The sequence below is a fragment of the Equus caballus genome, chromosome 7 (assembly GCF_041296265.1).
Source record: "Equus caballus isolate H_3958 breed thoroughbred chromosome 7, TB-T2T, whole genome shotgun sequence".
Taxonomy (NCBI): domain Eukaryota; kingdom Metazoa; phylum Chordata; class Mammalia; order Perissodactyla; family Equidae; genus Equus; species Equus caballus.
The window spans coordinates 30,784,874-30,929,052 of NC_091690.1; the positions used below are offsets into that span (position 1 = coordinate 30,784,874).

General features: G+C 43.8%; 2 protein-coding genes, 1 long non-coding RNA gene and 2 other non-coding genes across 9 annotated transcripts; 1 reads left to right on the forward strand and 4 right to left on the reverse strand.

Annotated features, from left to right (window-relative positions):
- Nucleotides 1-18,961: 18,961 nt before the first annotated feature.
- On the reverse strand, nt 18,962-23,560 carry HSPA8 (heat shock protein family A (Hsp70) member 8). The gene is given in 9 exon segments (NM_001081778.2): nt 18,962-19,381; nt 19,673-19,905; nt 20,136-20,334; nt 20,571-20,773; nt 20,989-21,544; nt 21,634-21,786; nt 22,057-22,262; nt 22,570-22,779; nt 23,492-23,560. Coding segments are annotated over 8 exon segments (1,941 nt in total). The 5' UTR covers nt 22,775-22,779; nt 23,492-23,560; the 3' UTR covers nt 18,962-19,195.
- Nucleotides 20,421-20,506, reverse strand: LOC111774483 (small nucleolar RNA SNORD14). Its single transcript, XR_002809486.1, has one exon. It is a non-coding gene; the product is annotated as a small nucleolar RNA SNORD14 (small nucleolar RNA).
- On the reverse strand, nt 20,843-20,929 carry LOC111774524 (small nucleolar RNA SNORD14). Its single transcript, XR_002809520.1, has one exon. It is a non-coding gene; the product is annotated as a small nucleolar RNA SNORD14 (small nucleolar RNA).
- A 231-nt stretch (nt 23,561-23,791) lies between the features above and the next one.
- LOC102147876 (uncharacterized) lies at nt 23,792-96,802 on the forward strand. Of its 2 annotated transcripts, none has more exons than XR_011440855.1 (8): nt 23,792-24,102; nt 90,867-90,973; nt 91,168-91,332; nt 91,547-91,772; nt 92,118-93,214; nt 93,523-93,968; nt 95,240-95,589; nt 96,604-96,802. It is a non-coding gene; the product is annotated as an uncharacterized lncRNA (long non-coding RNA). The 2 variants fall into 2 exon arrangements; XR_011440856.1 differs by lacking the exon at nt 23,792-24,102 and adding an exon at nt 87,579-87,901.
- On the reverse strand, nt 26,730-116,738 carry CLMP (CXADR like membrane protein). Of its 4 annotated transcripts, XM_070273823.1 has the most exons (9): nt 54,486-54,635; nt 51,670-51,762; nt 50,619-50,661; nt 49,116-49,273; nt 33,625-33,826; nt 31,907-32,074; nt 31,343-31,486; nt 30,384-30,525; nt 26,730-29,779 (listed from the first exon to the last, which is right to left on the reverse strand). In XM_070273823.1, exons 3-9 carry the CDS (start codon nt 50,623-50,625, stop codon nt 29,479-29,481), a joined length of 1,122 nt encoding a protein of 373 aa, XP_070129924.1. In that variant the 5' UTR covers nt 50,626-50,661; nt 51,670-51,762; nt 54,486-54,635; the 3' UTR covers nt 26,730-29,478. The 4 variants fall into 4 exon arrangements, with proteins under 4 accessions (XP_070129924.1, XP_005611712.3, XP_070129923.1 ...); XM_005611655.4 differs by lacking the exons at nt 50,619-50,661; nt 51,670-51,762; nt 54,486-54,635 and adding an exon at nt 116,351-116,738 and having other exon boundaries at nt 31,343-31,465; XM_070273822.1 differs by lacking the exons at nt 50,619-50,661; nt 51,670-51,762; nt 54,486-54,635 and adding an exon at nt 116,351-116,692.
- Nucleotides 116,739-144,179: the final 27,441 nt, after the last annotated feature.

Below are 144,179 nucleotides of genomic sequence, written 5' to 3' on the forward strand. Positions count from 1 at the left end.
TTTTAATTTTGGGAAGTGACTCTCCACCCGGGGAAGGTGTAAACCAAGGAGTCCAGAATACACTGAGTTTCTTTCCTATGCTTGGGGTTTTCTTATATTGAGTACTCGTTACAGGCAACAGCCATGCACTCTGGCTGCCTTGGGGAAAAATGACTTATTGGGAGGGTGGCCACAAGATCAAAGGAAGGCTGACCAATCACACTTTGGGGAGAGCTTTTGAGTGGGACAGTCTGGAGGCTGTTTTATTTATGGCAGCATAACAAGTCACCACAAAACTTAGTAGCTTAAAACAACAACAACAACATATTATTTCTCACAATTTTGTGGGTTGGCTAGAAATTCTTCTGTTGGTTTCTCCTGGACTCACTCACAATACAACACTCAGCTGGTGGATAGACAGGGGGGCCAGGAGCAGCTGGGAATGCTGTGAAAACCAGGCCTCTCTCTCCACGTGGTCTTTTATCCTCAAGGAGGATAAACCCAGCTTCTTCAAACAGTGATGGGAAATGTTCCAAGAGGGCAAGAGTGGAGTTCCAAGGCCTATTTTGCAGCCAGACATCACTTATGCTACATTCTGTTGGTCAGAGAACATCACCAGGATATCCCAGATTCCAGGGTTGAGGAACAGACTCCACCTCTTAATGGGAAAGGCCACGCATAATTTATGTCTACTTTTAATCTGCCAAAGTCCATCCTCTGGCCACAATTATTTGCAGCTATGTCTCCCATCAAGAATTGGAGTCTCTGTCTCCACCCCTTGACTCTGGACTGGGTTTGCACCATGCTTTGAATGGTAAAATGCCAGGGAAGACCTGGGTTATAGCGTCCTAGCAAAGTCTTGCCTTTCCCTCTTGGAACGCTCTTTCTGCCATGTGAAGAAGTCTGGCCTAGACTCTATGAGGATTCAAGACCACATGACAAGAAGGCCATCCTGGGCTCCCAGTTGAGCTCAGTTCCCAGTCAATCTGCCACCTGAATGCAGCTGTGTGAGTGGGCCCAACCAACTCACAGAATCATGAGAAATAATAAATTGTTGTTTTAAGCCACTACATTTTGGGGATAGTTTGTTACACAGCAATGGATAACTACAGGGGGTCTCCACAGCAGGAGCTGTGCAAAGTCTCTCTGAGTTGTCATTAACACGGCTGCTCCAAAGTCTGGCATCCAGGTCTCTTGGCTCCAAGTTGGAGTCAGGAGTCTACTTCTGTATCAACCAGCTATGGCAGGGAGATGAGGGGCCGTGTCTCCCAGCACAGACAGGGGTCGTAGGAGTCACCCACATTGATATCTCCTGTCACCTCCACGCTGTGTCCAAAGAAGGTTGCTCTTTCTGCTTTTAACCTTCAAACCCCAGCCCAGGTAGGATGATTCTGCTTCCTTGCTGCTCTTTAACACAGCTGAAAAATGCTGAAACTTAAAAACAAATCGCCAAGACCTCGAGAGGAACAAGAGACTGAAATAAAGGAAAACAAGAGTATAAAATAATCTAAATAACAAGGTTTCTGGTGTGTGCTAGCTAGCCAGTGATGACAGACGCGATGAATTCTATCAGTACTTACCTCTTATATGCTGAGAGTCATTTTGTCTCTGTTGCAGATCTGACAGCATATCAATATCTTGACCATACAATACACGTCTATAGAACATGGGTCTGTTCTGGGAACTTTCCATTTACAAATTCCACTGGGGGAGGTTTTATTTGGGGAGAGAGAGTACTGCACAGTGTTTAATGTTATAAATTAAATGGTTAGACAGACTAGTATGCTTATTTGTAAAATGGGAATTAAATGTAGGACCTAAGGGCCGGCCTGGTGGCACAGTGATTAAGTTCTTGTGCTCTGCTTCAGCAGCCCAGGGTTCGCAGGTTCAGATCCCGGGCATGGACCTACATACCGCTCATCAAACCATGCTGTGGCAGTGTCCCACAGTCAAATAGAGGAGGACCGGCACAGATGTCAGCTCAGCGACAATCTTCCTCAAGCAAAAAGAGAAAGATTGTCAACAGATGTTAGCTCTGAGCCAATCTTCCTCACCAAAAAAAAAAAAAAAAAAAGGAAAAAAGTAGGACCTAACTCCTAAGAGTTTGGTGAGGATTAAATGAACAAAGCATGAATGGTATTTAGCATAGTTGGCAAATAACGAGTGCTCAATAAACATTTATTGTTGGTAACAAACTGAGAACAGCTTTGAGCACACAGGCATGGCTCATTCACCTTTGTACCCTCAGAATCTGTCACGCTGCCCAGCACATATTAGGGATTCAATAAATGCTCACTGAGTGAGGCACTATTTCTGGGAGTCAGGGCGCATGAGGACACCCAGCAACAAAGTCATTTGCCCAAGGTCACTATTTCACACTACCTCTTCAGAGCAGAGCTTATGAATCTCCACAGTGTGGGTTTCCCTTTAAGTCTCTTGCTTCCTAAGTGTTTAGATCGTACCTGACCGAGCATAAGTCTTGGGGAAAAAGATTCAATCAAAGTTCCAAGCCTGATTCTATTCCAGCCAGAGCTGAGTGTCTGTCTCTCCTTTTCCCTAGGCCTGTGACAATCACAACAAATAGGCTTTTAAATTAAGTAGTGATTTGGAATGTAAGTGAGTGCATTTAAGATGATAAGAGACAGAGAGATCCTAATGGCTGAAATATTTGTCATATCACAAGTAAACGGAGTGTTTCGGGGAGTCACTAATATAACTAATTTTTTCCAAATCCTCCTCTGCTCTGTGTGAGAAGATGAGGTCAGTGCAGGTTGAGCCAGCCCGCAGCGAGCAGCTGTCGGGGGACTGCAGAGAATACTGATGGATGGCTGAGGCGCCCGGACTGTTTTCCTGGGGAAACCAGAGCCCAATTGCTCAAATTAAGCTGAGGCTGCCCAACAACCAGCGGCAGGCTGCTGCAAATGAAAAGGTGGGGAAATGAATGTGCAGCCCAGCCTGCCTCTCCCCAGAGAGGAGAGATGTGCTGATGGGGCGGGCTTGGCCCTGTGCTGGGGTGTCTGAAGGGAAGTTGGAAATAATCTAACGCAACTCCCTCCTCCCATCCTTCCTCCTTCCACCCCCCATTCTTGAATCTCCTATGCAGCAAATGCAGATCACATCAGTCAGACCTCTTTTTGACAGCGCCCGGAGCCTGGCATCTCACTACTTCCAAGGCAGCCCATTTCGATCAGCAAGCTCAGTAGAACAGGGTGCCTCTTCTACGGCAGCCATATTAACATCGTTTGTATGAGCAGTGAACTGAAGCACGGCTGGCCTTGGTCTGTTGGGCTTGGTGCTTGCAGTGTTTAGGCTGACCGTCAAAAATCTGAGTTCAAGTCTTGACCCCACCACCAAATCTGCTATCATATCCTCAGCTGGGAACGACACTTGCCGAGACTCTTCTGGTTTGTGAAAAAGGGGGTGACGCCTGCCTCATGGCCTTTCACAATGGGAAGAAGGGTTGGCGGAGAGGGAGAAATGGTTATTTCCCCTGAACCTCCCAATAATGAAGGGCATCAAATTTAGATTTTGATATTATCTCAAAATAAATATGCGTTCAGCCACAGAGAAATACTAACAAGACTGAAAAGAGATGTGTATCATCCAAGTTGAAACTTATGTCGTTTTAGGGCCATACCTTCTGCAGTACACTCTAAGGAATTTTTAAAATAAATTTCTCCTGGGACGAGTATATGGTGTTGCACTTTTTAAAGCATTCAATCATTCAATGTAACATTTTAAATATATTACAATTTCTGTAATCTCAGTTTGGCATTTCTTAATATCTTAAGAGTCTAAAAAACCGGAAATGGTCCAGGCCTCTCTCTAAGAGGCTCTGTCTTGCCTGTTTATGAGATTATTGTAATCAAATAAGACTAAGAATGTAAAATTAGTTTGTTATAAAAAGTTTTTATATATTACGTGAGGTATCTAGAGTAGTCAAACTCTTACAAAGAAAAAGTAGAATGAGGGGCCGGCCCGGTGGCGCAGTGGTTAAGTTCACAGGTTCCGCTTCTCAGCGGCCTGGGGTTCACTGCTTTGGATCTTGGGTGCGGACATGGCACCGCTTGGCAAAAGCCATACTGTGGTGGCGTCCCACGTATAAAGTAGAGGAAGATGGGCACGCATGTTAGCTCAGGGCCAGTCTTCCTCAGCAAAAAGAGGAGGATTGGCAGTAGTTAGCTCAGGGCTAATCTTCCTCAAAAAAAACAAAAGGTAGAATGATAGTTACCAGCCGCTAGGGGGAGGGGGAATGGGGAGCTGTTGTCTCTTGGATACAGAATTTCAATTTTGCAAGCTGGAAAAGTCCCGGAGATTGGTTGTGCAATCATGTGAATGTACTTAAAGCTACCGAACTGTACATTTAAAAGTAGTTAAGATGGCAAAGTTTATGTTACACATATTTTACCACAGCTAAAAATATTTTCAGTCTTAAAAACCTTTTTTTTAGTGTTTAATATAACCATTTGGTGTGGCTGCTACTAATAACACTAACAGTAATTATCTACTCAGTCTTTCTTTAAACACGTAGTGAACATCTATTCTGCACAGTGCCGGACATTGGGCAAGGCCTGAGAGAACTTTTAACTGGAGGTGGTGAAGAAATACATGTTACTTAACCTCTCTGCATTACAGTCCCCCTACAAAAGGGGGAATAATAACAGGACCTACCTGAGAGTGTTGTTAAGTTTTAAATGAGCTGTTTATCATAGTGCTCAGAATAGCGTCTTGCATATAGGAAATGCTATATATGTATGTTAAAAGAAATAGCATGCTTTTCGGTAAGCCAGTTAATTTTCTGGGCTTTGGTAAAATAATGGGCTACAATAAAAGATTTCTAAGGATGCTTTCAGGTCTACAAATTCTGTGATCCCATACTTTTAGAGGTGAAGCCTTTGCAACCTCCCAAATCATGCATTTAGTTTTTAACCGGTCTAATTGGTTTGTACTAAGACCTTTCTTGATAGTAATTATGTCAAGGTCCAGTTAAGAAACCAGAAGCCACACTAGGGGTGTCAGTGCAGAGAATTTCCTGTGAGAAACTTCTTAAATAGGTAGAAACTGACAAAGCTCAAAGTGGACACTGAGATGCTAATTTCAGGAACAGTCAGTCACCCTCTCTACGGCTGGGGCACGAAGGGAAGAGGAGGGGGCTACCGGAGCCTAGAAGCTTGCAGGAGGGGTCCACAAGGCTGGGACCCAGACCTCTAAGGAGGGGCACTGCTTGGTTGTTGCTGGTGCCTCAGGAGCTTGGAGGAGAGCCTTGTGGAGCACGATTCAGACCTCTGAGGAGGCAGTTTCACCCAGTACTGACAACCTACAAAGGGGGACAATATTTGTTCTGGGTGTGCTGGACAAAAGCTGGAAACTAAAACCTCTTGCCACCGTCATGGTGGAGGGCCATTGCTGGGTGATGCTATCAGTGACAGCAAACAAGAAGATGGAAGGCCCTCATCCTTCCTCGTGCCTTCCGGTCTGCCTCTGATGCCCTCTAACAAGGGAACTAAACAGGGATCCAACTGGCAAGGAGAAATGTGGTTTTCAGAGTCCCAGGCCCAGCGTGAAAAAGCAGAGTCTAAAAGAATGGGTTTGGAGCTAGAGACAATAGCTTAACAACTGGCATAATAGCCCCCAAACAGCTTCCTGTTACTTTAACTCAGCCATGGATAACGGTTCTGACCTCCGGAGAAATACGGATACGTTCACACTTTTAACTATTCAGAAATACTTCTCCCAACCTCCTCGTGCTTTCCTTTTCCAGCCTGATAGAACCTTTCGTAGATTTCTCCACTGTGGGCTCCTTAGGACGGGGAGTCTGTGAGACTCATTTCACGCCCCTCTGGACTCTGCATAACACCGTGAACACACAGGTGCTTTCACAGCACTGATGTGAACTGTCAGATTGTGCTAAAAATTAGAAAATTAGCCCTTTTTTTTTTTTTTGGCAAGGAAAGATTCACCCTGCGCTAACATCGGTTGCCAATCTTCCTCTTTTTTTTCCTTCCCCGAAGCCCCAGTGCATGGTTGCATATCCTAGTTGTCAAGTCGTTCTAGTTCTTGGTTGTGAACCACCACCGTAGCATGGCTCCTGACAGATGAGTGGTGTGGTTCCACGACTGAGAAGCGAACCGGGCCACCAAAGTGGTGAGCACTGAACTTTAACCACTAGGCCATCAGGGCTGGCTCAGAAAATTAGTCTTTGTATTGAGCCCAAAACAAGTTGCCTATCCAACTTAGCAAACCATCTCACCCACTCCAGGCCTCAGTGTCCCTGGTATGATTAAAGTTACGGCATCCCCTAGATGAGAACTCTCAATCCCACACTCAAGGGAGTGAGTTGAGAGTGAAATGCAGACGGGATTGGTGGGATGGTCTGTGTGCCCTTTGCCCCTTTCTCTCTCACTTGGCTTAACCGCCCTTTCCTCCTCAGATAGCATCAGCATTCGAGAGAGTCAGCCAGTGGAGACCCTGTATAAGTGATGAGCTTTCAGGAAGGACTAAATCTTGGCAAGTTACAGAGATAGAGTCTTGCCTCTTACTGCTCATAGTCGAGTCAGTACAGTGTGGAGGTAACCAAATAGGCTTGGGAGTCAGACTGCCCGTGTTCAGATTTCTGCCATGTCACTTCCTGTGTGACCTTGGGCAAGTCACTTGGCCTCATTTACTCAACTGAAAATCAGAGTTAATAATGCCACTGAACTCAGAGGTTGTTACTCTTCATGACAAATAGTAAATGCTCAATATATGTCAGCTATTTCTGAGTGCCAGGTACTTGACACTGTACTAAGTGTCATTTGCTATCCTGTCATTTAAGCCTTTACATACCTTGTGACTGGGTATATCAACCCCCTTCGTTTTTTTAATTATGACAGTCAAACTTTTCTTTTTTTTATTTTGAGGAGAGATTGGCTCAGAGCTAACATCTTTTGCCAGTCTTCCTCGTTGTTTTTCTCCCCAAAGTGGGGCTTTGTACCTAGTTGTATATTCTAATTGTAAGTCATTCTAGTTCTTCTATGTGGGTTGCCACCACAGCATGGCTTGATAAGCAATGTGTAGGTCTGCGCCCAGGATCCAAACCTGCAAACCCCAGGCTGCAAAGCAGAGAGTGCAAACTTAACCACTTGGCCATGGGGCTGGCCCCTCAACCCCTTTTTATAGGTCAAGAAACTGAGAGTCAAGTGGTCACATAGAAAAAGGGGGCAGTGCCAGGGTTTTTGAACCCAGGGCTAACTCCAGAATCAGGGCTCAGAGGTGGTACTGCCCCATAAAGGGCCCTTAGGAAATTTGTGGAAACATTTTTGGTTGTTGCAGTGATTGGAGGCACCACTGGTCTTTAGTGGTTAGGAGAGAGGGATGCTTGATGTCTTGCAATTTGCAGGTCATTTCTGCACATCAAAGAAATTTCCACATCTCAAGCGATTCCTGAATATCTTCCAGATATTCAGCTGGTGAACAAAATTTCTATAATTTAGTATGTTAGATGAATGTCCTTCATTTCATTTGGGACAATACAAAGATTTATTCCCCATTTCAGAAGTGCATGTTTTTACAGCAGTGCCACTGATTTCTGAGCTACCAAGGCATTGGCCTGAATCAGTCTGCGTTTATAACTCGCTTTCACAAAGATTCTGCAGAAGGAGTGAGCATCTCACTAATTCTTTATGTTTCCCAGTTTAACTGAATTTGAACATTCATCTATTGAAACACACATTATTTTATTGTAAGTTGTTGTATTCAATTTTCCTTCAGATTTCTAATTACTACATTATATGGAATATTTTAGTTATCTGTGAATTTTATTCCAGGATAGTAAAGAGGATGTCACAAAATTTTTGTGACGCAAAAAAGAGGTTTGAGCTCTAATAGCGTTGGGAACCCCATTGCATTACAGTATACATTTTCTAAAGCCTGGTGGGATTTCACTAACCAAGTTTCCACTCAAATTCACTTCCTGATACCAGTGATCGTACAAGACTGTCCCTTTGTTCATCTCTATGCCACACCTTTCTTCCAATACAAAACTGTGTCCCTTTATTCAACAATATGCACCAGGTCCTACCCCCAAAAAAGAGCAGGTAGCAACTATCTCTAAGATCAGTATTATTATTCCTTTTTTATTGATGAGAAAATCGAGTTCCTGAGTAGTAAGTAACAACCTTGGTACAATTCCTAGAAGGGAATTATAAAGAAAAGCATTCTAAGGGGGAAAACTTGTTGAGGTTTGCACAGCTGGGGGAATATGGTACACAAACCCCAGAGGTCTGACTGTGCTCCATGACTCCCAGAGGCAGGGTCTAGACGAGGGGGATATATGAAAATGAAGCAGCCACCATCCCTGCCTCAGAGGATCTCACTGTCTGGGGCAAGGGGTACAGCCAGATACACAGACATCTCCAAAATGTGTGAAAAGTGCTATACTAAAGGTGCAAAGGTCGTAGGGAGCACTGATTGCAGGAGTCACCAACTTTTCCTAGGAGCGTTCCAGAGAGGCAGGATTTCAGCTGGCTTTTAAAAAGTGAATAGCTCACCAGGTGCAGAAGAAGAAAGGAGTCATTCTAAGCCCACAAGTACCATCCTGGAGATTTTATTCTCTCTTGGCCCTACCTACCTCCATTCTTCCCAGGCTATCTCCAATAGCCACATCTTGCAACACTTCTTGATGCTTCAGTTTCAATCCTTTAAGTGGTGAGTGCCTATGTTTACTTGCATTAGTCCTCTATCTCCATCCTGTTCTCTGCTGGCAGTCTTGTCAAGGATAGATTGCAATGCTCTACAAATTTACCCTTAATATAAGCATGATACCATGATACCCTTTGTTAAAGGGTATCTACGAAAAACCCAAAGTTAATATCATACTTAATGGTGAAATATTAAATGCTTTTCTCGTAAGAGCAGAAACAAGGAAAGGATGTCCACTCTCAGCATTCTATTCAACATCTTACTGGAGATTCTAGACAAAGCAATAAGGAAAGAAAAACAAGTAAAAGGCATACAGACTGGAAAGGTAGAAATAAACCATCTTTACTCACAGACAACATGATTGCTTATGGAAAAAAATCTTAAGAAACTCACAAAACTATTACCAGAATTAATAACTGAATTTAGCAAGATTTCACAACACATGATCAATATTGAAGTTCAATTGCATTTCTACAAACTAAGAGCAAATAATTGAAAAATGAAATTTAAAAACAGTTCTAGTTGCAATAGCATTAAAAATGTAATTAGGAACCAATTTAACAAAAGATGAATGATTTCTTCATTCTAAACTACATTTAATTGCTGACAGAAATTAAAGACCTAAATAAATGGAGAGATATACCATGTTCATGGATTGGTGTTCACTATTGTTAAAACATCAACTTTACCCGATTTAATCTATAGAGTCATTAAAATCCAATTATAATTCAAGCAGGCTATTTTTTTCTTGTAGAAATTGATTTGGTTTTCAAAATTTACATAAGAAAGCAAAAGATCTAGAAAAGTCAAAACAAACTTGAAAAAGAAGAACAAAGTTGGGAGGATACATACTATTTGATTTTAAGACTTACTATAAAGCTATAGTAATCAAACTTAATCAAACAAAAACTTAACCAAATTTAACTGTTCCAATTATCTGTCATTGTGTAACAAATCACCCTAAAATGATAACAATAATTTATTTTGCTCCTGAACCTGGGGGTTCACTGGGCTCAGCTGACCAATTTTCACTCAGGGTCTCTCTCTGAATGAAGATGTCAGTCAATTGATGGCTGGGGCTGGAGTCATCTCCAAGGCTGCTTCACTCTCATGTCTGGTGCCCAGATTAGGACCACTCGAACAGCTGGGGCTCCTCAAGCATAGCTCTCTTTCTATGTGGTCTTTCCACATAGGAGCCTCAGGGGGCAAGCTTCCTACAGGACAGCTGAAGACTCCTACAGTGACTGTTCAGAGAACCACGTGGAAGCAGCATGGACTTAATAATCTAGACTTGGAAGTTACCCAGAGTTACTTTCTCCACATTCTATTGATTAGAAGTCAGTCCCTGAGGCTAGCCCATGTTCAAGGGGACAGGAATTAGACTCCACACCTTGATGACAAGACTGTAAAAAAAATTACAGATATGTTTTTAAATCACATGAACCAAAGAAGTGAAAGGCCTGAAAGGAAAGTCCCTCTTGGCCTAAAAGAAAGCATGGTAGAAACAAGAAAGCACCTGATAAAATGATGGGAAATATCACCTGGGATTCTGAGCTTTCCTAAGGGTCCTGATGAGATAGATCAGCAAGGGCAGGTGGGTAGAAGACAAGAAACCGGGGTGGGGGAGGGACTTTTCCCCACCTCATACAATATGTTGGCCTTACTCAACTAGATGAGGTCCCCAAAATTTCACGTGCCTTCTCTCTTCCACTTCTAGGCCTCTTAAACAGACTGTTCACCCTGATTAGTATGTCCTTTCTCTTTCCTATGATTATCTCCTACTCATTCCTCAGGTTTACTTTAGACATTTGCCCCTCCAGGAAGCCCTCCCTGACCCCCAAACCTGGGTAAAGCCCCCTTCTATGGGGTGCCATAACTCCCTGTCCTTTGCCCCTTCTGAACACTCAGTAGTATCTTGTTGCTACCTCTTCGCCCGTTACTTACTAGAGTTGAAGCTTCCTGAGGGCACAGGCAGTGTTTTGCACTCCTCTGCATCCACAGCATCCCAGGAAGGTTGATGAATGACTTAAGTGAGAGTGTGGAATATTCCTGAGCTACAACAGGCCTCAAAGCCACACAACGAAGTGACTGCAAGATCTCTCACTTTGTCCCAAGGTATTGTGCATCACTTCCCTGCACAGGCAAACCAGAATTGGGCAGAGCAGATCTGACGGAGTGATTAGCTAGTCCCTTAGTGTGAATAGCCACCACTGCAACCTGCTCAACCGTGGCCTCCCCTCCGGCCTCCCCAAATCAGCCAACTCCCCTTCCCAGCACCTCTCTGAGAGCAGATCGACCTGCTTCCCACGAAAACCATAGACGCGATAATAGGAGGGGGAAAAAAAAGAGTGGAGGGTAGGACAATTGGTGGCAATGAGATGAACACAGATTAATGATGCAGACCTCGCCCTGGCCACCCCAGCCTGGGCTGGGGAAGGTTCATAGTTGATACCCATTAAAGGGCTTAATGAAATAATTATAATTCACACCCCAGAGCATCAAGGAATCAATACTGGGGAACTTTGGGCCACTCTGGGGGTGGCATCCCATTGGCTTCACAGTTCAGCACAGCAGGCTGAGCTGGTGGAAGTAAATGCAGTTGACACAGAAGTTGCATTAAAAGAGGGCAATAATAGATTAAAAGCTGCCGGGATCCTGGTGCCTGGCCGTCGATATCCTTTATTCCCTACCCCGCCCCAATTCTGCCTCCTCCATGCACTATTAGCCCAAATCAATGGACTGTCAATTGACATCACCAGCTCCAGCATTAATGCGAGCTCACAAAAGAAGCCAGGCCCTATATTATCACTTCTCTCGCTTCCAAATTACCACATAATGCGGGCCACGGGCAGCTTGTGACATGTTAACACTATACGCGATTTGTTGGGATTGGACTAAACATTTCATGACTAAAGATTTCATCAGAGACTTGATGACAGAAATAAACTGCTGCCCATGGGGAAATCACTGGAAATAATAGAATTAGGCATTGTTTGGGAATGAATCCGGAGGGACGATGGGCTGGTAAAGGGATAGAGGGGAACACTGCCCACAGCTGGTGGCCTGTGGTGGGACCTGCTTCAGGGAAAGAGACTGTAATTAAAAGGCCTTTCTGTTGGTCCCAAGGAAGAAAAAGTATTTGGATTTTGTCTAGGGCTTACTTTCTATTTTTGTGCAAAAGATGGGGAGGGGATTCCTCTTCTGTGATAACAAAGAATGTGATTGTTATGGGTTGAATTGTGTCCCCTGCCCCCCGAAAAATTATAGTGCAGTCCTGATCCCTACTACCTCAGAATGTGACTTTACTTGGAAAGAGAGTCTTTACAGAGGTCATGAAGTTAAAACAAGGTTGTTACGGTGGGCCCTAATCCAATAAGATTGATGTCCTTATAGAAAGGGGAAATTTGGACACAGAAACAGATGTGCACAGAGGGGAGACAATGCGAAAACATACAGGGAGAAGACAGCCATGAGATTGGAGTGATGCACCTATAAGCCAAAGAACACACGAGGCTACCAGAAGCTAGGAGAGAGGCATGGGACTGTTCCTTCTCTAGCACATCAGAGAGAGCATGGCCCTGCCGACACCTCGATTTCAGAGTGACTGCCTCCAGAACTGCGAGAAAATACATCTCCGTTTTTTAAGCCACACACGGTTTTCGGTACTTTGTTATGGCAGTCTTAGGAAATGTTAACAATAATTATTGTTTAAGGGCCAGCCTGGTGGTGCATGGTTAAGTGCCCAGGGTTCGCCGGTTTGGATCCCGGGTACAGACATGGCACCGCTTGGCATGGCATGCTGTGGCAGGCGTCCCACATGTAAAGTAGAGGAAGATGGGCACAGATGTTAGCTCAGGGCCAGGCTTCCTCAGCAAAAAGAGGAGGACTAGCAGTAGTTAGCTCAGGGCTAATCTTCCTCAAAAAAAAAAAAAAAATTATTGTTTAATTAGTAGTTAGTAATAACAGCCCTTACTGAGCACTTATTCTAAGAGTCAGGCACAAAGCTAAATGCTCCACATATACTGGCTCATTTAAGTCTCATAACAAACCTAAAGGTTATTATAATCCCCATTTCATAGGTAAAGATACTCAGCTTCAGAAAGAATCAATTGCTTAAGGGCACACACCTAGTAATCTGCAGAGCCGGTCTCAGACAGAAACATGAGAAACACTAAATCAATAAATAACCAAATAAAAAGGTTTCTGGTGAATATTTCCAACGTCTTTTGAAGTGGTTAGTTGCTGCCAGCCTGCTTTTTTTCAGTCCAATCTAATTTTTTCAACCCCTGCGTGTGGAACCTGTATCTACTTGGTTTGAGAGTCCACAATGTCTCAAATGGAAGTGTAGACACGAGAAAACAACAGCACAGGTAGAAGGGAGAAGGGAGAGATATTGGTCAAAGGGTACAAACTTCCAGTTACAAGATGAATAGGTTCTCGGGACCTAATGTACACCATGGTGATTATAGTTAACAATACTGTACGATATTCTTGAAAGTTGCTAAGAGAGTAGATCTTAAATATTCTCACCACAAAAAGGAAATGGCAATTAAGTGATGTGATGGAGGTGTTAACTAACCCTACTGTGGTAATCATTTCACAGTACGTAAGTGTATTAAATCAACGTATTGTACACCTTAAACTACATGTCAATAAAGCTATGGGATAAAAAGGAAAACAGCACAGCCATGAGTACTTAGTTTCTTGAGACTAAGAACTTTATCATATGTTTCTATTGTTTCTTCTCCTCCATCCTCCTAATTACCAGGGTAGGACACAGACACACACATTTGCAGGTCTCTCTCTCTCCCCCCTCCCTTTGGGGAAGACAGCCCTGCAGCCTTTTTGTGCTTTTAAATTTAAAAAAACCATAAAACTGCTTTACTGAGATATCCATATTCCACACAATTCATCCATTTAAAGTATACAATTCAATATTTTTGTATATTTATTCACAGAATTGTGCAACCATTACCACAATTTAGAATGATTTCATCATCCTCAAACCAAATCCCACACTTGTTTGCAATAACTCTGCATTTCTCCCAAGCCGCAAGGCAACCCCCAATCTATTTTCTGTCTCAAAATATTTGTCTATTCTGGATGTTTCACATAAATATAAACAATATGTGGTCTTTTGTGACTGCCCATTTTTGAGGATCATCTATATTGTGGCATGTATCAGTACTTAATTTGCTTTTATGGCTAAATAATATTCCATTGTATGGATATACCACATTTTATCTATTCATCAGTTGAGACATTTGGGTTATTGACACTTTTTAGCTATTATGAATAATACTGCTATGAATATTTGTGTACAACTTTTTGTGTGAATGTATGTTTTCATTTCTCTTGAGTACATAACTAGGAGCACAATGCCTACGTCACATTATAATTCTATGTTTAACTTTTTGAGGAAATGCCAGACTGTTTTCCAAAGTGGCTGAGCCATCTTACATTCACACCAGCAGTGTGTGATCTTCTGCATCCTTCCCAACTTATTGTCTTTTTGATTATAGACATCCTAGAGGTGTTAACGTCTATCTCAGCGTGGTTTTGAGTTGTATTTCACTGATGGCTAAGATGTTGACCATCTTTTCATGTGCCTATTTGCTATTTGTATATCTTCTTTGGAGAAACATCTATTCAGATCTTGTGTCCATCGTAAAAATTGGTTTGTCTTGTTATTGAGTTGAAAGAGTTTTTGTTAATATATTCTGGATACCAGTTCTGTATTAGATATATGATTTGCAAATACTTTCTCCAGTTCTGTGGGTTGTCTTTCGTCACTTTCTTAATGGTGTCTTTCAAGCACAAAAGTTCATTTTTATCAAATCCAATACGTCTATTTTTTCTTTTGTCCCTTGTGCTTTTGGCATCATATCTAAGAAACCCTTGCCTAATCCAAGGTCAAGAAGACTTGCAGCCATTTTCTCAGGGCTCTGGGGCTGGCTGTATTCTCTGAATGTTCTGAACTGTGGTCCAGCTTCTGAGGACAGGCCCCATTCCTCCACCCAGGCCTGGTTCACTGTCCTCTCCTATTTCAGACTAGCTGTGCTGCCTCTGCTCACCCCACTCACTCCACTCACTCCACATACTGCCCAGATCTCAGGGGCAACCTAAAGACATCAGGTGGTCCTTCAGGCCAAACATTTTGGTAGTTCTGTCATTGCCAACTTTCATTTGGCTAGGGCTACCCTAGGCTTGATCATTTCATCATCTCACGCAACTCTGATGTTGGCTACTCAACTCTGCAAGGTGCAACCATAGCAAAGATCTGTAGGGAGCCTGAGCTCAGCCAGCCAGCCAGCCAGCCAGCCTCACCACTCCAAGACCCATGACGATGACCATACCATTACAAAGCCCAAAGGGAACACGTTCTACCACTAACCTCTTGGGTTCCTGCTCCATCCCTTTTTATTTATTTGATAAATATTATACGCTTATAATGTGCCAGACACTGGGAATAAAGGAGTGTGTGGATATTCTTGCATTCTTGGGTTTGAGTTTCGTGGAGAATTCAAGCATTTCATACAAGTGTGATGAGTCTCAGGAGCGGAAGGTCAGGGATGATTAGGGAATTAACAAGGGGGCTTAAACCAGAAAGAGTGGATCAGACAGGAAAGACTATTTTCTCTTCCCACTGAGATTTATCTTTTTCCCCTCCATATTTCAAAGCTCTGTGTGGATATCAAAGCTCTGTCTGTATCCACACCCTGCCAACACACATACAAATGCCCTGAGATCTCTACTCAAAGCCATACCCACAAGCAGGGCACTTGCTCAACTTACTCAGCTGGGAATGCTTTGCCTGGAACATCAACATGAATATTTGGGGCTGACTTACTTCCTCAGTATTTGCTATGTTTCCAGCTAAGCAATTTGTGAGACAGACAAAAAACACAAGCTTTAATGAAAATGTTCCAGAAGCTTCTCCTAGGTACTCTTGTAATCATTTTCTAAATAGCTACTGCCATCTAGCGGACAAACTTGTCTTTACATCCATATGTAGATGACAGAAATGAAAATTCTCAACCTTTCCTACTTACATCCTATCAGTTGCCCCATTCCACCTTAACAGAATCCAAAAGGTTACTTTTCCTTTGAAAGCACAGGACCTGGAAAATTATAAGCACTCAATAGATATTGTTTGAGCAAACAGTTGTTTGCAGGCATTATCATTTTCTTTTCTTATATTACGTTTTAACTACATAAATATTGTAATAATATTGTTCAGAGTAAACATTTCTGCGGCTTTAAAGACAAAATTATTCCTTTAGTAGTTTAAAAGTGCGACAATTACTCGAGTAAAACTTGAACTATGGTAATAAACACACATTTTAAAACACAATTATGTTATTGCTATCTAAGTTCAGTTGAAACCAGCATGTAACTCTTAAAGTTGGACATGGAGATTGAGGGACTGAACTTTTTATGCTCCCTCTTCCCAATCCAGTGATGCCCTGTGCAAAACTTAAGAACCAGCCATCTTGGGCCATGACATTCCTTCTTCTAACCACAACATCCTTATAGTAATTCATGCAAAAGATAAACGGCTTTTGCTACCCTATATAAAATTTATGCATGCACAGCTAGACCATGTAGCCATCCTTACCTTATGTAAATTTGTTAGGAGAATCAAATAAGACAAGTGGAAGCCATTTGTTAACTCTAAACTGAATGGAAAGTGGTAAACATTGCTCTTCCTATGACAAGCTTATCTGAATCTTCCTCTAACCTTTCTATAATAAACTAACTTACAGTACTTCTTGCCAAGGTTTCCCCACAGTAAGTATGCCACTTTGTACTGTCACTTTGTAATTGTCCTCAATTCATCTTGGGACGTCACTATCTCCTGCTACCCTAGAGATATATATAAGGCTGGAACACATCTTTACCAGCAACCGTTTAGCTCACAGCACAAATCTGATTAAAAACTAAGTAAAGGACAAAAGTTGACTTGAGTCTCTAAGCTCCTCACATCCCCAGATGGCTTAGACTTCTACTTCCAAAGGGCAAAACTGCAAATCTAAATACCTCAAGACCTGAAAACACCAGTGTGACGGTGAACTCAAACAGAGAATTAATGACTACTGGGACCAAGTTGTCATGTAAATAACTGCATGTTTTGAGTAGCAAGATTACAAAACTACTGCAACTTCCAAAAAATTCCTTCCACTAAGCATAGAATCCTGGATGCTGTGTTGAGCTGAGCTAACGCTTTTTAAGTCACTACACTGTGATGTTGAGGCAAAAATACAGGTTTTTAGAGTAGTCTACCAGAATTTCAATGCCTGGATCTCCTCCCCCACACTAATTTGAGGTTACTAAGCCTCTCTGAAATTCACTGTCCTCATCTGCATTCTTGTTCAGATTGAGAAAGCTATATACTTACTGCCCTCCCTCCTCCCAAGCCCGTTATTTTCTATTACACAGGCCCAGCAACATATTGCTTCTCCTGCCTAAGTAAAACATTTCCCTCTCCCATTTCAGTTATCACTCATGAAATTTAGATAGGACATCAACCTCAAGTTCAACAATTTGCAATAGCTACCACTGATAACTTGCTATGGGGCTAGGTCTGATGGTTTTCACTCATTATTACATTTGACCTCCCTGCCCCAATTTTCCTACAATGATCTCGTTACTCCAGAGTTAAAAAAGGAAAGTGCACTACATTCCTCTTCAGCTGTAACTGGTCTCAAACACATCAAATCGTTGCTCCAGTTCATAAATAATGCAGTTAAAAATAACAAAAACCCAAGTCTGATTCTTCATTAATAAAGGAAAAAATACAAATTACACATTCAGAGCTGGGCCTTCCCCAAGGATGTGCTAAGGATGTGCTGCTTTCAAACTTCATTTGTGACCCTCAGAAAACATGGGAAGACAAAAATCAACTATGGTGCTATAAAGCCCTGGAGAGACTCCAAACATTACAACAGATACATACCTAAGGCACTGAATTCAGTCAACATATTCTTTCAAAAGAAAATTAAGTGCAGCCTCTGCTATGCTCAATAAACTGAACTAGGGTAATGCAGTAAGAACTCTGCAGTTACTGGAGCAAGTTCTTATACTAAGAAACCCAAATTGCGTCACCCAAGAATGAACCTTTTATGAACAGAAAAAGGAGGGCTCAAAGAGGTTAAAGTTGGGCCACTTTGCTGTCAGTATAAATTTTGACATGCACACGTCATCATTGAGGATTCAGATTCTTCTAAACTGACCAGCAGGTGGCAGGCCACCAAGCCTTGTGAATAAACTCAGCAATCACCTTTAACCCAGTTTCCCTGCTTCAGCCTCGAGGAAACAAGAGGGCTATCAGGGTTATGTGACTCGCACAAGTGATTTTACATGATTCAGATTTTAAGCTGGCATACTTTTGGCTTGTTGCCCAACAGCATTTCCTGTGTTTTAGACTTGATTCTGAACTCAAGTTCACTGCTAACACATTGCTAACCCAATGAACAAAGACCCACTCAAGCAAATACAGACCTTTGAAGGCAAGCTTACCTAAAGGCAGTCCTATGTAATTAGAACAAATTTGTTAAAAAGAACTATTCATAATCAGTTTCTGCCTTTCTAGCCTTTCACATGATTACATAGGCTGTGATTCAGTCAGATGAGATCAGAACTAGATGCCCAATGCCCTTCCTTTTCCAAGTTTTGCTTCTAAGGTGAGCAAAGGACCCTTTACCATGTCAACTTCACAGCCAGTTCTCCAAGTTACCTGTCAGCCCTTAGGACTCATGCCGAGAACAGTGAAAAACTGTGCTCACAGAAAACAGTTTCAGAAGAGACACCCCACAACAGTCACCTTTTTACTCCATTTCCCCCCCAGTTCTCACTGGCTACTCCCTGTTCAAATTGGCTTTGTCCTCTAACTTTGAGCCCTCAAAAGGTTAACTTCAGAATTGGTGAATCACACAAAATACTCTAATATTTGAGATTTCTCCCTTCTAATTTTTCCAACACTTCTTACCCATCAACAGCTTATCCCACACTGGAAAGCATGATTACTGGTATCTGCAGCACAAACTCCAAAAGGAGTTTGGACTACATGTTACTATAGTTAATTATGAGCCTAGCTACTGACACAACGCCAAAACTCCAAGTTCTCCCACTTACCCTAATTCAAAAATCTTCCCTACACATTTTCCTGAAGTTGAACAATCTGTATTTAACCACCTAGATACAGTGATTCATTAACACCTAGGCCAGAAAGAAATGGAATCCAACCCCTAAAACCAATGTTGCCTGTTGCCCTTGCAAATATGGAGCCAGACAACTGTAGGGTGCCAATTTTAAATACAGTTTTATTTAAGACATTGCATTTTCCACTTACAATACAGTGCCTATAAAGTGCAATGTTATTTTCCTTTCCCTGTGCATATATTCCATATTCAAGTATCAAGAATGCCCAGTTATTTATTATAGCAGCTCAACTTTAAAACTGCCATGGAATTTGCTACAAATTTGGGTCCTTCAATTGTTTTATGTGGAACAATGCTAAATCTATGCTCGGGTTGGCTTAATCCACCTCTTCAATGGTGGGTCCAGAGGAGGCACCACCAGATGGAGGAGCTCCACCACCAGGGAAACCCCCAGGCATTCCTCCTGGCATGCCTCCTGCACTCTGGTACAGCTTGGTAATGATGGGGTTGCAAACTTTCTCCAGCTCTTTCTGCTGATGTTCAAATTCTTCCTTCTCTGCAGTCTGAGGAGAGAAAAAAATAGTATTACTCCTTAAGCCTAACGCAATCTAATGTTAAAAGATACCACACACAGAAGCAGCCTACTGTCACATTAAAGACTTAGCTGTATATGAAATCTTGGGTCACTCAGACATCCAAGGAAGGAAGCTAGCTGCCAACATTTGTTATTCTGGTGGAAACCGCGAATGTTTGGACCATTCATCACTGTGACCTTTTAAGTTTTTAAACCCATCTAAGCTTGTGCCTAAGCCCTTACATCCACACCACCCTCAATTTACCAACAAACTACAAACCTGGTTCTTGTCAAGCCAGTTGATGATTTCATTGCACTTGTCAAGAATCTTCTGTTTGTCCTCGTCATTGATCTTGCCTTGAAGTTTTTCATCTTCAACAGTTGCTTTCATGTTGAATGCATAGGACTCAAGTGAATTCTTAGAAGACACCTTGTCCCGCTGCTTTTCATCTTCAGCCTTGTACTTCTCAGCCTCCTGGACCATGCGCTCTATGTCTTCCTTGCTCAAACGACCTGTGAGGTCAATCAACATGTTTTAGGCATAGCTTTAAGACTGAACGTTGAGTTATCCACGTCTGTGACCAATTACCACTCTGCAGCTCCTTTAGCAATTAAGAGTGATCAGGGAGCTCTAGATTAAATGCTTTTAGGCAGTAGAGACACTTGAAAAACAGTTATTACTACACCAAATCACAAATCTTTAAGAACCAGATGACAGTGCCACTCAAATGTGCCAAACTTACCCTTGTCGTTAGTGATGGTGATCTTGTTTTCTTTCCCTGTACTCTTGTCCACAGCAGAGACATTGAGAATGCCATTGGCATCAATATCAAAAGTGACTTCAATCTGAGGAACACCACGAGGGGCTGGAGGTATGCCTGTGAGTTCAAACTTGCCAAGCAGATTGTTATCCTTGGTCATGGCACGCTCACCTTCATAAACCTTAGAAGAGAACAGAAATTACTAAGCAATTACAAACGATCTCCAGGTTAGCTTACACAAATCTAGAACTAATAAGGGAAGACTGATCGCTCAGACATCCAAGGAAGGAATTGGCCAACACAAGACTTCTGGTGGAAACTACGAATGGTTTTGGAATCCATCATCACAGCGGGAGAAGTCTTCCCCAAGTTCTACAGGATCTCAGTAAGCCAGCCCAAGAAAATACAGAAACATACCTGAATGAGCACACCAGGCTGGTTGTCAGAGTAGGTAGTGAAGGTTTGTGTCTGCTTGGTAGGAATCGTAGTGTTGCGCTTTATGAGCACAGTCATGACTCCACCAGCAGTTTCAATGCCAAGGGAAAGAGGAGTGACATCCAACAGCAGCAAATCTTGAACATTTTCAGACTTGTCTCCAGATAGGATAGCTGCCTGGACAGCTAGATTAAAAAAACATTAGTGTAAAAAAAATGCAATACAACTCATGTCGTCTCATTAAGAAATCTCAATCGCTCAGACATCCAAGGAAGTTGGGCCATCATTAGCTAAGCTTTTGGTGGAAACTACGAATGTTTAAGAATCATTCATCACAGCGAGTGAGTTAGCTTGGGCCTCTTAGGCCACCTGTTTGAACCATTTATAGTAGGGTTATTACCTGCACCATAAGCAACAGCCTCATCAGGGTTGATGCTCTTATTCAGTTCTTTTCCATTGAAGAAGTCCTGTAGAAGTTTCTGAATCTTGGGGATGCGGGTAGAACCACCCACTAGGACAATATCATGAATCTGGGACTTGTCCAGCTTGGCATCCCGAAGGGCTTTCTCTACAGGGTCCAGGGTGCCACGGAACAGGTCAGCATTCAATTCTTCAAATCGGGCACGGGTAATAGAGGTATAGAAGTCGATTCCTTCATAGAGTGAATCAATCTCAATACTGGCCTGGGTGCTAGAAGAGAGAGTACGCTTAGCACGTTCACAAGCAGTGCGCAGGCGTCGGACGGCCCTCTTGTTCTCACTGATGTCCTTCTTATGCTTGCGCTTGAATTCTGCGATAAAATGGTTGACCATTCGGTTGTCAAAGTCTTCTCCACCTAAGTGGGTGTCTCCAGCTGTAGATTTGACCTCAAAGATTCCATCTTCAATAGTGAGGATTGACACATCAAAAGTGCCACCTCCTAAGTCAAAGATCAGTACGTTTCTCTCAGCTCCAACCTGCAGTTCAAGCAGAAATTACCTTATTACCTAAACCTGACAGCTCAAATCAATCTTCAAATAACTCACGTATTACAGATAGTACATACCTTTTTGTCTAAACCGTAAGCAATAGCAGCAGCAGTTGGCTCATTGATGATTCTAAGTACATTGAGACCAGCAATAGTTCCAGCATCTTTGGTAGCCTGACGCTGAGAGTCATTAAAGTAAGCAGGTACTGTGACAACAGCATTGGTAACAGTCTGGGAATAAAAATCGAAAAGATTAAAGCCAAAACATTGCAGCTGGTTCATAAAATAGTCCCACAATCACATTTGTCTACTTGGGCATGCACTCAAGTTACAGCACCAAATTACGGAAACGTTCTGAAAAACGTTATCACCTAGTTTGACAGCTAACTACTGTGTATTCTCTGCCAGCCAAAACCCCAACTTTATTCCTCAGGGAACCTGGTGCCTAACGTTGCAACCTCCAGCTATGTCCTCTGCCTGTTAATACTGTGCATTACTCACCTTCCCAAGGTAGGCTTCTGCGATTTCCTTCATCTTTGTCAAAACCATAGACGACACCTCCTCTGGATAGAAACTTTTTGTCTCTCCCTTGTATTCTACTTGGACCTTGGGCCTGCCTGCATCATTCACCACCATGAAGGGCCAATGCTTCATATCAGACTGGACAACAGCATCATCAAATCTACGTCCAATCAGACGTTTGGCATCTGTAAACAGTTATCAAATGCAAATAGCTTGTTACCTCGAATTACCTTACACTCCACAGCAGTAAACAGATTTAACTCCTATACAGCCAAAAGTTCATCCAAGTTTTTTCTCGCTGCTACTAAATATCTCAGCTTTCTATCCTGAACAGTTACAAGATGATAATCATTCAAGACTTAAAATTAGCTTTCCCTGTTCTCAGGGATTTCACGGCTGCCTCTTATTTGACAAATTTCTCCGAGTCTCTCAAATTACATGCTGCCTAAACCCCTGAAACGTATGCTGTGGTATTTAAAATCAGTGGCTCACCAAAAACCGTGTTGGTCGGGTTCATTGCAACTTGGTTCTTTGCGGCATCACCGATCAATCGTTCCGTGTCAGTAAAAGCGACATAGCTCGGGGTGGTTCGGTTTCCTTGATCATTGGCTATTATTTCCACTTTTCCATGCTGGAAAACACCCACACACGAGTAGGTGGTGCCAAGATCAATGCCAACTGCAGGTCCCTTAGACATGGTTGCTGGCGAGGAAAAAAAAAGCCCGTGGTTTGTAAAACCAATTAAGCGACAGAAATGTTTACCCAAGTCAGGCTATCACGTACGATCACCGTGGCAAATAAAACTACACCTGGCACCTCCCTCAGAAACACTGCCCGTGTCCAAGATAACCACGCGGGAAGGTTCGAGCAGCAATGCTGCAGCGAGGTTGCCGTGCCAACGCAGAAGAGCCCGCCCCTGGCTGGAGCCAGCACCTGCCCGGAGGGTCTGCGACATTCTGGAGCACGTGGTACCAAGCTCCGAGCTGAACCTCATCCCTCCTTTCCCCACACCGGGAGTCCAGGAGCACCAGGACGCCGCCGGCCTCGCAGTGCTCCGAAGCCCCCTCCCCCACCTTGGGCGCATGCCAAGGCTGGTTTCCTCCTTTAAGGATTAGCTACAAAGCGGCAGCCTGGAGCAGCCCGAAACGGACAGCTCTAAGGCGCAAGCTCCACTTCCCGCACCCCGAAAGCGGATGCGGCTCCCTCCACGTCCCCGCGGGCGCCGCCCTGCCAGCCCTTCACGTCCTCGTCCCGACAGCAGCCACAGCGGCCGCCTCACGTCTGGAATAAACCTTACAGACGGCTCCCCGCACGCCGCCTACGAGACACGCTCTGGAACCCCAGACCACCCGGCCGCCCCAGGCCGCACGCTCTTCTCACTACCCACTAGGTCTTTTGAGGTCAGAGGCCTTACCTTGAGCGTAGACCGGCTCAGGCTGCGAAAACGACGCGAACCTAGAAAGCTGCAGCCGCGTTCAATGAGACCGGATTCCGGCCGCCACCCTGTCTCTTATACCCTACCTCAGAACCTTCCAGAAGGGGCCCGCCCCTGCCGGCTGCCCGTCATGGCGCCCTCGACCAATGAGCGCGCGGCTACCTCTCCAAGCCCCAATGACTGACCGACTCTACCTCCGGCCTCGCCCCATCCCGCCCCGCCTCGCGATGACGCACTCACCCCAGCGTTCTGGAACTTTCATTCTCGCCCCCGCTCTCCGAACGGCCCGGGGGAAAGGGAGGGTGGGGCCGAGAGAGCCCGCGCGCGGGAGTCCTCAGTCACCCCCGGCGGGGGTCGGGAGCGTCCGCCTCTGCGCATGCGCTAGCCCGAGCGCACATGCGGGAGGGGACGGAAGGAGGAGAAGGCAGAGGGGCGGGCGAAGTTGGAACCAACCAATGACAGCAGCTCTAGCCGCGCTCTGTATCCGTGCGGAATCGGGGGAGGAAGAGCGCCGCGCCTGGAGGGCGGGACCGGAGCCGGCGGCCCGGGAGAGAAGACGGAAGTGGAGCGAGGACAAAATGGCCGCGAAGGTTGTTGCGCCCCTCCCCCCCGCCCCGAGTCTTCATCCTCTTCCTTCAGCTGTCCCCCAGCATTGTGAACAGGGTCTAGGCCCTCCCAGGGTCCGCATACCCACATTTCGTAGCTAGCATGGCTTTGGGCGAGGGCTGACCCCGAGCGGCTGGGGCGAAAGGCTGCGACCTCAGGGTGCAGCTAGGAGTATCTCGCCTGCGGATACCCGGATCTGGGGTCGGCGGGAGTCGCCCGGCCGTTGCAGGGCCCCGCCTCCGCTTCTGCGTGGGGTGGGACAGGTGAGCCGGGCAGGCCCCTAGAACCTTCGGTTCACTGTGGCGGCTGGAGGTCGGCAGCCCCGCCGCGGAGGTTTGCGGGTCCGACTTTTGACCCCCAACGCCCGATCCTGTGTCGGGACCCCCAGCGAAATAAACGGCCACACCAGCTTCTTCGCGCCGGGCCTCCACCGCCCGCCGAGAACCGATTCGGCTCCTTGGTTTCCCCCTCCTCCCCTCGTCAGGCCCCGCAGCTCTCAGTTATTTGTAGAAGACAAGGCAAGGGAGTCGAGCTTTTCCTATGTTGGTGAACCGGGCGTCAGGAACCTGGGTTCCAGTAGCCTGTGTCCTTGATTACGACTTTCTGAGCCTGCCTTCTTTTCAGTAACATGAGGTAATACTTTTCCTGCCTTGACTTTTTATTGAGAACTAAACGAGAGGCCGTGCGGAGACGCCTTGAAAGCGTTACTGAACGAGTGCGCAAAACGGTAGTATCCAGAATTTGAAATTGTGGTGCGCGGCGGCAGGTGTTTGGCGCCTTGGCGTGCTAAGAGCCTTTCTCAGGACCTTGAATGCTAGCCGATGCCTTCTTTCAAACAGGCGGGGCAGCTCATGTGCCTGCTTAATAGGTAAGGAGGCACAGATAGGTGAAAAGATTTTTTAAGACTACGTAACTTTTAGTGGCGTGGTTGGAATTAGAAACGTCCCCAGACTGCGGAAAAGGCTGTCAGAAGAGTGAGGACACATTTTCCTTGTGAAAGCCAGTAAAGCCTAGAAAGAGACTGAAACATAAAGAATTTTCTTTCTGTGTTTGCTTTTGGTGGGAACCGTTGGCTTGAGTCCATGGGCGTAGATACTTCCGCACTTCTCAAGAAGTTAATTTTATGTGATGTTTTTACAAAGTATTAAGTGCTTTCATTTAGCACATTTAACCATCAGAACAATTCTTTGAGATATATATTATTCACCCTATGTTAGGAGAAAAATGTGATTCAGAGATGTTATAAACAGCTGGCTGAGCTGCAATCGAACTCTTGATTCCAGAATGTTTGGTCTTTTTTATTAGTTACGCTACGGTGTAATTTCCTTTTTAAAAACACACGTGCTTCCAACTTCAGAAAGAGAAAGATGTGTACTGTGGGAGGCTCTTCTCAGTTTTCCTTGGTATCTACAGTTTTTTCCCCACTCAACTTATCAAATACAATCTGAACTACACCCCACATTTTGCAGCTTCTGTAACTAACCTCTGAACTACCTAGAATATTGTAACCACTGAACCAGTGGAAAACAGAACTCGGGTCCAGATCCACTGGTTTGGGGTATCCCACCTAATAGCAGTGATTAAAGAAAGTGGAACAGGCAACTTCTGTTTCTGGTCACTCTCAGAGTGTGTTCCAGGACTTGGACTATGTCCTTGTTAAATAGAATGATTCAGAGTTTACATATTTGCAGTTAAGAATATGATGAATATCCTGTCTCCACCTCTTTAAGTGGAAGGGGTTTCAAACACAATCAGGATCTGAAAGTCTGGATGTATGGATGATGGATGCAGTGCAGGAGTCTGAGGTCTAGAGTTTCTGGGGAATAGGGTCATGATTAACATTTTAGTACCTGTCACATGCCAAGCACTGTCGTAAGTGCTTTGCATAAATTACCCCATTTAATTCTGTGAAGTGTTTTTTTGGATTTATTTGAATCTCTTGGTGTTTACTTTTCTTTTCTTTTTAAAGATTTTGTTTTATCCTTTTTCTCCTCAAAGCCCCCCAGTACATAGTTGTATATTCTTCGTTGTGGGTCCTTCTAGTTGTGGCATGTGGGCCGCTGCCTCAGCGTGGTTTGATGAGCAGTGCCATGTCCGCGCCCAGGATTCGAACCAACGAAACACTGGGCCGCCTGCAGCGGAGCAGAGCGGGCGACCTTAACCACTCGGCGGCGGGCCTAGCCCCTGTGTTTACTTTTCTGTTGCTACTTCATCTTGGCATAAAATACTTGCTTAGTATATAGTGTTTGTTATTTTGATAAAGTTCTTAAGGGCAGGAACTCTCATGAACACTGTCATCATTTAGTATCTCCAGTACTACATAGAATCTTGCCATGTGAGAAAAAAGTACTTGGTATATTTGTGACTGAAATCAATAAATAATAGGTCGTACTCAGTCTGAGTTGTGTTCTTCACTTGGCAGCAAGCTAATAAACAAATTTCCAGTTCAGCTTATATGAGCTTCAGCCTCCTAAAGTATCGCCTTTACTTATTTTTTAATTGCTGATACAGATGCATCTGTAATAAATATTTGGTTTTTGCAATCAAACATAGGCCCAATTACAAGGCAACTTAGAAGTTAAAATTGAAATATAAAGTTTAACACCAGAAATGAAGCAAAATTAGGTCTTTTTGCAATAGCAATTCTGAAATTATTTTTACACAGTGTAACAACAAAGGCATCAACTTCATTATTTTACAATTTTAAGTTTGGTTTATATATTTTATTGAAATGGTTATTCTCTAAACATCCACATCATTCCATTTGTATTTTCTTCCTACAAACATTTTTTCTTTCACCATTTGTTTTATCCCTCTTGTTTGTTTGTTTCATATTAAAGAATCAGAGTTAGTTGATTTGCAAGTTAATGGAATATGGTTTGAACCAGTTTGAACCAGTCCTGACCCTGTCATATCTGAACCCAAAAGCCTGACTCAAAGAGAAGTGCACTATCATTGCTGAGGCTTCAGCACCTTATCTCTCAGAATCTCCAATTCCTAGAATTTCTCAGATTTTAGGTAGTAATCTGTTTTGTGACTTTTTGTAGATTTCCAGTGTGAATAGATTTCAGAATAATCTGGATATTCAACTGGTATTTTCGTTTTCTAATAACTAACATGTTAAAAAATCTAAACCTCCTTTTCATGCATAGCAAACTGTTTCCTGCTTTCAAGGGCATAGGCAGGAAACCTTAGGTTCAAAGGTAGTAAATAATGATAAGAGCACATTGCTAGTGATGGTACAGCTGCAGCCTCCACAGTGTACTTGTCTGATAATGTTGCCTGAATACCATACTACCAGAAAAATAAAAAAGTAGAGTAAGGCGTTTTATATCTTACAATGAGGCAGTTAGTATAAGAAGCATTCCAAATATGCCAGCCCTCTTAGATTGAACTAATAGCAGACATTCTTTACATTACTTCCTCAATGTGTCTTATTTGCCACCTTTGTTTTTAGAGGAAGACAAAACTCAGATGAAAACTTTCACCCAAGGATAAACCCCTATTTCTTAAAGGACTTTAGAAGGAAATGCATTTGCACTATTTGAGGGCACTATTGTGAGAATTAAATGTAGAAATAGATAACGAGAAATGGGGCAAAATCCCAGATCAGCCTTTTCCCTTTAAGCATCTGATTTCTATTTTAGAAACAATGCTTTCATCACCATATTCGGCATTATATTTTCTTTCCTATAGCCTGCTGCCCTTTTAATAATAATAAATATTTTGCTCTCCCAATGGCGATCTGTTGACATTTGCACTAGGGTCCATGAAGAGTTATTTCAGATTTAGTGTTCTTGCCATAGGATGCATTTGACTAGCAGAGTAGTCAAAACTATTAAGAAAACAAGTTATTGTATTGGAGGCTGCTGCTACCTTTTTATTTTTCAAACACCTTCCTTCCATGAATCAGCTCTTCTGAGAGCTGTCGTGGTGAATCATTTCTGCTAATTCTTCCCAAGAGGCTGACAATTAAAATGTTAACAAGTACTAACCTAGCCCTCTCCTGCCACCCACCAGTTATCCTCATCATCTCTTCCCTAAATGTTAATTCTCTTTCCTTCCAGCCCAGAGCTAGACTTCCTTAGAGGCTAAGCTGGGAAAATACTGAATTTCTTCCTGTCTAGCGTCTCAGGAGGGAATGATTATGACATGCGATGCCATTAGAAAACGTTGGTAGTCCCTGATCTTTTTGATAACTTAAGGCTGAGAATCATCAAAAGTCCCAGGTTCTCATCCTTCTCCTAAAATGAAAGAAGTGGAGGAATCTCCAAATTTGGTGCAATACTAAACTTCCTTATACCACTCCTTTACAAAGTAAGAAAAAACTGATCTAATTTCCCCTTTTAGTCTAGTCAATCTTGAAATTCTGATTTCATATGTTCTCAGAAAGAAGAGAATATAATGGTATGTCAGATGATCTGTCAGCATCTTTAAAAGATCTCTTTTTCTCTAGAATACTTCTAAGGACATTGTTAAATGACATATAGTGAATGTTTTCTTGCTCCAGAGATATCTAGCAGGGAAGTCCTTAGAGACTTCTGATTTGAGGGAAAATCCACAATTGTTCCAGTATATATTTCTGATATTTGTCAGTGACCCTCTGAACATCATTAAGATGGAAAGTTCTTCATAGTCCCTTGTCAAACATTTTGGACACCTTTTTTGGTTCCTTACAGTTCAATGTAAGTAGGAAGATTAGTAGTGGATAGAGTGGGAGAAGCTCATTCATTCTTTTCCATCTCCCACTATGTGAACTTCTCTTGAAGTTAGTATTCAAACCTTATGGTAAATGAAGTCAAGTCAGAATAGAAGAGATACGTCTCCTTTTTGGAGTTTCTCAGAAGCGGTAAGCCCAGTACATGGTGCAAATAGGTATAATATAAGGCTGTGAGTTCTGCTTGACTCTGAATACTCACAATAATCCAGTAGGTTTGCAGAAATGCATAGAAAATTTATGAACAATACATCATTTCTTCTTGACAATGGTGAATCGAAGTATTGATACAAAACATCTCAGGTGAGAAGTTTCAAGTGTGTTCACTTCCCTTTTCCCCAGCCTTTCTCACCACAGGTCCTGGTCAACAAATGCACAGATTTGGACTCCTGCTTTCCCCGACTGTAATCTACAGACACAAGTAGATTCCTTTTTGGAGATGATCGGCTTCCATCTTTTTTCTTGTTTCTTGTCATATAAGGAAAGTGCTCATTTGAATCTGTTCCATGCAATGCTCACTACTACTTAAATGACCTCTCATCTGGTTCAAAGGGGTTGTGTGCCTGGTGACTGAGCTTCAATGACTAGAATAGTCCTAAGATCCTGACTCCTAGGAAAGCACGGGAGTCAAGTCCACTCTAATTCAGACAGTTTGGAAGGCTCTGCTCTGGCTGGGGATCATGCTGGGTGTAGTTTCTGCTTTGGTCAGGGTAGCATGGTGGACCTTCTTTGGCTCCGAACCTCTCATCTCTGGCCTCACTAGGCTGTATGCGTGGGTGGCCAGCCCTGGCTGGGGTGGTGCTTCAGTTGACAGTGTCTGCTGACTGCGTGAGGCACTATTTGCTGTGGAGCGAGTGGAGGAAGAACCAGAGCGTGAGCTCCGAGAGCCTGAGGAAGAGGAACTAGGTTTCACAAGGCGAGCTTTTGGGGCTTCGGCATCTTCTCTGAAGAGGAAAAACAGCAAAGATAAATTTTAATACTGGCAGGACTCTGATAGCTTCCACTATGGTTGCTTCCCTCTGAGGTTCCCCAATAAATTCCCCAAGCTGTAAAACCTCAAATAATACCTGTGGAAGGCAGCCATTTAGGGAAATAGGGACTTTGCCATTTCCCGAGACTTAATGGTTGGCTTAGGCAAACGTATGTTTTCTTAGCCCAAGGGTCAATCCTGTTATTCTGGAAGAATGTGCACTCACCAGTGAGATGGTCTAGGCAGCACTCCCCTTGGTTTGGGGTTTCTCTACGGAAACCCTTTCATGGCCTGTAGGCTATGCCCATTCTTTATTGTATGCCCTTTATAAGCAGAAGTGAATCAGAAGTAACGTAAAGTTGATCCTTTTAAGCCTCTGTGGAGGATAGATAGTTTCACAATGAAGTTGAGGTAAACTAGACCTTCTGTCCCTAGGCTGGAACTCCTTACCTACCAGAATAATTCTTTTAACGGACTCATGGTTAAGAGGAAAGGAGACATTTATGTTGGCTGATCACTGTGGAGCTGGCCGTAGAAAGGAAGCCTAGTGGAAGAGGGGATTTTGGAGGGAGGTTTACCGAATTTCATTAGGTCTCTCTTCTTCCTCATATCTTTCTTTGTCTTTCCTTCGGATTAGCAGCCACACCAAGAGGAAAATCAGCAGGGCTCCAGCCACCATGCCTGTCACTGCTCCTGCAACCATGCCGATGCTTGGTACATCTATTTTCTCAGAAACAAAAGCAAAAGTAAAACCAAACATAAGCTAGGAAATATATGAACTTAAAAATCATAAGTCCTGGACAGGATGAGTATTTCCAGGTCTTTATATCTAGCTTCCTGAGTTCCCTGTTTACCCTTTCGTGGTATACAACTATCCCTCTTGATATTGAAGAGTAGCAGAATATGCCACCTCAAAATATGCGTCTTTGATAGTAGGATTATTTTAAGCTGATGATTATTATTTTTTTGAGGAAGATTAGCCCTGAGCTAACTGATGCCAGTCCTCCTCTTTTTGCTGAGGAAGACTGGTCCTGAGCTAACATACGTGCCCGTCTTCCTCTACTTTATGTGTGGGATGCCTGCCAGAGCATGACTTTGCCAAGTGGTGCTATGTCTGCACCCGGGATCCAAACCTGCGAACCCCAGGCCACCAAAGCAGAACATGCGCACTTAATCACTGCGCCACTGGGCTGGCCCCTTAAGCTGATTATTTTTGAAAAGCAGCAGACAGGAGAAGTTTTGAAAAGAGAAGTTACCCTTTTGTAAACAAAATTTACATTTATAAAGGAAATCTCCATTTGGTCCCCTCCTAGATGTAATAAATTTCTTTAGGGGACTGGTAAATTCACACATCTATGTAAATATAGAGTTAGCTACAACTGTTGAGTGGTCCTTGCAACTACTGCATTTATTTTAGTGCTACCCATGTTCTTCTGGAAATAAAGATTTTGACCTTGACTTTACTCTTACTTGTTATTAAAAATGTTTTACACTGAACCACAATGCAAAAACAAAAACAAACCTTTTGGATACTTACACTGTACAGTCACTCGCACCACACAGCTTTCCTTCCCAGCCTCATTGCCTGCTGTGCACTGGTAGAGTCCAGAGGAGGACATAGTGAGGTTCTGCAGCAGAACATGTCCGGGGTTGTTGTAGTCTACACAAGCAGAAAGAATGACTAATCCCCTTAGTGACAGGATCTATATTGTTTACTTTATTGCATCATTGACTTAAGATTCTCTAATAAAATTTGGTAAGGGTGAGATGATAGAATGTGGGAAGAAGGGTGAACATTCCTTTAAATTGTAGTGCATCCTCAAAAATTACAAAATATTGTGAACATTTAAGGGATAAACATAATGAGATATAATGGATTTATATAATACATTTCTTCTAAATCTCTTTTACCACTTTTAAGTACCATTTGAGGAGAGAAAACAGATTTTTGTGTCCCAGTTTACAGATGAAAAATGGAAGTTCAATGAAGTTCAGCAGTGTATTCAAGGTCACATGGTGAGTTGCTGACAAGACCGGATTTAGACTTCATAGGTAGAGTACTGTTCTGCTGTCTCAGTAGACTGACAGAAAGATGACTTACCAATCCTAGATTTGGGAGGCAGGTGTTCATCCTCTCCCTCCTTCTCTCGGATTCGCTGCCAGTAATACACAATGGGCTTTGTGCCAGAGGATGACTCACATTGCAAAGTCAGGTCACTTCCTTCTGTCAGCTCTCCTTCCAGTTCACACTTGGGCTTTGATGGTCTCACTGGCCAAAAACGAAGAAACATTCAAAGATCCCTAAACAATAGGTCACTGGAAGAACTATGTCCTGTTAAATTATTTCTCCAGCCATCCCTATGGTCAGCTTGTTGGGATTCAGTAGCCTTTTGCTACCTAGCCATGCTTTACATCACCTGCAGAAACGCAGCCAGCTCCATCCCCTGCACACATAAACACCCAATTCCAGCTGCTTCCAGTGGTGCTGTTGTAGTTTTCAGAGGCTTCTCAAAGAATAGATACTGTACTTCTCAAAGAACAGATACTTTTTTAATTGGAAATTTTAAGAAAGTTGAGTGTGATTTTACTAATAGTGAAACAGGGATAGAAATTCGTTAACTTGGAAGCAACTAAGTAGAGCTTAGTAGTTCCTGCTTTCAGAAAACAGAAGTGGATTTGAATCATACCTGAGACGTGTAAGTTAAGTGCAAGGAGACCATTTAAACATTAGAGGATATTTAAATTTTGTAATAGGCTACTATGGAAAATTGTAATTATTTTTTCTTCTTTTACTATGGCTAAAATACAGAGTATATATACTTCTTTCCAGGGAGCTGGACTAGGTGACCTCTGAATATATAATACAAAGTACTGAACAAGAAATTTTTTTTTTTTTTTTTTTTATTAATGTTATGATAGATTACAACCTTGTGAGATTTCAGTTGTACATTTTTGTTAGTCATGTTGTGGGTACACCACTTCCCCCTCCGTACCCTCCCCCCACCCCCCCTTTTCCCTGGTAACCACCAATCAGATCTCCTTCTCAATATACTAATTTCCACCTATGAGTGGAGTCATATAGAGTTCGTCTTTCTCTGACTGACTTATTTCGCTTAACATAATACCCTCGAGGTCCATCCACATTGTTGTGAATGGGCCAATTTCGTCTTTTTTTATGGCTGAGTAGTATTCCATTGTGTATATATACCACATCTTCTTTATCCAATCATTAGTTTCTGGGCATGTAGGCTGGTTCCACGTCTTGGCTATTGTAAATAATGCTGCAATGAACATAGGGGTGCAACGGACTCTTGAGATATCTGATATCAGGTTCTTAGGATAGATACCCAGTAATGGGATGGCTGGGTCATAGGGTATTTCTATTTTTAACTTTTTGAGAAATCTCCATACTGTTTTCCATAGTGGCTGTACCAGTTTGCATTCCCACCAACAGTGTATGAGGGTTCCTCTTTCTCCACAACCTCTCCAACATTTGTCGTTCTTGGTTTTGGATGTTTTTGCCAATCTAACGGGGGTAAGGTGATATCTTAGTGTAGTTTTGATTTGCATTTCCCTGATGATTAGCGATGATGAACATCTTTTCATGTGTCTATTGGCCATATTCATATCTTCTTTTGAGAAATGTCTGTTCATGTCCTCTGCCCATTTTTTGATCGGGTTGTTTGTTCTTTTGTTGTTAAGTAGTGTGAGTTCTTTGTATCTGAACAAGAAATTTTGTACCACCATGATGCATTTGGCTATCCCTTGCAGAGACCTTATTAATAAGATGTAGGCATTTACCATAGCGCTTTGTCTTACCTAAGACTTTTAAGATGACGTTGCTCCACGCATAGCGCCCTGAATTCTTCACTTTGCAGGTATAACGGCCCTCATCACTGGGCTTCAGAGGCTCAATCTGCAGGGAAGCATCTCCTGCCAGGAAATTGGAAGCAAAGGCCACTCGGCCCTTCTGTTCCTCAGTAAAGTTACTGTAGACCTGACGGCTGGAGTAAGTGATCACCTGTGGGACAGACCAAGACAGGGTCAAGCAGTATGGCTTTCAGTCTCCTGCTGATGTCAAGATCAGTTAAGGGAATACTCCTCGTGGAACAAAGCAGTCAAGCCTGGGGCTGATTCTAAGGGCCTAAGAGACCTCTGTTCTAAAGTTAAAAATACAGTATGTTCGTCTAGGCCTTGCTGCTTCTAGAAATTGTAGAATTTTAATTATAAAGTAGTAATTATTTCATTAAGTGCTCAGAACCATTCCATTTTATAGGTAAGGGATTTTAAATTTGACATACATCCTCAAGGTCACTCAGCTAAGTCAAGGAAAGAAGGAAACGCACATACTGGTATCATGAGTTGACTGAGAATGGAGAGAATAAAGGAGAAGGATTAGGAAGAGACTCACCTTTCCCCTGCATACCCTTTCTAACTTTTGCATTTTTCACCACTTGCATGTGATCTGTTCAAAGTGCTAGGAGCTACACTCCTTGTGCTAGGAGCTTGCTTTTACATCTCGTTTATTTCTCACACAATTTTTCCAAGTAGTCATTATCCCATTTCACAGACAGGTCACAGAACCGGCACTTGAACATATCCATCTAAACCCATCTAGTTCATTGTTCTGGTATACCACGGTTATGTCTCTCTTGCTTTCTTTTCTCACCTGCGTTCATTTCACTGCTAATTGACTGCTCTTCCAGAAAGTTTGGAAATGAAGGAGAAAACGTAAAACTAAAAACTCAATTTGTTTTGTTCTTAAAAAGTTTAGAGTCCAGCTGAAGGGATTGGAGGAGTTGAATAGTAGAAGTTAATGCTTAAAATTCAGGTCTGACATGGAGGCCTTCATTGTTTGGCTTTCCTTCTTTTTTGGCTTCACTACAGATTAGTAAGAGTAAACTATGTCCTTTCCTTTCATAAAATACACATGAGCTTCAGGTCTTTGTTTTCCAAGGTAGGGAGACCAAAGTTTAAATTTCCCCAACAGAAAAAAATAATCTTGATTTTTACTGAATTTTCATCTGCCTGCGTCACAACCTCTGTTTTTGAACCTTTCTCCAATTCTCTTAGTCCATTGTCTCACTCCTATTAGTCACGAAAACCATGCTGATCTGGTCCACCAAGACTTCAGTTTTGTCTTCCCTGCCCCTCAGTAATCATATTCTTAAACTCATTTGATTTAAATGTCAGCAAACCTTTACCGGAATGACTCCTTCCCATCACGTCAGGAGGAGGCTATTCAGATTAGTAAAACCCTTTACTTGTCTTCAAGTAATTTATAATCTAATAGGATTAACAGGGAGAGAAGTATAAACATAGAAACAGGAATGATTAACTTGAAATAGTATCAGAGAGAATGTCCCAGAAAAGTTAGTGGCATTTGAGTTGGGCTTTGAAAGATGAGTAGACTAAAGAAGAGATGATAGAGGCAGGGAGAAGAGGGCTGGAGGGAGCATTCCAGACACACAGAATGGCTCTAAAAAAAGGCATGCAAGCATATGGGAGTCTCCCGAACACATTTCTGGCAGCAGCTGTTTCAAATTGTTTCACTCTACTTAAGCCCTTAACCCCATCCTCGATCACATGATGCTCTGCAACTCATCAAATGCTTTCCTGAAAAGATTTGAAACCGTCCAATAAAATGTCCATCAATTCTCTCTCCATTATATCACACCTCTTCAGTATCATCCATTTTGCCCTTACCACCTCTCTGAGAAAAGTGTTTTCTCCTTTCTCTGAATATTCTTTTTCTTCAGCAAATATTTATTGAGCTCACATGCCAGGTACTGTGCAAGGCGCTGGAAAACAAGCAGCAATAACACACAGTTCCTACTTTGAGGACCTCACAGCCTTGTGGGGGAAAAAATGGGGGAGAAGGAAATAAGAAAATTAAGGTAAATACTGTGATAATATACTTAAAACATTTTCAGTATTTAGTTTTGCCCCCTCATTTCAACCAACACCACTATTGTGATAATTATTGTGATAATATCCTTATCTCTAACTCCAGCATATTTTTGAGCTCCAGTTTCATATTTCCAGCTGCCTGGCTGCTGTATATTTCTGTCCCCTCCAGTCTACCCTACATAGTAATGTAAGTTAATGCCAAGTTAATATTGATGTAAAACTCACATTAGCTCTTGTCCAGCTTGAAAACCTTTAATGTCTCCCCGTCACCTCTCAGTGATGACTAGGTTCAGTCTGGGGTTCTCAAAATGACCTCTGCATTACCTTCCCAGTCTCATTTCCTATTTTGTGCACCTCACATACCTGGGTTCAATCAGATTACATTATTTTCCTTTCTTTAATAGGTATGCTTTCTCTGTATTCGTATACCTTTGGGAAAACTGTGTTTTCCCACTTACAAATTCCCTTTTCTCCATTTCTCCACATAAAGAATCCCTATTCATTCTTTTAAATCCAAAATCACTGTTAACTCCTTATGAAATCTTCCTTTATATGACACTGAGACTAAGAATGGTCTCTTTTCTTTGCTCTCATCCACAGCATTTCTTTGCATCATTTTTATGTGAGGAGAAATTATGAAAGGCTTTGGGCAAATATGTTGCTAGGTCCCCTTTCTGTAATGCTAGGTGTTGTCCATGAGATCTTCAGGCATTCTGATTTTATATATGTCTATTGCCCTTGATTGTCTTTGGCTAGGCTATTTTACAATTCCTCAGTCCTTTATTTAATAAACATTTACTGAAAACATATTCTGAGCTTGGCACTGTGCTAGAGATGGTAACAGTACAAAGAAATGAGTTTTATAAGTGTTCTTGGAGACCAGGACATGCCACCCCAGAATGTGCCGCTTTGCATGTGCATAAGAATTAATTTCAGCTGAAGGCATTTGAGCTCCTGAAATTCCTTATCTGCCTAAAGGCAGAGCCTCCCAGAAGAATGAGTGTCATAAATTCCATTCCTTGAAACAACTCTAATATTCTCTTCCGGGAGACCAGAAATTGGCACCACACCCAGATAGACATTGTCACAAACTAGCATATCTCCCATCTGTTCTCCTAAAGGCTCATTTATCTTTCCAAAAAGTCATTTGCTTTTCCCTAAGTACCCCTTCTCCCCATCCGTTTCCCCTACTAAGTTAGGTATATAGAATCCAAATCCTAACTACCCTTTTGAGTTACTCATCTCTGGGTACTCCCAGGTGTTAGATACATAATGCATGCCTTAATAAACTTCTGTTTGTTTTTCTCTTGTTAATCTATATTTTGCCAATCTAATTTACAGTGCCCCGGCCTGAGAACCTAGGAGGGTAGAGGGAAAAATAGATTTTTTTTTCCTCCCCTACAGTTTTAAAGGTCAACTTTTTTTTTGAGGAAGATTAGCCCTGAGCTAACATCTGCTGCCAATCCTCCTTTTTTTGCTGAGGAAGACTGGCCCTGAGCTGACGTCCATGCCCATCTTCCTCTACTTTATATGTGGGATGCCTGCCACAGCGTGGCTTGATAAGCAGTGCGTAGGTCACACCCGGGATCCAAACCAGTGAACCCCAGGCCACAAGCGGAATCTGTGCACTTAACTGCTGTGCCACCGGGCTGGCCCCTAAAGGACAACTGTTTTCTAAAAAAAGTAAAATGATGACTTTCATAGATATAGAAAATAAACATGTGTCAAAGATTTTATTTAACTCATTCATTAACGATGGAACCAGAAAGATGTTACAACAGCTTCAAATAAGGGTTGGACTGCAAGGATTTATATTCTCCTTCAGACAAAATTCATTTGCATCTCTATGGATAGGAAACATAGGCATCGCCATTAGCATTCCACAAGTTAATTTCTATTTCTGCAGAAATTAATACAAGAGGAAAATTAGGCCTATCTCCAGAAAACTTGGACTCTAAGCATGATGTTCAGGAGGCACCTCCCTGGGGTATTTGTGCAGGGGAGGGGCACGTTTTCAGGCTGGGGTAAGAAGAGATCCTCCATTGGTATGATAATGAGGGGAATTAGATCTCTTCAAGGCTGTTCCCCCTGCCCCCTCTCCTCTACTGCCTCCTCCCTTCACATGTGGTCTCCTGGTTCAACTCCCTGAGTCTCTAGTTAGAGTCCTTGAAGGGCTCCTGGGAAGAGCACTGGGGAAGGGTGTTTCCTTCTGGCTGGGATAGGGGTGGAGGGGGCTGGGGGTAGCTTCACCAGGACAGCATCATCAGGCTGCTCCCGAAGGCTAAGGTGAACTCTTGAAAGACCTCTGTCAGCAAATTGGTAAGCATGACCAGTTAAAGAATATTTAGGAGCCAGAAGAGAGGGTAGGAGGAAGATAAGTTGTCATCCAGAGCTAAGGCTGGAAACGTGAGCCAAGGCTGGACTTGAATGTTAAGCTAAAGAGATCCAAGATGAGAGTCATTTAGTCAACGACTTCTGAGCCTCCACCATGTGCCAGCGCCTGTTGTAGGTGCTTGGGAGATACCAATGAACACACATGTAAAAATCCCAGCCCCTGAGGAGCATATATTCTAGTGATGGGGAAACAGACACAAAAGAACATTATAGGGTATATTTGACAGTGTGAAATACTCTGAAAATCATAGAACAGGGAAGGTGGGCCAGGGGGACAGATTGCAATTTAAATAAGATGGTCAAGGTAGACCTCTCCAGAAAGTGCTATTAGAGTAAACGCTTGAAGGAGATGTGGAGGCAGCCTTGAGCTATCTAGGGGAAGGAGAGTTCTAGGCCAAGGAAAGAGCCAATACAAAGGCCCTAAGGTAGAAGGTACCTGGCATGTTTGTGGAACAGCAAAGAGACCACATAGCTGGAGTGAGTTTTTAGGAGAATAGTAGATGAGGTCAGGCAATGGGGGCATATCATAGACCTCGTGGTCCATTGTAAAGATGATGGCATTTACTCTGAGGGAAATTGGGGTCTATTAGAGAGTTTTGAGAACAGTATCATGATTGATCTGTTTTGACAATAGGCGGCAGGAGGTCAAGAGTGGAAACAGGAAAACCAGTCAAAAGACTATTGTAGTAAAGATCTAGGCAAGAGAAGCACTGCCTCCAGAGTGGTAGCAGTGGAAGTGGCAAGAAGTGATCAGATTCTGAATGTATTTTGAAAATAGAACCAACAGGATTTCCCAATAGACTGACCGCCTTATTTAAATATGTATTTGTGGTATGAGAAAAAGAGAAAAGTCAAGGACTACTCCTGTGTTTTTGGCATGAGCCTATGAAACAAGAAAATTGCCATCAACCAAGAGGGGCAAGATTGGATAGGGCAGGTTTGGGGTCAGTGTGTAGGGTGGGAAGGGGAATCAGGAGTTTAGTTTTGTACTTATTACATATTAGATACCTGTTAGACACCCAAACTACTTTGAATAAGCAGTTACATATATATGAGTCTGATGTTCAGAGGTGAGGCCTGGACTGGAAATACGCATTAGGGAATTAAAAGTATGTGGCCAATATTTAAAGCCGTGAAACTGGGTAAGATCCATGAGGGCATGAATATAGAGACTAAGAAAAGAGAAAGGAAAATGAAGCTATCCAAATAGTGGATATCTAAACACAAAAATGAGAACTCAGAGTAAAATACCACCAACCTCAGAGTAAAATAAATGACTGTCATGGATCTCTTTAGCTTAACATTCAAGTCCAGCCTTAGCTCTGGATGACAACTTCTCTTCCTTCTGACAAATAAAAATGGCAAGCAATAGGATATATTGGAGTATATGAGGAAGCCATTTGGTATAAACCTAATTCGGCCTGACTTTGTTTTTTCCAAAAGGGCCTGACTGTGGCTATTGAGCATGCATTGTATATCTGCTTAGACATTTCCTATGGCCAGAACAAAGGCCCTTGAGATAAAGGTGCAACTTACCCCCACATTGGCATTTCCTTAGGGATAAGCATCTTTCCTTAGGCTAGGAACTGATTGCTACAGTCACCTTTGACCACCCAGCTTCACCTGTGACCAGTCAGCTGGAGACAACAGACTGCCACCCTGCTGTGTTCACTGAGACAGAAGACCTACCTGCTGTTTCCATCAATCTCCATGCCGACAGAGCAGTCTCGCGACTGTTGTACAAGGGACATTTCAATCCTATGTGAAACATCCCGTTTAGGGGTATATAACCACTCTGTGCACCGGGAAGAAAGGCCCCGGGCCATGGTCCTCAGATTTCAGCTCAGAATAAACTCACCCAAATTTTCATTTATAGATTTGTTATGGATTATTTTCGTCGACATCCTACCCTCTCTTCTGGCTCCTAAATATTCTTTAACTGGTCATGCTTACCAATTTGCTGACAGAGGTCTTTCAAGAGTTCACTTTAGCCTTCGGGAGCAGCCTGATGATGCTGTCCTGGTGAAGCTACCCCCAGCCCCCTCCACCCCTATCCCAGCCACAAGAAAACACTCTCCCCCAGTGCTCTTCCCAGGAGCCCTTCAAGGACTCTAACTAGAGACTCAGGGAGTTGAACCAGGAGACCACATGTGAAGGGAGGAGGCAGTAGAGGAGAGGGGGCAGGGGGAACAGCCTTGAAGAGATCTAATTCCCCTCATTATTATACCAGTGGAGGATCTCTCCCTACCATACCCTGAAAACTTGCCCCCTCCCCAAAACACCATAGGTAGGTGTCTCCTGAACATCATCTTCATGCCGAGAAATGTTCTGGAAAGTACAGGAATGCATGATTTCAGTCAAATGTCCAGTGTTTACTCTCAGACAGACGTTGTGTCTTGAATTTCTGCATTCTTTTCAATAGACGCTGCAAGTGATGGGGGGAGGGGCAGAGGGAAGGAAAGGGATTTAGGTCTAGGAATATTGGGTTCAGATCCCAGCTCCGAAATCCATCTTGGGCAAGGGCCGGCACCTTTTAAAGTCTAAAAGGTTTAGAGTCCAAGTTTTCTGGAGATGAATTAAGGTCTAATTTTCCTCATATATTAAAAGAAAATTAGTATAACAATTCTTATTGTTGGAGGCCAACTTCACAGGCTTATAGCAAGAATTTTAAGAGATGCCGGCTGTGAAAGGGCGTTGTTCCTTCACTCAGTGACTATTTAGCGACTGTTCTGTGCCAAGCACAGTGCTTGGCTCTGGGCTTAGGAATGTAAATTAGATGCAGAAATGAAAATCCATCAACACAATGCAATACACTCAGTCAGGGATTTTTGTTCTTATTTAGCAAACATTTATATGGTATGTATTTTGTGCTAGGCACTGTTCTAAATGCTTTACAAATATTAACTCTTTGCATTTGAGGAAAAAAAGGTAGCATGATACAATGAAAAGTTCAAGACAAGATTAGGGAGATTAAGGAAGTTAGTCTCTCCAGTAAAGTGCTTAGATTTAAGGCCATTCTTTTGTTTAAAAAATGTTTGTAGAGTGCCTTCTATGAGGTGGGTACATATATCTCAATCTGAGACTGAGGCAGTTAGACTGTAATCCTGCTAGAATGGGGTAGTTCTTTTGGGTCCTCTGGTATTCATTAATTAATAACTGCATTTCCCATTGAAGGGGGCATCCCAGAGAAGAGTTCCTAGGGCCAGGGAGAGATTCCTATCCTAGTCTTATCCTTTAAAATGCAACCAACCTCATTTGCCAGGCTGTGGCCAGCATCAATTCTGAGGAATTTCTTAGCCCCTCCTCACTGCTTTTTGTTTTTCTCCCAATCAGATAAAACCTATGAACTCAGACCCAGAAAAATGCACATAACATATTGTTTTGCAAATAATTCCAGAGGGTTCCTAGCATTCAACTAAAGCCCTGTGCTTTAGACTCAGACCAGGAAGAGCTAGGATCACAGCTCTTCTCCCCACATAGTACTTGTTTGTTTTAAATGTTTGCAGGGCGTTGTTGGCCCCACATCCTGCTGCACTTCATAGAAAGAATAAGTTCCTTGTGGGGTGGAAAAACCTGCCATAGAAATGCCAACCCGGTGGGACAATGGGGAGAGGAGGAAATACATTAGCAACAGGAAAACACTGGAAGCTTTAGAACTTATCTCCACTGTAAGACTGAAGGTAGGCGGCTGAGTTTGGAGATAGGACAAGTAAGCTTGAAAGACCTAACAGGCATTCAATTAGTGTTATTTTCTTTCTTTCTGACTTTTCCATATTTTCCCCGGGTGCATACTCATCTACAAAGAAGTCAGTTTGTGCTGCTTAGGAAGAATGAAGAGATTCTAAACCTAGAAATCACTAAAGACCTGGGTAGTTTTTAGGAACTTTGGGTTTTGTGGGCTTTCAGAGGTTGGTGCCTCTTTTTTGGTCTGGGGGATTTCTCTCTTGTTCATTTTAATATTTGAACTGACATCAAGAACTACTTTTGTCTTGGGCCTGTCTGGTGGCGCAGCAGTTAAGTTTGCACTTTCCGTTTCTCAGCGGCCCGGGGTTTGCCAGTTCGGATCCCGGGTGCAGACATGGCAACACTTGGCAAAAGCCATGCTGTGGTAGGCGTCCCACGTATAAAGTAGAGAAAGATGGGCACGGATGTTAGCTCAGGGCCAGTCTTCCTTAGCAAAAAGAGGAGGATTGGCAGCAGTTAGCTCAGGGCTAATCTTCCTCAAAAAAAAAAAGAAATACTTTTGTCTTGAAAGGTGCATTTGACTTTCGAGAGCCTTCATAGGTGTGGACTAGAGTAGAATCTGGCTGCTTTGGACAGCTGGAAGTACAGTACTGTAGGAGCTTTCAAATTCTTTTGAACAGACACATATTAAGAAATACATTTTTCTTCGCGACCTAGCATACACATATATAACTGAAACATAAGGTTCATGAAAGAGTGTTAAGTGCAGTACACTCTGATATTTTCTAGTCTGAGTTAAAATGAAACAAAACAAAAACAAAATGTCTAGTCATTTAGGATCCACTACTAAATCCTAATTTTGAAAAACGCTGCACCAGGGCCCAGTGATTGGGAGAGCTGGCTAGGAAGTCAAATGGTTTACTTTCAAGTGGGAGTGCCTCCACTTAGAGCTGTGTGCCTCGAGTCAGTTAATTAACCTTTCTAAACCTTAAAGTCTTCAATTGTAAACCTGGGATAAGCTACTTCATAGGATTTTTGTGGGAATGAGATAATAAGCACTTATGATCACTTTTATTAGGCTGATTCTGAGTTCAAGAAAGCCTCTCAGGTTTCCAAATTTGTTCAGCCCAGTACCCCAAGAATATTAATCATTCCGTGTATTTGTATAGCAGAGCTACCCTGGGTTGAAAGCCTCCATCTGTTTCCCATCACCTGTACTCACTGGACTAAAGCTTGGCCCTCTGAATGTGGGACCTAAGGCCAGTGAAGCCTGGACCATGCCTCACCTTTGGCCCCTGGCCCTTACATCTCTGAATAGCCTAGTCCCCAAACTCCATGTCCCTTGATTTTGAACAAGTGTCTTCTGATGTGTCTTTGTCTTGGATCATGCAGTCTTCTTCTGAAATGCCTCTCCCTCTTTTATTTTTGCCTAAACAACACCTACATTGGCCTCAAGATCAAGCTCAAGGGTCACCTTCTGTGTACATAGCCTTTCCTGGCTCCCTGGTTAGATTCACTGACTCCTTCCCGCGAGCCTCAGCACTTTGGGCACATCTATACCATAGCACTTTAGTACATTCAGGAAGCGCTGACTCCTGTCTGCCTGTCTCTCCTTTCCCCCAAATCCTCTCCCAATAGTTAATGAGGAAAAAAGGGATAGCTAAGGTAAGTATTTAACATCTTTGGAAAGCAAAGATTATACAACTCCAAAATAATCTTAATATAATTAAATAACTATTACGTAATATGAGAATTTCACACACACACTTCTGACACAGATTGGGGCTTATTTCCATCCTTCCAGTTTGGCTCAGTTTTTTTCAGACATACATTAAATCTCAGATGTTTGTGTGTCTCTTTGTTTTATTTTGTTTTTCATTCTAGGAAATGTAATGCTGAGACTAAGCCACTGATTGAGGTGTGATGGGAGAACAATGAACATAAATTTAATCTTTTTGCAAACAAACAAATTAAATATATGAATTACAGCTGCTGTAGGGCTGTTTGTCTTCCTGACATTCCTGATGGACCTGTTCCGGATGCAGTTTTCGAGAGAGGAGGCAGGACAGTTTGTTAGGCCTTGGTGTGGAACAGATGGATCAGCTCAGTTTTCTGGTAACTGCTCTGCTGTGCCATTGTGAAACTGCTTTGAATGAGATGGATGTAGGCCCCTCTCTCTATGTTTTAGATAAGGATTTTTCTTGCTCAAGGCCAAAGTGAAAGAGGGAAAAGGTGAAGGGGTGGCCGAGAGGCTTGGCATGGGAATTGGAACATCTCTGTCCTAATTTCTCCATCTGAAAAATAGAGGGGAAAGTTTTCTGTTGTGTGTTCCTGACTGATGTTGGGAGAAGTGGTCACTCTTTGGAAAGTCCAGGGTATTTCCATCCCTAGAACCAGAGGGAAACCTCCAGTGTTCTAGTGGCCATGCTATCTAGGCTGAAATTCACATCTTCCTGAGACTGCCTACCCACCTCCAAATGTTTCCTGCGTATCTGAGTATCCTAGACAAAGGGACGAAAACATTTTCTCTTCAGATTGAAATGCAAAGCTAAACTTGGGATCTAGGTCATTGGTTAGCCTACTTTTTAAGCACCACGTCCACTCCGACCCTTTCAGTCATCTTCACCCTCATTCCCAACACCCTGGCAATTAAAAAGCTTTGGCAACTTTATCCACTAAGTTTTTATCATCCCTTCTTGATATCCCACTGTCTGTGAGTGTAGTTGAAGCCCTTATTGTACAGCCTGAAATTATTCAACTGGTCCTGCTTCTACTCAAGTCCTCCTTCAATCAGTGTGCTACACAGTGCCAGCGTGATTGCTCTAAAATGCAGACACGTCCCTTTTACTCTTAAAATCCTTCAAGAACTCCACGACATTACGGGAAACGTTTGAAGCACCCCAGCATGGCATACAAGACTTTCCATGTTCTGGTCCTGCAACTTCACAGGCTCACATTTTGCACTCCAACTATACTAGCTGCTTATAATCTTCCAGAATTTTCCAGCCTTTGTGTCTGTGCTCTTGGGATTTCCTCAGGGCAATGGCTTCTATTAACACTCAGATCAGCTGTGCCTTCTTATAGGAAGCTGTCCTTGACCTCTCCCCTCCTCCAACTACTCTTGGCCAATAGCTCCTCTTTTGTATTCACCTAGAACACTCTGCTTATCACTATCACTTACTTCGTTTTTTTTCCTTTTTGAGGAAGATTAGCCCTGAGCTAATATCTGCCACTAATCCTCCTCTTTTTGCTGAGGAAGACTGGCCCTGAGCTAACATCCATGCCCATCTTCCTCTGCTTTATATGTGGGATGCCTGTGTAGGAGTCTGGAATTGGCACCCCAAGATACGTCTCTTTGGCATCAGCATTATTTGAGGCTGATTGCTTTTGATAAACTGGGACAGGGAAGGAGGCTCTGAGGAATGGAACTTGCCCTTTGTTAGGACACATTTACATTTGTAAGGTAAATCTCTATCTGTAAAAGGTGCCTCCTTCTCTGTATCAGGAAGAAGAAAGGAGATGACCTTCTCTCTAGAAACTCTTAATCAATGCCAAAGGCAAGGACTTAAATCTGCATTTTATTGTGCTTGTCTGGTAACCTCCTGTAACTGACTTCCCTCCCCCTCCCAACGGTGGCATTTCTTTAAGGATTAAGCATCTTTCCTTAGGCTAGGAACTGATTGCTGAGCTCACCTGTGACCACCCAGCTCAAGACAATAGACTTGCCTCCTGCTGTGTCCATCAAGCGCTGTGCCAACAGGGCAATCTTGTGACTGTTGTGGGAGGGACATTTCAATCATATGTGAAACACCCTGTTTGGGGGTACATAACCACTCTATGCACCCCACTTCTTCAGTGCCCTTTCTTCCTTCCGGAAGAGAGGCCCCGGGCCATGGTTCCTCATAAAGCTTTGTTTAATTTTCTCTTGCTATTCTGTCTCATGTGAATTTAATTCGTTCTCCGGCCAGACGAACCCCCATTTTGGATAGAGGAAAAGTCTTCCTCCCCGACACCTGCTACAGCATGGCCTGAGAAGCGGTGCAGATCCTTTGGAACCCAGGATCCAAACCGGCAAACCCTGAGCCACCAGAAGCAGAACGTGCGAACTTAACCTCTGCGTCACCGGGCCGGCCCCTGTCACTTAGTTCTGAAACTGTCTCTTTAAGAATTTTTCTCTTCACAATAGAGTGTGCGTATAGTGGGAATCCAAGAAATATTAATTAAATTTAACTAAATTGATTTTGATCTTTGAGAACTTCCAATAGTGTCAAGCTTTTTCCTGCATCAAGTTCTTTGCATAATTAATTCTGCCTGGAATAATTTTCTCCTCACACTCTCCTTATTTCCTACATAGCACATATTACAATTTCAAATTATTTATGAAGGTAATATAGCTAGTAGTTAATGATGCGGGGTCGGTGAGCTGAGGAGTCGAAAGAAAGAGTTCTTAGACTCTTACGATCTGGCAGTAGTGCTCTTTTATTTAGAGAATAGAATAGCATGGGGACAGGACCCATGGGCAGTCAGAGCTGCTGCTGCTGCCGCTTCTGCTGCCCCTGCTGGCATGAGGACAGGACCCATGGGCGGGCAGAGCCACTGCTGCTGCCCCGAGTTGAGGGTTAGGGCTAATTTTATAAGGCATGGGTATGTGAGTCATCTCTTTACAAGACAGAGGAAAGAACATGAAAAAAAGTTAAAATGGTATCAGTGCAGGTGGGGTCTGGTCATTGGGTGATCCCATGACTTTTAGACAAGAATCAAATCGGATTAAGTAAAGGTTAGAAAGGTTAGAAGCCACCACCCTAAATCAGTTACATGAGATTGCCAGACAGCAACCAACTTAAGTTCTTGCCTTCCCCATTAAGAGTTTCTAGGGACAAGGTCATCTCTCTTCTTCTTCCTGGTACAGAGAGGGAGGCACCTTTTACAGATAGTTACCTTACAAATGTAAATGTATCCCAACAAGGGCAAGTTCCATTCCCCAGAGCCTCCCTCCCTGTCCCAGTTTATCGAAAGCAATCAGCCCCAAACAATCCTGATGCCAAAGAGACATGTCCTGGGTTGGCCAATTTCAGGTCCCTACAAGGTCATCCCCTCTTCCTTCACAAATGCAAATATCTCTCAAAGAGCAAGCAAATTCCAGTCCTCTGAGCTTGCTTCTCATCTGCAGTTTTTTAAAATTAACCAGCCTAAAATCCCCATCAGTTAACAGCCCAGGTACTGATGTCAGAGTGCCTAATTTCAAAATGCAAAATGGGTGACCTTAAGCAATTTTCTCACTTTGTGTGTGTATGTGTACATGCCTCAGTTCCTTATCTATAAAATGGGGCTAATAATCCTGGTTATGAGGATTGAGTTAAATGAGATGATATGTGTTAAACAGACTTGTGCCTGGCATGTAGCTAACATTTATTGCATTCTAATTTTAAACAATTTTTTAAAATTTTTGAATGTCATTTTGCTGTAAACTCCAAGAAGGCAGGTGCTCTGATATCATCTTCATTATTGTATTCCAGTGCCTAGTATGGCATACAGAAAGTGTAAGATAAATTCATGTAATCTGAATGACTGAATAAATGACAACCCTTACTTTAGACTATTAACTGAAGATAAGTAGAGAACTGTGACTGCTTATCAGAGTGCTATCAGAAGCCATACTACTGGCCTTCCTTAAGCAACAATTAACTTCCTAAGCCCTTATACTCACTTACGTACATAACCAAGCAACTCTTTTTTTCTTGAAAAAAAAAATCTAGTTTAAATTTCATCTAGTTTCAATGAAAACACTTGGGTGAAAGTTAGATGAGTAGAGTCATTCTTGGATTTTCATTAACAGAACATGGGCTCTTATTTACTTCATTCAGAACTGAGAGTATCATGTCTAGGACTGACTAAGAAGTTATTGGAATAAACATGCTCAGGTTAAGGTGACCTTGCTCTACAAAGAACAGAGAGAGTCTTAGGATGACGTACTAGAACAAAATGGCAAACTGTATCAAAATAACAAGGCGATGTAGCCAGTTTTTTAAGCAGGGTAAACTCCAATAATGATCCTGAAATTTATTTTCAGTGAAAACCTTAGCTTTTCCCCACATAAACAATCTTATAAAATTAGTGATATAGACAGAGGAGAGGAAAGGGCAACTTTTCACTTTTTTAGTAGGGAAGGAAGTAAATCTCTGAAAAAGAAGGAAAATCTAAAGTCAGCTTCCCTAAGTTACAGAATTTTAAAAATCACACATTTTGAACAAATAGATGTAAAAAAAAAATAAGTCAGTGGGTAAAGGGAGTGAAAATAGTTATGCTAGAAAACATAGGTTGAGGAAAGCTACAGTGGCTGAATGCAGCCAAGGCAAAAAGGATAATACCAGTAGGTTACTCAGTTCTCATTTTCTAATAAAGGCCAGCCGAGTGGATCATCAGGAGCAGAGTACTACAGGTTCTGTTCACACTGCCAAAAGCTTATAAAAACCAGTGGACCATCATGGTGGCCCTACCCAATCTGAGCCCTGAAGACCCAGGGACAGCTCCTTTATTTTCCAAGTCTGGAACCAGTATCAATTCTTTTGCTGTCCAATTATATGTGTGTTAAACATGTTCATTCATGTCCCATACTTGTTCCTCTGTATCATATTATTTATCATATTGCACAGTCTTAGAGGTTGGAAGTCATGGCTTTGTGCAAATCTTAAGCCATACGGTAATGGTTTCAGAGGAGGAAGAGCGGCAGGCTTCCTAGTGTAGGTATAGTTCTGGCTGCTGGACTAGAAATTCAAGCTTCTGCATCTTAGTCCGCTTCTTAGGAAAGACATTAATCATGCAGGTTCCCTCCTTGGGCAAATCATAGATGCCTTTCCAGTAGTTCTTGCTTGCCCAAAGAACATAGAATCTCTTATCCTCACAACACAAATACCCTTTCTTCTCTATAGTTTTGTATCTAGAGTCTTTCAATTATCAGCCAGATGAGAAAGCAATTCTAGGGGCTGGCCCCGTGGCCGAGTGGTTAAGTTCGCACACTCTGCTTTGGCAACCCCGGGTTTCATAGGGTCGGATCCTGGGCACAGATATGGCACTGCTCATCAGTCCATGCTGAGGCGGCATCCCACATGCCACAACTAGAAGGACTCACAACTAAACATATATACGACTATGTACCGGGCGGCTTTGGACAGAAGGAAAAAAATAAAATCTTAAAAAAAAAAAAAAAGAAAGCAATTCTAGCCCTTTCTGACCCAATGAGAAAGACTGGAGGACTGAGGAAAGGCAAACACAGGAGGCCAAGGAGAGAGAAGGAGGGGGGCTCTAGTCAGGTGTGTACTCACCACTTTTTGGTTCCCTTCATTATCGGTGAGTAGCCATTCGATATCCAGGGTGTCTTTTTCTGGAAGCCCCAGTTGATGGTGACAGGGCAAAGTGACCTTTTCCTCTGCCACTCTCTTGATCTCAGTGTGAGTCCCCAAGGTTCCAGCATAGTAGGAAACTGGAAGAGGAAAACCTCTAATGAATAATGCAATGTGTGGGGAGCAAATATTACAACTAATAATTATTGGATGTTGCTGCAGGCAAGGGGTAAATCGAGGTGTTGGAAGAATCCTAGACAAGAAGTACTGGAAGTCCTGCGGTCTCACTCTGGCTCCTCCATTGAGTGAATTCATCACGTCTTCCTTAACCGCCTGAATTACACTCCTACTAATGCCCATCTTTCCTACCTTACTGGGTTTTTATGAACAGTGAAATCACTCAGGTCACCAACAACTGTCTTTTTTTTATTGCTGAGGAAGACTTGCCCTGAGCGAACATCTGCGGCCAGTCTTCCTCTTTTTCGTGTATGTGAGCTGCCACCACAGCATGGCCACTAACAGACAAGTGGTGTAAGTAGGTCTGCGCCCAGGAACTGAACCCAGGCCACTGAAGTGGAGCACACTGAATTTAACCACTAGGCCACTGGGGTTGGCCCACAACAAGTTTGTCTTTTGATCCTTCTCTCCCCTACTAGTAGAGGCTTCTAAAAGGATGGAAACCAAAGGAGAAGGCAGGGGTTGGCATCCTCCCCAGAACAGGCTCCTGATGCCAGTTCAATCCTTAGAGTCTTCTTAGAGACAAGTTTCCCTCTCAGACCTCTGAGTAAGTGCAGGAATGCCTCTAGGCACAAGTGGGCTCTTATAGGCAGTTCCTGCTTCCCTTAGTGACACACGTTCTCTCATGCCCCCGACTTCTCTCTCTCATTCTTTATAGTTTCATATCACATGGTTTCAAAATATGAGGCAGCTCTTTCTATGCAAAACAAAATTTTGAGTTACCACATTTGGATCCTGTCCCGCCATCCATCTATTATCTCTTTGGCCAATAGGAAGTCAATTCCACTTTTGGCTTTCTTTACCTCTAACTTTCATCTTTTTCCAGGAATGGTATTTTGTCAGCAACTTTGGACTCCGAGCTCACCTTCTCTCTTTCCTATTAATCTCTCTCTTAGTATCTGACTAAAGCTGTGACATTGTTGACTGTTAAATCTACAGTATTGATGACTGATGAGTTGATGAAACCTCATAGGATTCTAGGTATGATGTGTCTGGCATTCAAGGTTTGCTTCAGCTCCAGATCCTCCTTTACTTCCTTACACAGTGATAAAGAAGCTCAGCATGAAAAGTGATCTCTCTCAAATCTTTCACAGTGTAAAAGGGTCACACAGCCTCCAGGTTGGAACAGCCCCTAGTGCCAGGGCTTGTGTGAAGTCCTTTCTCCTGGAGAGAACTCACTCTGCCACTTCAGAAGGGTTTTAAGCACTAAAGACCAAGGATCATGACTAGCAGAAGCATGTAAACTACCTCTCATTTCCTCTTCATTTCCCAAAATTGAACAGCAGCAAATCTGTGGGAAGGAAAATGGCCTGTATTCTTGCCTGCAGGGAAACGAAATGAGGAAGGGGGGGGAGGGACGACTGTGGTTCTCTCTGCAGGGGGGCTGATTGGGCTGAAACTGCAGGGTTAGAACCTCAAAGGCATCCACCCTAAAAGAAGCAGCAGGTGGATTCCCAAGCTCCATGGCAGAGAAAGGAGACTATAGAAATCTGCTGGGCTTAAGGAGGCATCTTCAAAACCAACGGGATAAACTCCTTGTAGGGTCTTAAGTGACATTCTCAAGAAGGTTTCTGTTATTTCTGTTCAAAACTTGAAACTACGATGGGAGTGGCCACCATTTAGTGAGAACTTCCTGTCGCATGACTCTTCACTGAGCACTTAACCCTATGAAGAAAGGATTATTATTCAAGTTTACTGAGAAAATTTAAAGAGATTAGCAGCTTGCCTGAGATCACACAGCTAGGAAGTGACAGAGCAAGGGCTCGACCCAGATCTGTCTCACTGCAAAGCTCACGCTCTGGCAGCCATGCTATGCTGCTCATGCCCTGTGTTTTGCGTGGCATCCCAGATGTCTGGTTCTCCCATTAACCTGTAAGCTCCTTAAGTTTAGGTACCATTCACTGCTGCATTCCCAAAGCACTCAGCCCAGTGTCTCGCACACTGCAGATACCCAATAAATATTTGTTGAATTGTTTTGAATCTAACCCATACACTCATTTTACCAATGAGCAAACTGAGTCCAGGGATAAAAGAGCTGCCCCAAGGTCCTACAACTCATTTAGTGGCAGGAATAACCTATGTAAAACCCATCCTCCCTCAGTCCCCATAAAGCAACTATAGAGCAGCAGGGAAATTAGGAGTTGGCACTGAACTAAGCTAAGCTTATAAGAAGGAGCTTCGGCTCCTACCCCTTATCACTTTCCACTGGACCTACAATGCTCAAATGAAACCAGTGCCCCAGACCCCAGGTAAAACTGGTGAACCCAGCACCAATTTGGTGCATACAGTAGGCACTTACTACACATTGAGTAAATAAATGCAGAGAATCAGCTGTGAAAGTTGCCGATTTGAGCCACTAGAGGGAATCAGAGGCTCAGATTTGGTTGATATCCTGAAAGGAAAGGAACAGTGGTGGGTGGTGTGTTTTGCCAGAGCACCAAGTTCTATTTATACCACATTCAGAATTAAATACAGCAGTGCAGGGAGGGGGCCCCTCAGTGAATATAAATGACTTTACCCAGGCAGGGAGCCTCAAGATCAGAGTGCACGCATCTCTAGTTTTCCCTGAACCTCAGCTCCTCAGACTCCAGGAGGCCATGGGGCTCCCTGCTGATTTCTCAGGTCCTTCTGTGCTTTTTTGACCCACACTGGTATTCCACAGCCTAAGCAGACAGGGCCCTGGGCGCTGTGTATAACTCTGAAGCTTGGCAGTGCTCGTGGGGGCTGCTGAGCATGTGTCTGCCACCTGGTGGGTGAGTGAAAGGGGCAATCCAAACACCCCGTGGCTAGACCTGGGTTCCCCGGGCATTGAAGGGTTCATCTTCTTTAAGAAAGACCTTAGGGATCATCAAAATTTAACTTACAAGGAAACTGCAGCCTGGAGAATTGAAACGTCAAGTCACAAGCTAGTTAGTGGCAGAACTGCAAGTAAGGGAATAGTCTCCCCTGGGTGTCTGGGACTTTTGCAGCATTCAGTGATGCGGAGAGGTGCTGGAACGTGCCAGTCGTGAGGACAGCCTCTGTAGGCATGTGCAAAATGCAGTCATGGAAGCCTACGGCTCTCCATAAGTGGAGCCTTCTGCATACAACTCAGGCACTTAACAAAGGACCTTTGGGAGCTTGGGAGAACTACCCTCTCTGAGCCTTCGTGTTCTCCTCTGCAAAATGGCAATTAAATGAGACACTGAGGTGAAGCACCTAGTGATGGCACACAGGAGTCTCCCCCTAAAATGCTCTTCTCTCCTAGAAGCAGGGGCTTTTTCTCAGATGACTGCTGCCTACATTCAGTTAAGACTAGTTTGTGGTTTTCTTTTCTAAAGGGATTTACATTTATTAAAGATTCTCTTGAGCCTTCAAGATCTCCTACAAAGAGATGGGGTAGGGGTAACATTTTTTCCCCAACATGAATACCTTTATATCACTGAGGGAAAATAAGCTACGTATTTTGAAGATGAATCCATTGAGAAGATAATAGTAAATTTTTAAAAGGCAATTTCTATAACCAATTGACTATTCTATTCACATTAAAACACTCATAATTGAAGTCTTTTTTTGTTTGGTTTTTTTGAGGAAGCTCAGCCCCGAGCTAACATCTGCCAATCCTCCTCTTTTTGCTGAAGAAGACTGGCCCTGAGCTAACATCCGTACCCATCTTCCTCTACTTTATACTTGGGACGCCTACCACAGCATGGCTTGATGAGTGGTGCTATGTCCACCCCCGGGATCCAAACCGGTGAACCCCGGGCCGCCAAAGCAGAACGTGCGCACTTAACTGCTGTGCCACACTGGGCCAGCCCCCATAATTGAAGTCTTTAAAAAATTTTTATGTACAGTGGCCAGCCTGGTGGTGCAGTGGTTAAGTGTGCACGTTCCGCTTCAGCAGCTTGAGGTTCCCTCGTTTGGATCCCAGGTGCGGACATGGCACCATTCATCAAGCCATGCTGTGGTAGGTGTCCCACGTATAAAGTAGAGGAAGATGGTCACGGATGTTAGCTCAGGGCTGGTCTTCCTCAGCAAAAAGAGGAGGATTGGAGGCAGATGTTAGCTCAGGCCTGAGCTTCCTCAAAAAAAAAAAAAAAATTTGTGTACAAAGAGCTAGAATTGTTTCTGGGGTCAGGTAGATGTCCTGAATGACCCTTTGAAGAAATTCATTTAGTCCATCTTAATGAAGCCAACATCCTTCACGTACTGGCGGAAACATTGTTTCCATCCCATATTGAGGCCGTATTTCCAGATCAGACTGTGTTGGTTTGAGCAGAAGTGGTACAAATGAGAACCATGGCTGAATTTTCTCATGATGGCTCCCTGTAGAACCACAGACGCTTTCACAGATGCATCTTGCTTTCACAGATACAACAAGGCAAAAGGCCAGGGGTAACTTTTAATAGAAACTAGGATGTTGCATTTAAAATATCTATTTCTCTCTTATTTCCCTAACAGAGAATTCTACTTCTCAAATTCTTCCTGAAGGCCTACAGAGCACAAGTTGCCTGAGATCTCATGGTTGGGTCTACATCTTACTCTCCAAAGAGATCCAAAGAATGGATCCTCCAGTGCTACCATCATCAACACAGGCACACATGCTCCAAGGCCCCATTTAGAAGAGGCCACAGTGCTTGGTGCATAGGTTGAGCACAAGTCGGTTCTTGTTTTAGAATTGAGTTGTTGGTTCCAAGGCTGTGTAGACGTGCAGTTTACAAGTAACAAAGTTAGAGAGCCATACTAGTGATGGTCCCATATCAGGATCAGGAGCTGTGCCATTCACAGTGTTTAGTGTACGGCAGGGCACCCGCTAATGGGCAGTTGAGGCGTGCAGGCTCCTTCTTCCACTCAGTGATTGCACTTTTCTCAATGAACCTGTTTACTTACCTGAATGGGAAGAGAATTTTCTTGTGTTTTGTTTTACACAGAATATTTGAAAAAGTATCAGGAAAATCAAAATCATTGAATGTCAGAAAAATAAAAAGGATTTTGGAAATTTTAAATCAACTTCTCTCATTTTATGGATCAAGAAATTGAGGTGTAGAGAGAAGTGACTCACCCAAAGCCCTCCTGATTTCTAGGCTAATATCTATAAAATTCTGTGTGTGTGTGTGTTTGTGTGAAGGCATGTACCTTCCAGACTGTTTCCGGAACACTGTGTGCAATTCAAGATACAGCATGATGCAATAGAAGGAGCATGAGCTTTGGGGTCAGGCAGATGTGGATTTAAGTAGTGGCACAAGACCAGTTAATTCCTTGACAGCAGTGAGTCTTTTTTCTTCTCTGTAAAATGAGCATAAAAACATCGACTGTGAAAGATTGTTGTAAGGATTTTATATGATATATGTAAAACGTCTGGCACTGGCATGTCATATACAGTACATATGCAACAAATGGTAATTATTACTAATAATAATTGTACACACTGTAGTTTGAAAGACAAGGAAAACCGGAAAAACATGCTAAGGAGGCGAAGCAAAATTCAGAGGAGTCTAGAAGTCAGTGTGCTTGGTAACTGTTAATATTTGGCCACATTTGCTTTGTCTCTTTCCCCATATATATATTTTTTGCTGCACCAGTTGAAAGTAAGTTGCAGATAGTACAACACTTTACCTGTAAAAGTTTCAGCAAGCACTTCCTAAAAATAAGGATGTTCTTCTACACAACCACAACATCATCATCACACCTAAGAAAAGCAATACTATTGTTTGGAAGATCATTTCTGACAAGAGTGGCTAAGGAAGACTCTGATGAGTGAGCGGAACTGAGCTAGTTCTAGAAAGACGGCCAGGCTTTTCCTGCACAGACATGAGGGAAGGAACAAAGCTTTCCTAGTGAAGGGAGCAGCTTGAGCAAATGGCAGCACCTGTGCTCTGTCTGCTCCCCTCAAGCTCTCTCACTGTGAACCAGGGAAGTTTCTCTTCTACATATTTTGTCTTCTCAACCCCATACCCAGCCCAACCCCAGAATCTCTTCAGTCAGCTCCCTTTATGAGACCTTTGGAAAAGGAAAACCACATTCACTATGAGCTGCTAAGCAGCTGATATATTTTAATGTCTTCTCAAATGCAAACACATATTTGATATTTAGAGAAAGCCTAAAGCTAAAGGAATGAAGCTTGCAGGTGATTAGTGGAATTGCAGACATCTGGGAATCAGTGTGTTGCCTTGCTATTTTTTCCTTCCAGGAGGTGAGCATTTGTTCCTGGAGTCCCTAAAATTAGTGGTGTAGGTGCAAGGACCTAGGCGGCAGCCTGAGCCGTGGGCTTTGGGAAGGGGAGGCAGATTTTGAGCTTCCTCCCCCTTCCCACTAGGCTGTGGGTTGGTTTTCTTTACTTTTTATTTTCTAAATTTTTTTTAAACATTGGCACCTGAGCTAGCAACTGTTGCCAATCTTTTTTTTTTTTTCCTGCTTTATCTCCCCCCAATCCCCCCTGGTACATAGTTGTGTATCTTAGTTGCAGGTCCTTCTAGTTGTGGCATGTGGGATGCCACCTAAACGTGGCCTGACCAGCGGCACCATGTCCGTGCCCAAGATCCGAACCAGCGAAACCCTGGGCCACCGCAGCGGAGCGTGCGAACTTAACCACTCGGCCAGGGGCCGGCCCCTGTGGGTTGGTTTTAGAGGAGGAGAAGGAGCAGGGGAAGGGGAAGGGAGGAACAAGATGGAGTCGGGGAGGAGGCTGACCCAAAGAGGAGAGCAGAGCAGAGCTGGAGGTAGGAGGAGAGGAGAAGGAAGGGAAGAGGGAGAACCTTGTGCTGATAGAAGACAGTTGAAGAAGTTTTCAGACCAAACACAGGCTGATTAAAAATGATTAACTCAGGGGGCTGGGCTGGTGGCCGAATGGTTAAGCTTGCGCGCTCCGCTGCAGGCGGCCCAGTGTTTCGTTGGTTCGAATCCTGGGCGCGGACCTGGCCCCGCTCATCAAACCACGCTGAGGCAGCGGCCCACGTGCCACAACTAGAAGGACCCACAACGAAGAATATACAGCTATGTACTGGGGGCCTTTGGGGAGAAAAAGGAAAAAAATAAAATCTTAAAAAAAAAATGATTAACTCACCTCCTTTCCCCTTTGTAAAACACTGACTCAATATATACTCTATATGTATTCAACCACATTAAAAAATTGCACTGAGGGGCTGGCTCCTCGGCCGAGTGGTTAAGTTCACGCGCTCTGCTGTGGCGGGCCAGGGTTCAGATCCTGGGCGCGGACATGGCACCGCTTGTCAGGCCACGTTGAGGCAGCGTCCCACATCCCACAACTAGAAGGACATGCAACTCAGGTATACAACCGTGTACGGGGGGAGGTTGGGGGGGTTGGGGAGATAAAGCAGAAAAACAACAAAAACAGAAAGGTGCCAAGGGAAAAAAAAAAGATTGGCAACAGTTGTTAGCCCAGGTGCCAATCTTTAAAAAAAAAAAATTGCATTGAGTTCTTATCAGTTATAATGCTGGAAATATGAACATAATTTCTCCTCTACCCTCAAACCATTTGAAAGCTAATGATTAATAATACTTTACATTTATTTAGTAATTAACAATTAAGTCAGGGGCCAGCCCCATGGCCGAAAGGTTAAGTTCGCGTGCTCTGCTTCCGTGGCCCAGGGTTTCACTGGTTCGGATCCCTGGCGCAGACATGGTACCGCTCATCAGACCATGTTGAGGTGGCATCCCACATGCCACAGCTAGAAGGACCCACAACTAAAATATACAACTATGTACTGGGGGGACTCCGGAGAAAAAGCACACAAAAAAAGAAAAGAAAAAAAGACCGACAGCAGTTGTTAGCTCAGGTGCCAAACTTTAAAAAAAAAAAATTGTCAGCTTGTTCAAATGCATTATGGCATGTGAGCCCCATGACTACACTGTGAGCTAATGTTATCATCTCTGTTTTATTTATTTTTATTTTTTTCTGAGGAAGATTAGCCCTGAGCTAACATCTGTACTGATCTTCCTCCACTGTATATGTGGGTTGCCGCCTCAGCATGGCTGACAGGTGGTGCAGGTCCGTGCCAGGGATCCAAACCCACGAACCCTGGCCACTGAAGTGAAGCATGCCAAACTTAACCACTATACCATGGAGTCAGCCTGTCACTTCTGTTTTAGAGAAGAGAAAACTGAAGACCACACACCTGAGGCCACACAGCTGATGGGTGGCACTGTGGTTGACATGACCCCACCTCCGATTTTTATCCTATTCTCTTTGCCTTGAAATTGGCTGGCTGGAAACACAGAGATCATGATGATTAAATGCAGATGGCACAGAGGTAGGTAGCAGAGCTGATCTGATTGGACACACTTAAGATCTATAATTATCTTGCTAGCTGGGATCCTGAGTCAAAAGCAAGACGAGTCCAGGCTGTATTAATAGAGGTCTGATGTCCCAAACATGGGGAGCAACAGCTTCGTTGTACTCTATGTTAGGCAAACGAGCAGATCCAGAGCATCTGTGTTCAATTCTAGATGCTGCACACGAAAGGAACATTTGACAAAAAAGTTGGCATTCAGAGGGTTGTGACTAGGGGATGATGGGGTCTGAAAAACATATCATATGAGGAATAGTTGACACAATTATAGGTGAAAAGTTAGGAGGAAGAAAAACTAAGAGACAGTATAGTAGCTACCATCCAACATTTAAAAGGCTACAAAACAAGTAATAGGCTTATTGGATGTTGTTCCTGAGGGCAGAATTAGGTCCAGATGGCTTAAGAGATTCAACCATAAAATGACAGACTGAGAGATCTAAAGCATCCCTTTCCAGTTCTGAAATGATATGATTCTCTTGCAAAAGACTTATTCCATTTTGGCTTAATATGTTGATAGACTTTCTAACAGTCCTGTGTGATAGGAGAATGAGTTGTACCATTTAGTGAATTTTCCACTACTGGAGTCGTTCAAGTGGGAGTAAGTCAGGGGTTATGAAAAGGATCATTATATGTTGATGTGGAACTCAATATTTAATGTCTTTCCTAAATCTAATATTCTATGAAATATTTAGTGATAAATATAATAAATATTCAAGGCACTGTCCTAGTTGAATGGGATGCAAAGTATAAGATACAAATGTATACTATAATCTGTCAATGTATTGTGTCATCATCAATTTGCTCTTACACAGGTTATACACATGGTCTAGTTTTGTTCCATTGTCAGCATTACTTTTAAAGATTGTCAAAGTGCTCTTTGAAAGAACTAAAAGGAACTGGCCCACGTGACTATAATATTTCTTTCCTATCTGTGGATGTTTTAATCCACAAGGGGGCAGAATTTACTTAGACAGGATTAGCCATCCCTCACGTTTAATATAGTTCTTATATTAGTAGTAAAAAGAATTATAATTGACAAAGAATTATAGACTACCTAGGATTTAAGCTTGATAAGCACTTTGTTGCCGCTTGTAGTCATATGCTAAATTTCAAACCATCTGCATTTAATTTTCAAAAGCCACGGGAAAAAGGAAATCTTAGAAAATATGGTGAGGTATTTGAGAGGAAATTTATCAAGGAAATAGAAACATACACTATTTTAATAACTTAAGGTCACTGTTTTAACTTTTCCCAGCTGAAATGGATGCTTACTTTGAGACCAAAAAACTTGTTTTAACTGCAGAATGTATTATGAAACAAATCACTCAGGTACTGTGAAGTATTGTCCATACAGAGTCAATAGGGAAAGGCAAAGAGGGAAAGATCAAAAATCTGTCCCAGATAGCTTAGAGGGACTGAGGAATCAGGAAAAGAACTCACACGGTCCTTTCAATCTTGGAGTTTAGCTTTGCTTCTAGGCCAGTATCATACTGAATTTAAAAATCCTGAAATGCTCTGGTTGTATGTAATCTAGAATCTCAAGCTTGGGTAGGCCTGCCGAAGGTCACTGTCTTGCCTTCAGGGAAATTTCATATTTAAAACTAGTCTGCTAAAATGTATCAAAATGTTCATATTCTCTTATTATCATTGAGAATCTGAAATCACAGCAAGTCTATTCCAAGATCTTGACAGATCTGTTAGTATCAAATTTTTTATTATAGTATATTATAGGCTATTCCGGATACTGATTTCTACAGCATTTCCTTAAACAAACACCTTATCCTCAATGCTTCAGATTCTAGGTGCTACAAACAGGAACATTGACAAAATACTTGGCACCCAGAGGGGAGTAACCACGAGTGCACATTTGTTCAACGAATATGAGTAACACCCCTGTTACCGTACCAGATGCTGCTGGGGATACAAAGATGAATGACATTGTCTTTTGTCTATGAAGAGATCACAACAATAGAGGAAACTAGCACCCAACAAACCCAGTTCAAGGCAGTGTGTGATCAATATCAACGTGAGGGTCATAAAATGGTATACGAATTCAGAGGAGGAAGATCACCAAGGTGATCAGGGGTGCTTCATAGAAAAGGAAATATTTAACGTGGGCCTTGAAGAATAGATTGGAATTTTAGCCACTGTAAATGATAGGTGATGATTGGAAATGGCAGCCTGACTACTTAGGAAACCAGTCACTAAGCTGACCTCAGCATTTGACAGATTGGAACACTGCTGTGGACCCTTAGTCCTGACAAGTTCTTAAAGGCTGGTCAGCAATATCACCTAATTAGCATTAAGCTGTGCCATTGCCTTCAGACTGGACGTTGACCGTATGGGAGTAATGTTTTATCCTGATTTCTCTAGTAATAATTGTCAGGGGGAAAATGCCAACCTGGTCTACAGGGATCACTCTGCCACTCAGAAATACACAAGTTATCCTCAGAATTCTGTCCTCAGTAATATGCTAGTACAAGTATTCATGTTCACATATGCAGGAAAACATACACACACCTGTCCAGAGACCCCACAAGCATGCCTGTGTCAGTACACAGATCAGATAAGAATGTGTGCCTTTGATTCTGAGATCCCCTGCTAACCTATTTCATTGACCTATCTATTTATAGCCTCTATCTCATTCTAAACGCTAAGTCGCTTTCTAAATCTAAATCTTTTATTACCTTCAGCAGAGAGATTTGAAAAGAGGGGGAAAATTAAAAATAGACACAGACTTACGGCTAAGAGGGCAATAGTCCATTTTTAGGGATTCATGGCAGTGGAGAATTGAGACTGTGTTGATAATTAAAATCCATTGATAAATTAAAGCTTCAATTCAGCCTTTAACTTTATCCTTCCTCCTCCAGCTTCCTATTAACACCAAGGAGATGACTGGTCTGAACTTCCTCTCTTTCCCCTTAGTCACTCTCTCTCGGGACAGATAGAAGAGCCAGCAAACAAACAAAAAGATAGTAGAAATTTGTCATCAATATATTTTAAAATCCCCATATGGAAGCATTTATTAATAATAGATAAGTTTTGAACACATGTGCAAAGCATTGTACTACTCGATTTACATTCATTTCCATTTTTAGTCTTCTCAACAGTGCTGTGAGGTAAGCACTATTATTATCCTCATTCTGCAGACAAAGATACTGAGATGCAGAGAGACTAACTTGCGCAAGGTCAGACAGTTAGTAAGGAGTAGAGCTACGATTCTAATCCAGCCATTTTAGCTCTAATACCTATACCCTTAACAGCATATTATACTCTCTCCCTGTATATATATTTAACAAAAATTTTATTGATCTGGAGTTATGCTAGTATTTTTGTGAGTTCCTTCAAAGCTTTTCATCATCTTCTTTTCTACTCTTGGTCATATACAGAAATGCTGTTAGAAGTCTAGAGAGTGGTACTCTTGGAGGAAGGGGTAGTGAGTAGAAGGGAACATGGGGAGGCTTCTAAGGAGCTGGCTATGTTCTATTTCTAGATTTGGGTGCTTATCACTTGGGTATGTTCATTCTGTGAAATTCATCAATCTCTACTCTTATGATTGTGCATTTTTCTGTGTGTATGTTGTACTTTTTATTAATTATCTATTGCTGCATAACAAATTGTCCCAAAACTTTGTAACTCAAAACCACAAACATATTTTATCTCATATTTTCTGTGGCTTAGGAATTAGTACAGCTTAACTGGATAGCTCTGGCTTAAAATCTCTCATGAGGTGCAATAAAACTGTTGGCTTGGACTGTGGTCTGATCTGAAGGCTTGACTGAGGTGGGGAGAGTCCATTTCTAAGCTTACACATGTGGTTGTGGGTAGGTCTCGATCCCTTGCCACGTGGGCCTCTTCACAGGGCTGCCTCACCACATGCCAGCTGGCTTCCCCCAGGGTGGGTGATCCAAGAGAGAGCACAAGAAAGTGCCTAAGATGGAAAGTCAGAGGAGATATCTCATCACTGTTGCCATATTCGGTTTGTTATAAGCAATTAAATAATTCCAGCCCACACTCCAGGAGAGAGGAATATACTAGGAAGCAAAAATCATTGGGGACAATCTTAGGGGCTGCCTACCACATTCTTTAATAAAAGTTTCAAAATTATACATTAACTTCTTCTGCCTCCCTACTCACAATGATAATCATTGTCTTATAGAATTAAAAATGCTTTAACCAATTCACTAGTTTTTTGGCAACTGCAACATCCCTTAAGAGTAGATTATGACATGAATTATTATTTCTGTTTTACAGAAATGTAATAATAAGGTTGATATTATCACTTTTATGTTTGTATAGCACTTTTCAGATTTCACAATTCTTTCCCATACATATTTTGAGTTTTGTTGTTCAGAATAAATGGGAATTGTAGTTTAGTGTTAGTTTATCTGAAAGTACTCTGAAAATTATGAAAATGCTTTATAATGTTAATAATATCTGGCATTTATTGAGTGTTTACTATTTGTCAGTTACTGTATGCTAAGGGATATGTATGTACATATATATTTATACCTAAAAATTCATTTAATTATTTAACCCTATGAAGCGGGGCTTTGCCTCATTTTATAGAGCAAAACCTAAGACTCAGAGAGGCTAAGTAATTTGCTAAGGTCTCAGAGCTTATAATTGGTAGAGCCAAAATTTCAACTCAAACAGTCTGACTTCAGACCTCCTATGCTCTACAAATGGTGTAAACTATAACCTTCATATCACTCTGGCAGTAACTTTTCCTGGAATATGTCATGGGGCAATTTTTTAAAAAGCTGTGCCATCCTGATGTGAGGTGGGGAAAAAGGAATTATCTTCAAAGATTGTGGCAGGTAGAATGTGAAAGACAGTAATTCCCCATATGGCACTTATATCCAACATTAAAGAATGTGGTAGTCTTTCTTCAAGAGGCTGACGCTACTGACCTATGATCATTTGAATAAAGTGTTTGGAATATATTCTTACTAATATGTTCATGAAAAAATGACCATATTCATCAGACCATTCAATTAACACAGATTCTTTAAAAAGGGTTTAAAAATAACGAGCATATTAGATAAGCCCTTAAAGACTACAATAAGCTCTAATATGCTTCTCCATGAAGTGTGTGAACAGAACTATAATCAGGCCTAGCTCATGCTTCACAAGAAACATCTCAGCTTCTCTTCTCCCAGAGACAGATAATGGCAATTAAAAATCTGGACCTTGATCTGGATGCCACTTAATGATGGTGTGCAGATAAATCGGCTAGAGCAGACTTCAGCTTCTCACATTAAGGTGATAAGAATAAGCCCCGCGTTGCAATTGAGCTCCATATACCCGGTATGTATCTCTGTAGAGAACATCAGGTCCAGCAAGGGAGGATTTGTAATGCCGAGTAATTTCTCCTAACTTTACTTTCTTCCCGTCATTACCCACACCCAAATGACTCAAATGGCTTCTTCATGCTCATTTATTCATTCATTCACTCATGTATTTACTCAAGTGACCTAATTATGAGTCTTGGCTTTGGCTTGCCAGAGGATTGTCTTCCAGATGATCTAGGCATTTTCACTAGTGCAGCAAACAGGTTCTGGCTGACCTCCCTTTCTCCCTGCCCACAGACCCAGTGAACCTCATACTTACAGGAGAGGAGTAAAGAACAAGAAATGAGCCAAGTGCTTTATTATTTAAGATGGGTGGTTCCCAGATCTAGTTAATTATTAGCATCATTTAAAAAGCTTTAAACACCTTTTTTGAATAATGTAATATAAGCATATGGTAAACATTTAAACAGAACAGAGTAGCATACAGCGAAAAGTGGGTCTCTCCCCCACACCTGGCCTTGTTTCCCTCCTTCAGGTACCTGTTACTAGTTCATGTGCATTTGATGTCTCACACTTCATTTCTGGTTCAGCTGCGTATAGATTGTTGGGTTGGATGTAATTTTCACTCAAATTTCAGAAGGCATCACTCCATTGACTACTAGCTTCCAGAGTTACTGCTGAGAAGTCTGATGCCACTTTTAATTCCAGTCTTTTGTGAGTGACCTCTTCTTTCCCTCTGGACGTTTTTAGGGTCTTATCTTTATCTCTAGAGTTGTAAAATTTTATCCTGATAGGTTTTTGGTGTAGGTCTTTTTTCTCCATTTACTGTTAGGTCATTTACTCTGAAATGTCAGGAAATGTTATTACACTATTTAAAAATAATTCCTTCCATTTTCTCTTTTCCTCTTTGTACACATATGTGTCAGATATTGGACCTCTTGGCTTGATTCTCTATTTTTTCTTTTGTTTGGCACCTGAGCTAACAACTGTTGCCATTCTTCTTCTTTTTTTTTTTCTGCTTTTTCTCCCCAAATCCCCCCCCAGTACATCGTTGCATATTTTAGTTTTGAGTCCTTCTAGTTGTGGCATGTGGGATGCTGCCTCGGCATGGCCTGATGAGCGGTGCCATGTCCACGCCCAGGATTCGAACCGGTGAAATCCTGGGCCACTGAAGCAGAGCGTGCGAATGTAACCACTCGGCCACGGGGCCAGCCCCTCTAATTTTCTTATCATTGTCTCATGTTATTTGATTGAGTTGTCCCAAGAGTTTTTTCAAAGGATCTCTTAGGAGGCATTATAAGATAGTCATTAAAATCAGGGATTCAAATACATTTAGTATACACTCCTTTCTAGTTGTATAACCTTTGACAGGTTCCTTATCTTCTCTGAGCCTCAGTCTTCTCATCTATAAAATGGGGAAAATAATTGGACCCAATTCATGGGCATGAAATGAGAATTAAAGCATGTTATGAGGATTAAGTTAGTTTTAATACCTGTCTGGTACATACTAAATTTTTGAGAGTAATTATTAAGTTCCTTTTGAATAATATTCTACAATTTCTCCCCTTATGTCTCTGAGGATATTAATCACAGGGTTCTTTTCATAGTCTGTTTCTATTTGTTTTTCTCTTACTTTTCTTAAATCCTCATGTTGGAGACAGAGATACTAAAAAAGCTTTTTGGAAGTACTATAAGTGAACAGGGCTTTTTGCACAGTGGATTTCTCTGTAGGCTTTTTCATCGTGGAATTCCCAAATGCCAGTGTCTGTAGGCTTTTCTTGGAAGCTGTTCTTTTTCTCCAGAGAAGAATTCTTAAGTCACCCCTCTGTCAGTGGGAGGTGGGTAATGGCTGCCAGTGGTCTCTGAGCGGGGCGGGTAAAGGGTCAGAGGAGTCCTATTCAGGATGCAAATCAAACAGCCTCAAAGAAAAGACCTACAGACCCTGACTTTGGGAATCCCTGTGTTTACAGCTGGTCCTTTGCTCTTTGCTGTGCCTAATGTCTCTGAGTCTGGTTCTCCCAAACTCCCTTCTCCTGTGGGATGGGCGAGAAGTTGGACCTTCTCTGTGGAGGGTGCAGGAGAAATTTAGACCTTTTTAAGCAGATTTTCACCTGATCCCCCAGCTTTAAGCCCGTGCCTCAGCTCGACTTTAGCTGTGTAGCTTCCAGTCCTTGAGCCTTTTCATGAACTGGCTTGCCCTGCGTTAGCAGCTGGTTTTCAGCCACTGTGATTTGGTAAGGCAGTTGTCTCTCCTCCATCTGCTTCCCTTCATCCAAACATTTGTCAACATTTCTCTTTCACCTTTATGGCCTCCCCCATTCTCTTGTCCTTGTGGATTTACATCTGTTTATTCTTTCATTTTAATGAGATTTGGGGAGGACACAGGAAAAACACCTGTGTTCAATCTACTGCATTACCTAAAATACCAGTAAGCGATCTGGGGGGGTAGGTATTGTCTTCTATACTGTAGACATTTTCTCTGCTACTTTTTTGAGAACAACTAAACACTTGATAATATCTGTGACTTTTTATCCTCCCACTTCCCCTGTTCAACAGATGGTCATCTTTGCAGGGTCGTGTTCCTCATCTATGACACTGCTGTCTAATCCTGTGCCTGATAGGACAGTCTTTTGGGAACAGAACTGCTTGTCCTTGTCCTCAGGATGCTCATGTTGGAGACAGGGTGGTCACATTCCTGCTGGAAAGCATCTCTGCTGCAACATCTTTTGCTCAGCATGATCGCAAAGGAGAAAGGATGCTTCCATTTCTATGCAGATTCTCTCTTCTCCGTAAGAACTCGCCTGAGAGAAGGGTACCAGAAAAATGTGAAAGCAGTTCCTCATACGGAATGAGGAAATTGCCAGTCGTTTTGCTAATTTTTGACCTATGAAATGCATAGAGAAAAAGAGCGTAGGGACATTTTTTAGTGTCTTGTTTTCCCCCTTCCTTCCCTCCCTCCCTCCTTCCTTTCTTCCTTTTCATCAGGTATGTTGTATTTCAGCTATTTTGGTTCAGACTGGGGAAAAATGAAGCAAGGTTTCAGAACACATTAAAGGAGTACTGCAGAAATCTCAGGGATGAGGCCATCACTCTGGTGTAATGAAGCCCTCCCCGTTCCGCCCAGCAGAGCTCCTTCCTTCCCTCTCAGCACTTTTGCTGTGTTTGCAGCTTGGAAACCCAACCAGAGGCAGAGGCCTGCCTAGGAAAAATATTTGTTCAAATCTTTCATTTTCTCTGTGGTCTTTAAAAGCCACTGTGGTTCTAAGTCCTGGAATCAGCTTTTCTGGGCATATCACATTGGCCTCCAACTGTGACCTTTCTCAGGGCATGAACTCTAGAGAACTCTAGCAGAGATCTGAAGACTTTTGTCCATGAGAAATTGGTGGCAAGCCCTATGAGGAGCTGTGTGGGACACGCAGGCACATTTCCTAGACCACCAGCTTCTCTATCAACCAGTGAACCAACAACTTGACCATGTATTAGGTTCCAGCGTTGCACAGAGATTCTGTGAAAGATACAAGAGTAGAATTAACACCGAATTCCTGATTCCTCCCTACACGGAACATCCAAAAGAGTTGTAAATTGTATGAAAGAATTCTGTGCAAGAAAGCACAGAATTGGCACAAACTCTAAAGCCACAGGAGCTCAGAGAAGATGGAAACCAATGGATGATGAGAATCGGTGAAGGAAGTAAGACTTCCAGTCTGAGGGGTCATAGCATTTAAGTATGTAGAATGAGCGACAGGTTGAGGGGAACTTTGTTGAGACAGAGAGGCAGGACTAGTGCTGGATGTTTGAGTTGCAGTGAGTTGATCACTTAAGGTTGAATTGCAAGCGAAAGAGAAGGGGAGCTGAGGGAAGAGAGCAAGTCATTTGAGGAGAGACTTAGAAAGGGAAAGTTTCTAGAGAAATACCATTTGAACTGGCCCTTAGAGAACAGCTCTGTGGTTTTTTTGGTGGTTGTTTTTAGTTTAACAATAGTCTCTGTTTTTATTTTCGATTTTCCCAGCTGACTGGTTTATCATTCTTTGAGATTAATTCAAAGGTAGCTGGAGACTTATTTTTGCGCCCCCCGCCCCTCCACCCCTTTGTAAATCTCCAAGCTTTAGGTGGGCTGTAGTGTCACAGGTGAGTGAATTGACATAAAAAGGGATTCGGATATATTTCATTCAGCACAGGTCTGTCTGGCAGCAGAGGCCTGGAGTGCCAAATCCCCACTTCCCTGGGTTGTGCCTCTGAAATAATCTAACAGCCATCAGCCCATGTCGCTTTTTAGAATAACTGGTCATATCATATCATTGCATGTCTGTCATTCATTCATTTAATAAATACTTATTGAGTACCTGCTAAATGTCAGACACTTTGAGGTGCTGGGGATTCAGCAGTGAACAAAATGGATATTCTCTTTATTTTGTGACTCTCAAAAAGATATGCTCATCTCGCTGAAGGTCATAGGCAGTGTGACAGGGCCATACAGAGTTATAGAATAATCACATAATCAGTATTTTCTTGGAGTGTGATTTTACTAAATGGTAAGTAATTGAAAACAATGCCCTCTATTTAAAAAATATATATGGATGGAACACAAAATCCATGCGCATTTTTAAGCTAAAGCAAGACTTTAAAGAAACGCCCTTGTGGCGGGAGGTTTTGGATTATGTTCCCAAATCCTCAGAGGGGCACATGCATGCTTCTCTGCCTTTAGGAGCACTTTGGTGGGAAAGTTTGCAAAGCACTGCCTACTTAACAACCTCTAGTGGCTTCACCAAGGCCCGCAGGATCAAGTGGAAACTGCTTCGTGAGCATTCAGGGTCCTTCAGGACACGGTCCTAGGCCACTTTCCGTAGCACTCACTCTCCTTGCTTCCTATGGAAGGAGTGACCATTTCCTAAACACACCAATTACTGAACACATACGGAGCACCCACGAGGCTCTGTGCTGGGATGGGGGTTCATGTTTGACAAAGACACATTCCCGTCCCCAACCCACAAAGAGTTAGTCATGCTCTTTTCCGCCTCACCTTTGCTGCCTGGAAAATCCCTCTCCCCCTTTCAAGTTTGTTGCTTTGCCTGAATAGCATGAATTTCTTTTATCTGTTTTCCCATTCTACTCAATGGACACTACTATTCTAGTCCATTTTGTCATGCCTAAATATTTGCTCATCTTTTCTCCCACTAGACATTAAGCTTCCCAGGCAGGGACATTTTTGTATCCATCTTTGCAGTTATACAATGCTTGTCACCAAATAGGACTTCAATGAATGGAAGCTGAACTAATTAATTTTTCAGGGGGACAGGCAAATTCTCTGCGAAGCTCATCTGAAAGCTTTAATTAATTTATTCATCATCTATCCCTTCATTAATTAAATATTTACCAACTTTCTACTATTGAGCCAGGCTTCTGAAGGTAATAGTGAGGAAGACAGAATTAGTCTCTTCCCTCAGGAAGCTTATAATTATGTGACGAAGACTCTCAGGCATAGAAGAAAAATACCTAATTATAGGTATTTAATTATAATAAATGTGATAAATTAATATAATTAAATAATTAAATGAAATCTGTAAATGTGACAAATGTTATAAAGGAAAAGTACAGGAAGCTATGAACATATAATTCCATCCTTAAATATAATTTGATTTCTTAATATCCACACAGTTATATTGTTTGATTATAGTAGAATTCCTCTTCCTTTTCAAACTTTTCCTTAACTTATTTAAGCCCTTTTTGAACTATACTGTTAGACTGTTCCACCTGCTGAGATAATGACTTCTTTTCCATGTTGGTAAAGAAGACTTCTTGTGTAGGGAAGGGGGATTGAGGGGGACAGCCTCTTTCACATTTTAAAAACCAGAGCAAAACCTTCCTAGAGAGGAAAAATGATAGCAATTCTACACAAACTCTTTTATAAAATAGAGAAGGAGAAACACTTCTCAACACATTTTATCAGTATTACTCTGATCCCCAAAGCCAGATCAAGATATCGTGCACACACACACAAAATCAGACATGAACATAGATGCCATCATCACTTAACAAATCAAGTCAAGCAATTAATACAGAGAATAAGGCATCACCAAGTGGGTTTTATTCTCAGAATGTAAGGTTGGTTTAATATTAAAAAAATCAATCATTGTAATTACCCATATTGATAGAAAAGGAGAAAAGCAATATCATTTCAGTAGATGAAGAAAAAGAATTTAACAAATTCAACACCCATTCATGATTTTTAAAAAATTCTCAGCAAACCTTAAAGGGAACTTATTAAAAAACAAAAAAAAACAAAACCAAAATGGAACTAGTAGTTAAAAGGTGAAAAATAATTAAAAATTTAATCATCAATGACATTTTTTCAAATTGAGTCATCAAATGTATAAATGTGGGAAAAACCTTGTGGCACTTCTATGCTAATAGCTAATTTTATTTAGCACTTGCTAACAGCTCTATGAACATTATTTTACTTAATCCTTACAAACACCCTGTAAAATAGGTACCATTCTTATTCCCATTTTACAGATGATGAAACCAAGGCTTAGAGAAATCAAATAATTGCCTAAGGAAATACAACTGGTAAATGGCACAGCCAGTATTTGAACCGTAGGTCTGTCGTTTGGAGTTTGTGGTCTTAACCATTGTTCAGTACTACTTCTCAACTAACCACTTTATCTTATAAATTAGTACACTGAGCGTCAGGTGACATTGATTCAAGTTAATAGCAAAATTGGGACTAGAACCCAGGTCTTCTGACTCCTGGGGTACTGGTTTTTTCCAGAAACTGTGTTACTTTCACATCTAATCCACCCACCCCTTCCTTTTTCACCAAAACACACATTTTTCTTCCTTAAGAAGCTCCAGGCCTGAAATACTTGAGAAATAAATATAATTTAGAGAGCCAAGGATTGAATTTCATCTTCTGCTCTGTTTAGCATTCAAAACCACTAAGCCACATAGACGACACTGCCCACACTCAGAAAAGAGCATGTTAAAGCAGGATTGAGTGGAATCCTCCCTTCATAGGAATGCAGATGGTGACAAAGAGAAAGTAGTAAAGGAAAAAGAAGGTAAAGAAAGTTAGGAGTGGGGCTAGAGAATGCTGTATGATATTCATCTCTCAGAAATTTGAAATTCTGGAGCCTGAACAGGGGGTGTAAGTGCCCCAGGAGGCCTCAAACTGGCCCTTTTCTGACAAAGATCAGTTTCCATCTTCCTACTCACAGCCAGAAGGGCCTCTTAGAGCCACCAAGAGGTGCTGGGAAGTGGCCCCAGGGCCATTAAGGCTCAGAAGCTTTGCCCTGCCCTTTGGAAAGATGTGGCAAAGTTAAAAAGGAAGAAAAAATCCTTCACAATCCACGAACGTGAATTAAGAAGAAAAAGAGTATGGAGTGGATGGTCTCTAAGCAGGTCAGGAGGGAGAAAAACAGTGTCAGCAACCTTTTACACAGTTGAAGTCCCTTAAGCCACGCTCTCACCCAGATGGAAAGGAGGCCACCTTCCCTGGCAGGCACCCACCGTGAACCGCACCTTTCCTGTGTCCACACCATGGAGGGGAGTGCGGAACAAGCATTTTGAAAATGTTGGGGAAGAAAAAGTAGTTCAGGAGTCAGAAAGTAGTTCACAAATCTAAAACTTGGTTGAAAGTTGCTTCTAAGCAGCACCTGGTACACATGTACTTATGATATTCAGACACAGCAGAAAAAGTGTGCTACGACCTGCGTAGTCTGCTTTTCTTCCCAAGTAGATTTCAAAAATAATATACATCATTCCAAAATAGGATGTAGATGATCATTCTTCCTTCCCCCAAAATAGTTTGACCACTTAGTTTTAGTTCTTTGTTGTCCTCTCTCAGGTACAGAGACTATCGAAATTTACTTGCCCCGTCAGTTCCATTAAGAAATATTTCCTGGTAGCCACGGAAGTTAGAACATAAATATGGAAAAGAATATTTTGAGTCTTGGAGAGAATTCTTCACTCCTTTTAGTTTAATTTTATATTTTTAAGATTAGGAGCAAAACAAAACAAACGGGCAATAACAACAAAATTACCCCAAAACTTAGCTCCTCCAAACTGTTAAAATAGTAGGTTTAACAACAGTGAGGAGAGTGGCTACCTGAGCTGGCTTAGGTCAGATTGGAGTCCTGATTCTGCTCTTTACTGTGACCTTAAAAAAGATCCTTGACTTTACTAAACCTAGTTTTATTATCTGTAAAATGCATAATAATAGTCCCTATCTCACAGGGCTATTGTAAAGATTAAACGCAGTGTAACACTTGTTTTAAAGCCCATAGAAGGTAGTATGAAATAGATCTTTTCTATTATCATAAGGAGTATAAAAGGGGAAAGAAAGTAATAATCCTAGGGGGAGGGAGGACATATACGTAAGAAACCTCTAAGGAAGGAGCAGAACTGACCCCAAGTGGTAAGGCAGGGCCTCTGCAAGCACAAATAGCACCTTTTCTCAGCAAACTGCAGAAAGATATGACTTATATCTTCCTCCAGGCTGATCCAGTCCCACGCCAGGCCACACAGCTGGTGAGTGGGCAGCAGCCCTTATTAAGGGACTCAGCCAAGGAATGATGCCCTGGGGGAAAGGTCAAAGATAAATACTGTACGATTCCACTTATATATGGAATAGGGAAAGCTGTTTGGAGGGTAGCCTTGGAGAAGGCTATTTCCTAAACAACAGTTTCTCCAATGTTTCCTATTTCTCTATGCTCTGAGGGTATAATTGCCCACTAGGGAATTCCAGAGTTGTTGGGATGACCTGGAGATATGTTCAGGGAAACAGGAGAAATTTCCAGGGACTTCAGTTTGGAATTGACAGGACCTAATGACTGGACATAAGCTGGAAAAGTAGCATAGGGCTAGACCAGGAAAAGTTTGCCTGACATCGTAAGGAGATTAGAGTTTATCCTTGATGCGTAGGCAATGGGGAGCCAAAGGGGTTTTTAAGCAGGGGTGTTTCATGTTCAAATTTACACTCTAGCATGAGAGCTGTGTTAGCAGTGTGACAAATGGACTGCAAGGGGAGGGCTTGGTTTCATGGAGGCCAGCTGCAAGAAATCTGAGAGCAGCAATAAACAAATTAACTGTTTTTGATCCTGTGAAATTTTCCCTTTTTCTCATTCACCTCAAGAACAACAAAATACCCAAGAAAGTTGTCAAACATCTTTGCAATGTTTATGTTGACATTCTTAAAAGTAAAGTATTTCTGTGAAAACAGCCATCTTGATTTATAGAGTGTATAAACTGTATGTGTGTATGGTCAAAGCTAAGGACTTGACAGTTAATGTCCCAAGAGGGAAGAACAGTGAAAAAATATCCTGAATGAGATGTCTGTTGTAGATATTTTTCAGGAGTGTCGGCTGCATATTGAGTTGTTTGAAGTAAGATGATTGCCCATAGATTTTTATTTCCAGTGTGACATTTCATAGATAGAAACTAGATTATTACTTTTAAGCAATACTTCTGAAATGCAGGCCCAAAATATGTTAACTAATAACTTACCATAAGTGGAATCTTACTTATGGGCTGGCTAAGAGTCTTTGGTTTTAGGTGTGACTGCTGCCAACGTGGACTGACAGGGTTTGTGCTCATTCCACACTAGATAACCAAACCTGTGTCCAGTTCCCCGAGCCCCATAGAAGTTTCCATGCAACTCCTGCTTTTCTAGAAAACCAAATTAACCTTCCACGTTGGAATGTTGAACTTTCCTTGCAGACCCTTCTTTCAAAGTTCACAAAGTGGTATCAGCTGCAGAGGAAAGCTTTCAGAAGGAGGAAGCGGGAGCGCGAGTGTAAGAGGAGAAAAGGCTGGTGGAGCCTGCAGGGTCCCAGAGGGGAGATGGCCATCTCCTAAGAATAAACAGTTTCACCAGAGGCAGCGCCGGGACATCTGCTCGCTGTTTGCTTTGGACAGCGCTGGCCAAGAGGTCTCAGGGTTACGTTCTCCCCGGAGATCCAGAGCGGCCCCCAGCAGCCCGGGCTCCCCGAGCACGCTGCCTGCAGCCTGCAGCCATTCCCCTGGGGCTGCCTGCGATTTCCGGAACTTTATGGAAAGGGGAAGGCGGAGTGAAAACTGCCTCCCGAGGGCGGCCACCCCCGCTGGGCCCAGCTCCTCGAGAACAAAGAAGTCAGTTGGGCGCCCCGAGCGGCTGGGCTTCTGCGGCGGGCCCGCCGGAAGGCGCCAGGCTCGGTGATTGAAACCACATGTGCTGGAGGTTTCTGAGAGCCGCGACCCAGACACCAGGGAACAGGCTCCGGCCCCCAACGTTTCCCTTCTCCTTCTGGTCTCCAAAGTCAGATCCTCTGAGGGGCCCTAGACCGCCAGTATCGGGGCAGAAAGAGCAGTAGTTGTTTCTTCTTCTTCTTCTTCTTCTTTTTTTAAATTTAATGAAAAGGCATCCTCTTTCCATCCCCCAGAAAACAGAAAATGACTCGAAACCACCAAGGCCTGGGGCCGCTGCCTCAGAGGCCCCTCCTAGATTTCTCTACCTTTGGGAGATGCCCTAGTTACCTCAGTATGAGATAGCAAAAAGGGGTAGATTCTTTTTTCTTTTTTTGGTGGTGGTGGTAGGGGGAGGGGGTGGTGAGGCGAATTTATCAAACTAGTATAAGATATACATTAACCCTTTTCAATTTAAAATTTTTTTAAATTACAGGACTAATGCATAAGTATATTCTCATCATAAAAAAATGAAAACACTTCAAGGCCTCCTTTGACGCATTCTCCCCAACCACCCCCCAAGTAATTCCTGTTATTAATTTTATGAATATTCTTCTAGATTTTCCTCTGTGTGGTTATATGTACATGTATGTGTACATATAGAAATAGAAAACTTTGTTTTACATTGAGTGAAAACAGGATTTTATTGTATGTATTGTTTGTAATTTATTTTCAGTAGGATTTGAAAGTTTTTCAGGCGAAAGTAGAGTTTAGCTTCAGCTCCCAAATGGGATTTACAATCAGAAAAGGTGAAAGAAAAGCAAGGTAGAAGGATGAGCTATAGAAGCTTATCAGCACTTTCCGCCTATGGGTCAAATCCCACAACACTCCCTTTTCACGTCCCCCGACCTTTTGAATGGCCTGGAATTAAGAATGATTTTTAGGAGGGCTAGCCCTGTGGCGAGTAGTTAAGTTTGCGCACTCTGCTTCAGCTGCCCAGGGTTCGCTGGTTCAGATCCTGGGCGTGGACCTAGGACTACTTGTCAAGCCTTGCTGTGGCAGGCATCCCACATAAAAAACAGAGGAAGACTGACACAGACATTAGCTCAGTGACAATCTTCCTCACAAGAAAAAAGGACGGGCCCCTTAGCATAGTGGTTAAGTTCGGTGCACTCTGCTTCGACCACCCTGGTTAGCAGATTCAGATCCCTGGCGGAGACCTACACCACTTGTCAGCCATGCTCTGGCGGCAACCCACATATAAAGTGGAGGAGGATTGGCATAGACGTTAGCTCAGGGCTAATCTTCCTCAGCAAAAAAACAGAATGTTTTTTACATTTTTAAATGGTAGAAAAAAATAAAAGAATAATGTTTCCCGACATATGACAATTATGTGAAATTTAAGTTTAGTGTCCATAAATAAATTTTATTGTAACACAGTTATACTTGTTCACTTTCGGTGCTATATCAGACAATTCTCTGCTGCTCTTCATACGGTTTTCATGGCCAATTTTTTTGGAAGTGGATGGCCAGGTCCTTCTTCCTAGTCTGTCTTAGTCTGGAAACTCCACTGAACCTGTCCACCATGGGTGACCCTGCTGGTATTTGAAATACTGGTGGCACAGCTTTTAGCATCACAGAAACATGCAGTTGCCACAATATGACAACTGACAGACGGGTGGTGTAGTTCCCTGACCAGGAAACCAACCCAGGCTGGGGCAGTGAGAGTGCAGAATCTTAACCACTAGACCCCAGAGCTGGCACAAAATTAATTCCTGAATTACTTTTAGTAATTTTTTATGAGGTGGCTTATATTGTCTTGTATTCATCATTTGCATCTCTCTTCCTCTAAAGCATAGTGAATGCATTTTGAAGACAGGGACTGTGTTTATAACTCCTTTGATTTTGCACAAGTACACACAAAGACTTCAACAGTACTTAGTACTCAAATTTTCTCCTCTCTATGGAGGCCCAGCAGATGGGCTATTGTTTTTGGCAGAGCCAGAAAGAGAGAATTCAGTTGATGTAGTCAAAGTTCTTCAGGTTTGACCTTGATCCTGAGTATCACGGGTGGGTTAGGGGAGGCAGTGGGAGATCAGATTGTCCAGGCACTTCCTTTAGGGATACTAGAATGATCTTAAAAGTTGTTGAAAGGTGAGCCTAAGATTAGATAGTGCCTCTTTAGGGAAGTTTCCATGGCACCTGGCAGAGGGGGAGCTGGGAAACCTGCAGAAAGTGGCTCTGACCTCGGCACAACATAGTCAAAACCCTAAGTGAGAGAAGGGGAAATTGGAGATTATGGGGTTCCTGGTGTAAAATCACCTAGGAAAAGTTGTGGATGAGGTCCTTGGCTGGATAGGATTTCTTAAAATAGGCAGTCTGCTCCTGGACATGAGCTCACGATTTCTTCTCTTCAGGCCAAAGTCTCCCATCTCATCTCTGCTGTCTCTGCATAGGTCCAGGGAGGGACACATCAAGAACCTAGTGGAGATTCCTAACAACCTGTTCCCTGGCCAAGCCTCTCGTCTGTGCAAGGGCACTGCCAGAGTTCTGGGTGGTCTTACTTCTAGCTCCCACTCCCCAATGTTTTAGCAAGCTGTCTAAGAGCAGGACCCATGGCTCACTGTCCCTATGTGGTGGAAGGAACACCCTGACAACTGACCGTGGTGGCTAGTTGAGAGCTGCTGCCCAATGTGAGGGCTCTACTAAGTCTGGCCACAGGCAACTAAGGGAGGAGGACACCCCTTTCACTTGCCAGCGTGCTGCTCTGTGAGCGGGTTCAGATCCGCTAATGGTTTTAATGTGCTGAGTGAGCCGTGCTTCTACCCTGTAATGCAGAGTGACATCGCACTTCCGAGCCTTAGTGAGCTTGATGGACTCGCCAGGAAATAGCACCTACTGCATTACCCCTGTCACCTTGCATGTCCCCTCCTGCTCTTCAGCTCACACCTATAGCCCTCCCTGGAGGAGAATATTCCTGACACCAGCAAACTTGGTTCTGGGCCAAGGGCAGGTAGCTCTCAGCTGCGTCAGTTTCTCCCAATCATTAATGCTGGTTAGGGTGGGACAAAGTGCACAATGATGGCTCAGGTGAGAGGCTCTGAGGCATCCCTCCCCAGCATTATGTCCTCTCATTCTCCTAGTGATGCTTACAGTCCTGTTGGTTAGACAGCCATTCATGAAGGTTGCTTTTTCCTGGTAAAATCTGGATATCCCTGGGAGGGGTAATCCATTTCAGCTGTTAGCTTTCACTTGTCAGAGGGCAGTATAATGTAGTGGTTAAAAGCAAGGATGCTGGAGTTAAGCACCTGGGCTTGACATCAAGTCCCACTACTATTTTTTTTTTTAAATATGCCCATTTATTTTTTTGAAGATTTTATTTTTTTCCTTTTTCTCCCCAAAGCCCCCTGGTACATAGTTGTATATTCTTCGTTGTGGGTCCTTCTAGTTGTGGCATGTGGGATGCTGCCTCAGCGTGGTTTGATGAGCAGTGCCATGTCCGTGCCCAGGATTCGAACCAACGAAACACTGGGCCACCTGCAGCAGAGTGCGCAAACTTAACCACTCGGCCACGGGGCCAGCCCCAAGTCCCACTACTTAATAGCTGTGTGACTTTGAGCATGTTTCTTAACTTTTCTTTACCTTGCTTTCCTCATTTATAAATGCAGATAAGAAAATCATGTACTTTTAAAAAAAATTTGACTTTTTTGTGGTAAGAGCACTTAACATGAGATCTACCCTCTTAAATTTTAAAGTGTACGATACAGTATTGTTAACTGTAGGTATAATGTTGTACAGCAGATTCCTAGAACTTATTCATCTTGCTTAACTGAAACTATGCTGGGTGATTAGCAACTCCCATTTCCCCCTCCCCCTAGTTCCTGGCAACCACCATTCCACTCTTTGGTTCTATGAATTTGACTATTTTAGATACCTCGTATAAGTGGAATTATGCAGTATTTGTCCCTCCTGACTGGCTTATTTCACTTAGTATAAGGTCCTCGAGGTTCATCCATGTTGTCTCATATTGCAGAATTTCCTTCGTTTTTAAGACTGAATCATAGTCCATAAAAAAAGGAGAAGGGCAGGTACCAAATAGCGTGGTTGTAAGGACTAAATGAGATTATCCATGCAAAGTGTTTAGCGCTTGGCACATGTAGGCACTCAGTAAGTGTTGGTTCTTATTATTTCTTTATTCCTCTTGTAGTAAGTGCCTGTTGTTTTGGGAAAACTGAGATGAATCAGGCGCAACCCTTTTCTCAGGTCACAGTCTTAGTGGGGAGTTAGATGGGTAGACAAGAAGAAGTACGCCCACCCGTCGACTCTGTGACATGTCCTCATTCTTAAAACTCTGCCCTTAGCTTGTGTGACACCCTGTGCTCTCGGGTTCCCTCCATTCTGGTCCCTGTGGTTGGGTCTTCTTCCTCACGGGTATGTCCTGTGAATATTGGCGCTGCCCCAGGCTCCATCTGCAGCTCTTTTCCGTCTCTCCCTCCACACTGCTCTTGTTCTTCTCATCACTCCCCGGCTTCCATGCACCTAAAGGCTGGTAACTTCCTAATCTAACCCTACCACCTAGACCAAGTCCCACAGATCCAGCTGAAGTCGCTCTCCTTGGATGTCTTACAGGCACCTTGAACTCAGAGGGTCCCAGACTCAGCACCATAACCCCTGTGTTCCTTAGCTGACTGAATGGTGCCATCGCCTGCTTCCTCAGCCAGAACCAGAGAGGCACGCGTGCTCCCTCTCCTCCTTTGCTTTACACTCACCCCCTCCCCGCCAGTCTCCCAATGCCTTTGACTCTGACCCCTCTCCATCCCTGCTGCTCTGTTGGAGTGCACACCTCCAGGATATTCACTGAGTTTCCTCCAAAATGGACTCCTTGCTTTCAGTTTTTTTGTTTGTTTTTGAGGAAGATTAGCCCTGAGCTAACATCTGCTGCCAATCCTCCTCTTTGCTGAGGAAGACTGGCCCTGAGCTAACATCCGTGCCCATCTTCCTCTACTTCACATGTGGGACACCTGCCACAGCATGGCTTGACAAGCAGTGCACAAGTCTGCACCTGCGATCCGAACCGGTGAACCCCAGGCCACTGAAGTGGAACATGTGAACTCAACTGTTGCACCACCAGGCTGGCCCCCTTGCTTTCAGTTTTATACTTTCCAATTCATTCACTACCTGTTTTCTAAAATGCCATTTTTTTTTTTAGGTTCAACTTCTACTTCAAATTCAGTATAGTAGAAAGACCCATGGTGACTGTCGCTTGGCTCGCCAACCTCATCCCTTGTAACCTTTCCATTCTGTGCTATGTTCTAGCTGCACTGAATCCCTTCCTATAATATGAACCTTTATACCTCAGTCTTTGCACTCACTGCTTCATCCACCTAGAGCACACTTCCCTACCCTTACATCCTGCCTGTGACCCCATGGATTACCTTCCACTGGTCCCTCGAGACTTAGAGGTCACATCCTCCAGCAAGCCTCGCTTGATTGTCCCTCCTCTGTGTTCCCCGAGCACTGTCTGCATACCTCCAACCTGGCACTCTGTATTATGACGTCTCCCCTCCTAGACTGTCAGTGCCTGGTGGTTCAGGGCCATATCCTTCCTCACTGCATCTTCAGCACCTTGTGCAGTGCTAGTACACAGAAGGTGCTCAGGAAATGGTAGTTAAAGAAATGAATGGAGGTAATATAACTTGCCTTGCAGGGAGGCAGTATAGAGTAGTGGTTAGGGATGTTAAGTCTCGAGCCAGACTGTGTACATTCAAATCTTGGTTCTGCAGCTTACCTAGGAGTAAGTTACTCCATCTTTCCATTCCTCAGTATCCCCGTCTATGAAATGGGCATAATAATAGTACAAAATCTCATGAGTGAGTGGGGAGAATTAAATCAGTTAACATATGCAGGAGACATAGAATACTCACTGGCATGTTTTAAGTGCTATGTAAGTGTAGCTGTTCCATCTAGGCTTGTAGAACTTTTAAGTAGCTTTCAAAGTTTGCATTTGACCCAGGTCTGTCTGACCTCAAAGCTTATGCTATTTCCACTATACCGTGCTGTCACAGATTTGTATGAACTCTGCACAAGGACATTTGGATGGAATCTGAGTAGAAAAGGAAGGAGCAACAGTGGTCTGAAGTTCTGGCAGCTTAAAGTTTAACATACAAGGATGTGCCTGATTGTGGCAAGAGGATGGGGAGAAAATTTGGCCCTATAATAGGACCATCCTAAATTTACATGTTCATAAAATGAGTTGGTTCCTGTTCTACTTTCTGTCAGTCGCTTGGGAGCCACAGATAGTCTCTTGACAGCTTAGCAGCTGGGGAGGATATTGATGCCTAGGATTGTTTCATTGAACAATGAGGATCTTTACTCCCAGCATTCAGACCTTCTAAGAGATGAACAGATCATGCATTGAAGAACTCCCAGTCTTTAAACTTCTGCCCTCATCCCATCTGTATCTCCTTGACGTTTACAGTAGGAAGAGGGCCAATTGGGTGCATGACCCAGGCTCTGGTCGTTACTCACATTCTTAAAAATTAGCAAGACTTTTCCTTCACCAACTTACTGCCTCTGTTCTATTCCATAGAGGCTGAGGTCTAGCGTGTCAGCCTGATGTCTTGGCTTCTCTTTGAAACATCAGTAACACATTAAGGGCTACTTCCACCCTGTCACAGCTGTACCCTCACAGAGCATATGCTCACTGCTTTGCGAGGCAAGGGTCATATTCTATTTCCTGTACAATCAAAGCATGTGCTCAAACACTGGAAGTGGGCTAGGATGTGGTGAGGGGTGGGCCAGACACAGGGGCCCTGAATTTTAAGGAAGCAGTTGATAAGAAAGTGTTGCTTAGCTTCTTGAACTCTTAGCGCTTTTGCTGCATGCACAAGAATGGGATTTGCTCCCTGTAGAAAGGGCCTAGGTCAAATTGCAACACTAAGCAGGAAGACGTTGCTCTTCCCATGAAGAGAATAAGTTCTTGGAAAGCAAGGACTATCTGTTGCCAGTCTTTATAGTTTTCACAAAACCTACTTATTGAAACAAACTGATTTAGGAGCCCCCGATTATAGTTATATCCCAGGAGAATAAAAGAACAGCAGGTCAAGTGATTCCAGCCCACCTAAGCTTCTTGATAGGCAGAGTGAGAGGAGAGCAAGTCATGCTGATATATTCGGGTGTCTCCATCTTGTCTCACCACCTTTCTCCCACAGCCAGACTTGTTCATTTAACAGGGGGCTCTGTTGTTCAGGGGCCATGTGCCAGGCAGAGATGCAGTGTGGGGATGGCAGCAGGAAGGAGGGAAGGAGGACAGGAGACCATCTAAGAGTTTATGGGAAAGGACCTCTGGGGTGAGGCATGGAGAGGAAACCATTGGTTTCTGTCTAGAAATCTATTCTATAAATAAGTTATTTCACGTCATCCGTGCTATTTCCCCAGCAATTCTGTACAACAAAGTCCATATGTGAAAAAGGCTGCTGCCTGTAGTGACCTGGTGGTCAAAGCCATTTCCTTGAAGTTTCCTGGTCTCATAGAGGTCTCCTTTAGGTTGGATTTACTTGACTGCATATGAGGCTATCTAGGGGACATCTGTGAAGTCACAGACACTTGTCCTCAAGGTCCTTCACCCCTGCTTTTTATGCTCTTTCATGCCCCTCTACTGGTGTCCCACCTGCTCACTTTCATTCATTCGCTCACTCAGAAGGTGTTTATTGAGCTGCTAACAACTGAAGAATCTTATGACATATTTGGTATGCAAAGACAAATAAAATCAGGTCACTTTCCTGGAGGAACTCATAGTCTAGTGGGAGATACAGATATATGAATTCATAATTACACTGTAATATGCTAAGTGCTTGTAAGAGGTGTGTGGGAATGTTGCTGCACTTACGTTCTCCTGTTCCAACTGAGCAAAGTCAGGAAAGAATCTGATAAATTAATTCATGCTGAGATACAGAAGTCTGATGAGAACAAAATGCATCACCCTTCCCAGGGGCATTTTTGCTTATTTCATAGCATCTTCATTTTTAGCATGTTTATCAATCAAAACCAACACAGTCTGTCTGTTTTAAATTTTCCCAGTTCTAGGACCACTCCCTAATCCAGGCTCTCATCACTTCACACCTATCCTGATTTTGAACAGCTTGCTGGCCCACCTCTTCGCTCTCCAAGCATTCTTCACAGCCTGTCAGATTAATTTGCCTATAGCACAATTCTAGTCGTAGCCCTTACATCTGCTGCTCAAGCAACTTAAACTCTCTCCACCTCAACCTCCTCATTTATAGAAAGGTTATAATGATGCCCTGCTGATTTTGAGGAAATGGGATAATTTCTATTAAAAATTATAATACTTGTAAGGAGTTATACACAGATGTTATTATTGGTATCATTTTACTGCCCAGCCTAAAAGCCTTCGGTGGGAGAAAGCCTGTCTGCAGCCCAGGCCTACTCACTCTAGCTCCAGCTGACTTTCTCAAGTGCTTCTCTTCTCCTCTTCCACAAAATGAATGCTCCGATCTTACAAGATTGGTCTAATCGACATCCTCTGAGCATGTCTTCTTTTTTTTTGAGGACGATTAGCCCTGAGCTAACATCTGCTGCCAATCTTCCTCTTTTTGCTGAGGAAGACTGGCCCTGAGCTAACATCTGTGCCCATCTTCCTCTACTTTATATGTGGGACACCTGCCATGGCATGGCTTGTCAAGCGGTGCGTGGGTCTGCACTCGGGATCCAAACCGGTGAACCCCGGGCCACCAAAGCGGAAGGTGTGAACTTAACCACTGTGCCACCAGGCCAGCCCCTGAGCATGTCTTCTTAAAGCCCCATCTGAACCATTTTCCATGCTGTTCCTTCCACCTAGAATGCCCTCTCCTCCACCCCCTCCCTCACTCTGCCCTCATCCGAATCTTACTCTCCATTTTGGCTAGCTCAGTTCTCACCTCTTCAGGAAGGGCTTCTTCAAACCACTCTGGCTCGTGGCGATTTCTCCATCTTCTGAGTTCCTTCCTTCCCACAGTACCACACACCTGGCAGGTGGCACAGCAGCCTTACTGATAGATTTACATAGCTTTTCACATGAGTGTCAATGCTTTCCTCCTCTAAACTAAACACTCCTTGTTATGGGCTGAATTATGTCCGCCTCAAATTCATAGGTTGAAATCCTAATCCTCAGTACCGCAGAATGTGTAGGTATTTGGAGACAGGGTCTTTAAAAAGGTAATTAATTTAAATGAGGTCATCAGGGTGGGCCCTAATCCAGTATGACTGGTGTCTTTACAAGAAGAGGAGATTAGGACATACAGCTGCAGAGGGAAGACCAGAGAGAAGATGGCCAAGGAAAGAGGCCTCAGAAGAAACCAACCTTGCTGATAACTTGATCTTGGGCTGTTAGCTTCCAGAACTGTGAGAAAATAAATTTCTGTTGTTTAAGTCACCCAGTCTGTGGTATTTGGTTATGGCGGCGCTAGCAAACTAATTCCTCCCTCAAGAGCAGCCACTTTTGATTCGCTCCAAAGCTCGAATTAGGGAAATATTTGCCTCATACCTTGTCGTTTTTTTCCTGTCTCCATATTTCCTCCTGTATCTTTTCATGTTGTATTTCATTTGTGTCGCAACCAGACTGTCAATTGCTAAAGCACAGAGCTATGTCTTCTATTGACATACCCAGTAGGGCCCAGAAAGGGACTTTGAGCACAGAGGTTGTGGAAGGAACGCCTGAAGGGGAAGCATGTTGAAAAAAGTGTTTCAGCCACTGGGCTGATACAGATTGCCCTCAAAGGAAGTTCATTGAGGACGCTTCTTTTTCCTAAAGGTTTTCTCTAGGAAACTCAATCTCTTGCCATGAACCGCATCTGGCTGAGAAAGTACAGAGCAATGACATTAACTGTAATTGACATTAAAGCATCCCCCTGGACCACTGCTGATGGAGCTCCCAAGGTTTCCGGGCTCGGGTGCAGCAAGCACTGACATTCAAGCTTACCCATCGTCTGGAACACTGAACCCGTCTCCTCTCCCCAGGCACAGAACAGCCTCCAGGCTTTGAGCAAATAAGAGCTGCAGCTCTTTTCTCTTCACGGAGGAAGGCGCCACTGAAAACTTTTATCTGATCTTTTTCTCTGAACTTCCTTTTCTCTCCTGCCAGCATCTCTCCTTTGAGTCCTCTTGCCACAACTAAATCTGTCCCCAGAGATTTACCTCTCCCTCTTAAAATTTTGGCCCAAATATGGAAAATACCTAATCCTCTTTCTTTGTGCTCCTTAGTGAAGCAGACACAGGCTGGAAGATTCAAAAGGAGCTTTACTATGAACTAAAAGGGGGAGGGGCACAAACATATGCAGAGCATAAAAATATTTATGAAGCGTTTGTCTTTAAACAGCTGGCCCACTTAACTGGCTCATAAGGACTATTCTTTCCACCTCTGGGTTGAGGAAATTCCTCTCTAATTCTTAGGCTTTTCTTCCTTTGGTTCTTTTCTATTCCCTTTCAGAGAAGCATTTGGGATTAGACACCTGGCATATACGGGCCAAAAAATGGGTCGATGAATGCAGAGCCCTCATACTTCTCTGCTCTCATTCCTCACAGCAAGACAGAGCCTATGCTGAACAGACCCTCTCACACCCTCCTCTATGCAGGCAGTCTCAGGGATGATGTCTGTGCCCCCATCCTGACTTGAGTTCTATTTGTCAACGAGAAGCTGGTTTCTCTTTGTGATTGGAGTATAAGCCAGCAAACTTGAAGACACAAAACTAGCTCCCTATCCCAATGCTCTGACTAAATAGCATATTTATTATAGGCATCTTGGCTAGTGGGACAGCCCTCCATGGAGGCCAGATAGGCAATGGCCTGTTCTGTTGTATTTATGGGCCCACTTGTGGGGTTTGGAGGTCTTGCCCATTTGTCTTGTCCATGCAAACAGGGCCTTGAAAAGGTGTATATTTTATCCCGGAGTTTTATAGTTTTAGCCTGGAAGATACCTCGGATCTCTTATCATGTCAGATATCATGAAATATAGCATAGCACGTCAAATAAATAAGGTAACACTTAGAATTAGGGAATGATCATTGGTTTGGAATCAGGAGGTCCAGGCTGGAGCCCTAGTTCTATCATTAACTAATCTCAGTGAGCCAAGGAAAGGCCACGTAAGGTCAGAGTGAGAAAATGGCCATCTGCAAGCCAGGAAGAGAGCCCTCACAAGAAACCAAATTTGCCAGCACCCTGATCATGGCCTTCTAGCCTCCAGAACTGTCAGAAAATAACTGTTGTTTCAGCTACCCAGTCTGTAACATTTTGTTGTGGCAGCCCAAGCAGACTAATACAGAGAAGTAGATCCTTCAGCCGCAGCCAAGCCTTCAGATGACTATTGCCCCAGCTCGACTGTAAACTCAGGAGCAATCCGGAGCCAGAACCACCTGACTAAGCTGCTTCTGAATTCCTGTGAAAAAATAAATATTCGTTGTTTTAAGTCACTAAATTGGGGGTGGCGGGGTGGTAATTTGGTATGCAGCAATAGATAACTGATGCAAGAAGTGAGGGAGAGAACCCTTTATCCCAAGGCAGTATACTACGCAGGGCACTTGCATAGCCGGAAGAAGGAAGCATCATTTGTGAGACTTTACCTGGGGGACAGAGCCCAGCTATGCTCCATCCCACATCCATAAATGATGATACCTTCTTCCATCTATGCCAAAGGGTGGAGAGATGTGGTGGACAGATGCCTAGCTATGCTCCATCCCACAGATAACATCTCCCAAATGATGCTTCCTTCCTCCCAGAAAGATTTGCTAAGCATCCCCAGCAGCAGTGCATATGGCTCCAGGAAAAGCCACTAAGGATATCACAACATGGACACTTTCTTTTCAGGATTCTGTCTTTTACTTGGCTAATAAATTATTTTGGTTAAGATTTCTATTGAATACTGAGGCTTATGAACAAATGAATATGTAACAGTTTTAGGAGCAGAAACACTCAGAGATATTAACTCGTGAGACAATGAAGAAATCATGGGCATTAAATACCTGGAATCAATTTATTAGCTGGCTCTGCACTCCAAAATAAAATTCAGAGGAACTTGGAGAGGTGATCGTCACAGTGGTGGAATACTGAGTAGGTTTAGGACATTAGGCCTAAGCTTAAATAATTCCAGTTCAGGAGAATCTTGGAATGTTAGAGCTAGAGTATCTTAGAAATCGCCAGGACAACCTCTTTATTTCACCATGAAGGAGAAGTGAAGGCCCGGAGGCCGAGTCACTTGCCCAAGTGTAAGTGATATGGGTGTAAATGATGGAGCAGAGACTAAAGCTCTGGCCTCTGCATTTGAAGTGCAGGTGGTTCCACGCCCTTCAGGGCTGGGAGGAGAGCGCAAAAGCCATTGCCTTCTTGCGAGGGAGACCTTGGACCTGAGTCAGCACTGCACCACTGCCCCCCCCCACAGCCATTTCCTTATTTTCTCCTGCTCCTCACTATGTGGTCCCTTCTGCACAAAACCCCCAGGTTTCGTCTCAGAGGCTTTCTCACACAGATCACTCAACCCACCTGAAAAGTACTCTATGCTGATGAGAGATCACCTTACAACTGTTAGAATGGCTGTAATAACCAAGACAAACAACAACAAATGTTGGAGAGGATGTGGAGAAAAGAGAACCCTCATACACTGCTGGTGGGAATGTAAACTGGTGCAGCCACTATGGAAAACAGTACAGAGATTTCTCAAAAAATTAAAAATAGAAATACCATATGACCCAGCTATCCCACTACTGGGTATTTATCCAAAGAACATGAAATCAACAATTCAAAGAGACTTATACAGTCCCATGTTCATTGCAGCATCACTCACAATAGCCAAGATGTGGAAGCAACCCAAGCACCCATCAACTGATGAATAGATAAAGAAGACGTGGTATATATATATACAATGGAGTACTACTCTACCATAAAAAAAGGCAAAATCATCGCATTTGCAACAACATGGATGGACTTTGGGGGTATTATATTAAGTGAATAAGCCAGACAGAGAAAGCCCAACACCATATGATTTCACTCATACGTGGAAGATAAACAAATACACGGAGATAGAGAACAGATTAGTGGTACCAGAGGGAAAAGGGGTTGGGGGGTGGGTGAAAGGGGTAAAGGGGCACATATATATGGTGATGGATAAATAATAATGTATAAGTGAATTTCACAATGTTATAAACTATCATAACCTCAATTAAAAAAAAAAGTACTCTATGCTGCTTCGCTCAGACTCTGATATCCAGCAAGTCTTTGTCAGGGTAGGAAGACCGTGTAAGGGACAGTGGCCTGGAAGGCAGGGTTAGGTGACTGGGGTGCTAATACTGGCCACCTAAGATCTACCCTGGCATCTTAGGCAAGTCACACACTGCTTTGCAGCGCCGAAGTGCCCTTCCCATTATAGCTGCCATCTCATCAATGAGAGAAAGCAATCCCTTTGAATGAGCTAGCTAGCTAAGTCTCAGTGTGCTTAAATAATATAATGCTCTGATCTTGATAAAATGCCTCTCTCCCGGAGAAGCAAGGCCATGGTGGAGAACTCAGCACTGTGGAAGGTTGGAGTGCCAGTTTCCACTGCTACAAATCAGACTTGGAGACTCAAGGGACAGTGCTACCATGGCCTGCTGGCTTTGAGTGGACCTGTTCACCTATCTGGGCCTCACCATCTCCCTCTTTAAAAGACATTGCTTGTTATTTTCTCATCCGTGCTATGCTGTTGGATATATTATTTTCATTTTGCAATAAGTCCCAAAGCCAGTAGATTACTTGCGTATTTACAGTCCCTAAAATCAGAGTTAGTTCAACTGCTGTCCTCATATTGTGCTGTATTAAACACAAGAGCTTTGGAACTAGACAGACCTGGATTCAAAATCTGCTTTCTCACTTCTTGGCTGTTGGACTTGGGCAAGTTGCTCCACCGCTCTGAGCCCCGGGTTGATTTCATCTACAAAAGGTGGTGCTAGTAGTACACAGCTCCCAGGGTAGTTATGAGGATTAAATGAGAGCATCGTGCACAGCGCTGCGCAGTGTATGGCACAGAGAAAATGTTCAGCAAATGTTAGCTATGACTGCTGCTATCCTATATCTAGTTCATCAGCCCCTTTGTGTGCCAGGAACTGTACTGGACACCGGGGCTGCAAACATAGACAGCCGCTGCCTCAAGGAGTTCATGAAGTAGTTGCTATGCAGGGCTGGTTCTGAGGCATTTGGAAAATGTGGGGAAGACCAATGATCTGTCAAGCATTAAAGAAATGAGAGTGCTTAAATATTGGTGTGTGTGTGTTACTTTAAAAAAATGATTAGAGTGGTGTCTGGAAAGCCCAGCAAAAACCCAATATCTCCTAGGAAGTATTTAACAGCTATTTTCAGTAAGAAGTAAATATCAGGCTGCAAACTTTCCAGAATGTGCTCATACCAGATTACCTGCAGGCCATTGTGAAGAGAGCCGTGCATTCCCCCATAGGGCGAGCCTGGGCATGAGAGGAAGGAGGAGGAAGAGACAGAGACCCAGTGGGTGAGAAGGGTAAACAGGGTCTCCTAGTGTCTATTTGGGTCCCTATGCTGCAGGCAACCCTCCAAGCAGGTGTGGGACCCATCGGAGTGTGTGTAACATCTGAAGGAGAACATGAGAATGTGTAGCTTACTGCCCAGAGTCAACAAATGCTGAGAATTTGTGTCCTGAATCAGTTATGATTTATGTTAACTTTACTGCTCTGATCTTGGGATAACTATCTCATGCTTAACAGAATAGGGGATGGCCAACTGACAATTATAAGGCAGTGAGGTAAGTGCTGTTACAGTGGAGAGACGCTGAGCTGTGCCAGGGGGCACGTAGGAGGGGCAGCTCCCTGGGGGGGGGGTAGGGAGGGCGTTGAGGGGGATGGGGTTTGGGGGGTTGAGGGGGGGGGAGGTGCGGGAACACCCTGAGGAAGGCTGTGAAGCCCTGAGTCTGTGAGGGTAAGGCGGTGTTTTCCATAAGTCTCTGCAAATACTCTCAGCCGGTTAATAATTGTCGCTTTAAGAAATTCTTTTCAAGTTCTAGTCCAAAAGGGAAAAAATGAGGAATTCGTCTACTTTTTATTACATTTACCATGTTTGTTTGTTTATTATAAAGACCTCCTACCTAATGATAATGATGATGATTTTATTTTTATAACAAGCTATTAAATGCTCTGAGAACCACAAACTCTGCTGATAAGAATTTATTTCAATAATCCAGCTCCACCCTCATGAACTTAATTTCTTTCCTGGGAAGGTAAATAAATAGTGACATTTGGGGAAGGACAGTCCTTAGAAGCATGATTTGCTGAGTGTCTTCTCTATACTCTTTAATGATTTCCTAAATCCTGGCTCACATGAACACTAACTGTTCATTTTCAGGGAAAAGCAGGGAGTGTAGCAGATATGCAGCACCAGAACCTTGGGAGAAGGGGCTGAATTGTGCGCAATTATTTGGGATGGTTCGGGTTAGCGACAGGTCTTGATTTACTGATTTCCTAAGATGTGTAGAACAGCTTAGGCCTGTTGTACTTCTCTTCCTTAGAAAGCTCCTCCCTGTAAATATCTCAGGCATGAATGCTTCAAAGAAGTTGACAAGAAACTTGCTCTCCCATTTATTGATTTAAACAGGCAACTTTAAGTTTCCTTAGCTTTCCTCTGACAGCGATACTGAAAAGGGGTGGGAAGGGTCACTGCTCATGCAAAGGTAGGTACTGAGTACAAACTTGATGCCCAGCCTGGGCTCTACCCCATGGGATTTGCGAGACAAGTAGTCTAAGACTTGGTCTCTAACTGCAAGTTACTTATAATCTATTTGAGGAGGTAGGACTAAAATAGATGGAGCAAATGATTTAATGCATTAAATATTTACCAAGCCCCTACCATGTGCTAACCCAGTCACGCTCAGCCTGCCTGTGAGGAGCACTGTGATTTCTTCAGATGCAGAATGGCTGGGCCTCACCCCCAGAGCAGTGGCCCTGCAAGAGCCTTTCAGACTTGCATCAACATCATCTGGGAACTTGCTACAAATGCAAATTCTTGGTCCCATCCCCCAGTCTCAGGGGGTGGGAGTGGGGGCAGCAATCTGTGTTTTAACAAGCCTTCCAGGTGTTTATGATGCACAAATGCTCAAATTTGAGAACCATCTGATTCAATAGGCCTGGCGTGGGAAGTGGGAGTTTGGGCTCCTGAATATTTCCAAAGCTGAACAAAGATGTTGATGTGCGGTCAGGATTGGGAACCACTGGGCCGGTAATACGGGAGATGCAGGGATGCAGAGAGCTTAGTCTCTGACATGAAGGAGCTCACAGTTTAGTGGACAATATTAAACCAAATGCTACTGAATGCCCCAGAACAGCTCTGTCTGCGGGAAGTTCCTGGAGGAGCTGGAGCTCACCCTGTGTCTTAGAGCTGAGCAGGATTCCAGAAGGCTGCAGGAGGACCTTTTCAAGGGACAGAAAAGCAAAAGGGCCAGGGGCAGGAAGGAGAGGGAAGAGCAGACAACAACCTGCTCTTTACGCAGCTCTGAAGACAGCATCCATTTATTCAATTAACAGACATTTCCTGAGTGTCTACTCTTACTGACTATTTATGATTTAGAGCTCACTAATTGCCAAAAGGGATTGGAGGTGGTTTACAATGTGAAAACACATCTAACAGAAAAATAATGTGAAGAGAATAGAGTCCCACTAAAAGGAACTGGAAGACACATCTTTCAGGCACCTGGGATGAATTAATTGAGGCCTTGCTGGGAGCAGGGCCCTGTGACAGATGCTGTGGGGTTTGCCGAGAGAGATGAAGGAGGAAGAAAGGACAATCAAAATGCACATCAATAACCCTACTTGGACAAAGAGCTACAACAGTTTAGAGGTCATTTCCAGCTGTCGAAGTGGGTGCCTGTGTCTTGAAGGAGGTCAAAGGTGTGGGTGCTGAGATTAGGGCCACAGCTGGAAGTGGGAAGGAGCATCAGTGGAAGGAAGAGTATCCACAAAGTCCCCAAGGGAAAGAAGTAATGGAGATAAAGAGTTGGATAAATCAACAGGAATCGGGAGATTTCGCACAATGAAAAAGCTGAGACTAAATCTTAGAGGGGCTTACCTTCGGTTGGAGAATCTGTGTCCAGCTTGTGTTAGTAGGGAGACGCTGGAGGTGTTACAGCAGGGGAGTAACAGGAGGCAAGTTATATTTTAGGAAGTTGAATGTAACAGAAGCAGGTAGGGTGGAGTGGAAGTAGAGACTATAGGTAGGGAGACCACTTAGGAGCTTATATCTAATCTAAGGGGGATTTGGATGGCCTGAGCTGGGGATGGCAGGAGCAAGAGAAAAGAGGGTAGTTGAAAGAGAGGCTTTGGAGTTATAATGGACAGCTTGCTACTCAAAGTGTTTCAGAATCTGCATTTTAAAAAGAATCTGCATTTTAACACAGTAAAGTTAGAGAAGCCTTGGTTACCAGGACCTGGCAACCTCCTGAAGGTAGGGAGTAGGGGGACATTCTAAGATAACGTCAGATCTTCTGAGGATTGGATCATAAGGGTTTGGGGGTAGAGTCAGAATCAGTTTGTGTTAAGGCTGAGAGGACCAGCATGGGGGTTCAGGGGCTCATAAAGGGAAATGTTGGGAGCCAGTGTTTGCTTAATTTTTGTATTTTTACTCCAAATCATTGTATGGTGGAGCGACTTAAATCACATTGTATAAAATTCTCTCTGTAAAATGGAGAAATAACAATATTGCCCCGATTTTATGTTTTATAGGAAAAAAACCCAAATGAACGCACCAAATTTTTGTCAACAATAATGATAATAGTGATGATAACGACAAATACTACCATTTACTGAGTGATTGCCCTGTTCCAGATGAGGTACTAAATAGTTTACTTCTATGCAAATGAACAGTAATGTACCTACCCCAAATTTCCCTTATTTGTTATAAATTTTTACCTTTTGTACCATATAATTTATCTATTTATCCATCTGTTTCCCCCAATAGACTCTTCTTGGTTTTTCCAGTAGTTAACCTAGCATCTTACAATGAACTCATTTTTTTTTTTTTTAGTGAATGAAAATCCCGTTGAATGAGAGTAGCTATCCATGCAGTGCTTTCAACACCACCATACTTTGGCACATATTACCGTGCACTCGCTGATGTATCTGCCTCATAGGAAGAGACAAGTTTAGTCATTCTCCTGTTCCCAGTATTGAACCCAGTGTCAGACATACAGTAAGTGCTCAATAAATTTGGATGAGTGAATGAATTTGTAGTTTGCACTAAAAGGTTTTTAAAATGTGTTAGTCAGCTCCTAAAGTTAATAAAAGGAACCTCAGAATCCTCAGATTTGAATTTCACCAAAGAATGTTGTAACATTATCAAGTATGTTTTCATTTGGCCAAGGAAGAAAGGATGTCATAACAGATGTGTCATGATTTCTACAAAGTTCTAGGAAAAGAAACCAGGAAAATGAGATTTTGACAGTGTCATTCCACACTATGGAGAGGACTGGCTGTTCTTCTGATAAAAACAGACACCTCTTCAGACTGGAGACACCTTCTCCAGTTACACCGGCCTGGTGGGAGGATCCTCATATCCATGAGAGCAACTTCCGGTCTGAAACCTGGCCTCCTGAGGATGTGTGACCCCCCCAGTCAGAGTGTTCAGAGCAGGTAACTAGCCTTGGGACAGCTGCTAAAAGCAGCCTGACCAAGCAGAAGGAAGTTTGAATCCTAGCTCCACTAGATGCTAAATCTGAAACCTTGAGCAATTTACTTGGCCTCTATGAACCTTCGTTTCTTCATCTGTAAAATAAGAATGAAACTAACCTTTCAAGGTTATGAACATTAAAAAGTAAAATCGCGCGTGTAAAGCTCATAACCCAGTATCTGGTACCTAGCACAATAATATCAATGCCCCTTGTCCCTCCCCTGCCTCTGCCCATCCTTCTCCCACCCACCCTCAGACATTCCTCTCACGGTTAACAAGGACATTATTATTCTTCTGCATTCCTGCAGGTGCACGCAAGCGCATGGTGACCACCTCAAAGTACTGTTTTCCTGTGGCCTCGGCGTCCACAAGCCTTCTCCTTTTGTCATCATTATTTGTCGTTTCCTGACACGCTAGCAATTCATCCAGCTAGCTTTGAGGACAGTGTTCTTTTTACCCAACTCTAAGTCTGCAGGACTGGTTCCAAACCCTCTTCTTAACCTTTCATCATCCTAGGCACTAAGAGAGCACAGAGTCTGCCTAGGACCCACGTAATCCACTACCCTCTCCTGAAGCAGACACCATGGAAATCACAATGATGCAAAGAGGCAGAACTTGCCAGAGGTCAATGACTAGATTGGACTGTGGATGCTGTCAAGCCATCTTTCCCTTTCCCAAGTTCTGTTAAATGTTTGCTACTTCCAATATGCCTAAAAGGGAAAATTAAAGAATAATTCAAGGGGCCTAGGGACTGAATTCCCTACCACAAAACCATATGGGCTTGTCCTACATTAAAACTCCGCTAAAAATTCATGGTTGGTGGCCACGATCCTTCCATTCCTTCTACCCTCCAACCTGTCTTCCGCACTGGCTTGCTCTTACATCGCAGACTGAAGAGGGAGCAGTTGAGCCCGAGTTCTGGGAAATTCCTAGGGTTTGCAGGTAGGGAGGTTTCTAGTAGTTACCACCTGCCTCCCCAAGGCCAGGAGCCTCCCCTCCAGCTTCATCACTTTCACCCAACCCCAGGGCTCCACGCGCTTTGGAGGGATTGCTATAAATGGTCATCAAGGGGAAGCGGCCAGAATGCCAAGAGCTACAAGCCTGACAGAGCTTGTGTATCAGCCTGACAGCTTCAATAGCCCAGAGTCTACATGGAATCCCAAACAGCCCTCGTTTCTTCCTCCCCAACCACAGGCCGCCTGCCTGCCTCCCTGGCCTTGTTTAAACAAGATGAGAGCAGGCTGTGTTTGGACTAGCAGGCTGGTGGCCTTTCCCCAGTGCTGGAGAGCAGGTCAGCGTCACTGCTCAGCCTGAATGTGAAGTGTGCTCCTGCATTTGGGTCGTCCTGACTTGTAGAAACTGGGGACTGTAGGAGTTTCATCATCTCAGAAGTCTGCTGCCAAAGGTGAGACATGTCCATGAGAAGCACTGATTGTTTGGCTCTGGTGTAGTAATAATTACAGTGAACATGACCGTGTGCCAAGCACGGCATGAGGTACTCTGGGGTAATGTGCATACAGTGCTCAGCACGGCACTTGGCACAGAGTAAATACTCAATAAGTGATAGCTATTATTATCAATAATCCTATAGATCATCCTACGAAAAGGTAATATTATTATTATCGTTTTTTCTTTCTTTTTTGTTTTTTGGTGGCTGAGGAAACAGACACTCAGAGAAGTTCAATAACTAATTCACGGTTTCATTGCCATCAGGTCAGAAAGATGGAGTGGAAAGCCAGGCTGGTTTGATTGCAGAGACTCTGCCATGCCTGCGTTCCGTGCCACCTCTACCAGAGTGGCAAGAGATGACCACGGAGTATAGCCCAGCTCTGAAGAAGTCACCTCCTTACTCTGGGCTTGCAGTATGAGTTGAAATTATTGACCTCCAAAGATCCTTCTAATGTAACCTGCTGTGACTTGAAGTTGATGATCTCGGGGGAAGGGAGAGCGCCTTCCTAGCGGAGAAATTTGCCTCCTTCCTTGTCCAAGAGAAGGCTGTTTGCAGATGGAGGAGGATTGCGTTCCAGGAGAAGCAAATGAAGAGCCTGGGCTCTCATCCAGCCCAGGGAAGAAAGATGGACAGACTACCTGGGGTGAAAGATGCATCAGAAAGCAGAATGCCTGCTCTCAAACTGACTGAGGGACGCCAGTCTGCCAAGGTCAGCGAAGGAAGTAGGACTGAAGAAACCTTTTCCAAAGAATCTGAGCTGAAAATGCTGTCAGAGCTTGGAAATCTGCCATCCTAACTTCCTCTTCCCACTTCATCCACTGCCCTCCTCTGGTCCACTACGTGAGACATGGGCTTTTTGCTCAGAGCAAGCTGCAGAGGGAGGGTCATCTATCTAGCGAGGGCAGTGCTGTGGCACCACACCCCGAAGCCGGGGCCAGGGCACACCAGCTTCAGCCAGAAAGCACCCCAGGCTAGTCACCCACACAGGCTCTCCCCATGTACATCGGGATTCAACTGGCTTCGTTTTGTGGCTTTTCTCTGAAAGCCCTCTTTTCCTTCCAGACTTGGAAACAATTGCAGTAGTTGGGCTAGTTACTTTGGAATGAGACGGGGCTGTTCTTGGGTGTCTGAGAACCTCTGGAGCTGCTTTTCTTCTTGCCAATTCAATTGTCCTGCAGTGCCCCTGTGAAGGAGATAGGGCAGCTGAGCAGCTGTCCCTGCCCAATAGTCAGTACCCTTCCCAATTCTAGCCTTTTCCTGTCAGAATTCTCCTCCTCCAAGAAGCCCTCTGAGATTGGATCCAGCAGCAGTTTCTTCTTGTCCTTCCCCCTCTCCACAGAATTTACAAGGTTCACATACTGCTAATTATGTTCTCATTTACATTTTTCTGAGGTTGGTGCTGTGTCTCAGGTTTCTACTTTTTGGTTTTCCTTCTCTAATTTGTATATTCCATTAGACTGGGAGTCCTTTAAGAAGAAAAAACCTCAAGTGTCCTTATCCCCCTCAGTCCCAAGTTTTGCAGTATCCAGTCTGGGCTTCGCAGGGGGCTATGCTGCCTCCATGCAACAGATTCACTTTGCCTTGAAGTCTCCAGTATTGCAGCTATGAGAGGGATGGTGGGGAAATCTCTGGTCTTCAGAGACCCTGGACGGCCATAAGGAGGACAGCAGAACAGAGCCGGTCCCCCAAAGGACAAAATGTCTATTTTTGCACCTGAAAATGAGCTATGGGACCCCTGCTGGGGAATAGCCTCCCAACACTGGGCTCTGGGGAGAAGCTGCGTCCGAAGGCCCAGGAAGAGGTGCAAAGAGGGAGAGATTTTGCTTTGGCTGAGAGGGCCTCCGGGACTCCCAGAGGAATCCCAGGCCTCATATATATTTATGTGAACTTAAGATGCTAATGAACGTTGTGGAGCCAAGAGCCCTGCTGGGCTCCGTGAGCAATCGGCCCCACTCTTAACACAGTCTTCTTTGTCTGCAGGGCTTTAGGTTCAAATTGCAGATCTGGCTTTGGAAGTGCAGCTGACATGGAAACCTGCCCGGGCCTATAGCTGAATCACAGTGGGCTCTGGGAGACAGCGGAGCTTCCCACCCTGTTTCCTCGGACAATACACTGAAGCCAAGGGCTGGCTGACGTCACCTTGTCCACCTTCCAGTCTCCAAGGAGGACAGTGTCCAACTCCTTTTACAGTCGGAGGTTTTTACCCTATTCTGAAGGCATCTCCACTAATAATGTATGAGAATTCCTGGAAGGATGTTCTGAAAGGGCTACAGTCTTCCCCTTCACTGTTTTGATGACACCTTTCCAGGGACATGTCACCCCTTGCACATGTGGGTACCAACCAGGAGCTTCCCTCTCCTCTTTATCATTTCCCCAAAGTCAAACCTCTCTTTTCCCAGGCTTCCCCAGAATAATGATCCGTAAGAGCAGATATAGTTTGCTTTAACCTCTTAGAAAGAACTCATTTCTGGGACAGGATGGTAGGACTAGGATCCTCCTAGAGTGGGCCACGTGTCACTCAGGCTGGGAAGATCAGTGCTGGCATTCGTCAGAGCAGGAGCAACTGTCCATGATCCAGGACCGCTTTTCCTAAGGCTCGTGCCACCTCATAGCCTGGATTTCTGAGAGAGACCCTGGTTGTGTCCTGTTATTCCTCAAGTATTCTCGTGCTAGTCAGACCACAAACTTGCTTATATCTGTAAAGGACAGTCTTCCATGAACGTATGCACGGGCACACGTAGATATGGGCTGACACGTCTGTTTGTGCATGCCAGATGGAAGTCTGTGCCTAATAACCACAAGGGAATGATTGCACAGTGCCTGGCTCATTACAAACATTTTAATGCGTATGATCTCATCTTGGTGTGGCTAGGGAAAACAGCACAGGCTTTGCAACAAGATATATACAGTACTAGGTTGTGACTTTGGCCAAGTTTTGAATCTCTAAGAGCCTTACTTTTCTGCTTTGCAAAATGGAAGTTAGTATCCTCATTTTGCAGATAAGGAAACTGAGGCTCAGGGCAAGCGACTTACCTAAGGTCACATAGCTGACAGAATAGGGAGGTATCCAGGGCTCCCCTGTCCATCAGATTTTTTTTTAAATTCCAGTGCTGGGAGTCTAAACTTCTATGAACCTGGAGCTTTCCCCCTGATGGAGAGGCCAGGACTTGTCCTTCAGAGTCAGTTCTTCCTACACTTACTTAAATGCTGTATCTACTATAATATGCTTCCTCATATTTCCCTCCAAATTTAGTTCTTTGGAAATAGGAGGGAGTTTGAGAACAATTTTTTTTGCATACTATGCATAATAGGAAGTTCCAACTGTGTTCTCCTTTCCTATTCAGGGAAGCAAGATGGTTAAGAGGAAGGGATGACACAAGCAAAGATTGTCTGGACTTAAATCACATGCTGAATCTGGCTCCTTTTCCAGCTGGACTCTAAAGCGCTATCTCCTGAAATGTAAGATTTCACATCTAGGCCTGACATTGGGTCTCTTTGAGCTGATTTGTTAAGCATTGAAAAAATAAATAACAATGCCTCCCACTTGCTTCCTCCTTCTGAAGATGTGTCTGGTCTCTGGGGAGACTTTGTACTGGATGACCTTGCTGGCCTGTCCCTCTTCTCAAGAAGGCCCTTCTGTCCAGAGGCAGCATTCTAAGGTCCTTTATATTCTCTTTCTATTTCAGGCCCCCATGAATTTTCTTTAATCTAGACATTAGGAAATACTTAAGATTGTTTTTTAAATGATCATTTAAGGGTTATTTATTTCATAGCCCATTACTCAACCCAGCATTCTTTCCCTTGCCTTAAGCCATATGGTTTGTGTTCACTGTGAAACATGATAGTGGGATGTCAAGCTTTTGAAAGTACAGGCAGGGAAAAGGGGGAAAGGCTCTATCTTGCAAAAGTGGTAGCTTTTCCTTCATCTTTCATGACCCAAAAATGTAGTTGGAAGCATTTTAGCTTTGGCTGGATTATGATTTACTTGGGCCATTGCATTTGTCGATAAAGACTGCAGCCTTATGAGTCTCAGTTGCAACTGGAAATAGAACTCAGTGGGTCCTAATATCAAAGAAAACTTCAGGGGCCGGCCCCGTGGCCGAGTGGTTAAGTTCGCACGCTCCGCTTCAGCGGCCTAGTTTTTCGCTGGTTCGGATCCTGGGCGCAGACCTGGCACTGCTCATCAGGTCATGTTGAGGCGTCGTCCCACATAGCACAGCCAGAGGCACTCACAACTGAAATATACAACTACGTACTGGGGGGCTCTGGGGAGAAGAAGAAGAAGAAAGAAAAAGATTGGCAACAGATGTTAGCATAGGTTCTAATCTTTAAAAAAAAAAAAGAAAAAGAAAACTTCAGAGGAAGATGTTTATCCTCCTGCATAAAGAGCTGACTCTGGAGGATCACATCTTGGCCTCTGCTTCAAGTGGAAACTTTAAGGTTCAAGAAGTTTTGACTCCTAGGGCTGTGAGCTACCTCAAGAAGTTCTCTCATCTAGTGCTTCCCTAACTCTAGGGTATAATTTGGTGCCACTTGTCCATGATGAAACTTTCATGGTTTCATAAGGAAGTAAGAAAAAACACAGACAATGTAATATGTATGGTGTAAAATGAGATAATGGTAAAATGCTTAGAATGGTGCCTGGCATACAGTCAGCCACTCAGCAAATGTTAGCTGTCGCAGACAGAGAGCTGTTAGGGTATGGTTGTCAATTGTATTTTTGCTATTATTTTTGTTGTGTTGAAATGCCATTTCTTTTTAGGAAAAATTTCAAAAGTAGGATGATAATTCCTATTTTTGTTGAATATCTATAGTCAGCAATATTTTAAAAGTGGGCCCAAATTTATTTTTGAAATTTTACTGGTCCTTGTAATCTAAAAGTCTGAGAAACGCTAATCTAGGCATGCCTATACCCCAAATCAAGTTTTGTCTAATCCATAAATGGGTTACTTTTTGAGTGACCTGAGGAACCTTCACTTCTTGGGCTTTTCCACATTTGTCCACAAGGAATGGCTGTCTCTGGGTGGGGAATTATACTGGTGATCCATGACTCTGTAGACTTCTTTCAAAGGTCAGGATTGAGCAAATGGAACCCTAGCCACTGAGACTCATCCTCCTTCACCTTGCTCAGAACTAGGCTTTCCCACTTCAACTACCTATTCTCTCCTGGCTCATTCACCCCTGCCGGAACCACTGGAGGTGGAAGTTGTATCTCCCCTGAGAGACAGCCTCACCAGTGCCAGCAGTCCATTTCCGTCCATGAGCCAAGCCTGTCAAGCTAAGTCTCACCTTTGCTGAGAATTGACAGTGTATGTAAAGAGACAGTATGTATATCTCCTTGACTATTTATATCACACGAGTGAGAATCACCATTTTGTGCGTAATTTACTAATACTTCATGTGTGACGTTTGGTGTGAGAGACACCAGGGTAATGCTATACTCAGCTCTGAGCCTGCTCACTGCAGAGACACAGCTCTTCCCAGAGGTTTAGGACAAGGGGGGGTCATTCATTCATGTGTTCAACAAGCACTGTTGTGTACTATGGGTTAGATACTGCGGGGAAAGCAAAGATGGAGCAAACCAAGGTCATGCCTTTAGAGAGCTTACAGGCCAGAAAGTGAAAGAAGATATGTATGTGATTAATTATATTCCCAAGAGTAGAGGTGATTGGTGACATAACGGAAAGTTTATGAGACTTTAGAGCAGACAGAGGTTACTTCAACTGAGAGGAATGAGGAAGGTCTTTAGTAAAGATGGTATTGAAGCCATTTAGCTATCCTGGAGCAAGCCTCTGTCTTTGCATTCAGAGTCCTTCCGGAAATCCTCACTACTTTGGGGTGTTTCTTGCTCCCTTTGATGCAATGTGTATTTGGGGAGGGGGTTTCAGGAGGCAAGGGTGAGGGAAAAGGGGGCAGCTGGGAAGACGGGAAGTGGGTATTGACCCTGTGCCTCCTGTCTCTTGGGTATCCTCTTGGAGGCTCTGGTGGGTCACCTCATCCTTGCTGAAAGGAGAACTGAAAAGAGGGGCCCCTGAGCTGGGGGGCCAGTCCCATTTGGTTCCATTTTACTTCATTTTCCAGCCCCAAGAACTTGATGGTTAATTTATCTTGAACCCAGATAGAAGGTTCATGGGAATGCAGAGAATTGAGACAGGGCTGGAGATGTGGGCCCTGCCTCAAGTTCGAAACAGATCAGACAGGGGCTGGCCCCGTGTCATAGTGGTTAAGTTTGCGTGCTCTGCTTAAGCGGCCTGAAGTTCACAGGCCCAGGTCATGGGCGCAGACCTAGCACTGCTTGTCAAGCCACGCGGTGGCGGCATTCCACGTAAAATAGAGGAAGATTGCCACAGATGTTAGCGCAGCTCAAGCAAAAAGAGGAAGATTGGCAACAGAGGTTAGCTCAGGGCCCATCTTCCTCACACACACACACACAAATCTGACACCTACAAAATAGTACAGAAGTCTAGAAGCAGAGGGAGACCGAAGGATCCTACAAATCTGGATTACAGCTGAACCTCAGGTCTAAACCTTCTCCAAGGCTTTCTAGGGATCAGAGATGGGTTTCCATCCTTCCTGGGTCCAGATCAGAACCTGAAAAAATTCATTACTAAGAATGCCATCCTTTCGGATTTATGAAATATGTTTAAAATATCTTGCTTGAGATGATGGTTTCATGGGTATATACGTATGCCAAAACTTAACAAATTGTATGTCTTAAATATGTGCAGCTTATTGTATGGCAATTATATCTCAGTAAAGCTGGATTTTTTTAAGTACTTAGAATTGGTGTCAAATAGCCTCCTCCATAACAACGCCCTCAATAAGTCAAGGCCCTGCTCCCCTGCACAGATTAGGCTCCCTGAAAGTCCCGCCTAGTGCTACCTTATTCTGTACGGGGGCCAGGCCTGCCAACACAATAAAGATAGTTAAAACGGGAAATGATCCAAGTTTGCACTATTTCTCACTCAGATTCCCACTGTCCTCATTCCATCCCTTCGCCCCAGCATTTTTCTCCTTTTCACAGTCTGAGAGACCAGGCTCAAATCCTCGCTTTCTCTTACCAATTGAGTGACATTGGACAAATAATGAGTTTCAGCATTTTGCTCATCTATAAAATGGAGATAGCTTAGGGTTCTTATGGAGATTAATTCATCTACATATTGAGTGCCCATAACATGACTTCAATTAACGATGGTCAGCCCAGTTATTATAATAACTGGGGAGAAAAGTGAAAGGAAACAGGAATGTTTAGTTTGTAAAAAGGAAGAGCAGGAGGAGAGACAAACAGGAAAGGGCTTTTGGGTAGGAGGATGTCTGGCTACGATGTGGTAGAAGCAACATTGTCTCTGAAGCTCATTGGCCGTCACTTGGGGCAAGTCACTTAAATCCCTCCGTCTGAGCCTCCATTTCCATGTTTGTAAAGTGGGCATCGAAACTACAGGCTTCAGGCTGTGGCTGTGAGTATTACATGAGGTGAAGGGTATATGGAAATGTCCAGCACAGCGCCTATCACTGGTAAATGTTTTTAAAACATCACTTTATAAATTGGAGGACCCTGTACTTGTAAGGTGATTATGGCAGTTACTAATCTTTGTAGCCTCCGTTGGTGGCAGTTACCAGGGAGGGCGACTCCAGCTCAGAGTCAAAAGTCCTTTTCAGTGGTAAGAGCTGTCTTAGAGCAGGAAGGACGCTTTGCAAGTATTGAGCTTCCTGTTGCTCAAATGGAGGATGGATGATCATCTTCCAGAAAGGATCTCTGCTGGGTGGAAGGGGGAAGAGACAGACTTGTAAAAGTTTTCAACAAGTAGACATTTAATCTTCTGTGAACAGGGAGGGCTGGGGAAAGGTGGAGGCTGCACAAATGAGCTGAGGCATTATAATAAGTACTATAAAGGCAAACCCTATAGCGGCCAGAGGGGACCTGGTCAGCCCGAGCTCAGGGCACTTTCTTTCCATGAGGCAGAGAGAGTGATGGTGGGGACGCTGGAGACACATGCCTAGATGGCTGAGTGTCTGTGGTCAGAGGAGGTTTGGAAATTCTAGGGGAACCACTCTTGCCTCTCAAAACAAGAACTGTCATGCCCCGTCATGGGAAGCCCAGTGGCAGCCAGGTACAGTAGCCGTGATCAGCAGGGACATAGGCTAGTACCATGGACCCCCTTTGCCGTCTCTAACTCAGGTGGCCATATTCCTGCAAACAGTCTTTGAAGATGTGTGTATACTTTAAAATCCTTGGGGTTGCTGAGCGGTTGAAAGAGCTTTGGGCTAGGAACCAGGACACTGGGCTGGAGTCCCAGCTCTGCCGCCATTAATCAGCTATATGATCTAAGGAAAGCAGCCTAATCTCTCTGAGCCTCAGTTTCTCCCCCTCTGGCTGTCTCTTCCTTCCTGAGAGATATTTTCCACAGATGAATCGCATTGGCTGGGAACTTGTTGGAAAAACAGACTCTCAGGCCCTACTCCAGACCTACCAAATCAGATCTTGCATTTTAGCAAGATCCCCAGGGGGTCCATAAGCACCTTAAAGTCTGAGAAGCATGGGTTTAGATGTCTTGAATAGTGTATTAACTATGGCACCGGCTTTAAAGTCAGACGGCCTGGGTTCAAATTCGGAGTCCATGGCTTACTAGCTGTGTAACCTTCCGCAAGGACTTAGCCTCTGTAACATGCTGTGTCCTCCTCTGTAAAATGGGATCCAATTATACCTACTTGGCAGAGTTGTTATGAGGATTAAAAGAAATAACTTATACAAAGACCTTTGCTCATAAGGGCTCATACGTGCTTATTCATCATATCTTTATTGGGCATCTGTGTCTGTGTCAGGCACTGTTCTAAGTACTGAGGATACAGAAGTGAATGATATAGACAAAGTCCAGGATCTCATAGAAACAGACAATAGACAAGTACACAAACAGAGGTAAAAAGAAGATTTCAGATTGTGATAAAGGTTAGCAAGAAAATAGAACAGGGTAATGTGAGGGTGACCAGGTAGAGGTTCCAGTTAGAGGGGAGGTTGGGTGGGGCTCAAGAAAGGTCTCACAGAGGCAATATTTGCACTGAAACCTGGAAGGCAAGGAGCCAGCCTTGCAAAGACCAGGTGAAGAGCATTTCCAGGGTTAGAAAGAAACAAGCGTAAAGACCCTGGGACGTTTTCAGGGGCAGAGGGTTGGGCAGGGCTTCCTGGGGTCTATTCTAAGTGCAAGGGAAAGCACGGGGCAGAGCCAGAGCAGCAGCCCGGAGCTTGTGAGGGCAGGAAGGAGCTGCGGGGGTGCAGGTGACAGCGTCAGCTCCCAGTGCCCGCAGTGGGAGGAACAGGAGCAATCACTGGGGCCGCAGCCTCCCACTACGGAATCCTGCAGCGCCCTCCATCTACACAGCCAGAAGGATTCGAAATTCTCCACCAATCTCTCCTTTGCAGGGTGAGGCCCAGAGAGTGAGTTGCCCAAGGTCACTTAGCACTGCCTGAGGTAGGTCCCCAAATTGGCCTGTAAGCTATGAATGTGTGTTATTTCCAGGGTGAGACTGAACAACTATTTCACCACCGTCTCCACTCCACCCCCGCATATCCTCCCCCTTCCTATGCCCCAGGCTCTGCGTCTCCAAGCTCCTGCCCCGTCACCCACTCCCTGACGCAATGCCCTCAGTCACCGTGTATTCACCTCATTACACACATTCTTGCTCCACTGTTAGCTGGAGTAAGATCCTACATCTTAATGACTAACCTTTTCCAAAACTCCCATTTCAATTCCTGTCTGAACCAAACATTTTGGCATTTAACTACATTCTGCTGACATCTTTCACCATTTCCTCTGTCAGTCTGGTCCCCCCACCAGACTGCGATGAGCAGGGTCTCGGGTCACGTACGGCTCCATCTCCACCCACTGTACCAAGCACACAGGAGCTGCTCCATACTGGAAATCTGTATCTTCTCATAAAATCCACCCACAACCAAGCCCTTCGAGATCCCAGGGAAACAAAACACACGGAAGAAATCATTATAAAACCAACCTTGGTCAGAGACATCTCTCTCTACTATGAGAAAAGGGACGGTTTGATGCTTGGTGCCGGGGTGGGATAACTATCAGAGCAGAAATCAGCTTTGTCTGAAACAGCTCTAACTGAACGCATGAACACATTCATCTCCAGGCCTGCCTGTCATTCCCTCCCTTGGGCTGCCCTTATTTCAGAGCTCCTGCTGGGCATGTGACTGGGAAGAGACAGAAAGTTGACAAATGTGGGTTATGCTTCTTTCGTTTGAGGCTGCTCTGCAGCCCCAGAAACACAAATGTCTTTTTCTACCTTACCTGGTGCCTGTTAGTTTAACATCTGACAGTCAGTTTTTAGAGCAAAAAGATTAACAAAACATGACACACCACCATCATTTAAAGGATTTGAACAATTGATTTGACCCAGGTCTACTTTGAGATAAGCCAAAGTCTAGAGAAGTTGATGAAATATATTAGGAGTTGGCCAACTGCCTCCTCACCTGGAGCACAGATTCAATTCCTTCTATTTATGTCTGAGCAAGGGATCACCATGGGGAAGGATAGGCTGTGTAACCACTGACAACTCATTTGCAAAGCAGGATTAGGGTCCTGTGATAAGGAGCCAGGTGTCAAACAGGAAAACACGCAGGTTTGGAATTCTGCTTTTATAGCCGCACTATTCCTTCGGTAAATAACTCTGGAGAGGCTACTATTTGCCAAGCATGGATCTATTATATGGTTTGTCCTCTTTGCTTTTATCTCACGTGTCTGACTCTCCAGACCCCAAGAGTATAGCCTGCTGCTGTCCTTGCACGCACTCTGGTTCATTTGCTGTCTGCTACTCACAGCTCCAGCCTCTCCCCAGGAAAAGGGCCAGTGAATCCAGGAAACTTCAGAGCGTTTATAAGGGCATCATCATTTCAAGGATAGACCGAAAGCTTAACCGTTCATCACTGATGTCCAGACAGCATCAAGACCCCCTCAGCCTGTCATCCCAATTGGGTCAAATGTGAGATCTGTAACTCCTTTCTTCCTCGGCCTATAAACCTAAGTCTCACATGTCAATGCACATCACCTGGGATGATAGCAAAGCTTTTTCCAGGTCAGATAATTCAGGTGCAAGTTTTCCATTTCCCCAACTCCTGTCAAAGGCGGCTTAAGTCCTGCTCCACAGCTTCTCAGATGTTTCTTATGTTGGGGGTCGGGGGGGAACCTTGCTAAAATGTAGATTCTGGTTCAGTGAGTCTGCAGTGCGGCCTGGAATTCTACATTTCTAACAAGCTCCCTGTGGTACCACTGCTGCTAGTTTGGGGATCACACTTTGAGCGGTGAGATATTCCACTGCCAGGATGACCAATCAAATGGCTTTCTCAGGACTGTTCTGGATCTAGCACTGAAAATCCTGTGTTCCATGTCCCGAGCAACCCCTCAGTCCTGAGAAAATCAGGATAGTTGGACATCGGACCTATTAAACAAACTTCACCCTTCCCAGAATAGAGAGCAGCCATACCTGGCAAGGCTCTTCCAAAGGAAGTTCATCCACTGCCCACTCAGTGAGCTGGAGTGGCAATGAGACAACTGAGGATGGAAGCCAGCGAACAGTCCTGCTGAGTGCTGTGGGATGCTGCTGCCACTCATAAGGGGAGCTCATGGGCATGTGCAGGAGAGGGACAAGCAATGATTTGGGAGCCAGATGACCTAGCTTCTCATTTTGATTCTGCTACCAACTAGCTGTGTAACATCAGGAAAATGTCTTAACCTCTCTCTGGTCCTTTTCTATAAAATGGAGGCTGATGATATCTGCCTCACAATGCTGTTATGAGCCAACATATGCATAAGCACTGAGCCTGGAAATATTAATTTTAAATCCCACCAACACTTTCTGTAATCATTGAGTGACTTGTGTTTCCTCTGCTCGTCCTGCCTCAGAGATGCCTCAGTAGAGTTAGTGATATGCAGGGTGAATCCACCAAGAAAGAACAGAAAGAGGAAAGAACAGGAAGAGGACCTTTAACTCCATGTGCCCGGGCAGGGGCCACTGCATTGGCTAAGCACCCGTACACGACTTTTGCCATTCACCCCCAGAGGACCTGAGAAGGGTAAGGAAAGAAATCGGTCAGCATGGCTGGTTGGCTTTGTGCACTAATGAGGCTAAAGTTCAGAACATGCTGGAAGGAGACGCCACATGCCCTGAAAATTATTACATGGACAAGAAATCACCGAAGTCTAAAAGAGTTGCACTGCTACAGGCTTCCCACGACCAGATCTAAACAGAGGGTTTTCAGGATGTCACGCCACCCCTGCCCATGCACCTGCTCACGGCACAGCTCTAACATCCCCCTACGGCTGGAGTCAGTCCTGTTCAGGGAGCAACTAAGTGGGCGACCTCTCCGGTGGAAGGATTCCGAGGCATGTTGGACAGGCCCCTCTACCTGCAAATATTTCCCCCATCTTCTGTTCCGTGCCTACAATTAGCATTTCCTCTTTGGGGTCTTTTTTATGATAAATAATCCCATTAAAGATACCCTAGGATGAGGTAACATCCTTACTTTTACAAGCTTACTCTTTACATTCACTAACTTGTTCATGCATAAGTTTGTTCATCTGCTCACTCATTCACTGTTGTCCACGTATCTAACGTGTGCCAGCCACTGGGCCTGGGATTACAGACACTAGAATACTGTCCGCTGCTCGCAAGCACACAGGAAACACAGAGAACCCCAGATCACACTATAATGCGACACAGCAATTCCACTCTAACGTGACACGTGCCATGGGAGTACAGATGGGCCAGCAGAGCTGTCTGCCCGGGAAAGCCAGGGAAGCCTTTGCTGATGAGATGATTGTGGACCCACGGTCTGGAAGGATGGGTGGGAGCTGGTCAGGGACATGTGAAGAGGCAAAGGGAAATATAAGATCAACAGTATGGAGGTGAGGAAGAGCGAGGTATGAGGCCTGAGGGCAGACCAGGGGCTGGTACCAGCAGGAGCTTAGGATCAGTTGAGAGCAAAACCTTTCAGGAAAGGTTGTGGGCTGTGAATGTGAAGAAGTGGGAGTGGGGACAGGCAGGAAAAAAAGCAACAAATGAAAGAAGAGCATCACAGAGTTCATGCTTCCTTCTCTTCTCTCTCTGCCTCTCTGTCTCTGTCTCTCTGTTTCTCTCTCCATCTTTTCTGTCTCTCTGTCTCCGTCTCTCTCTCTGTGCCTTTGTCTTTCCCTCTGTCTCTCTCTCATTAAGTGCCAGATCTGAGAGCAGGCCATATTGGGCCCAGAGAGAGAGAGAGAGAAAGAGAAAGGAGAAAGTCAGGCCAAGTGGCCGGCATGTGAGGGACTGTCACCTGGATTCCTCAGGGCCTGGGAAGCTGCAGGACTCCGGGAACAGGGAGTGAGAGGCAGTGGAGCAGAGAAGGTGGCTGCAGAGAGGTAGCCCCATTTCCAGGCTCTTCTCCTTTGAGAGAGGAGAGGACGGAAGGTGGGAGCCTGCTGCCCTCTGCTATTGGCTGGAGCCGGGTCGGGGATGGAACTCCCCTAGACAAAAGCAGATGGAGACCAGGCCTCCCCTGGAAACCCAGACTCTACCTCCCCGGCCCAAGAATGCATTCTGAGTGGGAATTCTAGGTCTGCAGAAATCTGGGACACTGTTTAGCCCTCTTCAATGGGGAGAGAAATCATATTCTTTGCTATTCAGGTGAATGGAAAAAAACAGACATTTTTTTCTCACCTTGAGGTTTTCCTTTTCTCCCAAATTTAAAAATGAATATAATTCAACAAATTTTGAATGTGAGCGTTGGGCTCATTGGAGTCTAATTTTGGTCAGGACAAATGACTGCCTGAAAAATGGAGAATGCAGGGACCTGCACTTCCTTATTAGGCCGAATCCTCAAAGACCAGGTGGACCCTGAGTGGCCCTGGTCTGTGCATCGCTATATGTATGTTATCCATCTATCTCTTCATTCCTGTCTTCCCCAGATCAGTGCCAAAGCAGAAGGCAAACTCAGCTCCCATCTCCTGTTTTGCTATATTCAAGCTGTAGAGCCTAGGACAGAACACCTCACCTCTTCAGTCTCACTTTTCTGACCTGTCAAATAGAGCTAATAATTCCTGCCTCACAGCTGGTTGTGAGGATGCGAGAGCTTACTTGTATAGAGTCCCTAGCACAGTGCCTGCGACCCAGCAGCTGCTCAGTATAACCACCCTCGACATCCAAAGCAGAAATGAACCACCCAGGATTTGCCTAGGCTGGGCCAACCCAAGGTGGCCCAGGCACTCAGGAGCATGTAGTGGAGAGCGCAGAGCCTAGGAAAGAAGGCCTGCACGCGGTGGTGTCTTTTCAGCAACCTGCAGACAGTACGCCAAGCAGCATAAAGAAGGGCACCTCTTGCCCAGGGCTAAATAGCGCAGAAAGTTACTCTCCCAGAGCAGCTGCAGAGAGCTGGGGCACAGACAGGGTCCACATGGCTCTTGGGGTCCTGAAGCAGGGCGACATTCCCAGAAGGACATCTAGGAACTTGTCTGCAGGGTGGAGGAACAGCAGTGGCCAAAGCTCCAAGGCTGGCCCTGCTGATCTGGTGTCAGCTGACTTTACACGGACCCTCCAAACATCCATGGGCTGAGCCTCTCCCCGCAAGGACAGTCATGGTAATAATGACAGCCATTTATTCACTGTTTATTATCTACCAAGCAGGGTGCTAAAATTCTTTATGTGCATTGCCCCATTTAATTCTCACAACAAACCTATGAGAACTAAGGTCAGGAAAGTGAAGTAACTTATGCAAGGTCACACAGTCATGAAGTGGCCGAGCTGGGCTTCAAAGCGGAGGTCTGAGGACCCCAGGGCTGGGCTCTTTTAGAGGTTGCTACACTGCTGGTCCACATGGAAGCCTTATACGCCGTCCCCGACTCTCCCCTTGAAGAATGATTGGAAATAATTGGAACTGTCACTGGAAGTAATGAGAAGTGACAGAGGCTGGGTTAGAAGGCTTATTGCTCCGAGTCTGAACGATCCCCACAAACCCAAACCTAAATTTAAACAATGAAGCCACAAAGCGATTTCCCTCTCCGGATTTGATCCTCCCACCCTCACCCCCAAACAGAAAAAGAAGTAAGACCATGTCAGGGGCTGAGTCTCCGTTCAGCACAACGAATTTCTTCTGGAACAGAAAGTTTCTCCTTTGCTTGATCCTAATCACTTTCCATGTAGAGGGAGACAATTAAAACCTTGAATGCACAGACCACCATTCTTAATTAAGAGATCCAAATTCATTGATATATTTCTTTCTCTCTCCATTTTTTTAACATCCCATGAGGGATGAGGAAACAGAGGTAACTATGTTGCTGGCAGGTTGTGATGAAGAATGAGACCATAACTTCAAGTAGGCAAGGACATCGGGAGATTGACTCCCTCCAGGAAGCACCTGGCCGGATGCCAAGGACATACCACTTAATCTATACTTTCTGATGACGATGGGGCTGATCTGTCAACCCATCAGCTGTATATTTAGCACCAACTCCACTAACGTGCAAGTGCCGTGAGGGATAAAGACACAGTCCCTGAAGACCTACATGGAAGAAATACCCTATCTCCACAAGACAGCACATAAGTTGCTTCTTCCCTGGGCCTCCTAGAAACCTTGGTACTTTCCTCGATTACGGCACTTTCATACAGCTGTAATTCGTTGTTTATGAATATGTCTTCCCTACTGGGCTGAGCTCTGAGATAGTAGAAAGTGTACCTGTTGTATTACTGGAGTCTCAGAGCCTACCCCAGGGCCTGAACTACAGAAGATGCCTCCCTTCTATAACTGTTTTGTGAGTGAGAATGTGAATGGAGTAGAAAATGTAATAGTACACATGTGGGTGGTAAAGAAGATCATAAAAGGGAGATGAAGGAGCTGCTGCCGCATCCATGAAGGAGAATGAGCTCAGAGAAGCCGCTCTGTAAACCCCAGGAGCTCAGCGGTTTTAGCTTAGCTTTTTCATCCTCCCCTGTTGCTATTTCTATACCTCCCCCTTCCTCCTCTCCCTCCTGCTCCTCTCCTTTCTTCTCTGTCCCCTTTGTGACCTGAACTCTCCAGATCCTCTTTGCTGCCTCACTTCAGAAAAACTTCCAATATTCCACACTGACGGGGGAACCATTCTGCAGACGGCTGCCCATTTTTTCTCCTTAGTATGGGCACAAAGGAAACAGTGCGCCCCCCGCTCCCCACCCCTCACCCCCGCCGGCTTCTATTGAAACAAAGCAGCCTTCGGTCTTATCACCGCCAGACTTCGGCTGAGGCAGCTCACACAGAGACCCAACTGACAGTCACTAACAAAATAAAGGTTGTTTGATTTGGGCATTCTTCCCCATTTTGGTCTATATGGTGCCAAAAGAAATAAACTTTTATATTTCTAGATTCCAGACAGTTGGGAAGCTCAGATAACCAGAATTTTTCTTTTTTGTACAGTCTGCATTCTTTTTTGGGGAGAGGGGGACAAAGAAGTCAAAACTGCTGAAAACAGAAATTTAAGTAGAAAAAGCAACATACAGGGCAAGTCATACCCAATCATACACCTTTACCACCCTCAGCCTGAGGACTGTGTGCTAATCAGGGGGGCTCACACATCCCTTTTGCCTTGCCCAAAGCAGGGCAGGGTCTCTACAACCATAACGGTGAGTACAAGAGTCTTCTGATCAAATGGAAGGAACTCGTAATCAATCTACGATATATGTAGTAATTCCGTGTTAAAAACAATAGTCATCAACCCAAACAAATCATTTCTTAATTATGTGAAGGAAGCGGGGGGAGGGAGTGGGTAATAAACCTTCTAACTGAATTTTCCACTGTGGGATTTATCGTTTGGCATCCTGTAAGCAAAGTCTCTGCTTCAGCCTGACCCTCTCTTCTTGGTAACACAGAAGCCTTGATTTCAGAATAACTAAGTGCCTCCTGGTAAACGGAAAGCAAATGGTCTTTGGAACCCAAAGTGCTAGGTTGGCGTCCTGGCTCAGCTGTTTACTAACGGGGTAATCTTCAGAACCTCGCTTTCTCTCTAAGCCTCAGTTAGTTATCTGCAAAATGGCATAATAATGATGTTTACTCTCAAAGTCTAACTTGAGGATGAGATAAGGTCTGTTACCATACTTCATAAACTAAACCTTGTACAATGTTAGAAACGAATTCTACTGTCACAATAATCCTACCCATATAATCCTCTCTCGGGTACTATAAGTGAGCCAATAATACACAATTCATATTTCAAAATCCAGCCACAAGTTCAAACCCATGCAAGGAACCCAGTGAGCCATACACTTAATGCGTGCACTTTATTACACGTAAATTATGCCTTAATTTTAGAAAGTGAAGAAAATGCCTAATGTTGCAAATAATTTCACACAGTAGACCCTCTGCAGAGAAGTCTACCCTGGGTGTCCCTGCTAGGGCTTGCTTTGTAGGTAACTCTGCTTAGGATGAGGTCTTCTTGGTGAGTATTTCAGTTACTAAACTTCCTGGGCAGAGGTCTCCGGCCATCCACCCTCGCCTTGAATGATGCTCCCTGGCTAAGCAGGAAGGGCCACAGTGCAGTTCCAGGAGGCATCACTACTGCTCTCTTCACATTAGGCAGTCGGCCCTTCTAGAGTTACAATCACATGCTACCAATGAGAGAGCAGTGCCTGAAAAAAATCAGATAAACAGGTAACACCGTGTGTTCCTGGTCATAAACACATCCAGACCAGTCGGCAAATTCTCAGAATTAAAAAAAATCAGAGAAGGCTGGTCGTATAAGGAAACTTAGAGATAACCTTAGTCTAATAATCCCATTTTACAGAGAAAGAAACAGAGGCTCAGAGAGGTATGATTTGCCAAGAACAACCCAGCAAAATTATGTAGCAGCTAGACCTATTGATTTCCCGTTCCATTCCTTGCAGGCACCCACCCACATCTTTGAGTCTTTGGGTATAATTCCCTTTTGCTGAACATACCAGACATTATACAAAGCACTGCAGAAGTTTCCAGGATTTCCAGTTATGATGGCTAAATTGAAATGTTACGACATCTGCCCTATTTTTCAGGCAATTTCTCAACATAAAAACCAATGCCAATTATTCAGCATTGAAGCATCTGAAGAGCAACTGTGATACTGGAGCTTAACTACATGAGCTGAAAAGCAGGGAGAGACATTTTCTGTTTCAAGAACGTGCACTAGGGCAGATCATGGAATTACGGGTCTAGTCTCGGCCCTTCTACTGGCTGTTTAACTTTAGCCAAACCTCTCTGAACATTAGTTCCTTCATCATAAAAGAAGGGATAGGTTTAGATTAAGGATTTACTTAGGTTCCAAGGAAGGGTATCAGGAAGTCAATGAACCCCTAGAAGTTATAGGCAAAATTTGATGTCTATGTGTCTTTTTCTAAGAAGAAGATTCATGGTTTTCATCGGATTCTCAGAGAGATCTGGGTCTCAAACTTTTAAGAATCATTTATTTAGATAGTCTGTTAGTTTTTCGCCAGTTCTGACAATATTTGACCCTACTTTTTAAAAAATGTCTGTGTATGGGGTTGGCCCCGTGGCCAAGTGGTTAAGTTCGCACGCTCCGCTGCAGGCGGCCCAGGGTTTCGTTGGTTCGAATCCTGGGCGCGGACATGGCACTGCTCATCAAACCACGCTGAGGCAGCATCCCACATGCCACAGCTAGAAGGACCCACAATGAAGAATATACAACTATGTACCAGGGGGCTTTGGAGAGAAAAAGGAAAAATATAAAATCTTTAAAAAAAAAAAAGTCTGTGTAGTTCATTATCATTAGGTACGTTCATGAAATATACGCATGTGTATACTGCCCAGCTGAGTGCAAGACAAAAATAGGATGAGACAGATATGAACCTACTGGGAATGGATCATTATTATCACCATCACCATTAATGTGAGAAGATGAGGGAAGGACATGGAATCTTAGCGAGACCTGTCGTTATACTTCAGACCAACGGACTATACATTCAAGCCTTCCTCAAACTCATTTTCTGGGAATGACTTCCCCATCCTGGCAGAATTTTCAATGAAGAAGGCTACTGTTAATCTAGTACTAACATACTCAACATAACAAAATCAGTTTGTTATATTATCTGGTCCCTGTCCATGTAATGTTCTATGTACAATTTTTTTAAAAAATAGTACTGGTCCTATTTGCATTAATGCCAAGGAAGCAGAAAGGCAAGCTGAGGTAAAACTGGGTCCTCACAATTGTGTCATCCACTGTCAAAGGGTGAGAATCCTCCAATCTTTCAGCTTTCTTGACTTTAAATGTTTCAAATGTCCAATTCTCTTAACAAATAGTTCCCAAGCTTTTAGTTTATGCAAGGTACTGAAAGTGGTACACAGATGAAAGAGACACTGTCCTGTCTCCACGGAGCTTACAGTCTGACTGAGTATTAGATGAGCATTCAGGTCACTGTAATACAAACAAGCATAATAGAAAGGCTACTGGGATTCAAAAGAAGGAAAGAAAGAGTACATTCTGCTGAGGGAATCATGGAGGGCGGCTAGAGGAAGTGGTTTTTGAGGTGAGACTTGGAGGGTGAACGAGATTTTGATCTGCAGGGACAGAGAGTAAGAGGGCATTTTTGGTGAGGAATTATCATAAACAAAAGTATAGAGCCAGAAAGAAGCCTGGGGCATGTTTAGAGCACAGGAAGTAATCCAGGTTCCCTGGAGAGTTGTCTAGGGGCAAGGAGGAGAGGAATTATGAATGATATTGTGCAAAATTTTATATGAGAATGAAGTGTTTGTACTCAATATTACAAGCCATGGAGACTACTAAAGGTTTATGGGAAAAAGGAGTGAGATCATAGAATTATAGAAATCTTGAATTCACTCCTATTTTACAGACAAGGGAGTCAGAACAAGAACTCAGACAGCTTGCCAGATTCCTAATTCAAATTCTTTGCATTATACCAGGTGCCTCACAAGGTGACACTAGTGGCAGTGTGCAGGTTGGAGAACAGAGAGTTCAGGCAGGAGACCAACATGGCAGAAGCCCAGGAGAGAAGTCCAGGTGGAATAAGAGGACACAAGCCTCAGGGGAGGAGGGCAGGAGGGGCATCGGAGTTGGGGGAGGGGCTGGGGCTGGGGCACCCATGAATCTCCCTTCTCTCTCCTCCATGGGGCTCACAGCATTACTTGTTCACTCCCATCAGAGAGTCAGGGCATTTGAGTCACTCACTGGCAGGTCCAGAAAGCAAGGAGTCAACTGGTCTATCCTTGTTCAGACTACGAACTCTTAGCCCTTCTGACTCCCCTTCAATACTGTGCATTCTCCAGAAAAAAAGAGGCCAGAAATCATGTCAGCGGTGATCAGAAGCAGCCCTGGAACTGCTCCTTTAAGGGACTAGTAGATGATTTTAGGATTCAGGCAACTCTGGGGTTTTCTTTCTGGCTTTACTAAAAAGTGCCAGAGCATGCCATGGCTCAAAACCACTTTGGAGACAAGGGAATTCAGCCCACAAAAGCACCTCCCCAAGGGCTTCCGACCCTTGCAGGGATGTCAGTCAGAGAGGGGTTCCTTCAGTGTTGCTCCCCTCAGCTCCCTTTCTCTGGTTCAACAGCCTCATCTCGGGTCTCCTGCTTTGTCCCTTGTCCTGCCCGAAATTCCTCTCTTCTGTGACTTCTTGCTTGAACAGTTTATTCAACTTAGAGCTGGGACATCATGAGTCTGAGTCTGTCTCACAAAGGCATAGATGTGGCAAAAGCTTAATAGTAGGTGTGAATGATGAACATCCAGTTGTGCAGAATTCTAAGTCAGTAGTCCACTTTTTCTCTTCTGCATGGCTTTAGCTTGTAGCAATGTTATAAAGACAGAACCAAGAAAGAAATCATGAGAAGTAGCTTCTGTGAAAGGACACAGTATCAACCCAACAGATTATTTTCTCACCAGAGGAATGATTACAGGTAGTAGGCACTCAGTACAGAAGGGCCAGCAAATCAATGACATCTTTTGATCCACGCCTCAGTGAGTTCCTCTATCTCATGAACTGAGAGGACAACCATCACCAAGCCTAGCTGATTTCAACTGACCTTGTGGGCCAAAGTCAATTTCCTCTTTTCAATGTAAACTGTGCCCAAACGCTTCTGAATAGAGAGCAAGTCCTCAAAACAATTTAGTTTTGTTTCCCTTCCCCAGGCCTCTCCTATAGGGCAGGACCACGCTGACATCTCATGCTTGATGAAGAGAACTAAACTGGACTTCCCTATGGAGAACACTTTTAAGAGCCCTTCTGTAGTGACAGAAGGTTGTATACCTGGCGGTTTAGTGAGTAATCTCTGAAGGCAGACAACCTACATTCGAATCCTATCTCTGCTAATTATGAGCTTAATGCCTTGAGCAAGTCACCTCTTTACACCTTGATTTCTTCATCTGTAAAATGGGGATGATAATAGTGGGTAGCCAATAGTGGTGTGAAGAATAAATGAGTTAACAAGACAGTACATATAAAGTGCTCAGCATAATAAGTATTTAATGAATTCTAGTTGTTTTTAATAAAGCAGCTCTGAAGTTTGAGTCTCCTGAACATCTGGTAATAGATAGCTTAGGGTAGAGGCTAGTAAAGGTGACAAAGGTGCCATCCAGATATGCCAGCTGTGTACAGGGGTAGCATTGCAATACTTGGCTAGTATTTAAAGAGCTTTGAAAATAGTGGTTCCCCAACTGCCCTGCTTGAGCAATAGTTTCGGAGAGTCCATCTCTTGTATTCCTCTAACCTAGGCGGTTGGTGGCCTCAGGCTGGCCTAGAGAGCCATGCATATGGCCCAGTGGGTTTGTAAAGTTTAAAAGAAAAAAATAAAAAGAGAGGGCTCTAGACATCCATGTCAGGGTGACTTTTTATTGCCTCTCACTTTTGTTTGGGGGTTTTCTAGACATCAAGCCCTCTCAAACTCCTGGAGTTTTAGGCTGTCAGAGCTAGAAGAGACTCAGGAATCATCTAGTTTTCTTGTTTAGAGCTAAACAAACTGAAGCCCTAGATACTAAGTTGTCCAAGGTCACCCAGCTAGTCAGTTGAAAACCAGGACTAGTTCTTGGAGGCCCGGCGTCCAGGCAAGCGCTCACTGTCCCACGCGCGGCTGGCTCTTTGGTTTTCTGAACTCGGACTAACTTTTGGTCCTGTCCCTGGGTGGACCCCGTGCTTCCGTGGTGCACATCCTGACTGTTCTTCAGCTCTCGGCCTGCCTTCCCTGCCCCCGGTGCCTCAGAGACTCTCAGTCTCCCTCCTGTCGGCTCTTGCCCGCACACATCCTCAAGTGCACAGTCCTGCCCAGTCCTGAAAACCCACCGGCTTCCAAACCAGGTGAGTCTGTGCCTTAGGGCCTCTGAGGCCCCAGGAGTCCTGCCTGAGTGACACCCAGAGGGACAGCAGGAGGGCTCCTCCCTGCCCCAGAACCGATTTCTCTCTGGTTCTTCTCTTCCTCTCCATTTTTTCCTAAGTCTTCGTGGCACTCGCTTTGCTCAGTCTCCCTCAGGCTGGCTCTTCTGCTTCGTAGTATCCTTCTCTTTTCTCTCTTCCTCTCCACCTTCCCCGTTTCCCTCTTCTTCCTTCCCCGGGTCATGGCGCGTTTGCACCTTCTCGGTGCTCCTGGTGCTCTGCCCTTTCCCTCTCCCCCTTTCCTCTCCCGCTTCTCTTCCTCCATTCCCTTCCTCTTACTCTTCAACACATCTGTTTCTAATCGGAGCCCTCGAGGCGCCTGTTTGAAACAAAAAATCTTCCCCCACCCTCAGGAACCTGGCACAAAAATTCCTGAGTAAACCTTCCTTCCCCGAGTTCTCCGGTTTCCCCAGATGCTCCTGAAACTAAACACTACCCTCCACATCCATCGGTTCACGGCCAAACTCGACCAGGAAACACCCCCACCCCCAAGCCTGCTCCAGGGCCCAGATGTGTAAGACGTTTTCGATGGCCGACTGGGCGGCCCCCCGCTGCCAGATGTGCTCCTCTGCAGCCGGGAGGCAGGGACCGAGGCGTCCGGCGCACTCCACGGGCTGCGGGGACAACCGTTCGGAGCCAGCGTCCGGGCTGGGACGCACGACTGTGTTTGCCCAGGGCCATCCGATCTCCTGCCCTCGCCGAGGCACTCACCTAGCCAGAGGAGGAGGAGGAGGGTCATCCCGATCCCCGGACGCGGGCACTTCCCCGCTCAGCCGCTGCCTGGCTCCGGGGCGGCCGGGCGCAGCCGACGGACCTTCGGCGAGCTGGGCGCGGCGCCTCGGGGTGCGCGCGGGGTGGCAGCAGCCATGTGCCGGCGCGGGAGCTGGCCCCGCGCCCCCGCGCCCAGGTCCCCGCGCCCGCGCTGCCCGGCGCGGAGGGGCTTCCAGCGCTCGCCCCACCAGCTCGCGCCCAGACGGGAGCGGGGACCAGGGTCAGAGAGGAAAAGGCGAGGCGGAAAGGCGCTACTGCTTCGTGGAACACTTTTCCCTGTTTGGAAAGAAAAAGGAGTGAAGAAAGAGAGAGGGGAAAAAAAGAGAGTGAGCTGGAACCACATGGTTGCCTCCTCCCGGCAGCCCCTCCCTCCCTCCCTCGCTCGCTCGCTCCCTCCCTCCCAGCGTTTGGGGTGAGCAGCGGGGCCCGTCGGCCGGCGGAGAGCGGGAGTCGCTGGGCAAGGCTCCACCTCGGGGCCCGAGCGAGGGCCCAGGGGGTCGGGGCGCGCAGAGGCGGGGCGGCTGCGCGAGGCCTCGGTGTGGAGTTGATTCTGTGTGGGAGGGCATTGGCGACACCTCGGCTAAGAGCCGAGGGATGAGGCCTCAGTCTCCCGGTCTGTCCTCACTTTGCCCTTCCCTCCGCTTCTCTCTGGATCTTTCTCTCGCTCACACTCGTTCTGTCTGCTTCCGTGTCTCTCACAAATCTGCCCTGTCTCCCTCTTCTATCTCCTTCCCCCTCCCTCCCTCTCTTATTCACATTCTTCTGGCCTCTCCTCTCTCACCTTCTCCCTCCTCTCCCGTCTTTTCTCCTCTCCTCTGCCCTCCCGGTCTGGTTTTGTCAGTAGGAAACTACAGACCGACCATAGAGACAATAAGTGTGGAAGTGACAATTAAGACAGTCAAGCAACCCGTCTGGCTGTGGCTTTCCTGGCTTCACTGCCTGTTTTGGCACCACAGGCGCCCTTTGCCTCCCTTTCGCTTGGCCTTTCTTGTCCTCTCTTTTTCTTTCTGTGGTCAGTATTTACAGTCGCCCGCCCTCAGATCCGGGCAGAGCTAAGCTAGCCATCAGCCCAGGGAGTCCCGCTCAGTCCAGAGCTCAGTGGGTGGGGTCCCTTAGGAAGCGCTGGAGCAAACCCCACTGCATGTGGCCCTGGCCCAGATATGCACACCCCCCCACCACCACCCCTTTTAGAGAGAAAAGAAGGCCGAAGGCATGGAATTCCCTTTGTGCAAGGGCCCAGGGAGCTGGCCTAGGAGGTCCGCGGAGGGCTGGGGGTCAGCGCTGCCGGTCTGCCTTCTGGGAGGGGACTAGAGAGGGACAAGGCAGTGAGGGCCACGCTCAGGTCTCAGCTGTCTGGAGCTCCTGCCGTGCACATGTGTCCTGGGCCCTGAGGAACCTTGGACCTGCGCTCTCGGGTCCCCAGCCTCTGGATGTCCCTGAAGCAGTGGACTCTCCTTCAGCCACACTAAGACATGCGGAACTGCTCACCTTCAACCTCACCTGAGCCTGTATTGGGAGCCAGGGCCAGGGCTCTGAGAAGCTGGGTTCTGTAAGAGAGATTGACCCCTCCAGGCAGGACAGGCAACCGGATCACACGTTGCCCTGTTTTCCAGTCCTCTCTCCAGGGGTCTTAGATCCCAGGAGCTGAACAGTCCTCTCTAAATAGCTAGTCCTTTCAGGTTGTAATCAAGAGCAACCCATTTCACAGATGAGGAAAGCAGAGGCTTGGAGAGGCTATGGGACTCTCACAAGGTCACTCAGAAGGAATGGGAAAAGCAAGGGCTGTTGCTGGGGTTTGGGGTCAGCTGTGGAGTTGCTGTGGTAGAATTCCGGCATTTGTTCAGCCCTGCTTCTTCAAGAACTTTTTATTACGCATCCACTCTGTGCCAGGTGCTTTTTTAGGTGAGGACACAAAGTGAATAGAACTTGGTTATTGACATTTTTTAAACATTTGGAACTAGTATGTTATGGCAGCAGCTGTGGACTGGGAATCATGTCAATTATTTAATATTTATCTTTTTATTTAATTCTTATGACAATGCCAGGGGATAGGCATTTTTAATTCCACCTTAAAGATGTGGAAACTATAACCTAAAGAAGTTAAATATCTTGCCCCAGATCACAAAATATTAAAACTCCTCTATTCTAATATTAATATTCTAATTTAGTATTCTAAAATATTATTATTTTTATATTACAAAATATGTAAAAGTTCTCTTTGACTCAGTACTTTCATTTTCCATTTTATGCTTCTTATCTAATAAGGGAAATAGAAATATTCACAATTATAATACATATGTGAATGTGTTGAGAAAAATGTTAATTTTTCTTAAAGGCTGAAGAAGGTGGATGGGAAACTATAGAGTGAAGGTGACTTTTTGTTATTCTGCTTTAAAATTCTATTTGACATTTTGATATAATCTCAGACTTACAGAAAAGTTGCAAAAATAGTACAAACAATTCTTGGATACTCTTCACTCAGATTCTTCTCTTTTATTTCTTTCGAAAGGAGATACTTTCGCAGCAGTTTTAAAGCCCCGTCTCTAATCCTCCATCGCTGGTGGCCTTCCTCAAGAACCTGGTGACACCATTTATTGCTTGAGGGCTGGAGTGCACATGGCGATAGTTGTGTGTTTAAACCCATGTTGCTCAAGCTGAGGGTAACAAGATGCCTTCAGTTTCAAGTCATTAGTCACCAGCATAGAAAATGGTTTGACTAGGCTGAAATTGGGTCATAAATACTCGGTTTTCCCATGTCTAAAGTCTTATAGCTAGTAGATATTTGGCATATATTCCCTGGGGAGCGTCCTTGGTCCCCTGGAGATGACTGTGCCTAAATCCAAGGCCATTTTTCCATTGTGACGCAGCTGTGGCTCAGAAGAGCAGAGTGCCTCCTCAGATGGCTTGTAACTCAGCAACCCATGCCTACCTCCACTGCATCTCACACTGATTGGGCTGGGTGCCATGGGGAGCCAAAGAGGTATGTGGAAGTCATCCTAAACGGATGTCTCAGTCCAGTGGGAGAGAAAACATAAACATGTGAAATGTTTCAACCACAGTACAAGAAAGTTGCGTAGTTAAGTGCCGGAATAAACTATCCTGGCAGTAAAAACACTGGGAATTCCAAAAAAGGAGGGGGCAATGTAGGCTGGGGCAGTTGTGAAGGTTCCTCGGGAGAACAATTCTTGAGCCAGGCCTTGGGGGATGAGTACAATTTCAGTAGATGAGAGACACTGGGGAGGACCACTGAGGGGTCGGGGTCAGAGGCACTCCTGGCAAAGACATGGAGTTGGCAATAGCTTTGGTGTATTTAGGGGGCATTGAATGAAATGAAAAATTGGTGTTGGAGCAAAATGCCCTGGAACAGTTATCCTGAAGCAAAATTGTGAAGAATCCTAACGTGAGGCAAAGGATCCTGGAACTTGTTCTGCAGCTTCTCCAGACTCATTGAAAAACAATTTAGCAAAAAGAACCTTGGTGAGGACCATATTTTAGGAAATACAAATTAGCAGCCTCTGCCCAGAGGTGACCCCAAGGGTTGGCCAAAGGTGGAGAGTTTAGCATCCTTTGCATCTCTACCAAGTTCCCTACCCCCATGCTTTAATGTGGACAACTGATATTTTCCCAATATTGTGTACAGTGATGTGCATATGAAGCTTCAAGACAGGTCTCATATCCGCCCTACACTATGGGAAGCCAAAGAATGCCACCCCAAATGTCTTCTCAGTAGGAATTTTAGAGCCACTACAGGGTGTGCCTGAAACAGTGGAAGAAAAACCTGGCAGAGGAACTGGTTAGAACCTTGCATTAAATGGGGAGATGAGATGGGGGGGCGGGGGTGAAACAAACATGGAAGACATTTGGAAGGAAGATTAGACAGGTTAAATACCCAACAGTGATTGTGGGCGGGAGAGGGAGTAGAAGACAGACAGGTGCCAAAGGTAGGCATAAGTGATCTAATATATTGTTATATACCCTAAGATTAATAACAGCTATTTCTTGACCTCCTAGTATATTCCAGGCACTGTAAGCATCATCAATCAGCCTCACAATACCATATTACAATGAGGAAACTAAGGTTCAGAAAGAGTAAATAAATTAGTTATCATTCCATGGTTAGTAAATTGAGGCAGGATTTGAAGTCAGAAGATGGAAAGTCCTTACATGTCACTGTCTTTTGATGGCACTACTCATGAACAAGGCAAGTCAAGTAAGTTAACTTGTCAGGAGGTGAAAGATCAATTTAATTTGAGACGTGGTAGCTTTGAGGGGATGATAAACCGTCATCCATCTATCCATTCATTTGTCCATCTATCATCCATCTTTCTATTCTTTCTTTCAGTCAATAATTCAGTAAATCTTTGTTAAGCACCTACCATGGGCCAAGCCCTGGGAAATCAATGGTGAACAAAGTGAAAGTTGTCCTTGCCCCCCAGAAGCTTATGGTGAGTTAAGGAAGATGAACAACCAACAAGCCTTCCCAAGGTGGAGTGAGAAATACTCTGAGAGGGAAAGTGCAGAGTGCTGTGGAGCTGACCCTGAACCTAGTGTAGGAGATGTCAGGGAAGACCTGGGGAAAGTCCTATAAACTGAGTCGGAGGGGAGCGTGGTGAGGAAGAGGGAGATCTGTGCTATTGTCTCATTGCATAGGACACCTGGGAACCATGGACCACATCTTTTCATCCCTTCGAGCTCCAGTATCCATCCACCTTTGCCCATTTCTCTCAGATGAAGACACATGCGCATGAGGGCATTCAGGAGAAGGCAGCTGTGGGATAAGGGAAAGAGCTCTGGGCTTGGAGGCGGACCGTTTGAGTTCTCAGTGGCTTCGAACAGATCCTTTGACTTCACTGAGCCTTCCTTTCCTCCTTTCCTGACACTGTTATGAGGAAGAACTGAAATTATGGTGAAAGCGCCTACCGCAGTGTTTTACACATAGGACACTCAGTAAATATTTGTTCCAACTAAAACTTGAGTTCTTGGGATTCCATTCCCTGCAGTAAAAAAGAGCCAACTTCTGTCTCGTTTCCTTTTTCTATTAAAACGTGGTTATCTTTATATATTCTTTCCTGCCCTGCAAGAAGACTTCTTGACTTGACTGTTCAGTGTGCTGGTTCTTTTTCTGGCTTACAGTTAGAGGCCCCAGCTGGCTTTCAGAGTCTTGAAGGGACACCTTTTCCTGAGGCTGTGTCTGAGGAACCTTGTGTGCTAATGAGGCTAAGGAAGAAAGAGTTCTCACCAAGGTAGAGAAAGCAGCTGTGCACGCCCCAGGGGACCTTGAGTGGGGCAGAGGTGAGAACACTGGGCCCTGCTCCTCTCACACCATGAGCCGGCAATCCCCAGCTTTGATCTGGGTGGCCAGCTGAGAAACAGGGATTTTTGTGGGGCTAGTGTTTCTCGTAGGACATTTATTAGTGAAGAAATAACCTCTGCCTCCATCTGCCTGCCAGGACCCGTGATGTATAAGTTTGCCCCTCAAACCCAGTGGGGTTTTGAGGGCACCAGTGGGGAAGCCAAGCGCCCAGATGGAAAACAGAGAAGGTTTAGATAGCTACTAAGCCTAAGGATTTACAGTCAGTCTGTACTCTACATGCCACCTTCTTCCCTGAGGTCAGCTAGATGTGGGGTTTCCCAGCTCCTCCCCACATCGTACTGCCAATTCCTGCTAAAGTAACACCCTCAGAGAAGCAGTTCAGGCTTTGGGAAGAAGACAGGCTGATTTTGAATTCCTGATTTTGAACTCTCCTTACTGTGTCTAACTTGGAGGGGGGTTCTTAACTTCTCTCAGCCTACGTTATTTCATCTATCAAGTGTCTCATACAGCTGTTGAGAAGATTACAAGAGATTGTACAAAGAAAGCGCCTTGCACAGGGCACATCTGTACTCAGCCAAAGTTAGCTCCCTTCTGGTTCCCCCTTAATTAATGCAACAATATATGCCATGACTCCGGGATACATTGTAACCAGGTCTGCAGGCAGTCCTTTTACCGCTGGAAGAAGAGGAAGACAGCACCTCCTTCCTTTAAGGGTGGATTGAAGTCTAGCGACTCCCTTAGAAACACACGGCAGGGGCCGGCCCGGTGACACAGCGGTTAAGTTCACAGGTTCTGCTGCTCAGCGGCCCGGGGTTCGCCAGTTCGGATCCTGGGTGCAGACATGGCACCACTTGGCAAAAGCCATGCTGAGGAAGATGGGCATAGATGTTAGCTCAGGGCCAGTCTTCCTCAGCAAAAAGAGGAGGATTGGCAGTAGTTAGCTCAGGGCTAATCTTCCTCAAAAAAAAAAAAAAAAAAAACCACAGGGCAAAAGGAGTAGTTAAAAGTACTCCTGTGAGGGGCCAGCCCAGTGGTGCAGTGGTTAAGTTCACATGTTCCACTTTGGTGGCCTGGGGTTCACCTGTTTGGATCCCGGGTACAGACATGGCACCGCTTGGCAAACCATGCTGTGGCAGGCGTCCCACACATAAAGTAGGGGAAGATGGGCACGGATGTTAGCTCAGGGCCAGTCTTCCTCAGCAAAAAGAGGAGGATCGGCAGCAGATGTTAGCTCAGGGCTAATCTTCCTCAAAAAATAAATAAATAAAAAAAAAATAAAAGACCTCTTTGAAAAAAAAAAGTATTCTTGTGCTTTCTCCCTTCCTCACATCATTCCCCATCTCTGAGTTGAGATAAAAAATCAGAAAGTTTTTGTTTGGGTAATAATACTCAGATTTATCCACAAGACAAGCTGTCGTAAGGAAGCCATGTGAGAGGGGAACAAGACAAAGCACTAAATTTCAGATCATTAGATTGAAAAGGGTACTAGAGGCTTCTGATCTAACTTCCTTATTTTACTGCAAAGGATACAAGCCCAGAGAGGAAGAGCAGATTGTCGAGGGCCACACAGCTCGTTGGGGGCACAGAAGTTCTAAGAACCCCAGTCTAATTCCTAGTTCGGTCTTCTTGCCACTGTCTCAGGTGGGCCTGTTGTGATCCCTGGGTGACTTCTCTCCAACGAGAGAGGCCATGAGGCAGGTGACAAGATCTATGCCTGGCTTCATTCCTCAGCCAAATGGAGACCTTTGGTGATTTTTCTGAGAATCCAGTAGCATGTTTTCCTCTGCGACACGTAAGCACACGATGGAGAACACAAACCACCAAACCAGGAGACAGAAATAGTTCCCATCTTCTCCAATGGGGATTGGCCACTTGCTGTCCCCATCTAGCATGAGCCCTCATGTACTCTTCATTCGTTTAGGCCGAAAGGACACGTCCCAGCCCGTAAGCCTGCCTGCTTCCACCTCGGTGCAGCTGCTGGCTCCACCATCCAGCTGGATGCGTCCCGAGAGTTCCTTTTGGTTGACCTTCCTCGTTTTGTAGACTGAGACCCAGGCAGGGATGTGCAATCTCAGGGTCACACTCAAGTTAGAGGCAGAGCCAAGCTTGAGCCGAGCACTGGTTGCCTAGCGACGAGCCCCGTTCTCTTTCCAGCCGTGTGGAAAATTATCGCACCGAGTGGCTCTGTCTCTTCCTAAAAGGTCAGGAATGAGAACAGAAAACTCCGTGTTGTCTGCTGGCAGAAACAGGTGTGATAGGGCCCAGGGAAGAGCTGGGATTCTTTTTCTAGTCATAGATGACGATGTCAAGGCCATAGAATTAAACTGAGGACAATATATCCAAAGTCTGAATATGCCACTGGTGTCCTATAGGGAACTGGTATTTTTGTGGTCTGGGATGCTGGGAATTGTCAGCAGCTGCTTGCAGCTGCTTGGCGACAAGACTGACGTCTATGGTGGCCAGGCTGAGTAGATGGGAGGGGAGGTTCCCAGCCTGCCAACCACCACACGCACACAAATGCATGACAGCAACTCAGACCACTGTCCTGCAGCCTCTCACATGACCTCACGTCTCCTCTGACTATACTGTCCCCAGGAGGTGGGGTGCAGTATAGGACAGCTGTGACTTGAAACCACTGTCTGAGAGGAAGAGGAAGTGATGAACAGAGCATGAGGTGTGACATCAGGAAACCAGGATTGAGCCCTTCCTGGCACTGTCACTTACTGAGTTATCTTGAATAAACTATTTAACCTCTCTGAGTCTGTTTTTCATCTGAATAAAATAGGGATGGTAGTGCTTTGTGAATGTGAGGCAAATATTATTAGGAATGTAAGTTGTAGGAATTGGTGTGACCTAATTTCGTTGGTGATTCTTCTCTGTTCCCCCATTTCTTAGTTGGGGTAGATAATAATTCAGTCCAGGAGCGTTTAGCGGGTACCCATGATAGACACAGGGGGGCACACAGAAGAAACAGAACCCGGACACAGGACTCAGGGTGAGGCTTCTCCCTGCTGACTCCCAGAGGATGTGCCAAGCCCAAAGGCAGATCTGGACAGACCCTGTTTACTGGATCACCCAACCTCATTCCCAAGACAACGCCACCAAAAAGGCTAAAAAATGGAAACATTTTCCCAGCCTCCCTTGCTCCAGGGAGGGCCACATGACAGAGTTCTAGCCAATGAGTCAGGGGTAAGCGAAATTTGCCAGGGAGCTTTTGGTAAACATTTGCTTTATACTACGTGCAAACCAGAACTGGATTTTGCCTCTAAGGGGCAGTCAGTTTAAAGGGGGGATATATAATATACTCTTAAATAACCATAAAACTAAGCTAAAACATAGCCTTGATCCTAAAAAAGGTATAGGGGGAGTGCTGTCGAATTTCAAAGGAGGGAACTATGTCTTCCGATCTAGGGATCAGGACTGCTTCGTGCAGGAGGTGGTATTTGAGGTGGGAGGGGCTTAAACACCCAAGACTGGGGCATTCAGACGTGGTTCCTAGCCCCAGCTTCCATCACTCTTCTGAACCACGTTATAGGGAATTGAATAGTTCTTGCCCGGTGATGTAATTACAACTCTGGACATAATCACATATGATTCTGTCTTGTGCTCACAGAGTACTTTCTTCAAAGTCCTTTCCAGATACAATCTAACTCACCCCTCTGAAGTGGGAGGGGTGGATAAAGAAGAAAGAAGGAACCTCACAGACATGAAGCGACGCCCCAAGATTCTAGAGTTGTTTGGGAAGAGAGCCTGCTGATCCCCTTGGCCATGTCACTTAAAAATGGTTAAGTAGATCATTTTATGTCATGTATATTTTACTACCGTAAAAAAAATCATTCATCTACATCACTTTCTCTTTAAAAAATCTGCTCCTAAACTGTCCAGATCAGATGTGACCTAGTTTATCTTTTGGAGATCGTCCTGGTAGACGTCAAAGAGCTAAACCTTGAATCAGAAAGCCCAGATCAAATCTCAATTCTGCTGCTCGTTAGCTGTCTGCTCTCGTTCTTCCTGAGCCTCCCTTTCCTTGTGTTTGGTCAGATATGATAATATTGACTTTGACAACTTCACCAGGCAGATGTGAAAATCCATTGAGATAATTTATGTTCATGTGCTTAGCAAACCACAGAACAGTAAACAAATAGAAAAGATTTTTCGAGAGGACGATGAGGTTCTCTCTGGGACCTTTTCTAATATTTTCCAACTTATCTTGCCAAGAAGGTCCTTCGATCACACCTAAACTCCTTCTGACGCAGCTTCAGCCAGCTTGGAAATGGCTTTTCCGTTGGGACGTTTCCAAATTCCCAATTTAGAGATCCTTCCATCTGGCAGGTGTTAAAGGGAACAGGAGGAAACATAGCAGAACCATTTGAAACTACTAACTTTTTGGGCCAAGGACAGAATTCTTCTCGAGGTCCAGTTTGGTTTGCAAATTCCTGGCTGTCATAGCAAACTGAAAAGCAAAGGAGGACTGTTTAGTGTCATCTTGGACTGCAGCCTGGGCTGGGAACGCACTCAGGTTGGCCCAAGGAAACAGTGCTCGCTGGTAACCACTCTGTGCCTCTCTCTCTGGGCCCAGGGACGGCCAGGCAGGGAGCTCCCCAGCTCAAGCCTTGTTCTTGCTGAACAGCTTCCCGCCATGGGTCACTCAGCTCTCCATCTGCCACTCCTCTCCCAATGGCTCAGCCTGATCCAAAGTGAAGAGGGAATTTCCAGAAAAGGCCTCCTGGGAGATGGAATTAACTCCGCATGAAAGCAGTGGTCAGCACCTCTTGTGAAGAAGTACGAAGATGAAGATGGCTTGGGCAGGAGGTGGCTGATTGCACTTCCGTGGTACAAGCGGCCAGGTTAAGTTCAAAGTTGAGCTCTGCTGACCTATCCAAACACTTTCAACCAAGGCTGTTATCTCCAGGGCTGGCATTGGTGACCTAAAATGTTGAAGAGCTAAAAAATGTAATTGGGGGCCGGCCCGTGGCCGAGTGATTAAGTTCACGCGTTCCGCTTCGGGGGCCCAGGGTTTTGCCGGTTCGGATCCTAGTCTTGGATCTAGCACAGCTCATCAGGCCATGCTGAGGCAGCATCCCACACGGCACAACTAGAAGGACCTACAACTAGAATACACATCTATGTACTAGAAGAAGAAGAAGAAGAAGAAAAAGATGGACAACAGATGTTAGCTCAGGCGTCAGTCTTTAAAAAATGTAATCAGCTTCACAATATAAAAAGAAAACTGTGAATATGAAATTAATAAGTCGCTCACTAAATCTACAAAGATGTTATGATGTCATTTTCTTTAATTGCTACATTATTATCACAAGACTTTTTCCTGCTTGAAAACAATTCGCAGGCTAGTTTTACGTTATTGGCAGAATGCCTGATTATGTGCAATGATTGCCAAGAAATCATTGTTAGGCCAAATTTCAAAAGTAGAATTATTAAAAAAAATAATAATGCAGTATTTTTATAGTAAAAACAGTTAGAATGAGATTGAGGATATTTTAATATGCTTAATATGGTGTGGTATGGGGCCTCTCAAAGGCCTATGAAGGCCTCAAAACGTCCCTGCTTACTGCTTATAAGTTTGTTTTTTTGTTTTTTGAGCAAGATTAGCCCTTGAGCTAACACTTACTGCCAATCCTCCTCTTTGTGCTAAAGAAGGCTGGCCCTAAGCTAACATCCATGCCCATCTTCCTCTACTTTATACGTGGGATGCCTCCTCAGCATGGTTTGATAAGCGGTATATAGGTCCACACCTGGGAACCCAACCAGCAAACCCGGGCCTCCGAAGTGGAATGTCTGACCTTAACTGCTGTGCCACCAGGCTGGCCCCTATAAGTTTATTTTTCCCTCTCTCTTTTTTTCCCTTCTTCCTCCTTCCCTCCCTTCCTCCTTCATTTCTCTCTCTCTCTCCTTTCTTTCTTTCCCTTCCTCCTTCCCTTCTTTTCTCCTTCCTTCATTCTCCTCTATCTTGCTTCCTCCCTTTCTTTCCCTCAGGGGGCACAGTATCATTGCCGTCTGATACTGAAGCCGTAGGAAATAGTGGAGAAGCTCTCTGGACTCTGACGCTTGTGTTATTGCTGTAGGAACCTGGGCACATTACTATCTATCTGCTCCTCTGGTGCCATCTATCCACTTGTAAAATGAGATAATCACAGTTGCTTCCAAGAGTTCTTGTGAAAATTAAATTACATTAGCAAAAGTGTTTTGTCAAATGCTGGTTGTTATTACTATTACTACTAATGGTAATACCCACCCACACTTCAGTAGTCATCACACAGACACCGATATGCCCTCTATCCACTAGAACATTTGTATTCCAAGGTGTGCAGGAACTATGTCTATGTTTCTAGTTCCTTCTGGCTCCGACAAGTACAATATCCTGTCTAAAAGTCAATTTTGTTAGCCCCATTTGATTATGATGTTGCTCTCCCCATGGGTGATATTTGAAATCACTGTGGAGGCATCATCTAATTCTGGAGACCTTCAAGTGTGTCAAGAATCATCTCTGTAGTTGGTGGATTATGCAAGGGGTTCAGGGGCTCTCAGAGAAGGACTCAACTAGGTCAACTAGGGGCCCCAGACAGTAGCTGCTTACACGTACCAACCAGAGTGGAAATATTACAATATTTAATAATGAGTGTACCACCTTAATATCAGCCTTTCTCACCGCAATATGATCTATTATTAATTTCTTCATTTATTCAGTCTGTTAATGTTCACAGTTTTTGAGCAGCTTCTTTGTGCAAAGCATTAGGTTAGACACAGTGGAGGATATAAAGAAGAGTAACAAAACATACCCTAAGGAACAGATGGTCTAGGAAGAGAGCTATGGTATATAATCAAATAACCTCAGTAAGGGCAGTGTGTGAAAACTGTCATAAGAAAACTATACTCATCTTGGGAGTCAGGAGCATGAGGTCCCATCTGGCAGGTGATGACAGAAGTCTTCGTGGAGAAGGTGAAGTTGGGGCTTCGAAGGATGAGTGACATTTCAATACATGAGTAAGAAGGAAGTGGACGTCCAGATGGAGGAAATGGCAAGGGCAGAGGCTCAGAGGAGTGAGAATAGGAAAATTTGAAGGATCCATAAGTGATAACATTTTGTGGGAGAGTAATAAACACGTGGGTGGGCCTGGCCCAGTGGTGTAGTGGTTAAGTTCTTGCACTCCTCTTTGGTGACCCAGAGTTTGCCCGTTTGGATCTGGGCGTGGACCTAGTCCTCTTACCAAGCCACACTGTGGAGGTGTCCCATATACAAAAAAAAATAGAGGAGGATTGGCACAGATATTAGCTCAGGGCGACTCTTCCTCAGGAAAAAAAAAGAAAAAAGAAACATGTGGATGATGTCAGTCCAATAGAGGCTGAAGGGGAACAAAGTTTGCCACACCAAAATGTGTCTTTTTAACACGAGGATTATTTTAGGCTGTTAGGAAACAGAAGAGTCAGAAAGTTTTTCTTGTTACCTCCTCCTTAACTCCCTAATTGAGTTTAGATAAATGACCTGTAACAAGAACAGAGCTAACGCCAGAGATATCTACAAAGAATATGCGCTAAGTGTGGTGGGGAAGACTGGACAGGGCCTAGAGATCAGAGTCCTCTCCATGTCCCACTATGTCTGCATGGCTTGGCTAATATTTGTTTACCAAACACTTGCTTTTTCCATTTCCATGTGAATTGCCTTCCTCCCCTTTGAAGTCCCAAACCACTACCCCCAACATCTTCTTTTGTCTTTAGCTGAAGATGGCATTTAAGGTGGTGGCTTCTGCCATTTTGGCAAATTACTCAATTTTCCTGAATCTCTCCCATGTATACATGTTATTAAACTTTGTTTCATTTTCTCCCATTAATCTGTCTTGTGTTAATTTGATTTTAGACCAGCCAAAAGAACTTAGAAGGGTGGAGGAAAATTTCTTCCTCCCCTACAGGCCAAATCATTGAAAAAATGTCTAGGCTTTATTCAGTAGGCAAAGGAAGCTGTCAAACGTTTTTGATCTGGGGAGCAACACAGTCTTTACAAAGACTGGTTAGATTTACTTACTAAACACCTTAAAGAAAGAGGGTGGGATTGGGAATGGTTAAAGGGAGTGAGAGGAGGGTGTCGGGACCAACTGGAGATGGCAAGTTCACCTCTAAGGCATTCAGTGTTCCAGATGAGAAGTAAAGTGGGCTGAGCTGATCAAAAGCCATGTGCCTAGAAGGAAGAGATGACCAGTGTAAATTTTTGTCGAGAGTAATGAGATTTGGCAATTGATTAGAGAAGAGCATGGGAGATAGGGAGAAATAGAGGAAGTCAATCATAATGTTGATTTCAAGCCAGGATGACAAGAATTATAGTTCTAAGACCAGAAAAAAACATAGAAGCCAGGAGAGGGAGCTGGTTGAGAGAGGAGAATCCAGTGAATTCCTTTATGTTGAGTTTGAGGAATCTAAGGGACACCCTGGTGGAGATGCGCACTGGAATTCTAGCTTGCATTTGGGTTATTGGTTATCTACATCAGGAAAGGGCAGCTGGGCAGAACCAGAGCTGCCCACAGGGACAAGACTGCTGGAAGACAGAGAAAACTCACGAGGAAACAGGGCAGTTGAGGGGATACTGAGATCTCCAGGCACCATCAGGGCAAACGGTAAGGCAATAGGGAGGTCCGAGGTGGAACAGCAGGTTGAACCAAACTTTTAGAGCTGCAATCATCTTCTAGGTCAGACTGGCAGCCCCAGCGACCTGATGATCAGTGCTGGCCCGGGGCAGTGGTTGCCGTATCTGGCAATGCAGCAGAATCAGAGGGGAGCATTTAAAATGACATATTCCCCACTCCCCCACCTCAAGGCTGATTCATTACTTCTGAAATAGGGCCTGGAAATCTGTATTTTTAAGTTTCACTTCACATTCTGGTTCTTAGGTGTTAGTCTGGTGGGGAATAATGGCTCTCATCTCTGCTTTGAATTGGTCTTGGATGCTCACTGCAGGGCTGATCCTGTAGACAAGACCCTAGTGCTCCTGGTCTTCTCCCCCTCTCCCTCCTCCTCCTCTTTCTTCTGAGTAGCGGAGAAGAGAGCTACAAAAAGAGGCTTGTCCTCAGATTGGCAAGGGCTTGGCAGAGAGGTGAAGGTGAGAGCTCTTCCAGGGAGCCCTCTGCAGAGACGTGATAGTGAAGCTCTGGTTGGGGACCAGCCACCAAAGGACAGAGCGGAGAGAGAAAAAGAAAACTGGGCACAAGCACCACGCATCCTGCTGTGTGCCCATCCTCTCAGACGGCCTCCTTTTCAAAAGACAATATAAGCTCTATGAGGGCAAGGATTTCTCAAAAATCTCTTATGGAAAATTTCTAACCTAAAAAAAAGTAGAGGAGGCTGGCTCCATGGCCGAGTGGTTAAGTTCATGGGCTCCGCTGCAGTGGCCCAGGATTCGGATCCTGGGTGCGGACTTGGCACCGCTCCTCAGGCCACGTTGAGGTGGCGTCCCACATCTCACAACTAGGAGGACCTGCAACTAAGATATACAACTATGTACGGGGCGGTGGGGTTTGGGGAGATAAAGCAGGAAAAAAAAAAAAAAAGATTGGCAACAGTTGTTAGCTCAGATGCCAATCTTTAAAAAAAAAAAAAAAGTAGAGAGAGTAGTATAATGAGCACCCACGTTCCTATCACCCTGCTTCAACAATCAGCCACACCAGGCTAATCTGTCTCACCTGTTTCATCTGTACCCGGCGCTTCCTCCCCAGCCTCCACCATTCTGAAGCAAATGCAGAAAGATATTTTACGTGCTCCTCTGATCTCCTATTTTGCAACCCATCTGCTCTTTGCTGGTAATAAAAACAAGTTCTGAGGATGGGAAGAAGGGATCATGGAAGAACCATCAGCTTACCCTTAATTCCTCTTCTAGACACAAAGAAGCAGTCATAAATTTTGCTCCTTGAAATTGTCACCAAGTTTCTGAGCAACAGCTGCAGACTCTAACAATGGAAATACACAAGAAGCTCTTCCCTGCACCCGTTAGAAACAGAAGGGCTGCATTCTGAGTTTACTAGAGTCCTGTCTGCAATCAGCAGCCTGGTCCTAATCGTAAACAAATGATAATTCTGCTCCAGCGGGGTAGGGCTCTGGAGAGCAGAAATACGTGCCTGGTTCAAGGGGCTCAGTGCAGCAGGCAGGAGCTAGTGAGCCTGGGTGGTCTCCTGGTCACAGATTTCAGAGACTGTTCTCCTCCTCTCATGGAATTCTCTCTGTTCTGAGTCTACAGCTCACCCTTCCCCTGCGGGGCCCCCTTCTATCGCTCCACCTCTGCGCCCAATTATGGAGCAGAAAATCTAAAGAAGGTAAAAGAACGAGGAGGAAGGAATTTTGAAAAAACTCAAACAGTCATAAATCTCTTAAACCAGTTAGTCCTCTGAGAATCAAAAAGGGGTCAGAGGGAAGGCTCATGGTGGTGTGAGTATGTGCAGAGAGAAAGGGCTGCAGAGAGTGCTGGAAGTAACTGAGGCTGTGGAGTGAAATTTCTGCATAGGGCATGTCCTCTTTTGGACCCCATCCAAGGAGTTCTGGTTCCTGAAGTGCCAAGTCAAGTGTGGAATCTTCTGTGCAGTAGCCTTTATCATTGAGATGTCGTGAACAATATTATAGTAAGGTGCTAACATTATAGTGCTTTTCAGATGGGGATATTTAAGCCTCTTAAGTTATGGGAACCACGGAATAAAATGGAAAATCTTTATGGAATTCAATTTTACCAAAAATTTTTTTTGGAGAGGGGAAATTTTTTTTTGTGGTGAGGAAGATTGTTGCTGAGCTAACATCGGTGCCAATCTTCCTCTATTTCGTATGTGGGACACCACCACAGCATGGCTTGATGAACAGTGTATAGATCTGTGCCCAGGATCTGAACTCGTGGACCCTGTGTCACCAAGTGGAGCATGCCAACGTAACCACTATGCCACCAGGCTGGCCCTGGAACTATTATTTTTAATATTAAAATAATTTTGGGTATGTAATGGAATAGAATATAAAGATTTCATGAATTTATGAAGATAAACACAAACATTTAAAGTGTCCCAATTATCGTGGCCTATTTGGAGAGTTATTGTCTTTCTTCTGCCTTTAGAGATACTTGGGGGAAAATTTGACAGGTGCCACCCTGATGTTCCATGGGATAGGTGAGTTATTATGATTTTGCAGTGTCTGCCCATCTGACTTGTCGGCTCCCATCACCTGTGAGCCTGAGTCTGGCAGTTTTGTGGTCTTCTGGGATGGACTCTCCCTTCCCTTTCTCCGAGCCTTTGTCCAAACTGTCACTTATGTCTGGGACAACCTCCCACCTCCTGACAGCTGCATCGCATCTCTTCCTCTCCTTATAATGCAATTCAAGGTCATTTTTTCCAGGAAGGTTTCCCTAAGTTAAGAGAATTGACTCTCAAGAGAGAATCTGAAAGAAGTACCAGACGGGAATGCCAAAATTCCATTCTGATACTAAATATTTGTATAGTTTTGTATAAGACTTAACAGTATATAAAACTCATATGTGCATCTTATTTAGTAATCATTACAACCTTATGGAGTATATAGGGCAAGGATTTTTTTTCCACGAAGTTTTAATATTGATTACATATTGAAATGGCAATATTTTGAATATATTGGGCTAAATAAAACATAATAATTTCACATTCTTTTTAGTTCTTTTAATCTGACTATTAGAAAAGTTTTTGAGATATAATTGACATATAACATTGTATTAGTTTCAGGTGTACAACATAATGATTCAATGTATGTATATATTGTGAAATGATCACCACAATAAGTCTAGTTAACATCCATCACCATACATAATTACAAATTTTTTTTCTTGTGATGAGAACTTTTAAGATCTACTCTTGGGGCCAGCCCTGTGGCATAGTGGTTAAGTTCGGTGTGCTCCACTTCAGTGGCCCAGGTTTGGGTCCCAGGCACAGACCTACACAACTTGTTGGTGGCCATGTTGTGGGCGGTGACCCACATACAAAATAGAGAAAGACTGGCACAGATGTTAGCTCAGGGTGAATCTTCCTCAGCAAAAGAAAAATCTACTCTCACAACTTTCAAATATACAATACAGTCTATAGCCGTACCACCCTGAAGTGGCCCAATTCATCAAATATACAATACAGTATTATTATTAACTATAGTCAGCGTGCTGTACATAACATCTCCCAGGTTTCTTTTGGATACGTTTATGGTCCCGTGTTTCACGTATAAATCTTTGATTCATTTGGCTTTTGCCCTGGTGTTTGGTATGAAGTATGATTCCAGTCTAATCTTTTCCCCAAATGGCTATCATATTGTCTCTAAGCCATCTATAAATAATCTGTCTTCTTCTACTCAGGGGAGATCCCAGCTTGATTATACACCTATTTGCCATGTGTATTTGTGTTTATTTTTTTTTAATTTTCTCTTCCATTCCATGATCTTTCTATTCACTGCCTGAGTCTGTACAATTTATGTTAATACAGCTTTAGAATATATTTGGTATCTGCTAAGGCTTGTACTCTCCTCATTATATTTCTTTTAAAACATTTCTAGGATATTCTTACATGTTTATTTTTTCATGTCAACTCTAGAATCAGTTTGACTGGTTAAAAAAGAAATCTTGACCTTTCATTGAGAGTGCATTAAACTTATAGATACATTAGAGAGAATTGACTTCTTCATAATGCCCTGTCTGGCTGCCAAAGAGCATGGTAATTTTTTTCATTCAGTTTAGTTTCAGCATTTTGATGTTTTATTCATCTTGCATATTCTTCTTCTTCTTCTTCTTCTTTTTTGCTAAGGAAGATTTGCCCTGAGCTAACATCCATGCCAGTCTTCCTCTATTTTTTAGTATGTGGGCCACCAGCACAGCATGGCTGCTAACAGAGCAATGTAGATCTGAGTGTGCAAACCAAACCTGGGCTTCAGAAGCAAAGCATGCTGAAGTTAACCACTAGGCCACAGGGGCTGGCCCCTCATTTTTCATATTCTTAAGTTTATTCCCAGGTATTTTTATGCTTTTTAAAAATTGTTATAAAATAGGTCTTTTCTCTCATTATATCTTGTTACTTGTATATAAGAAAGTTACTGATCTCTGTATATAGCTGTGTATGAGCCAGCTGACAGAATTTCCCTAACTCTAACACCTCCCACCAAGCACCTAAGATAACTAATTGGTGACCAAGTGACCCTTTGTGCGTCTTCTTGGGAGTTGGAGCTTCTTGGAGTTTAGTGACAACTGGTACCAGAGAAGAGATAGAGAGGGTTGATTTCATTTATCTTTCCAGGATGAAGAATAGACTGTTAATAGTCTCTTGTCAGACTGGTTCATTCTCAGGGCCTCCTTTTTTTTTTTTAATGATGCTTAAAATATTGAATATTCTACTCACACCCCTGCTGCCACCACCAGGCTACAGGGTGTGTGCACACACACACACCCGCACACACGCACACATTCTGTCACGCTTCAGTCATTCAGTCACTTCCCAGGTGAAACGCCCCGGTGGTTAATAAAGTATTTTACTAGAAACCATGGGTTCCCCTTGAAACCATTTTGCTTTGTATGTATTAGCTACAATTTAGGTGATTTCTCTACACTGAGCATCTCTAGGAAGAAACCTCAGGAATTATCATCATCCATTTAGGCTTTGTTTCAATTCTGGTCTTTATTTTTTGTTTGTTTGCTTTTTTCTAGCTTTATTGAGATATTATTGACATATAACATATATAAGTTTAAGGTGTACAATGTGATGAGTAGATACATGTATATGTTGCGAAATGATTGCCACGATAAGGTTAGTTAACACCTCCATCCCCTCACATAATTACGATCTCTGTGTGTGTGTGTGTGAGGTGATAACATTTAAGATCTACTCTCTTAACAACTTTCAAGTGTATAATGCAGTGTTGTTAATTACAATTATCATGCTGTGCATCGGACCCCAGATCTTAGTCATCTTACAGCTGGGAGTTTGTACCCTTTGACCAACATCTCCCCACTCCCCCCGCCCGCCCCAGCCCCTGGCAACCACCATTCTACTCTCTATTTCTGTGAGTTTGGCTTCTCTGAAAGTCATCTCTCAGTGCCAGGTTTAGGGTTTCCTCAAGGCCTGCGGAGATCTGCCTGGGTAAGAAAGCCTAGAAGTGATGACTTTCCCTTTGTCTTAAAACCTAAAATAACTCTCTGGGGAGTGACCAGGAAAGGAAGGTAATCCTTGCTCGGTCAGGGAGCCAGCCTAACTTTAAGCACAAGTGGGCAGTGAAGAAGGGAGAGCAAAGAGACACTGCACAATGTTATTCACGCTCCGTGAAGTTTCACATGGGCATCATCTTAGGGACAGAAGGAGGTAACACAGCTCTGTCTGAGATCAGACAGGCTTTTTAAAAAACCTTATTAGTGATGACTCTGTTAAAGTTCCAGAAAAAGTTTGTTATGCCAATTTTAGGATCTCAATTTAACATCCTTGAATTTGGCTGGAATTCTAAAGCGTTAAAAGAAATCCTCACATTTGACCTAAATGCCCATAGAACGCCCTCTCTCTGGCGATATTTAACACCTCAGAATGAAAATACATGAGCTCATTGGGATTGCTAGCAAAGGGCACAGCCGTTTTCACACTTCTTCTGCCAGCAAGATAACACTTTAATTTGAGCCTCTGACTTTTTCTCACCGTGGAGGCCGAGGTGGGGTTACTTGCTGGGGCTCTGGGGCCTCCGTTCTGCCTGCTTCATTGGTGGGTATCAGCATGAAAAACGCAAGAGTGGTTTGACTTCCTATATTTTTCAATGTTGCTTGAGCGACTCGGGGGTTCGCGTTGCAGCATCAGGGAGCAAAGTTAGATACAGGGTCTCAAGGCCTTTGTCTATCGCTTTCTCTCACCCCCTACTCTTTGTTAAAAGTTTAGCTAAGAAAACAAAGTGTAAATTTACAAGTTCTGGTAAAACTCCCTTACGTCTGTGACCTGGCTTTCTTCAGTTTGAATCTTGTTAGCTCCTGGATATGCAGCTTGCAGTTCTTTATAGTTTCTTGAACCCCAGTGAGCACACCGAGGTGGCAACCTTTTCATAGCGGACTGTTGCAGAGAAAAACACACCCACTAGCCTGGCCTGGTTCACCCCTACCTTTTGTAGCAGCATAATTGCCATCAAATCAGCTAACTACAATTCTGGCCCTTTTTTTCCTGGATTTATTTGCCTCAGTGCTCAGAGACATCCAAGTCATGCGTTTCCATTTACACTTTTCTTGACTAAAACGTTAGCGTCCAAACGAAGAAGGAAGAAAGCCAGCTGGAGCTGCCGCCAGCTCGAGCAGATCATTGCTGGCCTTGATGGCATGCATCCCCGTGCTCACTGCTTTTCGGACACACCCTCAGCGTGGGCTTTCCTGGCTGCCCCTCTGGATCAGCCTCGTTTGACCCATTTCTTCCTCGCCTGCCTGTGCTCCCATCCTCTGTCCTGTTGCCTGGCTTTGTCTTCCAGCCAATCCCAATATGACTGAAACTGTGGACCTTGACAATTAAAACTAGACTCGCAACAGCTCTCCAAGGGCCCTGAGAATACGTATGAGGATTTATTGAGAACCCCTTATGTATCACAAACCGTGTTTGGCCTTTATACATATTACCTTGTAGATCCTCACAATATTCTTGCAAGTTGGGTGATAGCAACCCCTCCTCTCTCCACAGCATATTACAGATGAGAAAACTGGGGCCTAGAGAGGCAAAGAAATTCACTGAAGCTCACAGAGAATGTTCCTTACGTATAGTAGCTAGCACTGTGCCATGCACACAGGCCCCAGGTAATGGTTTCAATGGCAATAATGATGCTTCCCTATCTGGATATGTCATTCCTATGACACCATCCTCCTATCTGGAATATTGCCTCTAACTGCGACCTAGGAGGTCAAGTCCTAGATACCTTGAATCTGCTGCCCGCTACTCCAACTGCTTTGGGCTTCATTCTTATCTTGTAATTGGGGTGGGTGATGGGGAAGGAGTTGGGGGTGGGAAAAAGAACCTAGGGGGCAGTCTCTTCCCAAGGTGCTATGGGAGTTCCTAATAATGTGTTAATTAATGGAATCCCTGCATGTATCAGGCTGCCTAAGTGCAAAAGACATTTATAAATGTGATTATGATGTAGATGACATTTCCAGAAGTGAAAATCTGCTAGAAGGGAAAAGTAGCTGGTAAGAGATGACTAGGATTAGAAAATGCATAGAAGCCAACGCCATGAGGTCCAAGGTCCTGCGACCCCTTCATTGGTTGGTACAGCGATGGCACCCATGAGCTATGCAAATTAGGGGTATTCTTCTAGTGTCTTGATGCCCGAGCTTCGTTTGGATTGCTGTATCATCCAGCATTCACAAACATTTCCATCTCCACTCCTTACCCTTCTTCCTTCCCGACTCCATGCCCCAGCAAAGGAACTAACTCGGCTCCAAGTACATGCCCCAGGCTTTCCCGCTTTTCTGCTTTTGCTCAAATTCTTCGCTCCATCTGGAATGCCCTTCTGTCTCCTCCTTTTCCAAATTTCTAAATGTTACTGATCCTTAAGGCCTTGTGAAAAGTCACTTTTCTCTGTGAAGTCCTCTCTAACCTGTTCAGCTAGAAATGGTCACAGTATATTCTCTATTTCCTTTTTGTAGAATATTCCTTTTTCCTCCTTGTAAACATATGCTTTCTGAAGGCTAAGTTCCTTTCTCTTTTAGGATTGTATTCTCAGTCTATAATATGTGACTTTGTATATAATAGCCGTTTATTCATCCATTCAGAGAAGGAATGAACGAATGAAAAAATCTTGAGAGAATGTTGAATTGTGTGTGGTGCTAGGTTGAGAGATGTTCCAAGAGAATTATATCTGTTAATTTATTAATTTGTTAATATTAACTTATTCATTTATTAGGTTCGACTTCCTCTGCTGAGATTTATTACAAAATCCCTTCTGTCTTAGAACTTATAGTCTCTAACAAATAAATATGAATAACAAACAAAAGAGCTCACAGTCTCCAAGGAAAATATATTAAACCAAAGTGTGAGATAAATACATTTTATGTGTTGGATGAAAGAAGGAAGGGTAATTGTGACAGAGGTTGCACTTAGGAAAAAGATTTCCTGGGTCTGACAAAGAAGAGGGAAGATAGAATGACTAAAAGAAAGATGGGTTTTGCACATTGATTGAGAATACAAGTTGGCACCATACAGAACATACAATTGTTCTCTAAGACCCTTCGTGGTAACAGGACGTGTTTGTAGACCATCCACTTAGCCTACAAACATCTACTGAGAAAGTACCTTGAGCTAGGCGGTGAGGTTACAAAGATCAAAATGGCATAGTCCCTGTCCTTGAGGAGCTCACAGTCTTCGGGAGGGACAACAAAAAAGTGCTGTAAAGAGGGTTCTACCCAAGTTTGGGATGCTCTGGGAAGAGATAGGAAGAACTTTAATGCCTCTCAACAGGTGGGGAGGTTTCAGGGAAGACATGGCCCTCCAAAAAGTTCTGAGGAAGCCCCATGACGTGAGGGTTCAGGATACAAACTCTAGAGTCTGACCGCTTCAATTCACATCTGATTCCACCATTAACCACTTGAGTAACTCTGACATGCAACTGAGACTCAGTTTCCTTCTCTGTAAAGTGGGATAATTATATTGCCCATACCCGTAGATGGTATGAAGATTGAAAGAGAAAATCCCCAGGTCCAGACTGACTCTTCATTCAAGATTCAAGTGAATGCCTCCTGGTTCACTAAGGAGTTGATTTTCGTTTGTTTGTTCCTTAACCTTGTAGCCCCAGAAGTTGGCATCCAAAGGAAGGGTTGCCTAGCTAAGCAGATAACTTTCCTCTAAAGAATATCAAAGTCCAGTTAAGCAATTTTGCAGGTGGCTGATCACAGATTCTCAAATTAGCATTCACATAAGATGATAGCTTATAGATATATAAAGCAGCCTATGCCTTGAAATGAGCAGGCTTATTTTCTAGCATGTTATTGGATGAGCAGGAAAGAGAGAATGAGGGTCTTTATCCAGCTATTGGGACCCTGTGAATTTGTCAGATTGGTTCCGTATGGGGAGGATAAAGGACTCCTAAGAGCGTTCCTACCCTGGGGCTTTGGTTATTGGAGAGTGGATGATTGTTTTGTTTGAATTTTTTACTAGACAGCTCACTGGCATCCTATTGCAATGAAAATATCTGTTTATTGCAGCTCTGACTCTGGTTTAAGTGGGCAGTGGACCATTAAAACTAGAGAGAATGCACATACATCTCTAATTTCTGCCTTCAGCAAAAATTGCTTTGATATAGGCTTATAATGGCAACCATGTAAAATCATGCCTGTATAAATAGCAAGATTGAAAGCAGTTAGAAATTTGAGATTATTAAAGTTGTTTCTCGAGGTGGTGTCTTTTCACTTAGTAGTAATCTCCTGTCGAAAATGAACATTTCGTGTTCCATTGTGATGATGAAAGAAGCCAAACAAAACAGGAAGATAGGAGAAGGAGGGAAATGATCAGAAAAGAGCGAGAAACGAAGGAGATGGGAGACATGGCAGAAGGGGAGAGAGATTGGGTGGGACGAGTGGAGAGAGAAAGGAGGTAAAGACAGGGAGAAAAAAATGTCTGTAAAGTGGAGTTGAGGCTCATGGTGGCTGTGATTTCTGAACAGTGTTAAGCAGGGCCAAAAAGTAGGATGTCTATTCACAAGTTTCCCTTATTCATTTTGGGAAACCATTCTGGGAGAGCATTTGGGAGACCTTTATTTAATTCAGGGTTTTTTTTTTATGATCAACCCAGTCCATCTCATTGCATATACAATCTGTTCCAAACAATGCAGCCTGTGAGTTTTCTCTAATTTTTTTGCAGTGAATAAATCTCATCTCCCCAGGTGGATTGTGGTGTCCTGCAGGCAAGGTCGAGGACCCTGTATTTCATTTGTATTCCCTGTACAGTGTTTCACAACTCTTTCCACCCCTCCACACACACTCAGAAAATGGGGTAAACAGAGGAGGCCCTATCCCAGCTGAAGGTGCCTGTGCAGACTTTTGAGTTAATTTTTCTGTATGTTGTAAGATATTGATGTACTTTCATTCTTTTGCATGTGGCTGTCCAGTTTTCCCAACAGCATTTATTGAAGAGACTTTCCTTTCTCCATTATATGTTCTTGGCTCCTTTGTCAAAGGTTAGCTGTGTGTAGATGTATGGTTTTATTTCTGGGCTCTTAATTCTGTTCCATTGATCTATGTGTCTGTTTTTCTGCCAGTACCATGCGGTTTTGATTACTATAGCTTTGTAGTATATTTTGAAGTCAATATATAGTGATACCTCCAGCTTTGTTCTTTTTTCTCAGGATTGCTTTGGCTATTCAGGGTCTTTTATTGTTCCATATAAATTTTAAGATTTTTTTGTTCTTTTTCCATGAACAAAGTCCTTGGAATTCTCATTGGGATTGCATTGAATCTGTAGATTGCTTTAAGTAATCTGGACATTTTAACTATGTTTATTCTTCTAATCCATGAGCACAGAATACTTTTCCATTTCTTTATGTCTTCTTCGATTTCTTTCAATAATGTCTTACAGTTTTCAGCATATAGGTCTTTCACCTCCTTGGTTAAATTTATTCCTAGATATTTTATTCTTTTTGTTGCAATTGTAAATGGGATTGTAGTCCTGACTTCTCTTTCTGCTACTTTGTTATTAATGTATAGAAATGCAACTGATTTTCATATGTTGATTTTGTACCCTGAAACTTTGCTGTAATTGTTGATTATTTTTAGTAGTTTTCTGGTAGATTCTTTATGGTTTTCTGTATATAGAATCATGTCATCTGCAAACAGCAAATTTTTATTTCTTCCTTTCCAATTTGGATCCCTTTTATTTCTTTTTCTTGCCTCATTGCTCTGGCCATAACTTCCAGTACTATGTTGAATAAGAGTGGTGAGAGTGGGCCCCCTTGTCTTGTTCCTGTTCTCAGGGGAATGGCTTTCAGTTTTCCTCATTAAGTATGATTATGGCTGTGGGTTTGTCATATACGGCCTTTATTAGGTGGAGCTACTTTCCTTCTATAGTCATTTTATTGAGAATTTTTATCACAAATGGATGTTGGATCTTGTCACATGTTTTCTCTGCATCTGTTGAGATGATCATGTGATTTGTATTCCTAATCTTGTTAATGTGCTGTACCACATTGACTGACTTGCAGACGTTGAACCATCCCTGCAACCCTGTATAAATCCCACTTGATCATAGTGTATGATCCTTTTAATGTATCGCTATGTTCTATTTGCTAATATTTTGTTGAGGATTTTTGCATCTACGTTCATCAGCACTATTGGCCTGTAATTTTCCTTTTTTGTGTTGTCCTTGTCTGGTTTTGGTATCAGGATAATGTTAGCCTTGTAGAATGAGTTAGGAAGCATCCTGTCTTCTTCAATTTTTCGGAATTGTTTGAGAAACATAGGTATTAAATTTTCTTTTAATGTTTGGCAGAATTCTCCACAGAAGCTATCTGGTCCTGGACTTTTGTTTTGGGGGAGGCTTTTGATTACTATTTCAATCTCTTTACTTGTGATTGGTCTATTCAGATTCTCTATTTCTTCTTTTTGTTGGGAGGGAGGAGGGGTCTCCCTGAGCTAACATCTGTTGCCAATCCTCTTTTTTCTTTTCGCTTGAGGAAGATTAGCCCTGAGCTAACATCTGTGCCAATCTTGCTCTCCTTTCTATGTGGGATGCCTCCAGAATGGCTGATTAGTGGAGTAGGACTGTACCTGGCATCTGAATCCGTGAACCCCGGGCCACTGAAGTGAGCCATGTGGAACTTTAACCACTCAGTCATGGGAAGGGTCCCTTTATTTCTTCTTGATTCAGTTTTGGGAGGTCGTATGATTTTAAGAATTTATCCATTTCTTCTAGGTTATCCAATCTGTGGGCATGTAGCTTTTCATAGTATTCTCTTATAATCCTTTGTATTTCTGTGGTATCTGTTGTAATTTCTCCTCTTCATTTCTAATTTTATTTATTTGAGCCTTCTCTCTTTTTTCTTAGTGAATCTGGCAAAGGGTTTGTCAATTTTATCTTCTCAAAGAACCAGGTCTTAGTTTCATCGATCCTTTCTATTGTTTTTTAGTCTCTATTTCATTTATTTCTGTTCTACTTTTTATCATTTTCCTCCTTCTGCTGACTTTGGCCTTTGTTTGTTCTTCTTTTTCTAGTTCTTTTAGTGTAGTTTAAGATTACTTATTTGAGATTTTCCTTGTTTGTTAATGTAGGCCTGTGTTGCTATAAATTTCCCTCTTAGTACCACTTTTGCTGCTTCCCGTAAGAGTTAGTGTGTTGTGTTTTCATTTTCATTTATCTCCAGGTATTTTTAAATTTCTCCTTTGATTTTTTCATTGATCCAATTGTTGTTCAGTAGCATGTGATTTAGTCTCCACATATTTGTGACTTTCCCAGCTTGTTTCTTATAGTTGATTTCTGGTTTCATGGTATTGTGGTCAGAAAAGATGCTTGATAATGATTTCAATCCTCTTAAAATTTATTGAAGCTTGCCTTGTTTCCCAGCATATGGTCTATCTTTGAGAATGTTCCATATGCCCTTGAGAAGAATGTGTATTCTAGTGTTTGGGGATGGAATGTTTTATATATCACTATTAAGTCCATCTGGGCTAACGTTTCATTTAAGGCCACTGTTTCCTTGTTGACTTCTTGTCTGGATGTTCTATCCATTGATCTAAGTGTGGTGTTGAGGTCCCTTACCATTATTGTGTTGCTGTTAATTTCTCCCTTTAGGTCTGTTAATAGTTGCTTTAAATACTTTGGTGGTCCTGTGTTAGGTGCATACATATTAATAAGTATTATGTCGTCTTGGTGGAATGTCCCTTTTATCATTATATACTGCCCCCCTTTCTCTCTCATTATCTTTATATCTTGAAGTCTGCTTTGTTTGATATAAGTATGGCTACACCCACTTTCTTTTGCTTGCTATTTGCTTGGATTATCATCTTCCATCCCTTCAGTCTGAGCCTATGTTTGTCTTTAGAACTGAGATAGGTTCCTGGAGGCAGCATACTGTTGGGTCTTGTTTTAATGCATCTAGCCACTCTGTGTCTTTTGATTGGTGAATTCAATCCATTTACATTTAGAGTGAGTATTGATAAATGAGGGCTTAATGCTGCCATTTTATCTCCTGTTTTCTGGTTGTTCTATACTTTCATTACTTCTTTTCCCTTGTAATTATGATTACCATTTCAGTTTGGAGGTTTTCTGTGATGGTTTTCTCAGTTTTCTCTTTATTTATGACTTGTGACAGTGCTCTGATTTTTGTTTAGTGGTTGCCATCAGGTTTGTATAAAAGATCTCATAGATGAGATAGTTCATTTTCTGATAGCCTCTTATCTACATTAGCCTAAGCAGGTTCCATCCCTTTCCTCTTCCCTTTCTGTGTTATTGTTGTCACAAATTATTCTTTTTTTGTGTTGTG

What these genes read in the sequence shown, in the direction of transcription:
- CLMP (XM_070273821.1), bottom strand. Translation starts at nt 50,835, where the DNA reads ATGGAGCTTGGGAATCCACCTGCTGCTTCTTTTAGGGTGGATGCCTTT. An exon ending in ATGAAGGGAACCAAAAAGTG is followed by an intron (nt 33,827 to 49,115) that starts GTGAGTACACAC and finishes TCTGTCCCACAG; the next exon opens with GTGATCACTTACTCCAGCCG. An exon ending in GGTGCGAGTGACTGTACAGT is followed by an intron (nt 30,526 to 31,342) that starts GTAAGTATCCAA and finishes CTGAGAAAATAG; the next exon opens with ATGTACCAAGCATCGGCATG.